This window comes from Carassius gibelio, chromosome B5 (genome assembly GCF_023724105.1).
Source record: "Carassius gibelio isolate Cgi1373 ecotype wild population from Czech Republic chromosome B5, carGib1.2-hapl.c, whole genome shotgun sequence".
NCBI classification, from domain to species: domain Eukaryota; kingdom Metazoa; phylum Chordata; class Actinopteri; order Cypriniformes; family Cyprinidae; genus Carassius; species Carassius gibelio.
In genome coordinates, this window is record NC_068400.1 from 39,324,082 (window position 1) to 39,460,567 (window position 136,486).

Below are 136,486 nucleotides of genomic sequence, written 5' to 3' on the forward strand. Positions count from 1 at the left end.
TGTTGGCTCCCTCTTCTGGGTAGATTGTGTCCAACCACTTTGTTTTGATTCCTCGTGTCATAAATAGTTTTAATATTGTTTTAAACTATCAAACATAAAAAGTTATTAATCATTCTAAACCATCTTGTTGTTGATTTTATTCTAAATGTATCCATCTGTGGGCCTTACTATGATTACACGTGATGACAATTTAGTCTAAATTTAGTGTAATTAACACACTGTGTGCAAAACCTCTCAGACAAGTTTGTTAATATCTTGCATTTCACCCTGTCGCTCAATTCATTTAGTATAAAATTGCACAGGTTTATGCATTTATATTTATTTAGCATTTGCTGTTACACAAAGCGGCTCACAAACGAGGAACACATGAAATCATTCTTAATATCTTCATGTTAAAAAACTTCCATCTCTGCTCTGATTTTTTTTTTTGTGTGCTAGTCCACCACTGCATTAGGGGGCACTCTCAGCATAAAACACAACTAAAACAACAGGACTGCATTTATGTTGTTGTTATAATTTTGGTGATAAAACAACTTAGAAGCTTAATCATGCAGGTGAGTCACACTGCACAACTTGCTGATATAGATTTATGGATGCATAGTTACAAAGTTGAACTTTTAACAGCATTTGCAGCACACTGATTGTCTGTTTACTTCTGTCCTGACCTCAACCAATCAGCACGCAGCATTCCATCACATCCCTGCAGGATGCACTCCCAGGGTTGCTATGCAATGGCAATCTTGTATTACGTAGAATAAGACCATGTGATCCAGAGTTTGTTTATTACCCTCTCTGCGCATTGAAATGTTTTTCTTGACTGGGAATGACTGTCATTATCATCTGTTTATCTGAATCGAAACAGATGGCTGGTTTACTGAACTCTGTTACAAGTGCACACAGTGTAAGGTCATTTGGAGAAAGGTGTATTCCACAAGACCCACACTAGTTTTGGCCAACAACCAGAACCATACAGTGGCCAGATTTCAAAATGACCCATTTCTACGTGGTTTGTGTGAGCATGTTGATGATTCCTCCACTGGCACTGAGCTGTGTGGTGAGTCTTTTTCTCAGGAGAGAGTATATTACATAAGCCTTCAGTCTCTATCTCTCGATGCCTTAACAACCTTGGCATTCATCCGAAATGGATATTAGAGAGTTTGTATAGACGAGCTTGTACTGTTGTCATTTTTGCGATTGTCTCTTCTTCTTCATCTTGAAAGAGAGGGAAAACCTATTAAAAAGAAACAAGTCCTTTGAACTTGGAGCCAGTATCCTGCTTTTGGACAACAGTACTATTATGGAAATACCATGGTATTCTGTGAAGTACTTTGAAGCCATGTGAATAAGCGGTGTATGAATATGGAGATAATATAGTACTATTATATACATCAAAGATCCATTTGTGTACTGCTCTGCACTGTATTTTTGAAGCAATCTTTAATATTTAATTTGAATCATAATTTAACAGTGATTTTTAGATTGAAGCTAAAGTATTTTTAGACAACTTGGAGAACCAAGTAAACAAGCAGTGTATGAATATGGAGATCATATATATGTACATCAAAGTGCAACTGAACTGTTATGTACCACTTTGCACTGTATTTTAGAAGTAAATAAATTTAAACCATAAATACAATTTTTTGATATATTCAAATATAAATATTTTTAGAAAACATGGAGAACCATGCAGATAGACGGTGTATGAATATGGAGGGAATTTAGTATGATTATATTGAGTGCATTTGTACAGCAGCATTTTTTTTTATTTCAGAAATAATATGTTTAATAGTATTTTTTAGATTTTAGGTTAAAGCTATAATTTGAATAATGCTTTTAGAAAACATGGAGAACCCTGTAAATAAGCAGTGCATATGGAGAGCATTTAGTATCATTATGCTTTACATCAAAGTACCTTTGTACTTTTGTGTACTGCTTTGCGCAATATTTAAAAATTTAATTTTAGATTCTTAAAAGCAATCTAATAGAATATTTTAGACTGTACATATGTTTTAGTATTTTTAGAGATATAAAAGAAGTCACAATCACTAATTATTCATACCTGTGTACGTGTCATTAGCCTGGAGCTCAAGACTTCAAAACCTCCTTTTATCTACAGATATAGAGCAGCACTTCACTTATGTATTCCACATAATAATAGCAGTATAGCACCATGTTTTATTTATGAAACTTTGAGCTCTCTTCTCATCTGATTTATTCATGACTCACACACATATGCCACAAAATACACTATTCTAAATAGTGCCTTGGGAATGAGGTAAAGCTTATGAGGACTGTGTATATGTGTGTATATATACATAAGATGCCTAAAGTTTAAAATTGCATGAGCCGGACAGGACATATTGTCTCCAAAAGCTTTTATACACATACACACCCACTCCCTCTCTGTAATGCACACACATATGCCCCCAAACATTGAGTCCATTAGTGACATCCCAACTCGCACACTGTCCTGCCTTGGTTTTAAACTATGAATACACTGTTACGTATGCAAGAGCTACATCACAGTAAACCTCGGGACACACAGAGGAGAGTCAGGGGGAGGGGGTCTTGTGATCCCCAGAATGCTTGTTACATCATCTCTCCTGCTTCATTGCATAATGAAGCAAAAATATATATGTGAAGGTCAGCTAGAAAGACTCTGACAACAGGACAGTACCGCAGGATTGGTGTTCTGTGTGTCTTTCTGTTTTAGTACAGGAATTTCAGATTAGTGCTTTCTTGCAGGGTTCATTTGTCCCCTAATCATTTTAAGAAAGGGTGATGGAGACGGTGATTGGATAGATGTTTTGGCTTCACTTTTAAGTATTACAACAAGAATGTACATGGAAAGTTGACACAGTGCTCCTGCAGTGTGATAGAATAAGCCTGTACTTTTTTGTATTTGGCAGACACTTTTTTTCATAATGACTTGCACTGTATTTAAGGTGTACATTTTTATCAGGGTGTGAATTTCTATGGGAATCACATCCATATATGAACGTTAGTTTATTAATGCATACATAATTATTTTTGCACCTCATATTGAGAGAGTACATGGAATATTTAATTAAGAAAATGCATTTTAGTAAGTTACATGAATATATTCAAAAGTTAATCAAAGTATCCTGAAAAAAGTATGTTTTTCAAATAAATATTAAGCATCACAACAGTTTTTAACATTATTATTAATAATAATAATCTATCTATCTATCTCTCTCCCTATATATATATATATATATATATATATATATATATATATATATATATATATATATATATATATATATATAGATATATATATATACATTTTTTAGAAGCAAATCAGCATTTAAGAATTATTTCTAAAGGATCACGTGACACTGAAGACTGAAAATTCAGCTTTGCCATCACAGGAATAAATTCCATTTGAAAATATATATGAATATACTGTATATATTTTTTTAACTGTAATAATATTTCACAATATTTATGTTTTACTGTATTTTTGATCAAATAAAATTAAGCTTGGTGGGCATAAGAGACATTCAAAACATTAAAAAAAAAAAAAAGTGTCACTGACCCCAAAGTTTTGAACAGAAGTGTTTATACAGGCACTTGATCTCACTACAGAAATGAAGCAGTGATTCAAACATCACATTAGCTCCTCGTCTCTTGTGTGGATGTGTATGTGTCTGTTGTCTGTGTGATTTCAAACACACACTGTATATAATTATGCCTGATGGCAGAGAGTAATCTCCTCTCACCCTTGATATCAATGTTTTCAGTATCATATTACATTAAGCCTGCCTATGATGGTTAAATAATAATAAACTATTTAAAAATGAATGGTGTACAGGACTGTATTGTCTGCATGATGCATACATAATTAAACACATCTGAAGTACTGAGATTCATATTCAAAAACAACACCTGCACGTTGAATGTATTCTGATTTTGCTAAAAATAAACATAGCTCTATTCTGTCATATTCCATAGAAGTGTTTGTTAAAAAAACAAATTAGTTCACTTAAAAAAGCATGGCAACAGATATATTAAAAAGGAAAAACTATAGGGTTAAATCTGACAGCTTTGTTAAAAGTGCTTAGAATAGCAAAAATTTAATTTGAAAGAGTTGTGATTTTTTTTTTTTTGTTTACAATAATTAGGATTCTTTTGCATTTGATGTTTTGAGATGGGACACATTGCAGGGGTTGTATATTTTTACCAGGCAGTGTTAGATAGATACTGCCTGTTTGCCTCAGTCTGAATGATGTAAAACAGAGTGCAATTTTGTCTATTTCTTTCCTTTGTTTTTGCTTATTGGACATGTTCCTTTCTGTACTGGGACGACGAAGGTGCGAGTTCCCTAAGCCAATAGTCCAGCATTATTTTGTGTCTTTTTTTTTTGTTGGATTATGTAATGTTTGTAGCCTCCTCAATAGCAAAGTGAAGCACCCCTTCTTTTGACTGATGGTTGGCTCCTCAGTGTGTGTGTGTGTGTGTGTGTGTGTGTGTGCACCGCCCATACTTCAGCTCTATTCATAGAGAGAGAGAGAGAGAGAGAGAGAGAGAGAGAGAGAGAGAGAGAGAGAGAGAGAGAGAGAGAGAGACGCAGACTCCCACCTCGCCGTGAGAACAGAACAGCGTCTAACCGGACTTACGTTTCTCTTCCACACGCCGCGCGTTGCTCACGGGGCGCGGATACAGGGTTGCAGCTGGCGTCGGGGGCTCGAACCTGCGGAAAGGACACGGATCCAGGACCGGGACTGATCCTGAGGATGATGAAGGTGAGGCTGACTGTGATCCTCCCGTGAGAGTCATTCTTCTGGTTTACCGACGATCTCTGTTAACGGATACGAAAATGACGGGGGTGGTTATTTTTTTGGCTATGGTGGATACAAAGGTCGCGGAAGCGTGAAATGACATCTCGGCATCGTGAAGCATTCTTCGTTTTATCCACCTCGGAGGCAGCGAGTTAATGGACGCTCCCCCTCGCGCCGCTCTCCATCCGCCTGCGCGGAGAGACCCGCACCGTTCCAGTGCTATGGAAACGGGAGAGATGGAGCAAGCGCACGACAGAGGGGGATACCCAGCACCTCAGCGCCGCCTCGGGCATGTCAATGACGTTGGTACATTTTGCGCTCTCCTAAATGTGTCACGGTGTCCGTTAGAAACTGTTCAACTTTGATTTAATCGCGATGCATGTGCGTGCGCAAAAGCTGTTCGGTTTTCTGCCTCCGTCGCTTCGTCGTGGCTGATTCTGACGCGAGTCCGCGTTTTCTCGTTTATTGATCATGAGCGACCGGCCTTGTGTAGTCAAGCGCCGGGATGCGCGCGCGCGAGCACGCGTGCGTCCGCTTCGTTTATTTTTACAGACATGATCGTTTGTGCGCAGTTTATCGGTGTCAAACGCGCACACGCGGATTTCGCGGTCGAGGACGAGACTTGCAAGCTAGGCCTGCGATGACGCGGCTTTGGCCTCCGTTGAGAGGATAAAACCCGGACAAAATGAAAGAATTGAAAGAATGCTCGCGTATTTTGTTTCCTTGAGGTGTGTCCTCGAGCTGATCGCAATGAGACGCTCCGATGATCACAGGTGCCTGGCAACCGTGTCCTGTGCCTCTCACATCTTTCATTTCTAATGCACCATCCTACACCATCTCTGGTTTCTCTGATGTTAAACAGGTCTGGTCTATTATAGAGAAGCCACTTATCATCTGTTGACATATGAGCACACTACACTTTTTTTTTTTTTTTTTGCTATTGAGGGACATTTGAACAAGCATGGATGTATTGTGCTATCAAACAATGTATCCAGGCAGTTGCATCTGAATGATCATACACTGAGGCCATGGCTTATTGCACACCCCATTCATCCAAGGTTTAGGCTACAAACATGAGAGAAGTTGGTGTTAAACCAGTGACATTCCTTTGCATGGTTTGTTTTAATTAGATTTCACATGCTTCTTGTGCAGGTAGATGCTGGACTGTAGTAGGGGAGTGTTGTAATTTGTAATGAATTTAGTTTTAAAGACTGCAACTCAGTGTTTTTGCAGAACAGTTTGTCCCTAAACTGTGTAAAACACAGTGGACATTAAATTTTTTTTTTTTTTTTACATATATCAAATATTTACTTTTTAAAAATGATTAGGTCTTGCACTTTATTTCCAAATGGTAAAAAAGAAAAGAAAAGCAGTTCTGAACTTTAAACCAAAATATCATCAAATATAGAAATAAATGAAACTGTTTGTCTACTGTCATTGTTTATTTGTGTTCACATGTAATCGTCACAGATGTGACTTTAACATCAGTAGAAGTTGGTCAGACATTATTCTTCTATGTTTTTAAATGAAGATGAAACTTTTGTGTGGACATTATGTTTAAAATGAAACAAGACCCAGCTTCGGGGATATTACGCCAGCTGAAATGTGACCCTGGACCACAGAACCAGTCATAAGAGTCAAATTTTTGAAATTGAGATTTATACATCATCTGCAGGATGAATAAATTAGCTTTCCATTGATGTATGGTTTATTAGGATAGGACAACATTTGGCGGAGATAAAACTATTTGAAAATCTGGAAAATTGCCTTTAAACTTGTGCGAAGAAAGTTCTTAGCAATGGATATTACTAATCACAAATTAAGTTTGAATATATTCACAGTAGGAAATGTACAATATATCTTCATGGAACATGATCTTTACTTAATATTCTAGTGATTTTTGGCATAAAAGAAAAATCTATAATTTTGACCCATACAATGTATTGTTGACTATTGCTATTATACCCCAGCGACTTATGGCTGATTTTGGGGTCCAGGGTCACAAATTATAAATCATAGGTGCAAAATATTCATACCTCACAATAGGTTTTTTAAATTTCCTGTGAATTTGAGATATTTTTATACAGAGACTTACGGACTCTACTTCCGCCTCAGAGCAGTGTTGCTCATGCATGACAAGGATTTCATCATTTCTTATTGGCTAAACTGATGGTGTTCCAACATTCTTATCCCTAACCTGACCCCTTCTAGAGGACAGACATGCGTTTGGCTATTCTCATTAAAGATGATTACGGAATCACTGCCGTCAGCTAAAACATGAATCAGCTGAATCATTCCCGAGAACTCATGTTGTTCAGACCATCAGCCTTAGTGTTTCGTGTGTTCGCGCTGCAAGCGCATATTTGCAGACTGGGGTTATGTTGTGCGTTGGAGCATAATGGTTCGGATGCATCCCACTGAAGTGCTGAAACCGTTGACTCACTCTCTCTAAGGAGAAACAATATTGCTCCCAAAAACTTCACTGATGGTGTGCTGCATCAAACTCTGTAATACTTCTGCTGGACACTCAAAGCCACAGTGCATCATCTCAATACACACACACACACACACACACACTCAAAAAGCTGTGACTCGAGGGGTACCTTTTCAAAAGAAAATGTACTATTTAGATACTAATAAACACTTTAGGTACTAATGTGTACCTTCATGATACAAATAAGCATCTCTTATGGGTAAATAGGGTACAAAGGTTTTAAAATACTGTCAATAGGTGTACCTTTTGACATCTTTGTATCTTTAATGACCGTTTTCATTTTAAAACACAAGGGTTTGAACCCTGTGACTGCTTTATTAGCTGGGTTTTTTCTTCTTTAAAGCAAAATAAACATTAATTGCTGTAACTGGCTTGTCATAAGAAGCCACTGACACACCAAACATATTAGGCACTGTGTTTATGTTCTGTCATATAATATTAGAAATACCAGACGGGAAATGTTCACATATTGTCACATGTAAAGCGGTTGTACGCACACACTGCAATTATGCATTGAGACATCAGTTAGCACCGGTGTGGGATGTTGAACACAGACTCATTCTGTACTGCCAAGCTATGGTGGGATATTTCCCTTTTGCATCAGCATGCAGTCCTTCTCTTCTAACAGATCTGATGCACCTGTTAACAATGAAGGGAAGTCTGGGAAATGCACTGCCAGTGCAAGAGAGTGACTCGGACTTAATGTCACAAATGACATCATGTAGTTTGCATTATATGCCCTGGAGACAGATTCTCTGCCTTCTTTAAGTGCGCAATCTCGCACAAGTGTATATGCGCATGTTGGCGTATTCGTTAAAACAGAAGCTTACGGATTCACTTTACATCCTACTCTCGTGACGCCAGCAGCCTTTAATCCTGTCCTCTGTAGCCATCTTAAAATGCACTAGATTCAGCTCGGAAAATGTAACATAAAAGGTGATTGCAGAACAACTGAGGTATGGAGGTTTTCTAGATAGTATGGTGCTTCTGACCTCATGGTGAACATTTTAGGGGTGCGTTCTGGCCTTTCAATTTAGCGGCTTGAGGTTTCAGGACCGTTCCACCGAGCTGGTGTACGACATTCACATGGAGAGGCATGTGCATCCAAAAATATGATGCCGTAAGTGTGGGAAAGAGCGGGAAAACCAAGAGAATGGCCAGATTTAGAAACATCTGCACTGGGAGCGTAGGCAGGGAATCCACCCACCCACACACACAAACACACACATGCACATGCACACACACACACACACACGTACACACATGTATCTTTTGCATCTTTCATGGCTGAAAGGCTTTTGTGCATTTTCTCCGCTCGTGTTTGTTTTAGGAACCGTGTGGGCAGGCAATGCTGCATGAGTTTAAAGCATTTATATTCTAAATTTAGACCTCAAGAAAAAAGTGCAAAATGTTTTATCAGGATGATTCATATCAACGTGGAGGGAATAACAGGCTCAAGCGGCATCATACGGCTAAGCAGCTCAGATTCAAGTAGTTGCTTAAAACATTGGGTTCATAATGTTACTTCGCTGTCTGCACATTTCATTTCTTTTATTATCTCTCCCTGCAAGATATGATGAGAATTAATGACTATATGAGTTTGTTGGTGTGTTTATGCAGTTATGAGAGCTTAATCCATAGCGTAGCAGTCTATTTTAATGCAATCTTCTCTCTCCACGTGCTTTCTCCAGTTCTCGCTCTTAGACTCCTAGCCCACTGTACTCAGATTACATAATCGTCCTCCCCAGTCAGGTGTGTGTGCGTGTGTGTCTATGGTGAGGCAGCATCCTCTGGTCTCTTAGATGTTCTGGTTTCCTTTTCCCCCTTTTTTTGCCAAGCTATAGCCCTTATAGGGCTGTTCTTTCTGTAGTGCAGTAATAATGATAGTGAATGAAAGAGTGATGGCAGTCCCTGAGAGCTGAAGTGCTGACCTACAGCAGCTGTTCTGCTGGAGGGGTGGAGATATTCGATTATTGGACATGGAATGTTGTTAGAGGGCCTAATGGGTCATTTGGACCAGATGTTGAGGTAGACACCCTGGTGAGTGTTTTTAGCCTCTGCTTTGCCATTTGTCCAAAGAACCGCAGCTTTCTTAGAGCAGAGGGAGCTGACATCTGTGCTAGTGAGCTAGTAGGGGTCATTTCCTTCCTAAAAACAAAAGCTGTAACAAAACTTATATCTAGATTCAAATAAGGTTGATGATTGGCTAGAATTGTAGAGATGGCAGCACCTTGAGGTTTACCCACATCGCTTTTACTAGCTGTTACACATGTATCATCCCCTCACTATTTGATATTCTTGATGAAACTCAGTTTTTTTATTGTCAAGATGACAGATAGTTTTTAAATGTATATTTTTATGCTGGCCAACCTCAGAAATAAGACCACTTGTTAGTGGCAAAAGAAATTGAGATGGACAATCGAATTAAAGAAAAGGCTGACGCTACTGTAGATATCGAACGTGAATTCAGGTGTGATGCTTCAGTTTGTAATGGTGAAAGATTGTGAGGTAAGATGTAAGTAGCTAAAAATTAAGTATTTCTCAATGCAATAATGTTATAAGATAGAAATGTTGTCCATATGGCCTAAACCTTCAAAGTTTAAAACTCTTTCCCAAATTTGATAAAAGGCTACATTCAAAGCTAGTCTGGACAAGTAAAAAATTATAATGAATTTAAAGCTACAATATGTAACCTTCTTTATTTCCAGATGTTCAAGCTTTATTTAATGAGCAAGTACATTAATCCATTTTTCTAACTATGTTTTTATGTTATCTTGAACATTTAGATATGTCTGTATTAAGTGTTTATATTCAGATTATTTTAGATCTGTCTTGACAACAACCATATGCATACGGTTTAGTTTATTAACCTCAAGAGCGCCAAAAGTAGCACAGTGTACATTTAAATTCATTTTGATTTTACTTTACCTTATTACCATATTTATTTTATTTTACCTTATATTCTCAGATCTCAGATTCAGATTTATTCAGACATTTAAACATTTAACAAAGTGATTTTCGCTTCACTTTTGAGCCCTGGATAGGATCCATGTTACGTTTATCTAAAGCCAGAAGCCAGAATGGTCTAAAACAGCAAGTAAAGATCATCTCTTGTCAACGCTTACTCTTGAGAAAGCTCAGTGATTTGGCTCAAATGTTTAACAAATGCCCATTCAATTAACCTGTGATCCATAATCAATAATCAGTCCATAATCAATTTAATGATAGTGTGTAAGGGTGTTGACAGAAGGACATCAGTTTTGTTGATATGTGCACCAAGGCATTCACACAGAGAATGAGAGACTGAGCAAGAAAGAGAGAGAAAGAGGAAGAACATTCCTGAGTACAATTCATTCATGCAGGAATAAAGGCAGGAGGAATGAAGTGACGACAGATAACACACACACACAAAGTCATGGCCCTCTAATGCTAGTGTTACTCTACTGCTCTATTCTCACTGTTTATGAACAGATTGCCTCGGTTTGGCTCTTATAGACAGGATTTCATCCCGCTAAATTCATCACCATCCAATCTGATAATCTCCAGGGCTGTTACATCATTTTATCGTGTAATATTTCACTGTGTGGTTGATAGCCTACAGCTCTGATACACGCGGTGCCACATAATAATATCTCACATGAGAGTAAGCTGCAGATGAAATGAGATGTTTAAGGGTTGTACATGATCCTCATCAGCTGTTCTCTTTTCGTGTTTTAGTGTGATCTGATGCTAGCTTGGACAGGAACACTGCTTTTCCACTGCAGTTTTTCTGACTGATTTGCATAATCCTACTGCCTACTGTTCCCTTCAGAGAGAGAGAGAGAGGAAAAAGCACGTTGCAACATTATTGAGATGACACAGAGACAATTCTTCTTAACTTTTAACTTAATAAATCAAACTCATTTGTATTCTGTTACTAGTGATGAATTGGTTGAACTGAAGTATGAATGATTCACTGACTCGTTTAACTGTCTTTTTGCCTAATGAGCCAGGAACTGATTAGTGAGATGTTAGTAAAAACATTTACAGTGAATTAAGGGAATATGGTATGACTTTACGCTATGACAGTTGGTTTAGTAAATAGTATTTTATGAAAACATTAAAATCCAGTTTTAAATGAACTTTTATTATGTATTACATAAACAAATGTTATAATTCCTTTATTTTTTTAAGAGTTGAATCACGGTACAAACAACCAACAGTAGCCTACTGTGACTTAGTGTTTCATTATCATTTCATTATCATGGACTTTTAGTTTGTTTTCACTAGTTTCCTGTCTTTCTTTGTTCAGTTTTCCCGCCAATCTTTAGTTGTCATGGATATGCAGCACAACATAGGTCTTTTTTCCCCCAATATTATCCTCATTTGCCATGTTTTTAAGTTGATATGTTCTCACCTTTCGATTGTGTCGAATACAACGGTCTTGTAGGAAATTATAATTTGTATATTTATTCATGAAACTTATAAATTAATGAAGCAGTATCACACAAGCAAGAACATCTCAGGCAATCACAGCTATCTTAATATTTACAACGGCATAATTCCGACAGATATTGCTTTTATAAAACAATTCAGTGAGCAAGAGATTGTTTTGAATAACATACATTCTAGACATTATTGCCAGTAATTTTATAATTTTTTTGCATTGCTAATTAAAACAGTTCCAAGCAGACAATAGCAGAATTAATGACAGCAAAACGTCACTTTTATTTCTACAATTTCCATTTTGTTGCTTGAATGAATTGAGTGAATCATTCAATGATTCACTTACATAAACAAACACTTTTATCCTGCAAGAAACAGTGCGTTACTACTAATACTAAAGGGTTAAATTAATAATTTAGTGATTCATATATGAAGGCAGTCATTTGTTGCCACCTACAGGTAAAACAATGTGATTCACATGAAATCGTCTTTGAAAGATCCCCATCACTAATGCAAGATTTTCACCCAGTAATGGTTGAAATTTCAGATCTGTACACACAGCTGTCGAGCATGTAATACAGAAACAGTCATCATATCAGATTACAAACATGAACAAGACACAAGTAATGCATTTACACACATACCGATACATATAGCTTCGGCAGAATATTCATTAAATATTCAATAAAGTGAAGTGACATACAGCCAAGTATGGTGACCCATACTTAGAATTCATGCTCTGCATTTAACCCATCCATAGTGCAAACACAAACCATGAACACACAACCAGAGCAGTGGGCAGCCATTTATGCTGCAGCACCCAGGGAGCAGTTGGGGATTTAGTGCCACCTCAGTCGTGGTATTGCTAGCCCAAGACTTGAACCCACAACCTTATGGTTAGGAGTCAAACTCTCTAACCATTAGGCCACAACTTCCCAACATTTGCTGGCTCAATTCAGCGTGGGATGGAGGTGATCAGTTTGTTGGCACTGCTGAGGTAGTATGGAAGCCCAGAATTCTTTGACAGTGGCCTTCAGCTCATCTGCATTTTTGGGTCTCTTGTTTCTCATTTTCTTCCTGACAATACCTCATAGATTCTCTATTGGCTTCAGGTCTGGTGAGTTTGCTGGCCAGTCAAGCACACCAACACCGTGGTCATTTAACCAACTTTTGGCAGTTTGGGCAGGTGCCAAATCCTGCTGAAAAATGAAATCAGCATCTACAAAAAGTCCTCCAAAACTTTTTGGTAAATGGGTGCAGTGACTTTGTGTTTCAAAAAACACAATAGACCAACACCAACAGATGACATTGCACCCTAAATCATCACAGACTGTAGAAACTTAACACTGGACTTCAAGCAACTTGGGCTATGAGCTTCTCCACCCTTCCTCCAGACTCTAGGACCAGTTAAACAGTCCAGTTCTTATTCTCCTTAGCCCAGGTAAGACGTCTCTGACGTTGTCTGTGGTTCAGCAAATTGTGTCTTGGCTCTTGATGCCTTGACTTCAGCTTCAGTCCATTTCTTGTGAAGTTCACTCAAATTCTTGAAACGATTTTTTTGACAATCCTCATAAGGCTGTGGTTCTCTTGGTTGGTTGTACATCTTTTTCTTCCACAGTTTTCTTTCACTCAACTTTCTGTTAACATGCTTGGATACAGCACTCTGTGAACAGCCAGCTTCTTTGGCAATGAATGTTTGTGTCTTACCCTCCTTGTAAAGGGTGTCAATGATTGTCTTCTGGACAACTGTGAGATCAGCAGTCTTCCCCATGATTGTGTGGCCTAGTAAACCAAACTGAGAGACCATTTTGAAGGCTCAGGAAACCTTTGCAGGTGTTTGATTGGCATGTCACCATATTCTAATTTGTTGAGATAGTGAGTGGGTTTTTGTTAAATGTGAGCCAAAATCATCACAATTAAAAGAACAAAAGACTTAAACTACTTCAGTATGTGTGCATTGAATTTATTTAATACGCAAGTTTCACAATTTGAGTTGAATTACTGAAATAAATGACCTTTTCCACAACATTTTAATTTGTTTCTAAGAATTTTGAGGACTTTCCATAGACTTCTATTTCTTTTATACTGATTTAACAATATCTTCAATCCCCAACCCTAACCCTAAACCTACCCCTTACCTTTTTTGCATTGTTTCACTTTCAGATAAACAGATTTTGGTTCTCACAATGTAGCATAAACAAGTACACACGCATTTATGTTGGGTAATTCAGTGCCCTGTACACTTGAACAACAGTAATGGAGTTTAGATATCAGAGCAGCGGAGAACTCTCGCTTTTACCCACAGTGTGTTGTGACACTGAGATAACAACTGCCATGATGTGTATCAAATGCAGTTGCTTTATACAAATCAAACAGATTTTACTCTTTCTGCTGACAACATAACATTTTTTTTTCTCTTTAAGTGCGCAAAAGAGAATTTTTTACAGCCTGGCTGCCTCTGAGACAGAGAGAGAGGAAAAGTGCCTGGAGTTGTGGGGGTGAAATCCTGGAGCTGATTATGTATGAGTGTTTCTGTGTAGAGAATTACCAAGCCATCATCTCAAGTTGTTGTCATGGGCTTGTATATATGAAAGTCAGCTGGAAGCAGTACTATAACGCATCTCGTCTTTACTCGAGCATGGAAGCCATGGTTACTCAAGCACAGCTTCTCTATAGCTCTGTGACCTTGTACATTGCCACTTCCTTCCTTCCTATATGAGCACAACTGAACCGTGGGATCCAGTTCATTTCAGATCTGATTTGGAGCTGGTTTTAAAAAGACATTCTGTTTTAAATTCTGTATATTTCATTAAATTAACACTCACAACTGAATGTTTAGAGCAGGTATGGATGAGGTTTGGATGAACAGGTATGGAGGTAGTTTGGATGAGGTATTCTGTTTGTATGGCATGGAAGTCAATATCTAGTTGTTTGTCATTATTATATAAATAACATAAATTCTTTGTGTGTGTGTGTGTGCGTATGTGTATTTAACTTGTGAACTGCCCTCAGAAATGATAAAATTTAAGTTTTACTGTATTTCTGATTAAATAAATGTAGCTTTGGTGAGACATCTTTCAAAAACATTAAGAAACCTCTATTAATTGTATTTGCTGTTAATACTAATAAGGGTTGCACATTATTTTACAGTTCATGTATGGGGCAGGGTTTGGTTCATGGTTAGTACCTAGGTATTAACTATTTATTGTAATTACTACATAGTATGTACATGAGGAATAAAATGCTACCCTAATTAGGCCTTTCAACTTCTCTCAAAAATTAGGGCTATTGTGTCTATCCCAGAAACTTAATCTGCACCTTTTGTTTCAACCTGAGATGAAGCAGTCAGAAAAACAGGGCAAACCCAAATGAGATGCAACGCTATTTCTCGACACCCCTGTCAGTTTTGTTTCCGCAGAGCTGACTGTGGAATGGAAGCCAGCATGTGACTGTTTGATGTTAATCCAGAATGCTTCGGATGTTATGTAACTGTTGTCCTCCTGTAGCTCATCCTGCATCTCCTCCATCTCTCTTTCTGCAGTTGGTCAGCGGGGGCTCTGTAGTGAATGCCGAGGCAGTATGGGACCATGTGACCATGGCTGACCGGGAGCTGGCCTTCAAGGCCGGCGATGTCATCAAGGTGTTGGACGCCTCGAATAAGGACTGGTGGTGGGGTCAAATCGACGAGGAGGAGGGCTGGTTTCCTGCCAGCTTCGTCAGGGTGAGCCTATCTCTGACATATACCTGTCTGATGGCCACCTGTCTAAGACACCACATCTGTTTAACACAGCTGTTTTCATACCCAATACCCTTTCTAACTCAATAGAAGTCAGATAGAGCTGTTTTAAAGAGATGCAACATGCACGCCTGTCGAGAAATGAACAGTATAACAGATTTTCAGGTAAATGATTCAATATTAAAGACATACAGTGAGTCACAGCCCAGTCAGAAGAGGTCACATTCTTCCCTTTAACCTCCATCTTGAACCCAAACTCTTGTTTGTGTTGCTGTTGTTGTTTCTCTAAGGTGGAGTCCCACCCCCCTCAAACCAAACAGCTTTTTTATATCAACCCTGTCGCTGCATCACGCCTCACAAACGCCACGGCTAAGGTGCGTTTTTTTCAAAACCACTGCTTACCGTTTGACCGTTGAATGCATCCCATTGCTTACTGCTCACATGTTGTCGCTGTGTTCCAACGTTTCGTTTCCGCCACAGTCGCCGCGCTTCGCTTCCATGGCAACTTGTCTTCATGCCCGGGTCTGGCAGAAAACACTGAAATGGGAAAAAGATTTTGTTAATGTTATGCTGACTCAGTTGTGACATTTAACGATGATTACTATCAATATTTCCCTCTTTTCTGACAGTATCTTGTCTTTTTCTTTTTTATTGGGACTTGAGCAGATGTTGGTCTTAATTTGAGCCTCTCCGACTGCTAAAGATCTATTTTTAATCACATTTATATATATATATATATATATATATATATATATATATATATATATATATACACACACACATATATATATATAAATTTTAAACCTGGATCTAATATCATGAGTAAAGTGTGTTGAAATGTTGTGAATAAAACTAAAGGAGGCGATAGGATCAAGTTGCACAGTAAAACTGAAATATTAATCATGTGCAAGCACAATCAGGCTTGATAATTTGCATATACATGCAGATTTGCCGCTAGCCACCCGGGGGGTGATGTCCCTGCACATAACTAAAGATTAACCCTCTGTTGCACAACATTCCCTCTAGGTAACAAACCTGTTCTCTTCACATTGCATAAGCATATGATAATTGACATAAATGCAATTTCCCATTACATTTTTATGAATTAACTTTTATGACTTGTTCATATCTAGATCATATCATATTATGCTTTATTTCAATTGGATCTTTTTGTACTATAATTTCGTAAATATAAATTATAAATTACATATTAAATAGATTGTGTACACTACCATTCAGAAGTCTGGAATTTTTGGATTAAATTTTTTGCAAATAAATTATTACTTTTATTAGACAAGGAGAAAAAAGTAAAGACATTTATAATGTTGCAAAAGATTTATATTTCAAATAAATGCTGTTCTTTTGAACTTTCAAAAAAAAAAGCAGGAAAACTGTTTTCAACATTGATAATATTATATAATATATATATATATATATATATATATATATATATATATATATATATATATATATATATATATATATAATCACCAATATTTAATATTTATACATTTTATATAATAACTAAGAAACATTTGGTATGTTTTGATGTTTTTTTTTTATTGTGTCACAGTTTTGCCTCCTGGCAACATAACTAAAAAGGACACCCAAAATGTTGTCTATTAAAATGAATTTTAAACAGGAATTTTAGTGCCATTTTATGTTTTTGTTTTACTTTCTTTCATAATGAATGCAATAGAGTGTTAATAACGCTATCGTATTGTTAATGATGCATCTGCATTGTAAGTCCACTGCAGTTGTGCCCAATATGAAATATGAACATAAACCCTTTTAGTAGGGATCATGGGTGAAAGGATAAAAGGAGGTGTAGGACAGAGATGTGCTTATGAAAGAGGAGTGCGTTCGTAAAGGTGGAGTGCTCTTTAATGGGACTTTTATGTAACTTGGTCTTAACTTTGGCTACATACATCGGGTTTCCTAAGTGCATTTCTCAGTTCCCCTTTTGCTTTCTTCCTATCTTTCTCTTTCCCCTCTTTTCTAACAGTCATCTATTTCCACTTCCTCCCCAAACACACACACAGATGCCAGGTTGTGTAAGCCACTCTCTGGGGCATGACAGGTGTGAGAAAATCTCTTCGCTGTACAGAAGATATCACCTGTGTCCGCATAGACAGATACATATTTAATAAAACACACACACACATACACACACACTATATCAGTCTGTACAGCACGCTCTTTATTCGGACACTTTGAGCATCTCTTATGCAACACTGAGAAAGGACAAGGAGAAACAGACATGAAGAGAATGAGTGTGAGAGAGATGGATGCGGGAGAGTCTGAAAGCATTATGTCAAACCAGTTGGTGGCGCTGGCCCGCAGGTTTGGCATCTCTCTCCTGCTGAGACCTGGAGCTCTCGTGTCATCAGAAATCATTGCTCACTGTTTACTCACAGTCCACACGCACAACACTAACTGTGCCCGCGTACGAGAATCAGCAGCGTACGGTGGAGCTAATAGAGTTTTAATTATGAAACCTCACATATATAAAGACGAACACAGCTTAAAGGTGAGGTAAGCATTTTATTATTTGAAAATAAATTGTCGTTTATCCCAGTTGCAGTGTGTAATTTCTGCACCATTAGCAGCACAGAATGCAATACCTAAAATAATGCAGTCAAATAATGGCAGAGTCCACAGCAAACTGAAACCAAGGAATCCAATTTATGGTGCTTCACGAATGAATCCTGTTTGCAAACAAATGAGTTCAGGTAACGTTATATCGCATATTGTGAACTATTGAAATGGTACATCTGAGAGTGAATATAATCATACTAAGTACTCAACTAAAAGAGATTGATAAATGTCGTATTAATGTCACTTAATACGACTTGGTGTAAGATGCTGACACCTTTACACTGTATCCTCTGTTCTGCTGTGTCTTGGGTTTCTCTTCACTGTTCGGTGAGGTTGAGTCATGAAGCATAAAATGAGACGTCACTTTTCATTAGAGTACAGGAGAGAAGAACAGACAAAAAAACCCAGATTGCTCTGGGAGGAGAGGGTGAGAGAGAAAGATAGAGAGGCTAAAATAGATTGGACACTGAGAGGAAGGAAAGAGAAGATTGAAGTGTGTGCAGGTGTGTATGTGTGTGACATCTGCGTCATCGGTGTTCTTCTGAATTTCTCTATTTCTTGAAACAGACAACCGTAGCAACACACAAGTTGTGTAGCCGGCCAGCAGGATCACTAAACTAAGCCTCTCTCTTGACGAGGATGAGAACGGACAGCTAGCAAGGCTAATGCACTGGAAAAATGCGCTGAGGCAGAGATTTCTAGCTATACAAGTATAATTTGAGATTTTAATGAGATCTTAATCCGAGAAACATCCTTCAAGAGATTAGACATCGTATCTATGACTATGTGTAGAAACAGAGTGTGTGAGACAGAAAGAGAGAGCGAGAGAGAGAGAGAGTGAGAGAGAGAGAGGGCGAGGGACTTATGCAGGACATGGTTTCAGGGTGAACAGAATCTGTGACAGGCTTGTGCATTTATGAAAATCTATTTTTAATTGTGTCCATATCAGGTCAGCAGTGTTGTGTGTATGTGTGGGTAAGATTTTGCTATGCCTGTGCTATCTCAATGTCCTAACAAGGATAAAAATCCCTGAAATTACCTACACTGTGGGGACCAGCCAGCAGTTTCCATGAAGAATATGGCTTAAAGGGACAGTTTAGCCGAAATGAAAGTTCTGTTATTATTTAATCATTCTCACGCTATTCCAAAATGAATTCTGTTTATTCCCCCCCAAAATAATGGAAGACTATGGAAGCCTGTTTCCGCCACTGAATAACAAATTAAAAAAGTTAATTGCGACATTTTATTTCACAATTGTGACTTTTTTTCTCAGAATTATGAGATATAAATTCACAGTTGCAAGTTACAAATCCCGAATTACTTGATATAAAGTTTATATTTCACAATTCTGACTTAACTCGCAGTTGTGAGTTCATATCACGCATTTGCAACTTTCTAAGAACTGCATGAATTCTGAGAAAATGTCAGTCTTTTTTCCCCTCGGAACTGGACTTTATAACTCGCAATTGCAAGTGTATATCTCACAATTCTGAGGAAAATAGTCAGAACTGCAAAATATAAAGACGCAATTGCGTGAAAAAAAGTCTGAATTACCCCTTTTATAACACACAATTCTGACTTAAAGGTGGGGTAAGTGATTTCTGGTAGCCAATGTTGATATTTCAAATCACCAAAACAAACACACTCGCCCCTGTTTTGATAGCTCCGCCCCACACATACATACGCAGAGATTTTGGGAGCTGAGGCTTGAAACAGACAGTGGAGGAGGTTTAGACGCTCCAGTCTTATAGAGTGTGTGGAAATAATGTGTCTTTATCATAGCTGAAGGGAATGACAATATGATTGCAGATGAACAAACAAGTGAACGTGACACACAAGCATATTCAAGCAAAAGCCAGCATATATTAGTTCTGTGAAACAAAGCAAACCCAATGTTACTCAGCTATCGAGAAGAAACAAAGCAACCTTTACAATTTCTGAAGCTTGAATTCAACTAGAAGAGCGACTAATGCTTTCTTCAAAACTTCACCTTTAGTGGTCCACAAAAGAAAGTCTTACAGGTTTGTAATAATGTGAAAGTGAATAAATGAGGACTGAGTTTTCATTTTTGAGTGATCTGTCCTTTAATAAAGTGATTTAAAAGTATCAACTGTTCCTTTAAGTTTTACCTTTTGTACATCTTTTGTTTCTGTGACCCATGTATAGCTCAGTATATAAAATGGGTGCATATTCATGGGTTTTTATTGTGTGTGTGTGAAAAAGAGAGTTTGACAGTGTGCTCGCGTGTGTGTTCACATCATTTGGCTCACCTGGGAAAGCAAATGATAGGTTACATAATCAGGGCAAACAAAATCACATCAGATCCTCTCAACCACCAAACACACATATACTGTGTTCCTACAGTCACAAAAAGAATTCATTGGATGAACTCAATTTAATTGAGTTAAATGTATCTCCCTCCTTCTCTTCCCTTCTTCTGGCTTCTGTGTGTGTTTCTTGGCAGCTTTGTGACAGGTCCAAATGCAGATTCATTTATGTCCATGTGAAAATTTTTACTGCAATGCCTTTGATGTGGAAAAATGCAATTGGGACTGGTGCCACCAGAGGGCACACTCTGACTCCTTTTATTTCACGTCAATGTAATCTAACCCCTGAAGCTTTAAAAGCCCTATCTAGACCTTTTAAGCCCTTAACTCCGGATGCTCTGAGCCGGATGCTAATCGAATGTGAGCACAATTATCATGATTAGTTTAACTGATAATAACAGGTCTCTCTTAATGTGTGTGTTCTAGTTGTGGGTAAATCAGGAGGAAAACACCGTGGTCGAGGCTGCCGAAAGCTCCAGCGAGGTGCAGAATGGCCATGCGGAGGCCAGTCCGAACCCCAGCACTGACTGCCTGTGTCTGGGCCAGCCCACGCAGAACCGGGACCAGATGAGGGCCAATGTCATCAATGAGATCATGAGCACAGAAAGACATTACATCAAGCACCTGAAGGACATCTGTGAGGTAAAAACACATGTCAACGCTTTCAATGCTCAGGAGACTTCAGTTCACCGAGTTCTCGTTTAACCATCATATTTGGTCGTCTCATATGGTTCCCCTAAAATGGAGACAAACTAAAACTGAGGCAAATGTTAACACAGTAAGAGTTTAAAATTGTACAGTTTATGTAAAAGGCATGGCTCAGATGAATCAGATATTTTAATTGTTGGCTTGTCATCTTAATAAATGTGAGCATAACACGTTAAATGCATTTAAATAAATGCAGCCTTAGTGAGCATAGGAGACTTGATAAAAATCCCCAAACGTTTGATTGGTAGTGTAAGTTTGTGTGTGTGTTATGCCTTTTAGGGGTATCTCCGTCAGTGTAAAAAGCGGAGAGACATGTTTAACGACGATCAGCTGAAAGTGATCTTTGGAAATATCGAAGACATTTACAGATTCCAGTTGAGCTTTGTCAGAGACCTGGAGAAACAGTTTAACACAGAAGAACCTCACCTCAGCGAGATCGGACCTTGCTTTTTGGAACACGTGTGTATTGAAACACAGAAAATCACACATGTGTACACAATGAGTCGAGGATACTGATTTTTTAATGTTTTTTTTTTTTTTCACAGCAAGATGGATTCTGGATCTACTCGGAATACTGTAACAATCACGTTGACTCCTGTATGGAGCTCACACGTCTCATGCGAGACGCACGATACCAGCACTTCTTCGAAGCTTGCCGATTGGTTCAGCAGATGATCGACATCGCCATTGATGGCTACCTGCTCACACCAGTCCAGAAAATCTGCAAATACCCTCTACAGCTGGCAGAGTTACTGAAATACACAGTACAAGAACACAGGTACACACGAAACGCGCTAACTCCAGGTGCATCGTGCAGATAATGTCACTCGGGTCCACAAAATATATGACTGTGTAAACGACACATATCTGGCTTCCACTTATCATTTTGACAGCCCTCATTTTCACTCTTCTGTTTTGCTCATTCTTTTCTCTTTCTTTCCCAGTGATTATCGGTACGTAGCCGCGGCGCTAGCTGTAATGAGAAATGTCACTCAGCAAATCAACGAACGCAAACGAAGGCTTGAGAACATTGACAAAATTGCCCAGTGGCAGGCCTCTGTACTGGACTGGGAGGTGTGTGGCTAAAGCTTTTCAGACAAAATCATTAGTAAGATATAAATGAGAGCAATGGAAAAGCTAAACAGGAAAAATACATAATAGTAAATTATTAAATAAGTAGCACAACTGTGTGTATATGATTTATAGGTTTTTGAAAGAAGTCCCTTATGCCAATTTCCTGATTTGTTGCTCATTTATTTTTGGTGCTCAATTAATAATAATTAATTTTTGAAGCAGTGTTTGGTGCCTAATATTTTTGTGGAAAGTATTCCTTCTCTAAATCTTGGAATTAATAGAAAGTTGAACAGCATTTAAAAAAAAAGTTTTGGCAATTTAATCCATCCTTATTATTAAAAGTATTCATTATTATTATTATTATTATTATTATTATTTAAGAAATGATACCTCCCCTACACTGTTAAATATTAGCATCACAGGTTTCCAAAAAAATATCATGCAGCAAAAACATTCAACATTGATAATAATAAGTAATGTTTCTTGAGCACCAGATCAGCATATTTAAATGATTTCTAATGGCTTAAGAATAATTTATTCTGAAAATTATATTACAAATCAAAATATTTAGAGAAATTTTAATAATAATTACATTATATTACTGTGTACTGTATTTTAGATCAGACGAATGCTGCCTTGGTTAGCATAAGAGACTTAACTTATTCTAACCCATAAGTGTAATTAATATTCACTCACTCTGATGTTATTTCCTTTTACAAGCTCCAATCAGTGATGCATGTTATTTACATGCAACCTTCATTTGATTTGAGAGCTGCATACTAAGACCTGAGCGATGATCGGAGCCTCAGTGGTGTCAGATGTAGTGATTCATTTGTTATTGTGTGTGCAGGGTGATGATATTCTGGACAGGAGCTCAGAGCTTGTGTACACTGGGGAGATGTCCTGGATATATCAACCATACGGACGCAGCCAAAGCAGAATCTTCTTCCTATTCGATCATCAGATGGTCCTCTGCAAGAAGGTGAGGAAAGAAAGCAATGCTAACACCGTAAACTCATTTTTTGATAAAGTAAGATTCTGATAGATAGATAGATAGATAGATAGATAGATAGATAGATAGATAGATAGATAGACTTAGACTGTAGAGGAGTAGGGATTGATCTTTGCACATTTGCTTTCACTTTGAGAGCAAAGATGCAGAACCGAAGGAGACAGGCACACAGAAGCAAATAACTGATTAAATTGTGGTAGTGCAGCACAACTGAGAGTTTGTGATTTGGATGCCATCCAGAGGTAGGAGCTATTTTATGTTTTAACTGTCCTCCAAACACCCTTAAGCTTAATGCACGTGGCCCATTTTTAGTCTTTCCACAAAGGTGCAAAAACAGATTTCTTCAGCCACATCTGACACGAACAGACAATTCAGCAACACAAAAACAGAGACAATCAGAGACATATGTGACCCTGGATCGCAAAACCAGTCTAAGTCGCATGGGTATATTTGTAGTAGTAGCCAAGCATACATTGTATGGGTCAAAATGATTGATTTTTTTTAATGCAAAAATCATTAGGATATTAAGTAAAAACATGTTCCATGAAGATATTTCATACATTTCCTACCATAAATATATATACAACTTAAAGGGATAGTTCACCCAAAAATTTTAATTCTGTCATTAATTCCTTAGCCTCATGTCGTTCCAAACCTGTAAGACCTTCAGAACACAAATTAAGATATTTTTGATGCATTCTGAGAGCTTTCTGACCCTTCTGCACTGTAATTAACACGATCAATGTCCAGAAAGGTAGCAAGGAGATCGGTAAAATAATTCATGTGACATCAGGGGTTCAACTGTAATTTTACAAGCTACGAGAAGACTTTTTGTGCACAAAGAAAACTAAAATAATGACTTTATTCAAAAATTTGTCTCCGCGTTAGCTGAATGCAAACAGCGTACGCTGTTTTTTGTCAGCCGCACCAAATGGATACATTGTTTTCGTTCAAATCAAAACGTAAATGAATGTAGAAAACGTATCCGCGTGGTGTGGCTGACACAGAACAGCATACGCTGTTTGCATTCAGAGGTTTCAGAATGTATTCAGAATGCAATGTGTGTTCCAAAGATACACTTAAGAGAAGACTTACAGGTTTGGACTTTATAAGGGTGAGGAATTAATGACAGAATTTTCATTTTTGGGTGAACTATCCCTTTAATTTTAAATAGTAGTATGCATTTCTAAGAACTTCATTTGGACAACGTTAAATGTGATTTTCTCAATATTTCGATTTTTTTTGGACACTCAGATTTCAGATTTTCAAATAGCTGTATCTCAGCCAAATATTGTCACAAACCGTACATGAATGGAAAGCTTATTCTCACTGCTTTTAAATGATGTATACATCTCTATTTCAAAAAATGTACCCTTGTGACTTATTTTGTGGTCCATGTAAACATAATTCGTGATATACCTTTTCTTTGATGAATAGAAAGTAAAAACCAACAACAACAACAACAAAAAAAGCATTTATTTGAAATAAAAGTCTTTTGCAATTGTAATTATAAATGTCTTTACCATCACTTTCGATCAACTTAATCCATCTTTGCTGAATCTTTTGTATTAATTTCTTTCTTTAGAAAAATCTTTCTGGTCCCAAATTTAGAACAATATATACAGTATATAGAATATAAAATTAGAAACTATTGTGTATTATGTCTTTTGATCATGGCCAGTCATAGTTGCTATCACACAGAATACAACCTCCTGGTGTAGCAAATACCTTGATGTGTGTGGAGAGGAAAGGAGGTGGAGGATGAGAATGATGTATTGGATGTTTCAAGCTGGAGCAGAATAATCAATCAATCCAGTTTCATTCTATCAGTAATCTGTCTGGATTACAGACATACCCATAAAGTCTCTCCGCCTTCCGCAGGATCTCATTCGCCGTGATATTCTCTACTATAAGGGTCGGATTGACATGGATCGATACGAGGTCATTGATGCAATCGATGGCAGAGATGATGATTTTAATGTTAGCGTGAAGAATGCCTTCAAACTGGCCAACAGAGAGACAGATGAGATCCACCTGTTCCTGCCCAAAAAGCTGGAGGAGAAAATCCGTTGGCTTCGGGCGTTTCAAGAGGAAAGGAAGATGGTTCAGGAAGATGAGAAGATTGGTGAGTTCAGACATTATTTCTCATGTCGTCTCAAATTTAACTTACTCTAAATGCTTGTTTATTCCAGCTTTTTCAAGACATTGTCCATACAAGTTCATAGTCACTACTCACACTTCACAGTGATTTAAACTTTGTTCTGTTCTTCACACAAAGCTACTAAACTTTCACACTGAATATTTCAATGTTTTAATTGTATTTTTTTGTCCCTTTAGGCTTTGAAATCTCTGAGTATCAGAAGAGACATGCTGCCTTGACCGTTAGGAGAGTCACCAAACAGAAAGGTATGAAAACTTGAAGCCTGTTCTTAAAGTAGAGCGGTGTGATAAAATAATAACGATAATTATCGCGATATAATTTCCTCAGTAAAACGATAACAAGAGGTTTTCATGTTCTGACAATACAGAGTCAGAATTAATGGTTTGATATATGCACTTATACATATGTATATATAGACATTTTATCATTGTTGTGTTTTTTTATTTTTTATTTTATCATTATATATTTATTTATTTGTTAATATTCGCTGGCATGGGGTGTGGGGTTGTTCTGTAAAAACGTGACAAGCTTTACATAAAACATAAAAAAATTAATTAAAAGAAAATAATTAATGGTTTGGTTTCTTCAACTTTCACTTAGGAGCAAGTTTAAATCTTCCTTTTAAACTTGAAATAAATAAAGATTTCAAATTTATCCTGATAATTATCAATGTTGACTGATGTTAAATATTTTATCGCCCAGTATGTTCCTCATAGAATTGAGATGTTCTTAGAAGTTGTTGTATCTCACTGCTTTAGGCAGAATAATCCTTCTACATAGCATAATTTCCATGCAAATGGCCAATAAATTAAACTGTGTTCTATTGTATTGCTGTTATCATGGTGAAAAAGTGCATGCTAAGAAAACATAAATAAACTGATACAAATTGGAATTGCAGTAAATAAGAAATAAGTGCATCAGTACTAAGTGATGCTGCAGTAATAAGTGATGTTAAACATAGTAACCCATTGCGTTTATGCATTAATTTTTGTGTTTTCCTTTGCGTTCCTCTTCTCAGGTGTGGGCCGGTCAGGCCCCCCAGCACACCCACCTCCACTGGACCCCATGAACCCCGGGCAGTACCTTCTCCCCGACGGATACGGGCAGGCGGATGGATACGAATACGAGCCCAAACGCAGCACATCTCCCTTCTGGCAGAACTTCAGTCGGTTAGCTCCCTTTAAAAAATAGAACACACATCCACCAGAGGTCGGATACACCAGCCTCTGTATACTTGGAAAAGCACTATTCTACTTAAGATACATCAGCGGGACTTGAGGAGGACCGACACACACACAAACTACAGGAGAGAGGACGGACCTCGCTTTACTGGGGTTTACCAGGCGTATTTCTTTTACTGGGGTTACGGGGACACCTCGCTGGGCTGGCTGCACTGAATACTGTACACAACATGTTGTAATTCACAGAATCACGCAAACGCACACACAAAACATACATTTTATCCCTCAGCACTCTCTTTGTAGAGAGGTTTTAAATGATGAAATATTGTTTCTTCTTCTCTATACGAATCAACGGAAAGCGAATTTTCACCGTTTGAAGCACTAAACCAACGTAATTACTCTTGCTCTCTAGCGCCGCCCTGGTGTTCCTCCGTGCACTGTGACTATTCGGGGCATTCTCTCTCACCCAGTCTCTCTTTTTCTCTCTCAATCTCATACTCCACATTATCACGTGTTTTTCCAACAGTTTCAAGTCTGGTCGGAGCTGAAGATTTTTGTTTTCCTGGACAATTTCTCCTTGAATGGGACCTGCTGCACTCTTTAGTTTGTTTGCATGTGATTCAGTTCATTGCAGGTATTTTTATTTGTGTAACTCTATTCCTACGGGTCTCAAAGAACAGTGGATCACGATTTGCAAATTTGTCACAGCAGTTGCTTACACCGATTGCGGTATACTGGAAATACGGATATTGGAACAACTTTGACATTCAGAGAAACCTCCAGTCAATCAAGCTAAAAGTCATTTTGGTTTGCTGGAGCTTTTAGGCACCTTGATAAAAACACAGAGCAGAGAAACCTAAAGGAGGAACTGTTTTGCTCAGAACAGTGGACCTCTGTAGCGTGTTTACGTCAGAGCCTTGTTTATCCTGAGGTCTCGGTCGCAGCTTCACTGTCGTTTCCTCTCTCCTGACAGAAGAACAGAAAACCTGAAGAAAAAAAAAAATGTAATGCCACCTCTGAGCCCTGTCTTGATTTTATGGGGAATGATACCTGGACCAGGATGACTTTAATCCTACTGATCAACCTCGTAATGACGTGCCAATTCATCTCTAACAATGCCAAAATAGTCTGGTTGCCAAATTTTCCTCTAACAGGTGCATTGGCATGTGCGAATGCCAACCCCATGAGCTGGTACCCCGCCATGTGACTTCTCAGGCGAAAATTAAGTCAGTAAAATTTGGTTATCGCTGCTAGGATTAGCATGACATAGCGTTTCAGTTTGTAACTTTGTTTTTTTTTTTGGGATTGTTTTTGGTTCTCTCTCTCTCTCTATATATACAGTATATATATTTATATTTATTTTTTCCCGAATTAAAGGGACTTGTGCAAAATTTAATTTATGGTATATTCTCGTTTTGTCTGATAACTTTCAAAGGATAGTATTTAGTCCAATCACAATATTTATAGTATTGCTATAAAACATTATTTATTCTATTATAGTGTGAATTTCTTTTTCCATCTTGATCCTCTTTCTATATTTTAGAGCTTCTGCTGGAGTGTTAAAGACCCTTTTGGGGCATAAAAAAATGTAAGAGGACAGTATGGAAGAAATATGTCACACACGTGTACTAAGTGCCACATGAAACTATTATTATGTTACAAAGGAAAATATCAGTTTAATATTTTTGATTCGGTGATCTGATTGAAATAACATTATATCATTATTTCATAATAAACTTCATTATGGAGAAAAAACAGAGTTGAAATTAGTATGTTTCCTCTGGTCTTGTTTATCACCTGTTTGCTAAACACAGTGATGTTGGTTTCATTTTGAAAAATTTTCATATCATAAATGGGTAAATAGCTTATTGAATTCCCAAATATGAATTCAAATATATAATAGATGCACACTACCATTTAAAATTATGAAGAAAATGACAGTAAAAGCATTTACAAGACATTTTTGTATAAAATTATCCACAAAAATATAAAAAATGTGTTTCTTTAGCACCAAATCAGCATATTAGAATGATTTCTGAAGGATCATGTGACACTGAAGACTGGAGTAATGATGCTCAAAAATCAGCTTTAATATTACAGGAATAGATTACATTTTATAATATATCTAAATAGAATATATGCTTTTAAATTATAATAATATTTGACAATATTGCTGTTTTTTTTTTACAAAACGTAAAATGTAAAGTGTAAAAAGAACAGTCTTTGAGGGTTTTTTGTTTTCAGTTTATTGAGCTGAATTGTTTTAAAGTGATTTCATGTGTTCATTATGCATCACAATAATTTACCTGCTGACGGATAAACATCCATTAATTCACACAGGTTAGTAAGGTCTCTGAATTTCAGCAAAACACACAGACACTCTCTCTCTTTCAGTCACTCGATCTTTCTCTCTCACTCGTGTATTACATTTCTTCGTGAAACATAAAGCGAAAATCAAGATTGGCAGGAAACTGTTGATGTCACAGTGATAGTTTCCCATGAGATTTTTGTGCTCTCGTCAGTACAGCAAAATCTGACCACCATAAAAGAACAGTGGCATATAAGCACAGCATGACATGGCACAAAAAATCTACAACTTAAAACAGAAATACATTCGTAATGCCTCATAATCGTGAAAGGTCGATGGGAAAAATACATTCCGATAAATATTTGCAGACCTTCATATCCCTGTTAGGTCATTAATCTGACAGTAGTCTAACATGTTCAACATTCAATATTCACACAGGATTCAATCCTTAAAAAGCAAAGGCAGATTTCCCTTCTACAAAACATTCAACTCCTTCATAGTTTTGTTCTTGCATCCAATCACAGTGTGTGGTTCCAGTGGTCTACAGTGGTCTGACTCTCATCGAACATGATCTCGAAGGTGTGCAAGAAACACATTCATCAGTAGAATTGTTTTTTTTTTTTTTCAATCTTCAGTGATTGTACACGTCATAAATATGTAACATTCATAATATCTTTGTGACACCTTAGAAAACATTATTTCAGAATTCACAAGGAGGCAATGTGGCATCAGTGTGCCGTTATATTCAGGGAATTATTTCAAAATAATATTCCAGGGAGTGCAACTCAGTCACTTTTTTCCAAGTTAATTAAATAAATGATCAAAGATTCATGTGAATTTTATAAATAATTTCTGGTAGAAAGATTTGTGCTCTGGTAAACAAATTCAAGCTTTGGTGACATACTGTATTGTTTTTACATGAAATTAATGCTGTTAGCATTTCACTACCAATTCAGTTTTAGAACAAATTTAAGTAGTAGTAGTAATTAAGGTCGGTGAAGAGAATTCTATGCTTTTCAATAAATTACACACCGTCATATTAAATATGAATTTCAAAGTGGCTGCGGCTTTGAAAAAAAAAACATACACTGTCATTCAAAAATATATATATATTTTAAAAGAATAATAGTTTTTTTTTCAGCAAGGATATATTAAATTGCTCAAAAGTAATGGTTAAGACCTTTATAATGTTAAAAAAGATGGATAGAAACTTTTAAATCATCAAGTTCTTTTCATCAACGAATCCTGAAAATCCTGATTATGTCACATATTACCAAACATATTCAGAAAGTAAACAGTTACTTTAAACTGTACTCGTATTTTTAATATTTTTTTTGCAGGCTTGGTGAGCAGAAGAATTTTCTTTCAAAAGCATTACAAATCTTACCAAACCCAACTTTCTGAAAAATAGTTTATGCAGCTAACAAATTAGGACTAGGACCTTTATAATACATATGAACTCACATCCTTATGGTAGTTTAGCACTTTTTAGTACATACTATCAATTTGTTTAAAAAAAAAAAAAAAACATTCACATTTGGGGTATGGCTGTATATAATTTATGATCCAATTAACATCAACTGCATATTTTACTTTACTCATAAACCAAAATTAATAGGATATGCTAATTCTCTTCCCGGTTAAAGAACTACAAAACAAAGCTTTATTCTTGAATCAGTGTGTTGGAGGTCTTTTATTCTGGAATAATTTCCTGAATCATATGTCATTTTATTTCAGAAGGTTTCTTATCCAGCTCTGTACTGGCTCCTTTTATAACAGTGTAAAAAACCAACATGTACCTGAAATTGTAGGAGATGAAAACAAGTCAAGTTTTGAACCATGTAATAATTTAAATGGATTATTTCCCGCCCCAGAAGGCTTAGGCTTTTGACTGACGGACATCCTTCCACTCCAACTTGGTGTTTTGTAAAGCCTGTGTCTTCTTCTCGTCTACCTTCACGTAATCCACCCTGTACTCGTCTGCCAGCAGCGCTTTCTGAAAACATCAAAAAACACAATCCCAACAAACAATCAAAACACTAATCCACATGGCCGCAATGCATCAATCCAGCAGGCAGATTTAAGCCATGTCATCTTTAGAGCTGAGGGCTTACACAGCAACAGTAACTGGGACAGGAAGTGCTGAGTCATTCTTATCACTGCCTGAGGATTCAGTGTATAAAGCCACAAACGATTACTACAAGAGATAGCAGTACCCACTAAAACCCCACCAACATTCACCAAACGTTTGTCGGGTGCATGTAAGAAATATGGCTCTTAAACAGTTCATGCCAACCACTGACCTTCTGAACAGGTGAGGGGGAGGCAGAATTAAAGTCAAGTGACAAGTAATCCAGCTGAGACGGCCTCATCCAGGGAGCAGATTCACAAGCTGGGAACAAGAGCCGAGATTCCTGAACAAAGGAAAACACATACACATATAACCAAAATATATTTATGTAAAATACTGACACACAATATGGTTTATTGTTGTGTGGAGGCATGGCTCACTCAGTAGACATCACATCAGATATCACAACAATTATATCAATAATATTATAATGTCTATACATGCATTTATACATTAATACATCTGTTATATATATACTGTATATGCTGCTTAATATTTTTGTGGATTCGTCGATTAATAAAAAGTTCAAAAGAACAGCATTTATTTAAAATAGAAACCTTTTGTCACATTGTAAATGTCTTTACTGTCACTTTTGATCTATTTAATACATCCTTGCTGAACAGAAGTATTATTTTCTTTCAAAAAGGAAAAGCATTTGAATTATAGTGTTTATAATTGGAATTTAAACATGAACTAACATACATTTTGCCGCTTTTTTTTTTTTCCTGAAAAATTTTCATTGCTATTTTGAGATTTACTGTTTTGTTTTTGCATTGGTTTATCATTCTTTTGCTTTAGTTTCTCCTTCTGTTGCCCTCTTTGCTCTTTCTATTGCTAATTTCAAGGAGAAACAGAGCAATCAATTATTAAGGAGAGAAGACGGGTTAAAGAAAGTCCCGTTACCGTTGGCGTGATGCTCCCTTCCTGTTCAGAGCCGTTTAGGCCCCATCCCCGCCGCCTGTCCAGAGGAACAGACTGAAGTGATGTGCTAGAGACAAACAAACCGACACAACACACTGCAACTTTAACATACAGATATACAAATATCTTGCAATTAACAAATAACATAACATCAGTGTGGCGTTCAGAAACATCACAAACAAGCACAACAAGCCACTTGTGCAGAGTGGGCTGCAGTGGCAGGAAATCGAGATCAGGTGACCTGAGGAAGAGCAGTGTCAAAACAAACACAGCGTCTTTGTTGAAGATGTAGGACACAGGCAGAAGTGGTTGAGAAGAAGAACAGAGTTTGGGGTCATTTTGGTGTGTAAATATTAGTCTGTCACAATTCTCACCTGGGTTCTGTCATTGTGCGTGTGAGGGGAACGTGGAAAGGACATTCAGAAATTGTGGACAGACCCCGCAGGTCTAAAGGAGGCGGTCGAGCTGTGAAAGCAAACACAGAAAAGTCAAACACTCCTTATCTTTTTCACCACACACTCAAACAAACACTTTCACTTTTAATGAGGCATTTCCTTTCTGTGAAGCCTGTAGGAACCCTGCGCCTCCACTCAAGACACAATGCTGTCTGTTCTGTGTCTCTGACAGTCACGCACTTCCTCTCTTGGCAAATTCTCAGTTGAGGAAGAATTTAAATTGAAATGCCGCAAAGAATCTCTTAAAGAATTATGCCCCTGTTCAGAATGAAATGTGCCTTGGAATGCCTGAGAAGTGACGTACTGCAATCTGGTGACTGTTTTGTATTTATATCATATGAGAGAGTTTTGCAATACATCACATGAGCAAGATTGCTGTTTCCCCCAAAATACCTACAGGACTGCAAATGTGATATTGATACAACAAGACGTTAGTGCTGTGTTATTTTAGAAAAAAATATTGTTTGTATTCTCTGTTTTTAATCAATTTCACCAGTGAAAACAGCTACAAACAAAGCCACAGTAAAAGTAAAAGCATTGCAGTGTTTTGTTGCTAAAGTAATCCACCTTCATAAATGAACCGAGTGAGCCAACGATTCTTCGTCTCCGAATGAATCAGTCTTTTGAACGAATCGGTTTAATGTATGATTGATTCATAGGACTGAATAACTTCTATTACAGTGACTAGCAAAATACTTTTTGTAATGTCTATTAATATTCACATTTCGCAGCCCAGAGCGTCGCCAGTTCGCGACTGATTCATTTTAGGAGCGAGTCATTTTATGGAGTCATTCAACGAAAAAGAATCGACTTGATCGTTCAAACATGATGATTCATCCAGCAAAGAATCAATGAGCGAGTTTTATTTGGTAGTTCATTAGGAAGCTAATCGTTCAAAAACAGTGATTAATTGAAGAAACACACTGCTTTGTATTACCTGGACAAGCTCAGCGATTAAAGGTATGGTCACATTTACCGTTGTTCATCGATTTTTTTTTTTAAGGCAAAGCACTTTTCCAAAGGACTGTATTTTCGCGCTAGAGTCTGCACCATTATAATAAAAATACAACAATTATTTTTTATTTATTTTTAAATACACAGTGGCTGTTAAACCATGTTAGAATTCGAAATGTATTGTTCTCTACAATCTCGAGGTAAGACTGCAATAGTAAAACAACCACGAAATGTGGATTCTGTGTGACACACTGACAGATCATGATCATGAGCTCTGCTGCTTCTCATCTTCCTCATATTCATGCGTCACTCTTCTGTAGACCTACCTCTCCTCACATGAGATCATCTTTTCCATTTCTCTATTTTCGTTTTCTGACGTAGCTTACGTCTCCAGTGCTGTTCTAGTAATTGAAATTGCTTCATGAAAGCAGTTATAGCTAACACTGCACATCAATATATCACATAGCTCTGTTGTGCAAATACCTTTAAAAAACTGTAAACCTAACGAAAACCAAGAGTTCTGAAATAGCAAGGCTCCTAAACCTATGTCATCATCACATCCTGTCTTTGAGCTAGACATTAGTCATTGTTACAGTTTGTTTAAAGTGGTAAAAAGTGTTTGGAATAGATGCATCTTATTGGCTTAATGTGAATTGCATTGTCCAAATGCTGTTTTGGGACATAAAATAAATGTAAATCTCATTTCTTATTTAAACATTTATATTTAAAGGCATCAGGTTAGTCTCAATAAATAAATGATAATGCTACAATCACAAAACTCTGGTTGTTACTTGTTGTAGTACTGGTGAACCTTGCATTTTAACCCAGAAACATTTACCCCGTATTCTTGGTTTAAGGTTGCGGTCGACTGGAGGAGGCTCAAGGTCAGAATTGGAAGGCGAAGGCAGTTCTGTTTTGCCGTTAGTGAGAAGGGAGATGGGGAGGGTGGAGGGGCTCATGGGTATGTATCCGTCTGAAGTCACATCAGAGGAGCCGATCGGTGGGGAGGCCATGGGCACATATGAATCCTCAGAGTGGTTTTCAGTAACTGTGGGATTCAGAAATATTGGCTAGAAATAGAGATAGAGAGAGAGAAACTCACTGACACATCTGGTTTCTGCCAGTAAATATTCAAATTGATCCGTATTTACAGTGCCTGTTTAACTTTCTCCAGGCTCATTTGACTATTTCATATTTGAATATTTCTTTACCAAGTTGAGGCTTAGACGTTTGTTCCAGTTTCTTCCAGCATTGTCATACTCTACTGAAAACATGAAAGTATAGTATTAAAATATATAACAAATATTGTTGAAAAGTTATAATGAGATTGATAACATCGTCCTGCATCCTATTTGCTTAATGAAATCCAATAGTGGTTTCTTACTGATTTCGAGGTGATTCCAAAAATAGTGACTTTTTGCACAGTTTCACTCAAAATATGGGCATTTTGTTGCTTTTTTGCTTATGACAACCAAGTTGAAGAAATCTTGTATTATCCTCTAATCACCATTAAAACGGTCACAAAGGCATTATTCATATCTTCCTCTGAAACAGGTTACAGCTATTTGTTAAATGCATGACATTATTTAAAGCCTCGGCTGGTACTGATTTGAAGGTAAGAATTATGGCCAATGACAGAAGAAAATGCAAACATATAAGTGCATTTGTGAGAAAAAAAGAAAAAAACTGATGTGATGGAGCATTTTTATGGATATTTGTGCAATCAGCTTCATCAAATGGAAATATTAGGTCTTTTCCTGCAAATCAGCAGAATTTGTATTTTTAATTTTTTTGTGCATTCTCACCTCTCTTAAAGTGGTCTATTCCTGAAAGTGACGTCCTGCGAGGGAGGAGAGCAGGTTGTGGCTGATTACAGCCCGTATCCTCATTACCATGATGATCGGACAGGTGTGTAGGTTTGGGTGGGAGGGGAGGAGGGGTCTGTGGGTCTGATGTACCGTAGAAGGGCCTGTCGAATCTGAAAATGTCCTGTGGCCGGCGTAGAGACATGGGAGACGAGAGGCAGGACGAATGGGAGGAAGAGAGAGAGAGCGGCCCACTGGGGGCACTGAATGGGGGCTCACACATCCCACCCAAAAGGAAAGAGGAGGGGGAGGAGTCAATACGTGGGGTGGGGCTAAACACATCCTCTGTGTACTCAGACGAGCTCTGCTCAAAGGAGCGTTCAGAGTTAGAGATGCTGTTAGACCTAGGGAAGGACAAACAGAGATAAGCATGCATGCACAAAAACAATAACCATATCAGTTTATTGAAAGTAGTGTTATATAAAACACGGTTATATCAAACTTCTATGGAAAATATATTTTTTGTTCAGTGAAAGGACAATGGTGTGTTGTCATAATGAAACTATTTCTATTTACACAGGCTTCCTCTGCTGAATGAGGGCTGAATGATTTAGAAATCACACATCTGCATAACAAATTTAAAATGTGCTTTCTTATGAACTGCCTTAGAAAGACATAATCGAAATAAACAAGTGTAATGCCACATATTTAGTACGTTAAAAATTTAACATTTCCTTAGGTTTTTGAGACACAAGTCAACATGCAATGAAATAATACTTATATTCAGAAAAGATGAATTGATCAGGGGTGACAGTCACAATATTTATAATCTTACAAAATATTTCTATTTCAAATACAAGATGTTCTTTCTATTGATCAAAGAATCATAAAAAAAATTCTCAAAAATATTAAGTAGCACAACCGTTTCCAACTGTGATTATAATAAGAAAAGATTCTTTAGGACCAGATCATCAGTATATTATTATGATTTCTGAAGGATCATGTGACATTGACAAGAGTAACCGCTGCTGAAAATTCAATTTCGCCAACACAAGATTGAATTACATTTTAAAATATATTAAAATACACAACATAAAAAACCTGAAATAATATTTCACAATATAACTGTTTTTACTCTATTAGAAAAACAATTTATGCAACCCTGGTGATAATCAGAGCTTTCAAAAGCACTGAAAAATCATACCGACCCCAAACTTTGTGAACTGTACTATACCTGCATAGTTTTGTTATTCTCCATAATGATGCAATACAAAACTGCATTACTAATATCATTTTGCATTTGTATAAAACCATTAAGTCCCTATGCATATTTGCATGCATGTAGCTAAGGATTTATTTGAATCTAATCATCGTGTGTTATGCTGCAGTGACCAGAGGCGAAAAGCGTGAGAGATTTTCTATTCTCATTTATTCTCTCTCAGTCCCCTTTATTAAATCAGATTAGAGGAAAAGCTGATGTGCTACATGGAACGAATCTCATTTCCGTATGGAGATTAACATAGAAATATTATTTTTGCAACATGTGATCATAAGAAGCAGAGTGGGCCTTGCCTGACGTTGCTCTTCGTGCCGGTTTCACACTGAGAGAGAAAGAGGTAGTCGAGTGGAGGACTGATCTCTGATTCGCTGGCCCTGTCTAGGACATCGTGGTTTTCGACGGTAACTGTGTCCTGATTGGCCACGAGAGAAACATGAGGAGAGGGTGCAGGAGAGGGCTGCTGGGAAGAGGAAGTGCGATTAAGACTGTCCATTGATTCTGTCAAAAAAAAAAAAGAGAGAGATTTGGTTTATACATTATCAATATGTAAAAAGAATGCAATAACCATACTTCACAAATACCACTTCTGAAATACCTTTGCTTCTATTCCAGAAGGTGGCAGACCAAACCTCCCCCTTCGAGCCCCCCACACACCACAACCCACACACATACACACACACACACACACACACACACCTCTCTTTCTCTTCCTGTTTAGACTCAACAGTGCGTTAGCAGTGGGCAGACATTTCTAAACCACTCCGTCTCGCAGATGAACACGTGAGGCTCATGCCTGCTACACTCGCTCTCAGCACATGATGTGTTCACGGTTGACTTTTGGGGTGTAATCATTTCTTTTCTTTTTTTTTATAGTAAGCAAAAATATTTTTGGAAGGTGGAACTGAGTTGAAATAATGCTGAAAAAGGTCACTGTGGAAAGTTTTGTGCCGTTTCCATGGTCAAATCTATGTTTTTCTTGTGAGAATGAAATTGAAGTGACAGTCTCATTTTGGGAGTAATTGTTGAGCAGATTGCTATTTCAAATAATCCAAGTAGTTTTATTGCGCATAAACTGGTGTCCAGACAGCATTTGGACGTCTGATATAACACTCAACCTTCTGGTACTTGAAAGGCATTGTGATTAATGCAGAGGTAAAACAGTCGTAGATAACCGGCTTTTGATCACATTGCAGCTAGCATGCTAATCTGAGGGGGTTTGTGTGGGCTCACGTAAACATCGCTTCTTTGGCAGAGCCTACTATTGTGTATCCAACACTTGAACAACTGACAATGACTCACAACCTTTCTGGCAGAAGAGAATTCTGAGAGGCACAAGGCGTGTGGTTGTATTGATTTCTGTAATCCTATATTTACTGTAAACAGCTATAGGTTTTTACTTAAATGTGTATGCCTATAAAGATTTTGCACAGTATTTGTTTTTGTAGGTTTAAGATTTTTGGAACCATTTTTTTTTTAAATAAGGCTGCAGTGAGACGCCTTTAATTATTATGTAGAGCTGTTTTTACACCCCAAGTCCGAGGTTGCCATGGTAAAGGGATTCAGGAGAACAGAGAAGTGGTTAGCAGTTGTCATGGTGATGGGTCATTGATGGTAGAAATACAGTAAGTGGTCATCATTGATAGGTAGAGTGAGGGACACACTGAGACGTTGTAATTGTTAAGAGGGAGAGTGTATATATACAGTTGTTGAGTGACAGAAGAGAGATAACAGTGATGTTTAATGTGTGGCCCTGGCAGAGATCAACATTAAGTTCACAAAAGTTCCCAGAAGCCTCGGTGCAGCCTTGAAGCAGGATCTGAAACTGCGGCTCTCCAGGTGCGACTACAATCTCTGCTGTGTCCTTCTGTCACCCCCACTGCAGAAGAGTCTTTCTGTAAATAATCAGTCCAAGACTTTGAGTCTCCAGAGCTACACTTGCTATTTCAATAATACGCCTGTGAAGCCCCTTTCACACTGCCATTCCGGCAAATACACGGGTAAAGTGTTCCGGGAATTGTTCCCGGGTCGCTAGATTTTGCACTTTCACACTGCCAGTGATGACCCGGGATATGTGCGTGCTCTCACACACAACCCGTGAAGATCCCGTAACGACACGTGACATCAGCGCATGACGTGTAATGTACGAGTCGAAAACATTAGGCACGTTATACTTTCACTGAAGCAAGCAAACGATCTCTGCGTCAGCGCGGAAAGTGAGGAACTAACTGATCTCTGCTTCATTACAGTTTACACATATTTTTTAATCGCGAACGTTGATCTTCCTTCAAAACAGCGGGTAAAAGAGTCGCGCGATAATACGCGTCATCACTTCGACACGCCATTAGATCTGGCTTTTGTTCACACAGCGCTCGTCCCAGCAATGTTACTATGTCCCCAACCCGGGTTCAATGCGGGAATCAATCCCGGGACATGGTTGCTTTCACACAGAAGGCGACCCGGCAATGTTTCAGCAATATGCCGGGTCCGACGTGCAGTGTGAAAGGGGCTATAGTCACCTCTGACCTCCATCTAAGACTTAAACAACAGGAAGAAAAATTGTGAATTAAGCCTTTTACACATGTCCATGTGTGTGGAGAAAAGGGCATAGATGTGCCTGTTGTTCAGTGCATATACTAGCTTTATCTTTCACAGTCATTTAGAGGCGTGTGTAACCCTCCAGCGTGTTGTGTATTAGACAGTAACCATGCGCGTGTGTGCCTGAAACCCTCCCGGCTGCTGTGTCACTCGTCTTTCTCTTATCTTTCCAAGTAATGTATAACTTGTGGTTTCTCTCACTCTCTGTGTTTGGTATATCACAGTAGCCATTCTAACTGCTAACATTCTTACCCTTATTATTGTTCCAGCTTTAACAAAAACATGTTTTCTTGTTATGATGGACACAGATCGTGACACTGGCTGTTTGCTGTTAGTTAAATATATGGGATGCTAGGTATTTAAGGGTATCTGTTATGACAGACGTGTGTGTGTCATAACACTCCTCTGTGATGCAGCTGTTGCTCTGCAGACGATTCAAAAGAGAGGAAGAGAGATGGAGGAATGGAACAGAATATTAAAATAAGACCTCGCCTAGATTACAGCGTCATGGATTCTGTCTGCGTCTCTCAGTCTCTGCATCTCTCTCTGGAGAAACGTTCTGTGGTTAATTATTTCCCAGACTGGGTTTACTCATTCTAAGACTGAATCTTTAGGTTAATGCAGGGATCTGATGTGGTGAAAGGGCTGATCATAGGCTGTTTTTGAAGTATTTTACGTACATGGGTTTTCCTGTTTGAGTTAATCTGTAGTACTTTCCTTTCTTATAAACCCACATGCATATACGGTGTGTATTCATTAATGACATGTTTACAGCAAAGAAGGGTGAAATCATTCTAAGAATTTAATTTTGAGATGCTTTTGTTTTTAGTTAGACTAAGACAGTAAGTTGTTTTTCCAGTATGTTCTATCGCCTGCCACTTGCTGGGGTAGAATTTTTTTTACAATTTTTTCTGTAAATAATTTCTAAAATGCACATATAAAAAATTTATGATCACAATTTAATTTCTTCTTAAATTAATATTTTAATTTTCATTCAATTAATCAAAAGTGACAGTGAAGACTTTATTATTTTTATTTTAAAATTGTTTATTTCTGTTCTTTTGAACTTTATTTAAATCAAAGGATCCTAAAAAGTGTATCATGATTTCCACAAAAATATGGAGCAATATATAGTTTATTAAACAATGATAGTAATAAGAATTTTTTTTTGCAGCACCAAATCGTGTCTATAATAATAATTTCTAAAGGATCATGTGACATTAAAGACTTAAATAAAATAAAATAAAATAAAATAAAACAAAACTTATTTTAAATTGTAATAACATTTCACAATATTGCTGTTTTAGTTTTTTTTTTTATCAAATATATTCTGCCTTGGTGAGCAGACGCTATATAATAAGATTTTTTTTTTTTTTTTTTTCATTCTCACATGTAAAATGTAATCAATTCCAAACCAAGCCCTTGTGCTAATGTTAATGTGTAGTGTTTTGCATTGAAAAGGGGAAAAATTAAGCCAAAGTGTCTGGAGTCAGGTGTGTTTTGAAGAATGAGGTCATGAACTGCTCATTCTTCAGAGAAATCGTAAGGTAATTTTCAATAGTATGATGATAAAAAGGGAAAGAAAACTGACTGCAACCCAACATTTCCGACACTATTAGGAGTTTATCAGAGCTGCTGAGCATGTCATACTAATTGCTCCAATAAAACTTCTGTAATAAACCTCCTCACCTGTATGTCTGTTCAGTCCTCCAAACATGCAAATCTGTCCAATGTTCTGTACCCAGATATTCATCTCTTCTGCTGTTTTGGCCAGCAGGTAAAAGATGCGCGTGGTGGTCTTGACCACAAACAGGTGCTGATTCTGGTACTGGCGTTTAGTGGGCCGCACCTCTGCCTCGATGGTGACCTCACACTCCTGCAGGTCAATGCTTCTGATGGGTTTTCGGGAGCTCTTGCTACGGTAATATTCCAAAACATCCGGATTCCCGCTCATCCGACCCCTCCGCAAAACAAACCATCGCTTTCGCCATGACTGAGAGAGAAAGGGACAGAGAGCGAGAGACAGAGAGAGGAACAGAATTAGATTAACATTGGTCTTGATTGGTATTACATTGAGCAACTCAGCTGTACACATTATTCCAGAAAAAATAAATTGCTGTTTTACTAACTGAAACAAGTTTAAGTGAAGTTACTAAAACTAAAAGCTTAAAAAATATTTTAAAAGTTAAAAAGACAACTGAAAAAAAAAAAGATAGATAATTCAAAATTTTAATAAATACTATAATAGTTTATAAATAATACTAAAATAACACTGATCAAAATATACAGAACCAACTTCTTCTGAAACAAATGTACTTTTCCACTGATGTCACTAAGGCTGGCTGTTGGATAATGTTAATAAATATGTAAACAGATAATTACTACAAATTATATATGAGTACAAAAGAATATATAATAACATATCAGTCTTGCCCCAATGTCATATTTTTCACATTTTGCCGTGTCAGTGTTTAGGAGGCAATTTCATTGCACAATAATGAAAAAAGCTTGATTTATTTTGACTAAATGTGAAAATGAAACTCGATGAGCATTAGATGAAATTGCAATAAAAGTAAACAGTGATCATTACAAGAGTTCAGCCATTGCAGAAATGGTCTTAGAATAGGTCTAGACTTATATATCTGTGGCGTTTGTATAAGTTTTTTAAAAATTATTTCTGCACTATCAAATTCAACACCGGTGTCCTCCCTTACCAAGTGTGACCGTGGCAAGGCTAGTGTACACGCGAGAACAAACTTACAGATAAACTTCTGTCTAAACTGGCCAGGGTGTGGTCTGCACTCAGAGATGACTTACAAACTTACTTCCCAAGAAACACACACAGAGTAATCTCTCGGAGCAGAAACCGGGTGCTCATTCAGTTATAAGAAGTAGATAATCAACACTTACACACCAAGTCAATCAGTATAAATCTCCTGGCTTACCAGTAACAAGAAATCCATTTTCTGCACTGTAATCCGTTCCAAAACATGGTTATTAGATGAATTAAGTTGTTATTCCGTTAAAAACATACTAGGTTATTATGACATCATGAGGTAATTACTGTAGGTTAATATTAAATTATGAGGTAAATGCATATACTTTCAGTTATTAGGGCATAATAATGTCTGATTATTATACAGTGTATTATGTGTCCTGTTAAGTGTGTGTGTGTTTTGTTCTATTAAGTCTAAGTAGTACCTGCCTCAGGTGAAATCTGGAAGTCTGTCTATCAGAGAATTCTTCTGTGCCTGTGACATTCCATTCTCAGTGATGTAACAGAAACTATTGCAGAAATAATTTTCTCAGGAAAGAGAATGATAGGGAATAAAGAGAAAGTGCAAGTTCCTTTGAAGGCCCAAGTTTACTCATAGTTTCTCTCTCCTTTTTGCTCTTTCTCTTCTTTTTTATTTTAATTAATATTTTTCTTATTAGGTGAGATAATAAAATAACCCCAATAAAGTGTGGGGCACAAGTCCTAGCCAACTAAATTAAAACTATTATTTGTAGTTCAACATATTCAGTATATATATATATATATATATATATATATATATATATATATATATATATATATATATATATATATATATATATATATATAACTTGAGTTATAACCAACTAAAACCCAAACCAAACAAACACCATCTGTGATTGTCACTAGCTTGGACTGAATCCTTATTCTGATTCTTGAGAATGTTGTTTCAGTCAAATAAGAGAAAGTTCAGCAGTTTTGTGTGGACTTTCAACATAACAGCTCCCATTTTCTGGAACCATCAGCAACTTGGGTGTTTTGTTTTCTTCTGTCTGACATCATCCACTTCTGTTGTTTCGAGTTAAAGCATCTTTGTTCACTTAGGTGTTGTTTTCGTTGTGTAACCAGAATTTCACCACAGCAGTCAGCTGTTACACAACACCTGACGGTAAAGACGTCTCACACAGGCGTCTAAGAACTGAATCGAATTAACTCCCCTACAGAATAGAGTCATTTAAGATTTCTTGAGAAACGAGACCAGTTTTCTAATCTTTTCTCTATTTATGTTCAATTCATTCTTAAAAAAAAAACAAGAACAACTTTCTTACAGCAATATTTTAAAAAGGCCACAGTCTTGCACTTGTATCATCAGGAAAACCCTGACTTCCTCCTTTGAATTATTATTATTTTTTGTCAGATGGCTAATATGATCCAAGCAAATGCATGTTGGGAAAGAAAGCTGCAGAGCTGTAGGATTTCTATCCCTCTAGAATCATAAGACAAACTCTCTTCCTCTTCTCTGAGATCCAGACTAAATGCTGACATGAGTTCTGAAAGCCAGATTAAACAAGAAGAGGTCAGAATAGACTTCTCCATTTGTTTTGGTCTTACAGCCTACATTTTTTTTATCCAGTGACTTATAGTACATTTACAGTACTTCCAGGAGTGACATGTCTATTTAAATACCAGGGCGGCATGTGACACCTCAGATTTTTAAGATGATGACTTTAAATGCAACACCCAAAAAAGGGGTTAATTGTAAACTTCAATAGATCATTTGTTTTAATCGTAAAATCAAGCTGCTCCAAACATGTAACTTTTACCTGTCGAACACTTTTTTTTCCTTGAATTAAAACAACAAAAAGATACAGTGATCACTGGCTGAAAAATTATAATGATAATAATAAGGTATTTTGGATATTATGCTAATGCCTTCCATTTTATGACATTTCAATCAATTCTGAACCTTTTCATATATACAGTAAGTGTTATCACACTGAAAAAAATTGACATTACAGAACACTTCTAAAAATAGATTTTACAGTAAAGGGGGAGAAATGGCCACAAACACTTCCTTAAAAGTAATCACACCTCGTTAACACATACACAGAACACATAAAGGAAATGTAGAACTGTTTTTGCTTAAATGCTGCTTACAACACGAAAGTCTCCATGTTCTTGGCTTTTACGATAAGAGATGCAAGAAAGCTGACAAAGGCTAAAGTGGGAAATTTTACCCTGAAACCTAAGCAGTTTCTCAGTTATTATTTTTTTAAATAAAAAAATATGTTTTTTTATTTTTATTTTTTAAGAAAATTGCTAGCACTGGTGTACTGTCAAAAACTCAATTTAAAACCGACTTGAATGTATATGGAAAGTTACAAAGCACAAACCACTAAAGCACTGATTAAAACGCAGTTATCTTTAACAATTCTTCCATCTTGAGTCACTCGTGTGTGTATTTCACTGAAACACATACGTTACTCTTCCCGTATCTGAAAGTGTTTTTCTACAGAATTTGACAGAGACCACACATTGTTCTGGGCATGCTCACAACAGCAGGGTCAGGCCATGGCCTTGATTTACCTCTGTCGCGAACAAAGACCTTCTCTCTATTCTTTCTTTTGGAATGGATATATTTTCTTCCCCTTATGCATGCATGTTTTAGTCAAAGAGAGGAACTAGAACTATGTTTTCCCAGAAACCCTCACAGAAGGGAAGTCTGAAAATGGCCTAAACGTTTGTCTGCGTTAAACAAACACCAACATTTTCATGTTTAGATGTGTGTGGTTTTAAGAGTTTGTCTACATGTGTTTGCACCATATATCTGTGGTTTGGTCTGTATGGTTGGTTTAAGACGAAGATAAGTACATGTGAAATTTAACAATGTGATTTGTTTTCTTCCTAATGTAAACAACAAAGAGAAAAGAGTAATTGGTTTCCATTTATTTTGTGCAAACAAGTGATGATAGTCTTAATGACGCTTTTGTACTTTAAGGCCTCTCCATCTTATTTTGCTAAATGTAAGTTTAAGCTATTTTCTTTGGATGTTCAAGACTTTTGAATTCTTGGCCTTCAAGTATATAACTATAAGAATAGCAGTAAACTGTAAAAAATGAATAAATGAAAAAAGGCCAAGAATATATCGGCCGATATTTGGCATTTTTCAATGTTGCGGAGGATGGCAGCGTTCTCACATTCAAACTCACATTCTCCCTTGTTTGCCATCATCGTTAACAGTTCTGTCTAATACAGATAGAAGTCTGTCTAATAATCGGATAGAACAGTTAAAGGAATTAATGTATACAGAAATTATTATAACGATTGCTTTTATATTATTAATAATAGGAAGGCAAATTTTATAATACTTTCTCGTTTGCTGCCAGCATTAAGCAAAAACACATTTATATAATTTAAACAAATCTTTGAATGACTAATGCATAATTAATTTCACAAACCCTTGCAAACTAAGTCGAATCCAGCTGTTCACACAGATCTTGTGAAGTGTGCATTTTTATCCAGCATGATTGTGTGATATCTGTTACGGTCGGTCCCTGTGAATTGAATGCTTATGAATTGAATATATATATATATTGGCTTTATATCAGCTAATTATAATACATTAAAATAATATGTTAACAGAAAATAGTATGCAGTATAACAGACTTTCTACAGCCTCACACATTCAAGTTACAAATGGCCTCACCTGCTCTTACGTTAAAAGTAAGGAGGAAACAGAAGTAAATTCATCTGTTACTCTCTATGCATATTACATCATTTTGTAGTAGGTATCGACTAACGTGATTTTTTTTTTATTGAATTATTGTATCATTCATTCAAGCAATTTGTTAAAAAACGCAAAATTATTTAGAAATGAAACAAATGATGAGTCACTGAATCATTTACTCAAATGATTAGTTCAAAAACATTGATTCAGGAAGGAAGGAAACATGACTTCAAAGCTGGCTCTGCTTTGTGTTGCTATGAAACACACTGCAGTTCTGCTGCTTGTTTGGAACTATTTATGTTGACAGAGCAAAAACAAATGGAAAAGTATACACTCACATTCATGCCGTGCATATGCATGCAAGTATGTGTGTGTGTGTGTGTGTGTGTGTGTATGTATATATATAAATATAAATATAAATATATATATATATATATATATATATATATATATATATATATATATACATACATACACACATTGCATACATATGCACGGCCTGACCACCTCTCATCTTTTGAGTTGGAGAGTTTTTTTTTTTTTTTTTTTACAGTGTAGATAACAGAAAGTATGTTCTATGTTAATATAGAGGAATTTTCATTAATCATTTTTCACAGGTGTTTCACCCGAAATTTCAATTAATATCTGTAATATCTGTTTTACATTATACATATTTTATTCTAGGGTTAAAGAAAATGCTTCGAATCTTTTTCTTATTGTGTACCTCAAATGTCTGTAGTATTATACAGGCTAAAATGTTACAAGTTTTTTAAGATTAGTTTTTTCTCAAAGTGTATGAAGTGGTTTCAGTATCCTGCAGTGTGACTTAATATACTGAATCTAAAACAATTACATCATTATATATTTAAGGGATATATATCTTTATACTTACATACGGCATCTTTAAGCTCAAGGATGATTAAAACTAGAGAAACACTTCAAGGAAATAGTAACCTGTCACAGCTCCTTAAATAATATTCTTTAAGCTTAAATGTTGAAAATCATTCAAAGAATGAAAGAAACAAAGAAAAGGATCACACTGCTAGCTCACACATGCTACACACCTTTCCATTTTACTATCAGATAAAGCCACAAAACCAGAGAAAGAGAGAGAGTTGGAGACAAAGAGTGAGCGAGCGATCGAGTCAGCAAGAGAACTGCTTGCTCTTCATGCAGTGCCTTAAACTATTTACTATGACACGCACATGAGCACAAACACAGACTACAGGCATTATTTGTCAGTCATCGGGTTACACCTCCAAACTAATAGCAGTCTAGCCACTTTTGCCTGTTTGGTCTCTGATAGCACAGCTCATTTCTGAATGCTGGGTCACTCAACTGCCTGGCATCCTACACTTCCCATGTTTTGCAACACACCCAAATTTCTCAAAAACAGAGAGAGAGAGAGAGAGAGAGAGAGAGAGAGAGAGGTGAGTGAGTGAGAGAGAGAGCATGTTTGTGGTGTCAGACTGACACTTTGAACACATCTTATAACTGGTGGTCCTCCCAATTCCTCTTCTCCACCAAATAACCGTGACCTCCACTTCCATGCAGTGGACTAATCAACAGTGTCTCTGAATGTCTAATAAGGTTTTAATTCATGTAGCACAGTATTTTTTGGTATATACGATTATAATGTTCACACTAACAATCAAGTAAGTGGGGATTATTGAAGTTGCGTTCTGCAGTTACTGTATATCATCTGCTTTATATGCTTTAGCTATCAAAGTCAGAACTGTCCAAGTTTTTATCCTTCATCAGGTGAAACAATTGCTCAGAAAGAGATTCCAATGATATTGCTCCATCGTGTAATTGTTATAGCTGTGGATAGGACATCCCTATTCTCACAGAACTAGAATGATTATTCAAACCTTACAGTTATAGCCAGGTTATAGTTGTAATCCTCTGTGTGTCTAGACGATAGAGGATTAAAAAAAAATCAGAATGAACCCACCATGAACGAGCTTAAGGATTTAAAGACGACATAAACAGATAATAAACAGAATCTGGACAGTTGTCATCCATTGATGTGGGTGCTAATGAGATTATAGTTCTCATTCTTGTTGTTAACAGGACTGTATACTGTTAACAGGGATTACATACCACTCATCCCTGTTTACAACAGATTATACAACACCATTTAACACCGTAAAAAGAGAACACAGGTAGGCTGTTTCAGTTTTAAACTGTTCCACTTTTACTTTAATAGTTCCTGTTTTAAACTGTTTCCTGTTTACATGTATTGCAAACGTCATAACGATACAAGTAGCATTTGCTCGGACACAGGTAAAATGTGCACTGTAGCTTCTAGTCTGACAGATGAAAGTGCAGGTTGAAATGAAAACATAGTGAAATGCTTGTGTAGTTAAGCACAGTAAACAGAAACAGATAAAAGAAATGAGGAAGGAACAGCAAACACAGAAACAGCAAAAGGACAACAAAAAATATGCGCTCTGCATTTCTGCAATAGACAAATAACAAATAGACTGCAGTTACATGACAAAGCACAATGATCTGTCACTTACATACTAAAATAAACTGCAATATACTGTTTTGTACTAGTAATCTAGAATTTGAGATGCATTCCATGACAGAGTTCTACAGTACAGCACAGGTAAACTGCTTTGTCACAAAACACAGCACTGAATTTGACACAGGCAGGAGGCAATGCAAAGCGGCACAGCCACGTGCAAGAAGGCACACAAATGCTGCACAAACACAGCTGATAATTAGCATGTGTAAAGCATCGCATAACAACGATCTTAAGTCCACAGGCAACCGAAATGAAAATGCAGCCAAGCAGAGCCTTCGACACGGCACAGCTGAATAGTATAAAACACTGACAGAGACAGAAAGCGCAAGTGTAAGACATAGTTACAAGGCATAGGTCAGCATTTAGTATGTATTAAAATGAACTGTGCAGCACAGAGACACACAGCTGTGTTTTAAATACACTGAGAATGTAGATCATTATACTGCAGTCCCCGCTTCTAATGCTGAACTCATCAAACACACGGACACACATGACTTTTACTTACAAATCTCTTTAGCTTTCTCTCCGGAGGGGATTTTATGAGCCATCCTGTGCACACCACATCTTCTGTGCTCATAGCTGCTGCGTCTGTCTGTGTGCGCGTGTGTTTCTGATTGCAGACTGAGGAAGGCAGAGAGAATCCTGTGCTCAACCCTCCGAATACGGAGAGGAGGAACTCACAGCATCGACCAAGGACAGAGTGAGAGAGAAAGAGCGAAAGAGGAGGAACAAACGGCGGGTGGGAGGAGAGCATGTGTGTTTTTGTACTTGTATGTGATCTGTGAGAGAACATGTATGTACAAGTAAACCGTCTATGTGTGTGTGTGTTCTGGGTGGAGGAAGAAAAAGATGGTCTTCCCTCCAGTATCTTGTAACAAACCAGCACATGACCTTGTGTGTTTGTGTATGTGAGAAAACCCAAGGTCAGTTTGGAAAATGCTGTGAGGGGAATTTTCACTGGTTTACTAGGCCATCTGTTGTTGGAGCCTTAGAGAAAGAAAGAGGGAAGGAGGGAGATGGGAAATGAAAAATGGTGAATTTTTTCTAACTTTTGAACATTGATTTTTTTTATGCATGCCACCATTATCAGCCCTACCTCATTTTTTCAGGTAAACCTCCATTATTATTATTTTTTCTGCACATTAATGGAAAAGCAGGTTGTGCTGCATGAGGAAATGCTGTGGTGTCTGTCTGCCATCTAGTGACCAATATCTAAATACTTTTTTTTTTAGGCACAAAATATTTTATTAAAATTACCATCTTTTATGCTTCGGTATGTGCAATCAACATAGTTTCCAAAAGCACAAACATAAAATAACATTTGAAAAATTAATAAAATTGTAATTACTCTATGATTGCCAAGTAAGACATGTTCCTGGATCAACATCAGATTAAACAGATTTAACCCTACCCATAATTTATTCTTTAAATCAATGTGAAATGATCGCTGATTAACAAGGGTGTAGAAGCACCTAACCCTCATCATAAGCCTAAAACAGATATTTTCTGAAAAGTTATATCTCAGTTCTGATTGGTTGATTGGAATGTTGTTCCAGGATCAACAAGGATGTTGATCCAGGAACGTGTTGTACTTGGTGAAATCACGCTCACCTTATTATGTACAGCAGTGGTTCTCAACCAGAAGGCCCTGTAGGGGGTCTCAGTACACTTCTACACACCTCAAGATACCATGGTGGAGAATGGTTGAGAACAAGCATTAAAAATAAGCCAATATAGAAAATAAACACATAAATGCTAAATTAATTAATTAATATTTAATGAAAGGTTTCAATATGTCTTAAAAATATGGATATATGTTTAATTTTTTTCTACTAGCTATGTCTAGATCTATTTTATTTATTTATTTATTTATTTTATCTTTACTCCTTATCCATTAAATCACAAACAACTGGAAAAGTCATGAGATATTTGTTGTGGTCAGTGACAAATTGACAACCACTTTTTTTATGAATCGTATTAAAACCTGTTATGGTAATTTGACCCGAAACATCATAATTATCATAATAGTTTAAGGAACCCACAACTGAAAACTAGAATACACAATGTGTTATTGCCGTTTTTTAATTAAAATGTATTATTAATACTAATCTGACAAATTCAATAGCAGGGCATTTAGTTTAAGATGAGACATTGTTATAAAACCACAATATGACACATTTGATCTTTCCGCTTTGTGTCTCAGTGGTTGCTGTTTGACAGTTTATCGCGAGATCTAGAGAACATCTCTGAAAGCTGCTATAGATCACACTGTTCTCGCGATATTTGGTTTGAAGCTCTGAAAGGGGCGTGTGCCCTCGGCGTGACTGTAGGGATCTGTCATGACGCATACACCAAAATTATGCTTTATAACTTACTGTTTGGTCACTAGTAACTCATGAAAAGCTTCGTGCATTAACCAACATGTCGGACGAAGAGCTACCGTCTACTTCTCAGGAGGCGCACGCGGAGAAGGAAGAGGTAAAGAGAACGAGAAGTGCAGACGGACATGAAAAGCAGGATGCAGAAGTTTCCAGTTCATCTGTGTTTGGGGGGGAACGGAACATGGCGGGAAGGCGGAGTTCAGTTCACATCTGCCGAGCTTTAGATGTTTATTACTCAGTGTTTCAGAGCATGTTTTGTGGCTTTGACAAATTTGCATGCAGAGTTGCGCGCGCTTTGTGAAGCCGCAGACGGAACGCATGCATATCTGCCTGTTCGACGTCAACAACTATATGCAGGCATGCATAAATAAACACTCACATACTCACTGTTACCAGTAGCGGTTTTAGGCACGGGCGAACCGGGCAGCCGCCCGGGGCGTCATTTTTTCGTGACACATTGGGGGCGGCAGCACGAGCAGATAAACAAAAAATCCTCTGTGTCGCGAAGCGGTTTTTCGCCATTTATATCATTTCACTGTGTGTGGAATTGGCAAATTGGCGCTCCCTGCAGCTGCCGGCGCCCCTGCTTGCTGAAAATATCCACTGAAGCTTTGTGTTGTGAGAGAAGTGTAAGGGAGTGGGGCGAGAGGCGCGTGCGACATTTCACCTCTGGGTCTCTCTTAAATGGAACGGACAGGGCGGGGGTGGACGGGGACGGGGGATCCACACTAGTAATATAATTAATAATAGGCTAAAGTCAGTCACACACCTCGACTTTCTTCCAAATAACGCACATTTCATTCATAATGTTATAATACAGGCCTATAGTTCCTGCAAATGAAACAAGGTAATACAAAACGATTATGCGGTCATCAAGGTGAATTGGTTTAGTCTTGACTTCTGGTCCTGAGTGACAGGTGGGGGGTGGGAAATCTGTTGATTGTCGAGTGCCAAATAAACAGAGATGGAGAAGAAAAGGTCAAAGCCAGGTGCCCAATTTCGAAAAAAAAGAAAAGAAGAAGAGGAGAAACGAGCAACAGATAAAGGTATGCAACTATTGTCTCTGTATGATTACAGTATCCATTTCATGAATGAAGGGCTAATGTTAATTGGTGGTGGGTATAACTCTTTGTTAACCTTTTTGCTATGATGCTTGCTATGCTTATACAACAATAATTTGGTTTCAACTCAATCATGAGATCTAATTTATAATATTGTGCTTTGCAATAAAACTGTTAAAAGTTCAGTTATCATTTCCATCAGTTGGTTTAACATTAGGCCCTGTAAATAACCAAGGGCATTTTATTTGCTACACAGTATGCTAAGTATTGTTTCCTAAGTATAGTTTTACAAGTCATAACTAAAAGTGTGTCATGCGTATAATTTGAGGCAGTAACCTAATGGCACCTCCATGAAAGTTAGATTGATATACAAATTTTGGTTGAAAAATATCCTGAAACCCAAAAAGTTTTTGTTTTTGCCTATACATATAATTTAAAGTAATTTAATTTTTTTAAACAACTGAGACCCAGTGACCATAGCATTACGTGAATAAAATATATTTCAATGTATTTTTTTTACTATTTGTTTCTATGCTCTAAACAATGTGATGACATGGGGGGAAAAATGAAATAAATAAATGTTTTTATTTTCCGGGTCTAGGAGGATATAGCGTGTAATGACAGACATTTAGTGTGTAAGAGCATGTTTATGTAACCCTTCTATTATGTTTTGAGTTAATTTGACCCTAGGCTGTTTTAGCTTTATAAAACATTATCCTATGGTCTTTTGATTTCAAATTAAGTTAAATTGCAATTTCAGGGGCACTTCTAAAATATTTTGGAGCATCCTCTGCCACTGGTCAGGATGAGCCAACCACCTCCTCCGCTACACATATGTCTCCACAAATATCTGATATTGAGGATGAAGACCTCTTTGCCTCTACTTCTACCCAGCATGAGCTTTCAGGTGTGCATATCGTGTGTGTGTGTGTGTGTATGTGTGTGTGTGTGGGCTACAAGACAACTGCAATTTAATGTAATTTTAATATTTCTGATAATTTACGAGTAGGACTGTGTTTTTTCACTGCTATGTGTTTTGAGTAATATGCCAATATGCTGTCTGATAGAAATGCCTGGAGCTGAACCCCCACTGAGCCCCACTGGCCCTCACATCTGACTGACAGGATTCGGACTGAGCTGGTTCACAGAGGACCAAGTAAAGTGCCACCTGGCTTTGTTTTCCGTAGGAATGAGAGTAATGGGAGAAGTTGCCACCACTAATATTTTAATAAGACATTAGTAAGTGGTGAAAAGATGGCAAGAAGTTGGCTGATTTCTTCAATTAAGAACAACAGCCTCTTTTGCTTCTGCTGCAAATTGTTCTCCAAGAGGAACATCAATTTAACAAGTGCAGGAATGGCAAATTGGAAACATGCATGCAATGATCTCACATCATATGAAAACAGTTGTTATAATAAAATATTGCTGTTTGTGCAGAACTTTGTTTGCTAGTTTTTTGTGTTTGTGTGTGTGTGTGTGGGGGGGGGGGGGGGGGGGGGGGGTTGGGGGGCGCTCGAAAGGGGTCTCGCCCAGGGTGTATTTCAATGTAGAACCGCCACTGACTGTTACTGTCAGTTGAAATGACTGATGTCATTCTGGCTTTATTTGAGCTTATGTAAACCTGGGTCAGTGAGAGTACTGATTCTATTCCACTGTCAGCAGTTCATCTGGGCTCCAGCTTTTAGTTGTCAAAACACTTTACATGGTTGTTCATGTTTCTGCGTTTAAATAATCTATTAAATATTGCTTTGCTGTTTACTGTAGTGATAATGATGAAAGATTTTTTAAAACATCCCAGAATGTTATAATGGTAACCATAGCTTCTACAAAAATATCTTAACTAGTAACTTACATAACCATAACTTGTTGTTATTATTACTAGAATAAAATTACGGTAAGGTATATAAAAAAAAAAGAAATGTAGTAAATGTATTTTTATGTGAAAGGTTTTAATTTATAACCATTACAATTATGAAACAAAAAGCACCTGTTTACATAGAGCTGTTAAAGAAGAATCTCTCAAATTAAAATAATAATAAAGGAAAAAAAATCATTTATTTCTTTGGATATAGTAACATTAATAAATGAAATTTCTTCAGCGGTGGCCTGTGAGAGAATTTTCAGTGAGGATGATGAACAAATACATTTAAATTGAACCAATAAATATTTAAGGTTTGATTAGGGCTGCATGATTATGACAAAAGAGATATTCGCCGATTATTCCCTATGAGCTTATTTTAAAAAAGCTATATATTATTGTTTGAAGCAACTGCATGCCATATTGATATAAACCAGCTGAAAACACTCATGCTGAAAAACGTATTGTTTTGGTATTATAATGTTATACTAAAATTAAAACAATGGACATAACTCTTAAGCTAGTCTATAGAAAGAAGAAAAATACAACTTTTAAGCATGCATAATAATGTAATTTTGACTTTGAACATGGCTGTGGCATTCTTAATTGCAATCACAATTAGAAATTTGATTAAATGTGCAGCCCTTAGGTTTAATGGTTATATATTTCTGTTAATTATGTTTCTGTACATGCAGTAAATTATATTTATCTAATAATCTTGATAATTAATGATGCATTATAATTTCTCTGATCACAATAGCAGGATAAATCTTGCAGTACCATATAAAGTGATCCATATTTAACTATTTATAGACTATTTAATTAGAAAATATTTAAATATTAACCTGTGGTTCAGTCTTCATGCATAACTTTTTTCATGCATAACTTAATCTTTTGTCTTGCCACAAATGGGTTTGGTGATGTACTAATGTGTGTCTTTGATTTGTGTTTCTAGGAAGATGCACCATTTCTCCTGGACCCTCCTCCTAAAGCAGCTGTGAAGGAGAGCTTGGCTGACCCTGAGTATGAGGAAAAAAGAGTGAGTTAAGTACACTTTTAATCCATATTGTCAATGTATAATGTAGTGGCAGCTGGTTTTTAAATACACTGAGGTGTTAGCCAGTGCTAACCACAGGTGAGAATGAGGTTTGCAGCAGATGTGGGAGTAAGTCACACATGTAAGTCTCAAGTCTTAACCTTCAAGTCTCAAGCAATTCCAAGTCAATGCTTTATGTCAAGTCAAGCCTTAGCTTGGGTCAAGCAAGTCACTGTCAAGTCATACAAATGTTTGATGATTTAACTGCATTCATATATTAAAATAAATTAACACTGTTTTACTATTAGTCATGGGCTGTGAATTTCTAAGCATTTATTAGTTTCAGGCACAGTTTAGGTCATATTTGGCAGAATTTTGAATTCTTTTTAAATGATGAAATACAAATAATGTGAAATAAACCAGTTAATTTTAAAATGTGTCATACTTCGGTCTCATACAAAAGTGTTTTGTTGTAAAGTAAAACGATTTTTTATTGAGTTTGAACTAGGGCTGGACGATATGGTGAAAATTTATATCACAACATATTTCTTAATTTCAGTCAGTACAATATAATTTTGATATCGATATGAACACTGTTAAAAAGCCTTGTAAAAACTGCCAAGAATGCCCACAACAGATCTCTGTGCATACAAACTTATGAAAAATACATTTTCCATGTCTATGATATCTCATTTATAACCATATTATATTTTAGAAATAAACCCCAGCAAAAATAAATTAATATTAAGCATTTTTTTTCTATTTAGCCTTCATACAAACAAGAAATGTGAAATCACTGTCAAATAATCGTCTCAGACTCACCTAATTAATATTCATATCTTTAACTTCAAACAACAGTATAGGCTAATATACACTACCAGTCAAAAGTTTTTAAACAATGTATTTTTTATGTTTTTAAAGAACTCTTCTGCTAAGATAATTAACTATCTTCAAGCCTGCATTTATTTGATCCGAAATACAGCAAGAACAGTAACATTTTGAAATATTCTTACCATTTAAAATAATTTATAAATAAATAAATAGTTTCATATTTGGAAATATTTTAAAATGTAAATTATTCCGATTTCAAAGCTATGTTTTAAGCATCATTACTTCAGTCACACGATCCTTCAGAAATCATTCTTATATTCTGATTTGCTGCTCAAAAATAATTTATTATGTTGAAAACGGCTGAGAATAATTTTTTCAGGTTTCTTTGATGGATAGAAAGTTCAGAAGAACAGCATTTAGCTGAAATAGAAATTTTAACATAATAAATGACTTTATCATCACTTTTGGTCAATCCAATTTTGAACATCCTTGCTAAATAAAAATGTCTATAATTTTTTTTTAAAAAAAAGAAGAAGACAGAAATCATACTCACTCGAAGTAATGAGTCTTGAATGGAATAGTGTATAATGTTACAAAAGCTTTTTTTTTTCAAATAAATGCTTATCTTTAAATATTTATATTCATCAAAAAATCCTGAATTCAACAAATAAATCAATGAATGGGAAATGCTGGTAAGTTATATCGAAATATTGGAATTGAGTTTAAAAATCATATCAGCGTCATTGGAAAAAATGATATCGCGATACATATTGATATTGAATTATTGATATTGAATTATTGTCCAGCCCTAATTTGAAGTAATTATTTGCAGATCATAATTTACTCTGAAATCTTGGTCTGTCCCTTGGCTATAGAAAACAGACCGTGCCAACAGGTTTGAGTTCCTGCTGAAGCAGACAGAGCTGTTCGCTCATTTCATTCAGCCTGCCAGTCAGAAATCCCCCACCTCACCTCTGAAGGTCAAGGTGGGGAGACCCCGAATCAAACAGGATGAGAAACAGAACCTGCTGTCTGTCGGAGAGTGAGTCAGACACACATACACTGACATGCATGCTCACACATTCAGATGCATGAGTTTAGCGATTATTCCCAAAGCTGTTGGTCAGATACGTGTCATCGTGGTGGTATGGTTTGATTTATTTGTGGGCCGTGTTTGTGTGTTTCAGTAACCGTCATCGTCGAACAGAGCAGGAGGAGGATGAGGAACTCTTATCTGAGAGCAGGAAGGCAGCTAATGTTCTTGTTCGCTTTGAGGAGTCACCATCATGTATGAATCAATGTTTCTATGATCAGTCAGTCTGTTTCTGTTTAATAGTGAGTCTCACATGGTTTTAAATATAAATAGCAATTGATATTGATACTTTTATATATTGGTAAAAAAATCTGTGATTATTTACTCAATCCCAATGTCATTCCAAACCCATATGCTGCCATTTCTTCCATGGAAGACAAAAAGAGGATTTATACAGAACTTTTAATATGGTGCAAGTTATTTAACATGACATTAAGTAATGAGACAAGCAAGAATAAATGGTGTTTGATGTTACAGACATCCAAAAAAACAAGAATAATGACATAATTTTGGCCTTTCCAACATGAGCTATCATATGAGTTGAAGGCTCTGAATCTAGTCATATGGGTTACTTTTATGGTACTTTCTTTTTGGATCTTTACAATTTTATAGTCACTGTATAGTATGTGGTCTTTGTATGATTAAAAAATTGTATTATACAGGAAAAATAACAAAATGCATGATTTGAAACTACTTGAGAATAAGTAAATTTCTTAACAGAGAAGTGTTCCTCAACCAGAGGGCATCAGGAAATATCCAAGGGGCCTCAAAGTTGACTTAAGATGACTTAAAATTGAACAAAACAAGCATTAAAATAAGCCACAACAACTAAAAAACTAAAAACATATTTTAATTCACATAATCAACAAATCTTTTTTTTTTAAACTAGGATTTACACTTTCTTTGATAACCTGATTATATGAGGTAGACATTAATATCATTTAAATTAATACATTAAAATTAAGAAAATATTATAAAAATAAAATATATCTCTATAATAATTTTTTATAACTAAGTAAAGTTTTTTCTAGTTAAGCTCAAAAATATTTTACCGGGGTAGAAATTGTGAATAAAATTGTTGTAATATTATAGATCTAAAAGTCCTTAATTCTTGTTGATGGGCCTTGGGGTCAAAAAGGTTAGTACGCACTGCTTTACAAGGGGAATGTGAAGGCCCACATTATTAAACACAGTCCCAAATGAATTGCAAAAATAAAGATTGTTTCTGAGCACAAAGAATACCACAGAGCCCATGCATTGCAATTATTTTTTATTATATAAAATTCAAATTTTCTTTGGAATTTAAGGCCATTTTTCTTACTTTATAGCCTCTTTGAGCTCCTCTTGGAAACTGCAATTATTTGTAATTGCACTGCACACTGCACCTTTAATAACACAAGGTGACAACAAATTCACACGAACTGTGTTATCAAGTTGTCAAGAGCAACAGACACCTGTAATGTGATGTGTAACATTAAGCACCTCTTCCAGTACTCGATTTCATGAGATGGTTTATTATAGCTCATTCACCTGTGATCCGATTCAATGGTTGCTGATTATTCTTTTTTGATTCATCGCCAGATGTAAAGAATGGAGCTTTGAGAGATTATCAAATCCGAGGCCTGAACTGGATGATTTCTCTGTATGAAAACGGCATCAATGGCATCCTGGCTGATGAGATGGTAAAATCCCCAATCCGTTTCTCTAATGTTTTAAAATGACGCTCAACACATTTAAACCCAGCATGGTCCTATTGGCAGGTAAAAGCAACTATATGATAGTCCTTAATGGAACGCCTACATTTTCAGAAATAGTCTGAATATGCGTCATTGCAGAACCACACAGATTCATTACAATTAAAACGTGGCTCCAGCATCTTTTCAGGAAGACTGTGATTTTTCTGGGTCTGTCTTTTGTTGATGTCATAGACTGTGACTCACTGGATTTCTGTATTCTGATTGGTTCACAGGGTCTGGGTAAGACCCTGCAGACAATCGCGTTGCTAGGCTACTTGAAGCACTACAGGAACATTCCCGGCCCCCACATGGTCCTAGTGCCCAAATCTACCCTTCATAACTGGATGAATGAATTCAAGCGCTGGGTGCCCACCCTGAAGGCCGTCTGTCTCATTGGGGATAAAGATGAAAGAGTAAGGCTGCTCAAGTCTTTCTGTTTGTTTTCTGTGCCCTTTCTGTGCCCACTCTACCAGCAGGTCCACCAAATTGCTTGTATTATAATTAATCAGTCCTAATTAATGCATGTTTTTAGGCAGCGTTCATACGTGACGTGATGATGCCCGGTGAATGGGACGTGTGCGTGACATCGTACGAGATGGTGATTCGGGAGAAATCTGTCTTTAAGAAGTTTAACTGGCGCTATCTGGTTATCGATGAGGCCCATCGTATCAAAAACGAGAAATCAAAGGTATCTAAACCCATACAAACATCTGATGAGAACCAATTGATGCAAGAGTAACTAAAAAAAGCAGAGCTATATGTCTCATAACACTTCTGAGATGATTTAATGATCTGATACAGAGGAAGAAACTTCAGAGCCATCTTTCCTGTCTCTTTCTCTTTTATCTCCCGCTCTCAGTTGTCAGAGATTGTGCGTGAGTTTAAGACGACCAATCGTCTGTTGTTGACTGGTACCCCACTGCAGAATAATCTACATGAGCTCTGGTCGCTTTTGAACTTTCTGCTGCCTGATGTGTTCAACTCTGCCAGTGTGAGTCAGACTTTTTTAAATGTCGCAGGCTGTTTTATCTCCTCCCACATGTAATGTTGCTGTATCTGTCACAGTTGTGTTGGAAGTTTGTGTGCAAATGTGCTGTGTGTTTAAAGCAGACTTCACTTTAGATTATAAAACCAAGTTTATAATCAAATCAGCAAAGAGACTGGGAAAAAATGACTCCAAATTCCAGAATCTAGTTGAATGTGAATTTCCCTGATTCTACGGTACCTTTCAAAAGTTTGGGGCTAGTAAGATTTTTAAAGAAATTAATACTTTTATTCTGAAAGCAAGAATTGCATAATTGCTAGCCCGATGGGACTGTCGTTTCTTCCAATTAAGCTACCAAGATGTATCTGTACTAAAATATATCCATTTCTTGGCAAGTATTCTCTTAAGTAATCAGTTATGCCTTAAGTGAACTTAAATAGTGTTGAAAGAAATTGCATGTGTATCATTATATTGGATCCTTGCATCAGGTCTTTAAGGAACAGAAGCCTATAAACAGAGGTGCACATAAGTGGTCCGCAGGTCCGCATGTGCGACCAAAATAAAAAATGCGTTATATAACTATTTGCGTACCGACATGTTTGAAAGCTGTTAATACACGATTACCATTTTAGATCACAGACTGTACTATTTAAGTTTTATTTTCAACCTGAAAACATAAATCTAGGTTATGCCACGCCGTTTTCAAAGCACAATGCAAAACTGTGACATTCATCCGCTGACGCTCTTTAATCAGCAGAAGCGCTAAATCCGGAAGCGCGTATACTTACTTGCCGACTACACGCCAAAATAAAAGCCTGCTGATTTTAAGTTTGAATATGATGATGAAAATGCTTTTAATGTATTTATTTTCAGACTCTTTTATCCAAAGCGACTTAAAATTGGGGATTACATAAAGTGATTCTTCTTAAAATGGCAAACAAAGAAATTAGTAGTAAATATTTGCGTTTTATTTTTTAATTTACTGTTAAAAATTTAATACTAGGAATGCCTTTTATTTTTATAAACATTATCACACACTATTATTTAGTTTATTTACTATTATTAAAAAAAAAAAAAACGAAATAAAGTGCAATAATATTATACCTGTTATTAATTCATTTTTTTATAGTTATATTTAATGGGTCACGGTATATACAGGGTGAGGACCAAACTCAAATTCTCTTATGAGAACCAGGCTGAAAAAATTATGTGCACCCCTGCCTATAACACCTGCTGCTTTCCTTCTTTCAACTTTCAACAAAGATTAATTTAAACAGTGAAAACTATGCAGTGTTATATTACATGTAATTATTGCATTTCTGTATCTGAAAACTAATGGTAGATCTTATTTTATTTGTAACTTTGTACTTCTTTATTTATCTAGGCTATGCTTGTAATTAGTTGATTTTTCTTCTTTTATTACTCACAGTTCACTTGTCATTAAAAATGCCTGACCTTTATTAGTTATGTTACTCGTTTTTGCTGCGGTATTGAAGAAGTCTTCTTTAAATAATAAATAGTTTTTTTTTCTTATCTGAAAAAGTTATCCAATGTGCTATTCAAAATCTGGAATATGATTCTAACCATGAATTTTTTGATCCGTTGCACCCCTACTCTCTTGACTTGTTATTTAAAGAAAAATACATTCATAGAAGTTTTTGATCATGCTGATTTGTCCACAGAGAGAAAAATTACATTTGAAACTGTATAGTGTATATTACATAGATCATAGTCTTAGAGGCACGATTTTGAAGCTAACAGGTCCCCATAAAAAATAAAATTATGCATTAAATAAATTCTTTTGTAAGGATTAGGTTCAAAGGTTAAAAAAATAAATCAATAATATAAGCTCTGTATAAAGACAACAGAAGTCAATCGAATATTACCACCAAGAAAACATATCTGTGTGTGCTCTAAAATTTCAGGATTTTGATTCCTGGTTTGACACAAATAACTGTCTTGGTGACCAGAAGCTGGTTGAAAGACTTCATGCAGTGAGTCTTACTTTCTCTTTGGAAGATATTTTAGTATTGTTCAGCATTGAAGTAGTTTTTGTTGTTGAGGGTGATGATAATGATTGGCTGTTGAGGCTATTGAGTGGTTGTTTTTTAGGTTCTGCGTCCATTCCTGCTGCGTCGTATAAAAGCTGAGGTGGAGAAGAGTCTTCCTCCTAAGAAAGAGGTGAAGATTTACCTGGGGCTTACTAAAATGCAGAGAGAGTGGTAAGATATTTATCATGTAGTGCAGTTTGTTTTTACAACTGAGCAATTGTTGCACAATAGCTTACGCACAGCACAAGCCTGATTTTGAGAGCTGTATGTGACTGCATATGCACTGCAAACCTGGCGTTATGTGTGTGCGCTTCGAGAGTGCATGAGCATACGGGCTCCAGGAGAATGGTTTAAACACTGGCAAGAATTAAAAAGAAATGCAATTTATAAACTTTAGTGACGATGCGACACTGCCTCGATTGTGCAAGTGACAGTTCTTGTGCAGACGCGATTGGATTTGAAGCCATTTGCGAGAGAGAGAGCATACAGTTGTGAAATGATGTCTCACAGAAAGTTTTAACATTACTTTGTTATTTAATGAAGAATTATGAATTGTAGCTCACCTTCAGCATTATAATTATTTCACCCGCGCCGGACAGAGACTGAGACAGTGCCACTGCACGTTACTCCAGACCTCTGACGACAGGCGTATTGTCAGCTTGAGATGAGTTTATGAGATCGGCCTTTATAGAGACCGCTGATCAATCATCCCATGATTATTGGGCGATAGTGATCGGTAGCTGGTCAATCGGAGCACCTCTAGATGTACAGAAAATGCTGATGTGCTTTTGTTATCTGCATGAGACTGCATATTATTTAGAACTTAGATGGACTGAGTTGTATGTTTTTAAAAAGTGCTGTGTTTTTTTATTCTGTTCTCAAGTAAAAAAGGCAAAAAAGTGTCATTCAGCTTAAAGATCAGTATCGGATGAATTATTCTGCAGAACTAGATTGGGAACCTCTTGTTTTTCTCTGCAAATCATCACTTACATCTCTCTTCATTTTCACGGGGGTGTTTTAAAACATGCCATATGGTTTGATAAACATTTTGGATGATTATTTATAGTGTTGGGTGTGCTGTGTACTGGTGAAATGAAAATATACTGTAAACAAACACTGTTTTTTATTAATTTTGAACTCATCTCATCGGAGGCTTGTCTGAATGACTACAGTATTAGACATCCCTGTATAATTAGACTAGTGTAGGGTCATAAGTGACTCATAACTAGACATGTTTCTTACAAGGATGCTTATTTCAGTTATAACAGCAAAAAAAAATTTTTTTTTCAAAGTTTTAATTTTTTGGACTCCTTTTTAATGAAAATAAAAACAAAGTGTTTTTTGGGGAAAATAAAGGAGATTTAATATTCCAATTAAAACAATGAAGAAATATTTTAGGTTTAACCTTTAAAAATAAGGTTTTAATAATTTTAGTAGTAGCCTACGAACATTCAACAATTCGCAATTCACACTTATTGTTAAAATAAATTTTCACACACTAATAAAGTGTTTGTTTCCTTGTTTTAACCAGGTACACACGTATCCTAATGAAGGATATTGACATCCTGAACTCCGCCGGTAAGATGGATAAGATGCGACTTTTGAATATTCTGATGCAGCTGCGGAAATGCTGCAACCATCCGTATCTGTTTGACGGGGCGGAGCCTGGTCCCCCATACACCACAGACACACACTTAGCCACCAACAGCGGCAAGATGGTTGTGCTGGATAAGCTTCTTCCTAAGGTGCAAGAGCAAGGTGAGCAGTGTATGTGTGTTTATTAGCTTCTAATGGGCAGATATTTAGGCATGTTTTTAGTTAGAATGCAGATTAACTTTTTCATGTTTTTGCATGCATTTTTCCTTTGCATATATGTGAACAGGATCCAGAGTGTTAATATTCAGCCAGATGACACGGATGTTGGATATTCTGGAAGATTATTGCATGTGGAGAGGGTTCGAGTACTGCAGATTGGATGGCAATACACCTCACGAGGCCAGAGAGGTACACATACTGACACATGCATACATTAAATAGGATGGTTTAATACAGACACATACGTGTTAAGCATCAAATGGCTCTTATGAGCCAATTCATTTTTTACTGAATCAAAATCATACAGCATAACCGGTGTAGTTCACTGATTCATGATGACAAATGAATCTTTTGAGTCAATTATTAATAGTGAATCAGTAGTTAATTGACTGGTTCATTAGACACAGTTAAAATTTCACTCAAAGACACATAAGTTTTGTCAGTAGCAAAAAATAATTTAATGAATGAACGAATAAGGCATGTACCGTATTTTCCAGACTATAAGTCACACTTTTTTTTCATAGTTTGGCTGGTCCTGCGACTTATAATCAGGTGCGACTTATTTATCAAAATTAATTTGACATGAACCGAGAGAAATTAACCAAGTGAAAACATTACTGTCTACAGCCGCGAGAGGGCGCTCTATGCTGCTCTGTGCTCCTGTAGTCTACACTTGATATCATAGAGCGCCCTCTAGCGGCTGGAGACAGTAATGTTTTCTCTTGGTTTTTGGTTCTAAATAAATGCAACATATAGTCCAGTGCGACTTATATATGTTTTTTTCCTCATCATGACGTATTTTCGGACTGATGCGACTATACTAAGGTGCGACTTACAGTACGAAAAATATGGTATATGTCAAATAAATAATTTCTGTCTCTCTTAAATGCTGTCCTTCTATCTCTGTTTCTTGTGCATTAGCACGCCATAGATGCTTTTAATGCCCCGAACAGCAGTAAATTTATCTTCATGCTGAGCACACGGGCAGGTGGGCTGGGAATTAATTTGGCTACAGCTGATGTGGTGATTCTCTACGACTCAGACTGGAACCCACAGGTGGACCTGCAGGCCATGGTGAGAATCACAACGCACACACACAAGACTACAAAACCAAGCTCAGTAAACTTTATGATTTTGAGCCTCAGAGAGGTGCCAGCGTTCTTTATGACTGTTGTTTTAAATGGTTGTTGTTGTGCCGTGTACTGTATTTTAGGACCGTGCTCATCGTATCGGACAGAGGAAACCAGTAAAAGTGTTCAGGTTGATCACAGACAACACAGTGGAGGAGAGGATTGTGGAGAGAGCGGAGATGAAGCTACGGCTGGACTCTATAGTGATTCAGCAGGGTATGAACACACTTGGACTAAAAAAGAAATGATTCCTTGCAGTTGAGTCTCTCTATGGTTCTCATGTCTAATGGCACCTTTAAAAATATAAATATTAAACTGTGAACTCTAATGTGTCCATGTTTTAGAAGTAATTACAGTAATTCTCTCTCTCTGAATGGCTGTAATGGCAGAGATGGCAAATGGATTTAACAGTCAATTAAACAAAAAACTCAAACTTCGTATTGCAAATGTGTAATTATAAGTAATTTGCATTACTTAAAGTACAAAAACTCTACAGACAGTTTGCAAATTGTAGATGCTAATAGATATCACACTGGAGAAGATTTTGAACTAGTATTGGATAGATGAGTTTGGTGTGTGATGTTGAAACCTAGTGGTATTTACTAGTGGCCAGTGTGTGTACACTACTGTTCAAAAGTTTGGGGTCAGTACGGTTATTTTTTTATAAAATACTTTTATTTAGAAATTGTGCATTAAATTGATCAGAAGTGACAGTAAAGATTCATAATAATAATTGAGCACCAAATTAGCATAAAATGAGTTCTGAAAAGCTTTGCCATCACAGGAATAAACTACATTTAAAAATATATTAAAGTGGAAAACACATTTTAAATTGTAATAATATTTCACAATATTACAGTTTTACTCAGTTTGATTTTTGATTGAATAGAGACTTTGTGAGCCAAAAAAATAAAAATAAATAAAATAAAGAAGACTTAAAAAAAAAAAATCTAACTTTTGAATTGTAGTCTATGTTTTCTATACACCATATCCCATTAATAAATGTTGATGTCTCACATGAAGTATTTTATTATTTTTATTTAGAATTTAACAGTTTGGTGCATTAACAACCAATTGCAGTTTAAAAAAAATGGTCATTAGTGTTTATATTTACCTAACCATATTGAAACTTGAGAAATTAAAAAGTCAAGTAGCTTTTGCCTGTCTTATGATGTGTTGTACAACAGTGATGTGCTGTTATTTGTGCTCTTACAGGACGGTTGATTGATCAGCAGAATAAACTGGGGAAGGATGATATGCTACAAATGATTCGCCATGGAGCAACACACGTGTTTGCCTCTAAAGACTGTGAACTAACAGATGAAGACATCGACACCATTCTGGAAAGAGGTGCCAAGAAGGCGAGTGGACACAAACAAATTAAGACTAGACTGGAAACTTAAAGGGGTCATATGATGCAATTCAAATTTTTCCTTTCTCTTCGGAGTGCTACAAGCTCTTGGTGCATGAAGAAGATCTGTAAAGTTGAAAGTCTAAAATCCAAAGAGATATTCTTTCTAAAAGTTTAGACTCTGCAACACACCCCCCTAAAACGGCTCATTTAAACACGCCCCCACATATCTACATCACATACATACAAAAACACATATGAGCTTCATCACATATTCTGTTAAACCAAATACACAAAATAATGATCTTTAAAAAAGCATCATATGACCCCTTTAAATTCACTGGTAAACTCAGTAATAGCTTCAGATTCAAATTCGGAACGCATTCATGTTCAAACTGATGAATATAAATAAAACCCATCAGATTTTCTACACATCATGAGAATTTTCCACTCTGGTTGATTCTATATATCCCTGTTGAATTCTAATCGCTGGCTGTCCTTTCTCTCAGACGGCAGAGATGAACGAACGCTTGAAGAAACTCGGCGAGAGCTCGCTGAGGAACTTCTCCATGGACACGGGCGGCACCGAGACCAGCCTTTACAAATTTGAGGGAGAGGATTACAGAGAGAAACAAAAAGTTAGTGTGTGTTTGGAGGTTTACTGGGTGGGAGTCCGATTCATAATTGCGTGTAATGCGTCTCTGAGGTGCGTCGGAGTCTTATCAGTGTGCATTTGGCAGATTTTTAAGCTCTGCACTTTCATGTCACAGACTGTGAGAGTGTATGTATGTGTGAGCGTTTTAAAGAATTCTGTGTGTTGTGCAGCTAAGTTTGATCGAATGGATCGAGCCTCCTAAGAGAGAAAGGAAGGCCAATTATGCTGTAGATGCTTACTTCAGAGAAGCACTGCGAGTCAGCGAACCAAGAGCCCCGAAGGTAACACACGTACACAGTTTAGACACTGAAATGATTTTTTTGTCAGTGCTACTCATGACTGCATACTCTAATGCAAGTTCAGTGTACACAAGCCCAGTACACAATAAATATTGCACTCAGATCACTCTTTTGAGTTGAAGTAAACAGTAGAAGTAACCGAAGGGTGCTGTGTCATCATCTATTGGAGGGATGTAATGGATAAAGGGTTGAAACACAAAGGTTTCAGGTTCAAACGCTGACTCAGAAAATGACCTCATGAACTGGACGTTCTTCTTCTGTCTGTCCTGTCACTGCTGTGCCCTTGAGAGAGACACTTAACTCTAGATTGCTCCTGAGGGACGGTTTGTTCATAAAAGCATCAATAAGGATAAAAGAGGCTACTAAAGAAGTAAATGTACAACTTCCTGTTGTAGGGGAACATTGCACCTTTGATGCAGCTTCTTAATATTTATAGTTGTTTTAATCCAATATGTAAATTTATACATAATGTCAGTTTTATCACAGTTGCTGGTGTTTCTGTTAAATTTATATGCATAAACCTACCATCTTTTTTATTATAAAATATATAAACATGATGTGTACGATACATTTTGTGAATGTATTTTTTGATATACTGGTCAGTAGGGGTGTAATGGTACGCAAAAATCACGGTTCGGTAAGTACCTCGGTTTTAAAGTCTTAAAGATCAGTAAGGGAAAGAAATGCAAACATTAAACTGCAGGTTGTTTATTACTAGAAACTTTTTTTTAACAATTTGTTTACACTTTTTTTTATATACTTTTTAATAAAATATATATAAAATAAAAAAAGAATAAGAAATAAAATACTGCTGCAAAGTTCTTCACTAAATAAAATACTCTCAGTCTCAAACCAATATCATATAATAAAATATAATTAAAAATATAAATAAATAACTATGATTACAGTGCAGCATTACCAATCCCAGCTTGTAGGCCTGCTTATATTTAAAAAATATATATATATCACTTTTCCAGCATCAACAGTTTCAGTTTTTAGACCTGCTCAGATTTCGTTATTGAGTTGGACCGATCGGAATTAAGAGCAAAGGTCTGTTTAAATGCGTTTGAATTACAATCGTTTTTGTCCTAGTTGTAGTGATGTTCACACTCGCATGATGCCTTTTGAAAACATCCGGCCTCAGAATCAGCTCCAGGGCATAGAGACTTCCGCCACTTAATATGGTCGTTTGGAAACACGAAAATGTACCTATGTTCCGCACACAAAATATTGCATTCGGTCATTCGGTACACACCGTAGCGAAAGCCCTGTACCAAAATGGTCCGGTACGAATACATGTACCGTTACACCACTACTGGTCATTGCTTTTGTTGTTAACTAAAACTATCAAAAATCATCTTTGTTAATTGAAATAAATCTGAATATTATATGAAAAGCTTAAAAAAGTAGAAATGTTTCCTTAATAAATACATGAATACATTTCAGTTATATTTCAACTAAAATTGCTGTAGCTAAATATAAAAACAAAAATCTAATAAGACAAAAGCACAACAAAATTACTCAAATTACTAAAATTAGAGGCAAATGTAAAATACTAATACATACTGTAATAGTATATCAATAATACTAACATCCCATCAGACTGTCTCACCAATCATCAGTATTACTGGAACTTGATTTTATGTTGAGAAAACTAATTTTCTAAAACCAACAACCATTGGGAAAATTGTATTGTTGCTATTTGCGAGGGCAGAGTAAACTAGCTTTAATATTGCCTGGTCCTTAAAAAAAAACTGATTTCCAGTAAATGTAATGGAAGTTGATAGTTTATAAAGTTATAACCCTGTCAGCGAAATATTTACAGCAGGGAGCCAGTAAACCTCGATTTGAATTAATATCATTCAATTAAACTGAAAACCAAATGAATGTTTTGATTAAAGTGAAGTGTCCACTAGATAAAGATAACAATGTTTCTTTCATTATACAGTACACATCAAGAACCACACAGATGGTTGCATTAAAATATCTGCACAACAAGTTTAGATTAGAGAGATCAAAAAGTGTGTGTGTGTGTGTGTGTGTGATCCAGGCTCCTCGGCCTCCAAAGCAGCCCAACATCCAGGACTTTCAGTTCTTTCCACCACGTCTCTTTGAGCTGCTGGAGATGGAGATTCTTTACTACAGGAAAACCATCGGATACAAGGTGAGCACTTTGTAAGTCACAATTGTATTTAATATTCCTGTAGAGTCCGCTCAAGTTTGTGCCGACGAAGCATCTGACCTAAAGCGGTGTGTGACTGTGTACGTGTGTAGGTTCCACGTAATCCAGATATCTCGAATTCAGCACAGGTCCAAAAAGAGGAACAAGCAAAGATAGACGAGGCCGAACCGCTCACACCCGAAGAGACAGAGGAAAAAGAGAAACTACTCACACAAGTACACATAATCATCCTCTCTGCCACTCGCTTACACATTCATACACGCTTGTAAAGAGCAGAGCTACAGCAGAAGGTTTTTCCCCCAGGGTTTCACAAACTGGAACAAGAGGGATTTCAATCAGTTTATTAAAGCTAATGAGAAGTATGGTCGTGATGACATTGACAACATTGCCAGAGAGGTGGAGGGAAAGACACCTGAGGAAGTCATGGAATACTCTGGTACAGTGCACACCAGTGCAACCAAACACAAGCAGAACATCCATAGAAATAACAGTAGCACTTTAATTTACACTCGTTTCTCATGTACATACTATGTATTTATTAATGTTATTACAATAACTAGATACCTTATATTACCAGTACTTTCTTAGGTAAGTAAACTGTAAGTACATGTACGTGCACGTACTTAACTGTAAAATAAAGTGCAACCGAAATAAGACACTAGGAATGCCAAACTAGTCGCTAAGTTTCTTGAACTAAATGGTCTTATTGAACCCTGTTTAATTGGACTTGTTTTAGGTTCTTGTGACCAGAAAAAAAGAAAAAAGTAAAAACAAGAAGAATAGTAAGATGAGAAATTATGATAGCAATAATTAACAATAACGTTTATATTATTAGAATAAAATAGCTGTCATCTTATATTATTAATTTAATTATTTGAAGTTTAATACTTAAAAAAGTTGATTTTAGTGCAAACTACTAATTAAAGCATTTAATAAAAAATAAAAAATAAAAATGTTAAAGGAGCAACTTTGCTAATCGACTAATCTGTTTTTGGGCACGTAGTAGACCATCGTGACTCATCTCTATTGTACACTTTAAACATGCATAAAATACACAAGTAAAAATGTCATTGCTGTAATAACTACACAGGTCTTACACATTGTTTGTCGTTATAATAGCTGTGTTTTGGGAACGCTGTAATGAGCTGCAGGATATTGAGAAGATCATGGCTCAGATAGAGCGAGGAGAAGCTCGCATCCAGAGACGCATCAGCATCAAAAAAGCCTTGGATGCCAAGGTCAACCTTTCAAAACATTTGACATGCCAATTATGTTGTTGACAAGCCAGTTTTTTAATGGCTCCTGAATTATGATTGTCTGGTGGCTTTAGTATTCCTTGCTTTTGATGATTTGCAACCTCAGTACGAGGCAATAAAGTCACAGGCTTATCACGCGAAGCTTTCAGAGAAAATTAAATTTTTTATGCAATAATAATTAGTAAATATTACTTGTTTGATGACGTGTGTTTGGTGTACTTGTAGATAGCGCGGTACAAGGCTCCGTTCCACCAGCTCCGCATACAATATGGCACGAACAAAGGAAAGAACTACACAGAGGTGGGTGCACACGAGAAAGAGAGAGAGAGAGTTTGTGTGTAGTGTGTTTACGAAGAACCTAATATAAAGACACTTTTCTCTTTTGTATGCGTGTGCCTGCAGGAGGAAGACCGGTTTCTGATTTGCATGTTGCATAAGATGGGCTTCGATAAAGAATATGTCTATGAAGAACTTCGACAGTGTGTACGGAACGCTCCACAATTCAGATTTGACTGGTTCATCAAATCCAGGACTGCTATGGTGAGAACTCTCACACTCTCAGAAAGAAAGCTACCAAACTGTCACTGGGCGCTACCTTTTCAAAAGGTACTAACATGTACAACCTAAAAAAAGCTAATATGTATCTTTAAGGTGCTTGTATGTAACATTTAAGGTTAAACATGGTGCAAAGATGTACCTTTAAGCTTTTGTATCTTAGGTAAATGTCCCAGTGTCCTTTACATAGGCAACTTGAAAATATCAGGGGATAAAGAATAATTATTGTTCTCTGAAAGTATATTTGCTGTCATAAAAATCCTCATCCAATAGTCATGAACGACTGGAAAATCTATAATGACATATATGTCATTTATTCAGAGACCTTCAACATTTCTCACATTACTGTATATCACAGTTTATTCGCTATAGTTCAGAAAATGCTAACATTAGACAAGAACTCAAGATTTAAACTGCGTTTAATAATGATGCCATTCTTCTGTTAGACTGTAAAAAGGTCGGATGAGCAATCAAAGAAAAAAACTAAAATTTGTATCAGTTTTACTGGTGTTTTTTTTGGATATAATATGCCACAGTTTACTTTATTTTGCTAAACTCACTCACATTTAATCAAAAGTTAATCAAAGTTGACTTAGACAAGAACACATTTTGGTTTTAGGACAACTTTGATGAAAGGTTTTAATCCACTTCAAATGTTGACTACTGTACCCACTAGTAAAAAATATATATAAAAAATTTAATCTGATGTCTGAATACTTTTTGGTTTGACTATATATAGGGGAGACTTTTAAAAAAGGAACATTAAATGTCAGTTGCAAAGAGGCATCGCCACATGAAAAAGATTAATAAAAGTTTAAAAGACGCCTTAATTTATTAGTAATATTAGGGTTATGTTACCATCAGCTCACATTAGATGTGAATGGGAAGTCAAATATGGATTTAATTCAGTGGTTGTGTGTGTGTGTGTGTGTAGGTTTACTTAGCTGTACTTTGGGGACAGCATTGTCCCCAAAAGTGAACTGAATTTGTCAATGCTTCAGAGAGTGGGAAAAAAAGTTATTTAAATGCATAAAAGAATCCTTTCATTGTTTGGGTTAAGATGAGTCTGTAGTGTTTATGTAAAAACAATAAAATAAAGAGAAAATCCTGTGGAATGTTCTTATTTAGACAGCCGAGTAAGTGTGTATGCGTGTCTCACACACAAATACAAAACAGTTTTTAATCATATTAGATCCAGGGATGTTTTTTTTAGGTCATATTGGCGTGCGTGTTTGTGAAAGCGTGTGGGTGCAGATGCTCGTCTGATGTCTGAAAGGAATTGTAAAAGTGGATGAGATGTGATGTGTAACTCTTGTGCTGAGATGATGAAAGAGTTTCCTTGCGTGTGTTTCGTCTGGTTCGCTAGGAGCTGCAGCGCCGCTGTAACACACTCATATCTCTCATTGAGAAAGAGAACATGGAGATAGAGGAGAAAGAGCGCGCCGAGAAGAAGAGAAGAACACCCAAAGGACAATCAGTAATACGTCCTGTCTTCTTTCTTTTCGCTCCATCTGTTGTTGTGCCCCGCGCTTCACGTCCCCAGAGCCTTTTCTCTAGTTCGGAATCACGCTTGAACAACTGAACAAGAACAACATGCAAATGATCAAAATTCCCCTCAGATTTACTGTCCGCAGTAAAGTGTAGTATATCCCACTGACGATTTCAAACCTGTCTGTCTGTTTATGTATCTTGTCCATCTATTAGAGCATGTGCATGGTGAGTTGTAAGATTTTGCCTGGAGCAAGGAGTGTTTTTTTTTTGCCACTTCTCTCTTTCTCAATACCGTTCCATCACATGCTAACTGCCAATAATATCAGCAAGATCTGTCTGTCTATCTATCTATCCTCGGTCTGTCTAACTGTCCTGAAAACATGCTGTTTGTTTCATCTTGTCACAGGCTCAAAAGCGTAAAGCCGAAGTGTCGTGTGACAGGAAAGAGAAGAAGTCTCGTACCTGACTCCTGTGGCCGCAGCTCTTTGCTCCCCTCTCTTCATCACGAAGCACTACAATAATCAGACGCCTCTTTTCAGCATTTTGACGTTCTGTTTTTATCTGTTATATCTATGACTCAACACCAGTTTCTTCAAATAAACGTACATTTATAGCAAAACAAAAGCTTTTTCGGGACATACAAAATACTTCCATATCCTGTTGAATTTTGTCCCAAAGGCTGCATAGATGTTGGCAGCTACACAACATTTTGCTAGAGCTTGTTTTTATTAAGAGTTTTTTCAAAATGTTCTGTTTATATCGTTTATTTAGCATGCTAAATGGGGGCTCTAAAGCCTGTTCTGATCTTGTTTGTGATTTATAAATGAAAATCTTTTTGCCTGAGACTCTGTTGTTGTGTGTTTAAGGTCTCTGTGACCTGCACCTTAATCCATGTGATCAGTAGCTTTGCACATCCAGTCTTCTTAAGCTCTTTTATACATTCATGTGCCATTTTTATGTTGCACTTAAGCTATTTTACACATTCTTGTCTGCACTCTTGTTTGAACCTTTCCCGATCTTTATATGCACAAGTCCAGTATTATTAAAAAACTAAATCTGTTGGTTTTGTTTGCATGTTTTTTTCTAATATGCTTATAGCGTGGACAAAAAACTGTGCCACTTTGACTTTACAATCTTTGCGTAATGGGGATAAAAAATCTTGTGTCTTAACTAGTCATGGAATGACAGAACAAGCAATAAAAGCTTTCTCTTTTACACTGAAAATGATTTGGAGTGACCCGAGTAGACTCAATGTCTTGCAAACCACAAGACTACTGTATGTTAAGTGTTTTTTTTTCAACTAGTATATAATGAAAAAGAAAGATAAATCAAAAATTGGCCAAAAATCGGACCTTTGACAAGCAAAAGTCAGAAAAGACCTGTCAGTGTCAGTAGTACTGATTTCATAAAAAAATAAAAATTACTTTGACAAATTTTGCTGATGAAGATGATAAAATATGAAACCGTTATAACCTGCATTGGACCCGAGGACCTTTCTCAATCCTTCCCCCTATCTGTCCTGTCATAGATATTAATAATAAAATAAATAAATATACTTTAGGGTCAAAATTTTGGTATCAGTAAGTCTTGAAAATCTCCTGTGCTCATCAAGGCTGCATTTATTTGATCAAAAATAGAGAAAAAAAAAAGTAATCTTGCAAAATGTAATTACAATATAAAACAATAGTTTCTATTTTAATATCCTTTAAAATATAATTTATTTCTGTGATGCAAAGCTGAATTTTCATCAGCCATTTCTCACATCGCATGATCCTTAAGAAGTCATTCTAATATGCTGATTTGTTATTAGAATTATCAATGTTGACAACAGTTGTGCTGCCAAATATTATTATTATTTTTGTTATTTTTTTTTGGAAACTGCTGTACTTTTTTCAGGGTCTCTTATTTCATTTATTCAAAATATAAATATTTTCTAACAATATAAATCTTTGCTATCACTTTAACACATCCTTGCTCAATAAAAGTTTTTATTTCTTTCAAAAAAAAAAAAAAAAAGAAAGAATACAAATTGACTGACCTTAAACTTTTGAACTATAGTATATATTGTTAGAAAAGATTTCTGGTTTAAATAAATACTTTCTTTTTAACTTTTTATTCATCAAAGAATCCTCGAAACACTATTAAGCAACACAACAGTTTCCAGCTCTGATAATAAATCAACATATTAGAATGAGTTCTGAAGGATCACGTGACACTGACGACTGGAGTAATGATGCTGCAAATTCAGCTTTGATCACAGGAATAAATTAGATTTTGATGCATATTAAAATTGTAAAACGTGATTTTACATCAAAATAATATTTCACAATATAATATTTTTTTCCTGTATTTTTGATCAAATAAATGCAGCTTTGATGAGCATAAGAGATTCCTGTAAAAAAAAAAAAAAAGACACTGGCTGTAGTAGCGCTGATCTCGCCACATGGGTGCGCTGTTGTACTTTGCCGCGCCACAGTACATTCTCAATCCGCTCTTCTGTTTAGTGTGTACCACACGCCCTCACAGTTTATGTCTCACACTCAGACAACGTGAGTACAGAAACCGGTTGTCTTAAGTTAAAGGCACGAAGAAACACCTGAACGAGCAGAGACGAGCTGCTGGCCGGTAACTGACTCGGGTCTCACTCTGTACACACCATCGGTTCCGTTACCATACCGCACTGATGACATCTTATTTAAGCGCGCAGCAGACACGACAAGAAACCTGTACTATCAGGTGAGAGCCTTGGTTCAACAGCACTAAACAAAGTCTCTCTATTTCTCCCTGCCACTTTCTCTGTCGCCCCCTCTTCACTCCTTTATATAAAAATGGGGGGTTTAAAATTGATTTTGCAGCTGGTCTGTGTCTCAATCACACCTATAGGATTTATTCAAGGCACACACACTCGCTCACACACAGTCATTAGTACCCAAATGACCTGCTGTGACAGAACTGCAGCCAGACTCTTGCATTCTGCTTCCTGCTCACTGGCCCAGAAATCCAATCTCCCCCATCATCCATCTACGTGTGTGTGCGCGCGCGCGTGCGTGGCAGTGTGTGTGTCTTGAATGCAGGTGTTAATGTGTTTTGTGCCTTATCTCACTCAACCAAACACACTACATAAAACATATGCAGCTAAGAAAGACCAAGAAAGAAGGGGTACACTGCAGTGTTCACTCTTCTGTTTCACTGGGGACAGGAACAGCTACAATTGTATGAGTATGAACGTAATGTCTTCATTTTCAAAAGACGATTGGAGACTTACAAAATGAAATATGCTCTGAGGCTGTTTACCACAAAATGCTTTTCTGGTAATGTATTCTCGCAGCCCCATGCTGTCCAGAACTGTCTCTCTTTACTAACTGCTGTTATTTTGCCATTGTCTAATAAACTATCTCATTGCAACTGTGAAAATGAATATAATATGTGTGAGATTGAATGTTTTGATTGACATCACTGATGCTATTTACAGTAGGCTACTGTATGTCTGGTTCTTTTGTGTCTTGTACTCAAACACAAGGGCACAAGTTCAAATATACTTAACCTCTTAAGGAAATATTACTCACTAGTAGCTCCATATAATGTTTGATTGGAATGAAATTGTGGCTGTGAGGGACAGAAGTACAGTGCATTCATTGAATTGTACTGTCCTTGTCCTTTAGCAACATGCCGAATGTTCAGCTGACCAAAGGTCTTTCTGAAAGTGGACAAAAACTCTTTAAAACAGTTTTGAAAGTTGTGAGCACGATCTAGGACCTTTATACGGAGTGTGACATTGAAAAGACGGTACAGTCCATCCCTCACAGCCTCGTTTTCATCCTTGTTAAATTCACCATGCTGTCTAATAGGTCTATAGCAAGTCTTATTATGTGTTTTAAATGTCACTGCAGTATTAAATTTGGACTGCATAAGCTAAAAAAAAAATATATATATATATATACTTGTCATTACTTGTCATCTTCAGTTTGGCGTTGGACACAAATTAATTTTTTCCCCCTAAAAAACATTGGTTAACTCTGGATCATATAATGACAAAAGTACTATAGAAGTATAAATCTTTTATATAATCATTATATTAAAGCTTTTCTGAAGTCAAATAATAGCTTGGTGCCAACTACAAGTTTGACATCAACATCAGAGATGTAAAAAAAGGTCAATATAATTGATATATTATAGTATATTGATTTACTGACACGTTTGATCATTTGAATGCATCCTTGCTGAGCAAAAGTATATGAGTATATAAAAAAGATGTGACAGTAAAACATACTACATAAAGATTTCTACTTCAAATCAATGCTGTACTTTCTTCTTTATATTGAGCAAAGAATCCCGACAATTCTATTACAGTTTCCACAAAAATATTAAACAGCAAGTTTTAAACATTGAGAATATTAAATGTTTTTCGAGCATCAAATCAGTGTATTAAATCTAACAAAGAAGACCAGAGAAATGGCCGCTAAATAATATGTGACTTTTAAGTCAATTATAAACATTTAAATATATTTAATGGCAAAGAATAGCATAAACAAGTTAATGTCTGATTCTTTTTCTTTTTTTTTATTCCTTTAAAGGTTAAACACTATATTAAAGTCTCAATTTCATTCCTATCTATGGCACTATCTTGACTAAGGTAAAGCTCATATGAACAAATTTATACGAGGGGGCATATTCCCTAATCCTAATTCCGTTCATAATCATATCTACACCCTTAGTAGTAATTATGTCTGCACCAAATAACTCAAGAGCATCATTTTTAAATGACAGATCATCTGCATTCATTCTTACAGCCACTAGGGACAGTTATTCAGGTTCCTGCACCCCACCCAGTCTTTTCCCAAATAAATTATCATGCACTGCTAAAAAATATAAATTCAGCCACCGATGTTGCATTTTTAGCATTTATTAAAACAAGTTTTAACTGCGATACACTAAATGTGAAAGGACCTTGAAACACTAGTGTTAACAGCTTGTGCTAATTGGCTTGGAGTAATTTGTTTATCCAGCTGTACAAATGAGACACGGGGGTGCCACAGGGACACCGCGCCTCTCCGAGTAGAACGAAAAGACCAAACATAGATTTCGGAGTTTGTTGCCATGGATGCAACTTTCCTCAGTGAATGATATTGTTTACAGTCACTCGAATGACGCTTGTAATGAATCACTTTCTTTAATTCACCTTCTATGAAGCATCTGCTAGGAATCGTTTGCTGTGAATCACTTCTTTAGAATCATTTGGTCGACATATTCTTTGTAGGCTTGTCTGTTCCTGCATGGATGATCAATAAATCAGCGGCATCACAGATAGAAAGAAACCGAGGAGACCAGCATCTCAAGATAAGATAAGGCCATAAAAGGTGAACCAGTGAAATTCTGGTAAGCTTTCCTTAATTTGAATTGTAATTACCCGGCAAAATAATAAAAAACAAATATAGCATGAAAGTTGGGTTTAAACCAGCCTCAAGACAGCATGGCCAAAGATCATCCACTGTCTGTTCAATGACCACTTGTTGCATATTGCATTCAAAAACTGCAAGTGGAATAATTAATTTCAGATAAACTTGCCTAAAAATCATGTTAAAAAAAAAAAAAAACTTAACCTGTGATTGATGGATTGATTTTTAATGTCAGTCAGTTTACCTTCTGCTTACTAATTGGGCAGTTCTTGGTCAGACAAAGCTGCAGTGAGGACTAGACTTTATGCCACAGGCAAAAGTCTGGCTATACTTGTATTTACACTGGAATAGGATTGAATCCATACCACAATTTAAACTTTAGAAACACATAAGCCTCTGGCACCTAGCTATCAATACTAAATCAATGCCCAAAGAGTTTGTCAAACTTTTAATGCCATGGTTCTTTATATATTATGATCCCCCATTGGGACCCTTCATAAAAATATAAAAGACATCTATATTTCATGTATAAACTGATAAAATGACAGAATTTGAATTGTGATAAATTAAGTAAATATTACTGTATTTGGAAAGTATTACTTTCTATTAATGTTGTGAATAGAATAAATTAGTTTCATTGTTTCTGACTAGTTCTTAAATGTAAAATTATTATTATTATTAGATTTTTACTAGGGCCATCATAATTAACGCGTTAATGCATGCAATTAAAATTTTATCACGCTGTTAAAGCATGCGTGACTTTGTTATAATAATGTGTTATAATAAGAGTACTCTTTTTTTGATCGCACATTTTATTCATGCACAGTCCAGACATTTCTGTTCATTCACTTTGTTTCAAACACATTTTATGATACTGAACGTATCAGTCTACAGTAGTTCATATATGCGGTTGGTTTAGATTTTTTTGGCATCTCAATATGGTCCTGTTTGCTGTTTGGTATCGCAACTTGTCTTCTCTAAAATGTAAAAAAGCTCTTTGCTTTTGCACTATACATTTTTTTTTTTTATTCTTTCATACGTGCTTATAGGGGCTCCTTTGGTGTCCTTTTGGAGTTTCCAAATGTGCCCTTTTTTGGAAAGACATCTAAATTTATAGAAAATACAGATTTTTAAGAATCACCCTTTAATCTTTTGGTTTACTTTGCTGGATATAGCAAAAGATGACAAAAGAAACATTTGAAACAAGATACATTGTCTATGCTCAATTTCATGAAGTGTGCGATTAATCGCGATTAATCAAAGAAAAACGGTGTGATTCATCTGATTAAACATTTAAACCAATTGACAGCCCTAATTTTTTACATAATTTTTCCTCTATATTTTTCTATGGGCTTCCTAGCACTGCTTTGCATTCCCATATCTTAGTTAGAAAACCGGACCAAATAGCAAAATTAATAATCATGTGTATATATAAAAATTAAACAAACCTGGCCTACTCTTTATAAATCAACATTAACAATATTATCAATTACTATTATATTTTATAATAATGTTAAGTATATTAATTCAATAATCATTTAAATAATAATACTAAAGTATATAACATAACTTGTTGTTATAAAAACAACAACAATAGTAATAATAAAGAAACTATCATTGTCTACACGTGGTGCATGTGAGTTACATAATCCTTACATTGCTTGTTCTGTTACAAAATGCTTGGTTGGATTTATCAAATAGCTTTGAAGGCTTTGTAGTTATGTAGTATAGTCCTAATTATGACTTATGAATCATTCAAAATCCATTAATATATTTAACTTCATAGTCCCCCATCATGGATTTTGTCTTCATCATATTGTGTCTTGTATACAGTGATGAATGCATTTAGACCATCAGATTTCTACACAGCAGGAATAAACTGCTCTTTATCTCTGCGTTTGGAAGCTCATTTAGTCTTATTAAAGTTCAGAGCTTGTTCTCTGAAGCCCTTTGTAGGAAAAACGAGCTGTGGCTGTCAGACGCAGAGTCCCTGAGCGCATGCCGAGCGCCTGTGCGTGCGACGCTGCTGTTAAGTACGTGATCCGCTGAGGAAAAAAGGGCATTTTCAACACTGACATTTACGTGGATTAATAATAAATATCTCATTAAATTAAAAACATCTCTTCAGTGGCCTTGTGTTTACAAATTAATCTTTTGTCAACATTTTCCATGCTTCACATCACACTGTGTGAACTGGAGAACTGTGTTGTATAACAGGTACCAAATTTACGGATTTATATTGTACCATTGTAATTTTTACCATATTCATGTTATTTTTAAGATAAAAGCGGGCATATTACCTTAAATCTCGGAAGGCTTTCATTGTGAGAAAAAAAGAGCATTGAAATAAAAATTCTGTGCTGAAACAGAAACCAAAAATTCAGGATGCACTTGGTTGAAAACCGAAATTGGTTAAAATATTTTAAAATACTGTGTGTAAAAGATTGTATCGATATTAGACTTTTTAATTTCTTTTAATTTCATGTATTTGAACTGAGAGACTACAAACTAGGGCTGTTGATTTCAGTTTTTTCACAACACGATTATCGTGGGCTCAAAAATTAATGATAAAGAGAAATTGTGATATCTAGAGAAATCTTGAAAATTTAAAAAAAATCATGCAATCAGTCAAACTAATCTTTATTTATTTATTTATTTTACAAATAAATCACACCATTGCATACTAAAGAAGAGGAGACTAAAATGCTAACTGTTCTTAATATAGCACAGTATCAAAGTTAGACAACTTATGGGAATAACTACATAATTCTCATCATGCAAAACTGTTGCTGTAGCTTTTATGAGTCTCACTTGTGGATTTCTGCATGAGGTTGCCCTCTGGTGTCGAGTATGAATGAAACAAATCACACGTGAGAGTTTGAAGAAGGGGTACAATGGTGTTGTTCACAGTGTTAAAGAGATGGATTCTCATGCTAAACATGGCCAAAGTTTAATAAAATAATTTAGAAGAATGACTGAGAATTTCTGTGCCGAAAATCTTACTTCCGGGTTGGTACAAGTTTCGGCTGTTTTTTTTTTGATTGTGGATATAACGTAGAAGAGAGTGGAACTCCTTATATGAGCATTTCTCTCGTTAAAGCATGCCCGTGCACACGTTGACCAGAAGAGATCGAGACCGTGCACATCAACGCGCTTCCTCGGGAAATCTTCGGCAGCGCTGCATAAGTTTTGTTTGAGAATGTCTCCAAATAAGTGCATTTTGGGATTTGAGGGAAGGTTTCCTCTTTTGTTGGAAATCAGACACAAGTTAATATATGTTAATGGAAACAACATGAAACATCAGTATTATAGCTCCGCTCACGGCACGCCGCCAGGAGCTTGACTTTTTCCGGAGAGATTCGGAAAGCTGTATTTTTCTTTTATAAATATGATAAAACGAAATACTTTTTGGATGAAAGATGCAGTACTACTCTATAGGTACTCAAGATTAACATGAGATCAGGTGCAACTGTGTATGTTATGTACCCTTTAACGCTTTATGATGGCATTGATTATGTATTATATTTTCATATGTGTACTATTCTTTTTTAAATATTGCCAATACCAGTATATTGCAACATTGTTGATTTGAATTTCATGATTATCATCAATACCGGTATATCGCAACACCCTTACTACAAACCAATAAAATAATCACACTTCTAATTTTTTATTGAAAGTATCCTATCAAATTGGACAAAATATTTTGGAACAAACTTAAAATATATTTTTTCTCCACACACTTCTGACCTGTAGAATCTTATCAAACACATTAGAAAGCGAGGCAGTGTGTGACTCATCACTTGTCCGTTAATGTTTCATATATATTCGTTATGTATTTTCTGCCAAAAAACTATAATAATTTTATTTATTTTTGGGGGGGGGGGGGGGGGGTGTTTAGAGAGACCAAGATAACACTGTTTACATGAATGCCACTTTTCTTTCCCACTGCAAACATGGGTGGGTCCCTCTTACGGTTTTCTTTTTTCCTTTCTCTTTCATTGTTTCCTCTATCTTCAGCAAAATTTGTGTGTAGTGTGTGTGTGTGTGGTCTTTTCTAGCCTGTTCAATACCTCAGCCTCAATAATGTAAATGGCATGGCTCTCTTCCGCCCACAATTCAGCAGTGCGTTCACTGGCTGCCCGTGTCCACCGGTCTAAGAGCGGCCATGTGCTTTCTCTGATAATGTTTAGGCTGAACAGCTGGTCCTAGATCAGAGCGCCACATCACACCACAGGACATTTCATCAGGAGAGACCACAAAGAATAGGAGTCGGAAAATCAAAGGCTTTTCAGCTTTTAGAGGACAATGGCATTTATTTCCTATAAAAACACTGCTGCCCCCCCGTCGCATGGATGTGAGACTGAGAAACAAAGTGAAATCTGTAAACAGCACAAGTCGATAAGGGGGCTCTGGGCTGACCTGATCATGTGTGACCCCCTGTCGGGCGCATCAGTGGTTCCCATGGCGACCGAGTGTCTGCATTTGACTTCTGCTTCCACAGTCGATGGCTCTCTCTCTCTCGCTCTCTGTAATGTCATACCTTAAATGGGGATGACTAATTACAAGAGTTAATTAATTTAACGTGTGTTTGCATGCATATGAGGTATTTGCCTTACTTGGAGTTTAAGTGATTGCATTCTTGTGAGTGTGTGACAAAGATAGAGAGTGTGTGTGCATGCACGTGTGTGTGTGTGTGTATGGCTGCCCATGCAGATTTGGCTAATCCCTGATCGTGAGATGGCAGAGAATATGCTGGATTTTTTAAGACTGCCTTCGTTCCATGTCAATAAATAATGCCAAAACTCTCGCTCTCTCTCTCTTTCTTTCTCTCTCTCTCACTCTCTCTCTCTCACACACACACACACAGTTTGTAACATCAGTTCCCCAATTATATTCTGTGTCCAGTATGAACAAAATGTCATTTTCTGTTCATAAATGTCCCACGTCTCCATCAGTCATAAACATGCAGGAACATTCTCTTGATATTCGGCAGCAGACAAAGCCACTGCTTTTAGCCCGGATGGAAATATATGTTAATGTGTGCATGCAATTAGGTGGAGAAGAGATAAAAAGAGAGCGAAAGAGAGAGCGAGAGTCTGGAAATATGCATTGCTTAATGTGTATGCATTGCAATTAGAAGAGAGGGAACGAAAGGGACAGAGTAAAAGAGAGAGAAACTTCTGAAACCTCGCTCCCTCCTTCTTTCATTAACATTATTTTGTGCATAAAATCTCCATGTGAACAAAAGGGATGAACAGAAAGCAGCGGCAGAAGCGGTGGACGTCGCAAAGCGTGAAATTTCCAGTAAATCCCATAAAGCATTTATTTAGCTCTTCCTCCCCTTAGAATACATTACATCTTGTCATTGTTTCAGTCGCTCTACGCTGGAATTTTGCCCTTACAGAGAAAGGGACCAGAATGTTCCAGCTTTATCGCATTACACATGCCTTGAAGTCCCTTGATTGGACATTACTAAATGTTAAAATTGATTTCAGTTTATTGGTGTTCAGATCCCTTAATGTGTTTGCAGCTCAACCCATATCTAATAAGCTAGTGAAGTTTGTTACAGACAGGTCTCTGTGGTCTTCTAAACCTGTTCTAACAGTCAGAACAGAACAGTTATGAGGATGCACAGTCCCCAACTATAGAATAGCCTGCAGAAGATATCAGGCTCTCTGGGGAGATGTTCAAAGAGGATGAGTTCTTGCACTCAGAAGCAGACGTAGTGGAATAAAATCAAACTAAAAGTATAAAGAAATGTGTAAATGGTGTGTGTGTATGCACATGCAGTGTCTTCTCAAAATATTAGGTGATAAATTCATAGTACAAAAATACAATAATGGCAATATTACGAAATATAACATTTAAAAGTATAAATCACTCGTTATTCTAAAGAAACATTGTCCAACAGTGACACCAGCAGGTAAAGTTAGAGAAGGAGTCTGCATCTGTCCTGCCTCCCCTGAGCCCATTGAGTTTTAACAGACCCCCTAAAGCTTGCTGTCAGTTTGCTGGGGGGTAATTGAGAATGAATGGGGGAAGTTCATGTGAGGGGAGGCAATCGCAATATGATTGGATATGACTGGTTGATCGGCTGTTATTTGTTCATGCGATAAATGCTCTTGTGTTCATGCACATTCCGTCTGAAGGAAAATAATAATGGTTTTAATGGGAAGACTAATTTAAAAATTGAAATTTTTGTGTTAAATGAGTAATCACTTGATGACATTTAAAGTGACCAGCATTTACAGAGCTTTGTTGATTGATGATTAAAAAAGAACAGCTGAACATAAGTTTAAAAATATATATATATTGTTTGAATTGTTACTGCCTTGAGTTATTAGTTTGGAATTAATGTAAAATGCTTAAAAACATGATGAGATCATACTTGGCTTTAATAAATAGAATATCAGTTAGAATAGGATTTATAAAACAAACGACAGGAAAAGCAGTGAGAAAATTAATGAAGTAAACAACTTTTTTAAACTCTTTTTTTCATGTTGATATACACATTTGTATTAAATATTCCACTATGGTTACTGGAGATAAGGACTGAAACTACAAAGTCATTATGCAGAAGTTAAACCAAAATTATATGAAATGTATATGCCTCAAGCGTGTAACGGAAATTTTATGCCCCTTGCCATACTGTGATGCATGTCCCGGTCAGAACACTGGTGCGACAAGACAATAACAATAATACCATGTCTGCATTTGTGATCTGAGAAACAACAAACAACAAGCCTACTCCACACAGCTCAAAAATCGTGTTTGAATCATCAGTGGCATATTCTTTAAATATGTAAATGTACTTACAGACTGTGAGTCAGAACAGTCGGCAAAAATCAGTGGACAGAAAGGTTACTTGGAACAAGAGTCCATACACAATTTCTAAACATTCATACATTTTTCTGCAGCATGAAATTAGTTATTTGGAGAATAAACCCTCTCAAATGTCTGTCTACGTACTTGTGTGTGTGTAAAAAATTGTTTTTGATATCCTTCATATTCTGTGTGCTAGTCAGTTCACAGCACTGATAGAAATGAATCTTTTCCAATCAGTTTAAATAAATAAAAAATTCTTCTTCTAAATGTGTGCATCATCTTTTGAGTCAAATTCTTACATTTAATCAGAGAATTAGAATAAAAAGACATTTATACTGTTACCAAAACCAAATTATATCAGTATCAACAATTTTTTTTCTTTGCAATGCAGAGGAAAAACAGAAGCTGCATGCGAGGCATTTAGATGTAGGCCTATTTACACACTATTTACTTCAGCTCAGAGGGACGTGAATGCATTTAATCTGCAGTTACAAATGCATGAATAATATTTTGTTATTTAAACATAAAACTTTGAATACTGATATTTTACTATTATTTTAAAAATGAAAAGATACTTTAAATGTGAAATTAAAACTTCACTGTTAATAAGGGATTAATTGTGATTAATTGAGTCATTTAAACAGTTTATCCAAAAAACAGGCAATATAGTGTCTAAAATGAAAGAAATTAAAATGACATCCAAAATCTTCTGAAGATAGCCTGTTTCCTTCAGAAATATTAAACTACAAAGTTAACAAAACGATGTACTCCACTATGCTGAGCGAGAGCGCTTCTCTGCTGTCTTCATGTGCTATCGGAAACCTCTTATTTCCCACATGTGAGCGGTGCTGCAGTCTTAGGCCCACCCCAATGATCTCATTGGTTGAGATGTGTGATAATGCTCATCCAAAGCCAGTACTGATCAACATCCCACCCCTCCTGTGACCCATGGTTTATCTGTGTCTATTTAAAGCCAGTGAGCAACGAGCTTTCAAAATAATAATAATAATAATTAAAACACTGCGTTAATGCACAATAAAATAATTGTGGGTGTTAATGAATTATTGCGTCATCCGATTTGAGCTCTGGATGTGTTCAGATAATACCAGGGGGGAAGGGTTTCATATTTTATTGAAGCATCCCTGGGCACCACCATTGGCTAGCGGACCCCCACCTGCTGTTAGCATTCTATTGACTCCCATTCATTTTCCCATTCATTTTTGTGTCACTTGAGGTGTTTAAAGACTCAATTTGAACATTCATTATTTCTAAAGAAACACGAAAATGAATAAAAGGCCCCATTACCTTGTATCTTACGTTGTGGCCCCGTAGAAGCAGTTTTTGTAAAAATAGGCTAACGATTGTATCTTAACCTGCGACTCTCTGTCGCACAGTAGAGAAATTACCGTATGGACAGGAGGAGAAGCTCGCGGCAATCTTTTACTGTCTATGAGGCTATCGGGGGGACGTGGAGGTCCCCCCGATATGCTGGTCTCATCACAAAGCTCTTTATCCTGCTTAATCAATGTTACAGTGCTACCGCCTTCCCTTATGTCAGCACCGCCCCATCCTTTTGGTCACCGCCTTGTAGTCAGGCTCCTGACTGGAGCAGGTGTGAGAGGAGGGGCGCAGTAAAGGTGTACTGCTGGCAGTGTGCTCTGGTTATGAGCACTCAAGTCTGCTTAGGAACTACCGAACTCTGCACGGGGGTGTAAATCGCTTCCGCTGTACTCTGCTCATATCCACACCAATGTGATTAATACACACTACGTTTTAGTTTCTGAAAAACAATCGATTTTTGACACACTATTACCCCCAGTTTTCATATTGATGTTTACTTGTTTATAATAAACCACACCACATCCACAATATCTATCTTTGTTCATCTCACTACATCGGAGGTCCAACTCAAAAACAAAAAAGTATGTATAATTAGTATAATTGATTTAGAATATTATTTTCTACATTGTATTTTCAATAAGATAAATAAATGCATTTTAATTCGATTCATTATAATTAATTATTTAAATGATAGAAATGTAATTACTGTTAAAGACATAATTATAAACCTTCTATTGACAAGAAACATTCATTCTTGAATATAATTTGTGAATATAATGAAATAGTGAAGAATATTTAATTATTATTATGATAAAATTAACTTTTAAATGAAAATAGTGAAGATTGTTATATTGATATTGAAATATAAAGGACATTTTCTTTAACAACAGAACTGCTAGACCTGCACCAAAACTCAGTAATGGTATAAACTAGCCTGGGAACTAGTGAAAGATTCATGCCACCCAAAGTTGTTCTTTCCACCTCTTTTACTTACTTTATGTTTCTTTTAATACAGAATGGATTTACTTGTGTATTTATTTATTATGTATTTACCAGCATATCATACTGCACTGTTTGCACAAAAGGTGCTACATAAAGTCTGAACTGAATTTGTAGCCCCTCCATCCTTGTGCCCAGCGGACAGCAGCAACAAACTTATCAGGAAAAAAATACCCAGCCTTGATGCTTTTCCCTTTCGTCTCATCTGAGTAAAGATTAATCTGATCTACAGAGCTCACATCTCCCTCACACGCTTTCGACCAGTGTCACACAGCCAAGCTCGGCTCATCGTCATTTCTCATCCCTTCATCTGCAGCCTCTGATTTTCCATCAGCCAGCCCCTCTGCTGACATGAGTCCCTGCACGCACACACACACACACACACACACACACAAACACACGCACACACACACACAGTCCCAGCTCTGGAGTCATGTCGGGTTACTTGTCGGCTCCTGCTGTGGTCTTTTCCTCTCTCAGTATTTTCAGTTGCCTTATGCTCAGGGAATTTAAATGTCACTCATTTCTGATTGGTTGTATATACAGAAGCGATACAAGCTGTTTGTGGTCTAAAACCCACACATTCAAAGTGCTAGAGTTTCAGAGCTGACATATATACTACATTTGAGATCTCCCCTATGAGCAACACAAAAAGAAACCTTTGCAGGTTTATTAGGGAGGGTCAAAGTTTCTACACCTGTCTGTTTTCAGAGTGAACATGATTCAGAGCAGAAGTTCAGACCCTGACACAATCTTTCCCCAAAAGCCTTCATGATGGCTTCATTTTTAATAAATGGCAGAATGTCTGAGATGTTGACCTTGCTTTGCTTCACTCGTTCTAGTTGACCAGCATTTCATCTTTCATAAATAAATTCATCAGATTATTTTTCAGGATTTGAATGCTGGAAATATGTCCTCATGATTTTTACACCCACTCCCTGCATTCATCAAAGAGGGAGATACAACGAACAATAATTCAATCGAGGACCCAGCGTGTTGGAGCTGTGGCACTGCAGGTGTATATGCTCACGATACAAGCCTCTTTCAAACAAAGAAGTTGCAGGATTTTGTTCATTCACACTGCCAGAGCTGCTCTGTTTACTGTGCTTGCATTCATATAAGCCTAAGGTAAAAAAAGGAGTAGCGTTGACAATTTATCAAATACTGTGGTTTTCTTTAATATATTTATAAATTAAATAACGTGCAAAATAATGTTTTAGCCTTTATTTTCTGTGACAGGGAAGCCTATACAAGAGCTTTTAGAGTTTGCTTTGAAATAAATGCTATAGGTACAGTTTTTGTATAACCAAAATACCTTTTATTTTTTGCATCATGCAAGTAGGTCATAAGCAATCCACTAGCAAAAAATGATCAGTATTCATTGATTTCGAACTACTTTGAAACAAGGAGTACTTTGATACATGCATCGCTCATATTTAATTAAATCGTAGACTTTTTAAGTTTAAAAATCAAGTTTTTCTATTACCTGTTAAAATTATAATTCATATGTTTGTTATACCGTTTTAAGATATTTAAGACTTTTTATGAACAGAATTTATATAAAACTATTAAAATGTAGTTAAAGACTTATTTGCACAGACATGGTCATGGTCCTAAATATATTTGCACACATCCCTTTTAAGTCGAGCCCTGCACTGTCTGGATGTGAATTTCCAAAATGCAGGTAAAGACAAAAGTGATGCTGTATCACAGGACCTGTCCTGTGTTTCTGAAATTAGCTTAGGCCTTGTATAAATTATACAGGGAAAAAATAGGTTTTCTGTTTGAAGTGTTTGTATTCTTTTCAGTTCTTAGATGTCGATGACAAGTCTTCTATTAGTCATGACTTCTTGTCATGAAATGTTAATATGACATGAAATACACCTGAAACCTGGAGAAAAGTATGAAAGAGCATGCATAAAGACCTGTGGTGCTCAAAGAGATGCAGGTTCAGATTTGGCCAGCCTCAGTTTCGTTCTCCCCTTTCCTCTCTAAACCGGTCTGCACTATAAAAGCAAAAGCCCAACAAAGAAAATAAAGAAATTCCTTAGCTATTTCTCTTTGCAGTGTAAAAGCACTTCCAAACAGTCTTTTTGTGTGGCTTCCACACCTCACGCTTCTCTCTCTCTCTCTCTGTCACCACAACTTTGATACTGTTGCCCCTAGAACTAAAAGACGTTGTGACAGTCCTTTAATCTGAGTATATCCTGTCTTCTGAGGTAAGAGTGGGGCTTAAGAACTGAGTAGAACTGAGGAAAACATGCATATTGGCAAATAAATCAGCTTTATGTGAAAGCGGATTGGTGGATGGATTAGTGGGGTTAAAGTACAGGTGCTCTAATGAAATATTAGACCAGTAAAGTACAAATAATCAATTAGTCATCACTCAATAAAAAAATTAGCAGATGCAGAAATTAAATATGCATGATATGCAATTATTTAATTTTATTAACAAACCTAAACCATAAAAAGTGTAAACTTGCAATTTTAGCATTCAGGCATTTTATACAATGAGATTAAAGGGACAGTTCACCCCAAATTTAAATATGTCATGAATTACGTTCCAAATCCGTAAGACCTTCATCTTCGGAACACAAATTAAGATATTGTTGATTAAATCTGACGGCTTTCTGACCCTGCATAGACGGCAATGCAACCACCACGTTCAAGGCCCAGAATCCCAGTAAGGACATTATTAAAATAGTCCATCTTTAAAAGTAGTCCATCCACACACGTGTGTCATGGTAGTCTTGTGAATGTGCATCAAATACTTATTTTTCTTTTCTTTTCACACAAAAAGTATTCTTGAAGGTTCATAAAATTACAGTTGAACCACTGATGTCACCTGGACTATTTTAACAGCGTCTTACTACCTTTCTGGGCCTTGAATGAGGAAGGCATGTCGCTGTCTTATGCATCAGAAAGCTCTCGGATTTCACCAAAAATATCTTAATTTGTGTTCCGAAGATGAACTTAAGATGTCTTGCAAGTTTGAAATGATGTGAGGGTGAGAAATTAATGAATTAATTAAAATCTAGGGTAGAACTATCCCTTTAAATGGATGAAATATATATATAAAATAAATGTTATCATAACTTTAGCATCCACTGTCATTCCTAACTTGTATGACGTTCTTCCGTGGAACATAAAAGAAGATATTTTGAGATATGTTAGTCTTGTTTCTATTTGACAGCCACTGTACGGATCATAAAACACTGTTTGATTACCACCATTCTTCAAAATACCCTCTTTTGCTTTTAGGAGAAGTATGAATAAAAGTCCTTGCAAAGTTGGAATTGCCCCACTTTATAGAAACAGCCTTTGTGCACAGACGGCATTGTAGGCTACTCTCCTATGTTCAGGAAACAGTATTCTGTACAAATGTGCTGCATGCATCTGAATATTTGGGGCAATAAAGAAATTGGCAGAATCAAAAATTTTTGGTTTAACTATTTCTATAGCAGTTTCTATTATATAAGCTTTGGGTAAAGACTGGAATAGTAACTTTTTGTGCCGTCTGTGAAGTCCTCTACACACTCAAGCTTTTAGATCCATATTACTCCCAGTTCTTGGCTCATTTTGAGTCGGACAAGACAAATTCAGTAAGTGGTTATCCGAATGCTCCAACAGGCTCAGTGAATTTGTTGTTATATAAAGAAAAGGTGCAATTGGTTCAGTGCAATTCGAGAATAAATTCTTCAGTGCACTCTGTTAACCAATTCAGCAGTTTCATTGAAAAGAATCAGCTCAAAAGAATGAGACAGATCAGAGCGGGCCTCGGTTCAGTTCAAAATATTAAGAAATGATATGTCTCTCTAAAATAAAGTGGTGTAAAAAGTAAGATATTATGATTTTGAGTTTAGTAAAGTATAAGTAAAAGTCTATGAAATCATAGTATATACTTGACTAAATGTACATTTGAACATGGAATTTACAGACCTAATATACTTGTATGCAAAAATGTAACCTTACATCCCTTATAAACAATGAATTTACTCTCTTTTAAATATATATTGAATGAAGCTTCATGGAAGACTGACAGATGGAAGACAACACCATGTAACCAGCAAAATACTTGGTTTTAGCCAAGCACACACACATGCACATACACACACAACTCATTGAGTTGGAAGAGAGAATAGATTAACTCTCCCCACTCTCTGAGTTTAGTTAGAGTTGAACATTCTTCTGTATCGACTTAGAGATTAGCTCACCTCCACCCTTCTACCTCCCCGTGGGGTGTTACCATGGAGATACAAATGTGGGAAAGAGGCTGTAGCTATCCCACAATTCCACACGTCTCTACGGGGCAAGAGATCAAACCGAAAGACTCTCTCTCTTTCTCTCCGACTCTGCTTTGTTAACCCTTAGAAAGCTCCCTGCTGCGGCCGGATCTTTTAAAACTCTGTACTAAAGATTTACAAAGTGTCTCTCTGTAGGAGACCATTGAGACCAGCAGGAGTTGTAATCATACAACCGCCCAAACAATTCATTATCTAACCCCAGAGTCTAACCCTGAACCAACCACCGATCTTACCAAACCTGTGCACACGCCAAGTTCTCGGAAAAAAGCTTTTTTACTTGTCTAATGACTGAATTTTCAGCAAAAGATAAATGCAAACACTATGAACACAGATAAAAATGATTAACATCGAGATGGAAATATTTTATATACACAATTTAAAACGTTGTGGTCAATTAGATTTTTTTGATTTTTGAAAGGAGCCTTTTATGTACACTCAGGCTGCATTTATTTGATCAAAAGTAACAGTAATGTTATTAGAATTTAAAATAACTATTTTCAATTTTAACATATTTTAAAATGTAATTTATTACAGGTGAATTTTCAGCATCATTACTCCAGTCTTCAGTTTCACACAATCCTTCAGAAATAATTCTAATATGCTCATTTGATTCTTAAGAAACCTTTCTTATTATTATCAATGTTGAAAATATTCTGCTTAATACTTTTGTGGAAACTGTAATCATTTTTTTCCAAATATAATTCCTTGATTTATACAAAGATCAAAAGAACAGAATATATTTGAAATTGAAATCTTTTGGTAACGTTATAATTAGCTTTTCTGCTTTTTTAATTAATTTAATTCATCCTTTTTTAATAAAAAGTATTTTAATATATATAAAAATACATAATATATATATATATATATAAATTATTTATTTAAAATGTTCTATAGCCAAAGGTTTCATGGTGTGCCACGGTGATTCCTCACACAAACTCTCATTTTAGGAGGATTTGCCTGAAGGTGAATTTGTAGGTGAGACTAAAGGTTATGTATTATAGATTTTGCCTTTTTTCTACTTCTGTTTGTTTGATGGCAGTCTGGTAAATTCAGTACTGTGTCGATGGAGGAAATCTCATCGGGTGCCTGTTAGTTAGATTATGTCTGTTGTCTGGTAATGGTAAATGTGATTTAACAGTAAACTGCAGCGGGGGTCAGAGCGAAGCCCAGAGCTGAACTCTCATGTGACTTGAGGAGAATGCCATTGCCCTGTGGGAGTCATGAGGCAGTAATAAGATGAAAAGACAAACCACTCCCACAACGAATGGGAGAATTGACAATGCCTCACTTTACTCCAGAACATACTAGTAAAAAGGTAATATATTTAAAATACATTTACTTCATACTAACTATAGCTATTGATTTAGTATTAACAAATTTACTGACATATCGCTTGACTTATAATTCAACTTTATATGGAGTACTTGTGCACAATGCCCATTTCTTTATATTAAGCCTAAAATGTTTTAATGTCACTATTGATGATGACTGTGATCTTCGAATAATTTCAGTCCATAAATGCAAGGTATTTAAAGTGCACCTGAATTACACATTCAATAGTTCCACTTCAGCACAATCAGTATACTTCAGTACAAATTAAGTTGGACTTCAGCACTCATGCACAATTAAAATGCATTCAGTGCAAAACAAGTTGTTCCAGTTTAACAGTTTGACTTTAAAGTACAATTGCAGGGTATTTTTTTACCCCTGGAAAGTAAATAAATATGTAAATGTATTCGTAGTATACTTAGCATGAAATAAATGTAATTTAAATGCATTTTAGTATATTTATTTTTCACCAGGGCATACATGCATGCCTTTTTTTATACTAAATCCATGTTTGATTTATTTGACATGTTATTGAAAAGAAACACATTTGCAGAGATTTCTGTTTTCCTCCATTCAGTTAGATCTGCACCTGCATGCCTATTGCCTGGATGAAAAATAGCTGCCTGGGGGGCGTTGCCAAGATGACCGCTCAGCACACTGATTTACCATAAAGAGACTCCAGCCAGTCAATCAAATTTATACCCTCCGATTGATTTTAATGAAATCACAGCCCTGCATAATACATCAGGACATTCTCTGTACATAATCTAGCAGCCATCAATTAGTGGACTTGTGGCACAGATCCAGTCTGAATGGGTGTGTTTCCATTTTTTCTTCCTTCCAAGCATGGTTCAGTTGAACATATTGTTTGTATCTTATTCAAATGAAGTGCAGTTATTAAAATAACATGTCCAAGTAAAAAAAAAAAAAGTTTATTGTTCTCCGTGCTTCAAGTGTTAAACAGACAATGTCTAATTTGCTCATTAGTGCTGCTAAAAAGTGATAAAAAGAGCCTGTTTTTGTATTTGTGAGTTCTCAATCCTAAACATCTTCAAATCAAGTTCATTCTGAGTTCACCAAACATCATCAGACATGTCTGAGAATTGCACTGTTCACAATATGTGGAGGATAATGAATGGTTCGTATTTCTCACTGGGTGGATTAAAATGGAACAAGAAAAATAAACTCTTCTTTCTTCACTTTTAAATGTATTTTGAAAAATAACGTAGGCATAGTTATTGAGTTAATTCAGGTTAATTGGGACATTTTACCTCATTATATTCTAAAATATCAATCATTTGGTCTTCAAATAATCATAAAAATGTTTTTCCTAATTTGAAAACAATATTATTAAAATGCCCATTACATTTTCACCATTTAATTTGTGAACTTTGAATGTTTGCTTTCCAGCCAGATCTTTATGGCCAATTTACAAACCCCAATTATCTTAATGATACTAACCAAAGTATTAAATTGTTTAGTTTTCTTTCAGCCTTAACATGTTGGACACACACACACACACACACACACACACACGCGCACACACACAAACACACACACACACACACACAAGACCTTAAAAGAAAGTAGTAAATCTACAATAAGAGATTCAGCATTCACCTAGAGGAGCCTTTTTTTAGTACCATTGACATTTTATACTTGCTTGTTGTTTCTAAATTTCTTTAAGTTCGATCAATAATAAATGCAAAGCAACAAATGCCCTTTTATATTAGTCAATCACTCACCTCTCTTTTAGTGTGTGTAAGAACGGTGTATATTTGCTCATTCACACTTCTCTTTCTCTCGCTTTCAAACACACACACATACACACACACACACACACACACACACATAGGGCCAGCGGCGGAGAATTTTGATCGTGTGGTCACACTGATGCAACAGTGACTCAATGGAAGTTAATGATAGCTTTTAAACATGTTCTTCATCTCTCGGTGTCATAACTTCCCCACAACTCATCTACACTGGGGGTTCAGCATGCCAACGGCTTAGGCATGCTTAAAAATGATAAATGCCGAAACATGAAAAAAGGATTCAGTGAGAGTTAGGGGATAGAAAAATTCATTAGCTGATGAAAACAATAAAATCCAATTAAAAGTAAAAATGATAAATGTTTATTTAGCAACAAAGTTGTCCCTATAAATATATCAAATCTATGATTGTCATCAACAGAAATAAAGCTAAACCAAATAAACATTATTATTATTATTATTATTATTATATTTTTTATTCTAAAGATGCGAAATGTTTTGCTTTTGAATCGGGTTAGGGTTTGGGTATTTTGTATGTGTGTATACAGTATGTATGCGTTTATGTGTATTGTGTGTGTGTGTGTGTGTGTATATATATATATATATATATATATATATATATATATATATATATATACTGCATATAGCAGTCGTTGTAATTATAATAGCACAAATCAGTAGGTTAAAGACTATGATATATCCTCACATTGACAGCTAGTGTGTGTGTGTTCTTGTAATCCCTTTATTTTGCTCAGGTCTTGAATTCTGCCCTGCAATTACAATGAATCAGCGTTTCATAATTGCTGCTTAAAACATCTACCTTCCAAACTTCTCTCTCTCTTGCTCTCTCGCTTTCTCTCTGCATATGTTGAATATGGTGTTGGAGGAGGCGGCTATGTGTGAGAGAAAGCATTAAAAAAGAGAGAGCTGCATCAAGAAAGTGATCATGTCTATTCCTCACTCCCTCGCCTCTGTCTCATTTGACTTTTTATTTCTCTTGTTTTTCTATCTCACATCCATCTCTGCACTGCTGGTCTATACATCAGTAAAGCTGAGATCCAGACTCCCACCCTCCCTCTTTCTGCTCTTTTAGTCCAGCTCCCTCACTCCCCACTGGGCTTGAGTTGTCAGAAATCCCCCTCTCTCCCCTGGATCTCCACTAAGCCGGGTTCTTACTTGCTCGCTCACTCAAAGATCTGTCCTTTGGGAGAGCTGTATACCCTGCATGCTGGGGAAAACAGTGTGCACATAGACACACACACACACGCACGATGACATGCACATGCATGGACATACATAAAAACCACAAGAACACACAAACACACACACACACACATGCTAAAACAGACTTACTCAACATTCATGCACACACTTTTGCTCTCTCTCACACACAAACACACAATGAAATCTGCATGTTCTTTTAGCGGGGGTGAATAGCCTTAGTCAGTGATGCTTAGTTTTTCCATTTTCTTGCTGTCACATGCACTGAATACAAACAAAATCTTCGCCGTTTGAACCCATAGCGCAGACATTAAAAGACCATCTTCTGTAGGTTACCACTATAAATGCTTCTTATGAATAAAATGTGCAGTCCATCCACATGGTCCAAAGCATTCAAATATTAAGCAGAAGTGAGAGCAGCTGGATTTAAGAACAAAGGGCCATTTCTGACATCATAAAACATCTATCTGTCTGTCCGTCCATCATTTTAAGGTTTATGGAAATACTTTTGCTGATTACTTGTGTGTTTTTGTATGTTGTGTCTGCATTAGAAACTTGTGAATAATGTTAAATTTGTAATTTTAAGCCTGGCAGGGGATCTTATTCACGGCTGGCTGCATAAACAATTGAACACCTCCGAAGCTCAAACCGAGAAGAATGTGAAGAAACTGTAATCAGCAACTGTTGAGTTATTACTATGCACCCACCCGTGGAACGTGTTTTGTCCTTCTGATGAATCTGATAGAAGTCACCTTTTTCATCCACCCAAACCTGTATCCAGGGGTAAGTTGGGACACAAAGCTTCAGGTCTCGCACTTGTTCATCATTACAGACAGAAAGAAAAAGCCTATCTCTTTTCTCATCTCCACATCTTTTTTATTAGTCAGTAGGGAAAGATCTGCCGCCGGTTAAAGAGATAGTTTACTCTAAATGTAATTATTCACCCTCATGTCATTCCAAACCCGCTTGGCATTTTTTTTCTACAGAACACAAAAGCTGATATTTTGAAGAATGTTAGTAACTGGTTTAATGATCTAAGCTAGTTATATCATAGCTTGTCAGTGAACTACAGCTCTGTGTATTATCTACCGCTCCATTTGAAAGCAGGTGATGGGGATTCACCGCTAATCACGGACCCAGCTTTACTGATGAGATGCGCATGATCATATCGCTCGATATATTGTCCAGCTGGTGCACTCAGGACATGTCTGAAATCCACTTTTAAGTTGTAAAGAATATCTGCAGTGACATTTTTGTAAAGTATGTTTTTAAATGAATTGTTAAAATCTATCTTGAATTTGTTTTGTTTAAAAATAGTTGCATGGAAATGAAAAGTAATAACACTAGAACACATAGGTTTTATGAAAAGAAAAAGTTTGGAGGCCTTACAGTATTGATTTGAAGAGGAGGGGGCCTTGGATTAAAAATGGTTGAGAACCACCGATATACTGTATCCAGGATACTTAGAAAGACTGAATGTGATTTGTATGAGAGTAGAAAGTGTGATTTTTGCCTGTAGGAGCATATTTATGAATTAAGAGTATGACTAATAAGTCTCAATTGTAATCATTTACCTACAGTAAGACTTAGTAGTTAAGTTTCTCAAGGACTTTAAGTCACATCAGAAGTTCTCCCAGTGAAATCCATTTTAGTTTAACAGGTCACTGTTCCAATAAAGAAATGCCTTACAAGTCACTAAAACCTAGACTTTGACCTAAAGCAATATGTTTAATTATCACCATCCCTCAAGAATGAATTCAACATGATTATATAGTTAAGCTACTTATGAATTTAAAAGCTTTAAAATTTCAGGAAACCGGTACAGCTCTACTCAGTCAGGACAAGTTGTGAGTCTTTTTTTATAAAGTTTGAATATCAAAGTTGCTTTATTGAGACAGTCACATCTGATTGATTTCATTTGTCCATTTCCAGTCTAAGAACTTTCATATCTATATATGTTTTTAGCTAGATACTTTGTCTTGTAATTGAATACAGTTTTGCATGATAGCCATGGTCTACCTTATATACAATTTCTCTGTTGTTTTTTTACACCTTATGCTTCCTTATAATTCCAGCTAATTGGAGGACTCCCTCATATATAATATTAGCTCTTCTTTCTAATTTAAGAACAATGTAATACTGAAGCTTCTTCCCCACTCTCCTTTCTATTACGTGTACAATACTTTATTTAAATGATTGAAAATAGAAAATCTAAGAATGTCATTCAAAACTTTGCCATAATGTGCCACCTTAAAATCTTGAAACAACTGAAGGACCTTCCTTCTTGTGCACCGAGTGGCGCACTTTGCTAAGCTTCTGGCCCCAAACCTCTCAGATTGTGGGTTTGAATACAGGGCATCTAACATTGCTTCTGGGGAAGTCATGGCCTAATGGATAGAGAGTTGGACTCGTAACCCAAAAGGTACTGAACCCCCAACTGCTCCCTGGGTGCTGCGGCAAAAAAACGGCTGCCCACTGCTCCGGGTGTGTGTTCCCTGCTGTGTGTGTGCACTTTCGATGGGATAAATGCAGACCTCTAATTTTGAATATGGGACACCATACTTGGCCACTTCACTTTCAGTGTCATTCATGTCTTGAGCATTTCAGAGTAAGCTTTAGCTGTGTCTGCTGCTGATGGATTTTCCCACAGGGAATTAAGGCTGCTTAAAAACACACTCACAGGTCTCATTAACTTACAAATGTCTTAAGAAGTTTCTTGTAGAATCAATTCATACTTGCAAACTCAGGGTTTTTCTTCAGAAACAGATCCGTTGCCGAGCTGAGAGCCCAGTTTTTTCTTTTACAGTGTTAAAAACGCAGTGTCATGATACTGTGGTGTTGTCAGTGCATTCTACTGTATATGTCATAATAACTCAGGTTTGTCCCTTATTGTCTGGGATATTTTTCAGCTGTTTTATCATTTACCAGATAACATTTCTAATTGTGATTGTTTAGCACTCCTGTAGGACATGTTGTCTGTCAGGCCCCGACCGAAGCTAGTTTTTCTATATTTTGTTTCCTGATGGAGTTTGAGTTCCCTGCCACTGTCGCCTTTGGCTTGCTCAGGTGGGTTTTTAATATTTATTAATATAATCAATATTTAACATTGACATGGTTGTGAAACTGAACTGAATCAACACAACTGAATTGAGCTGAACAATGACACTTTTGTTTTCGACAGAGCTGCTGTAGCTAAATTAAACTCGGTAATAATTGATGAAGTGCAGTTTTGTAACTGAACTGAACATGACACCGCTATATTTTAGTGCTGCTTTACAGCAGAATTTGTCTCATATTTGGTAATGTTTGCATCATTGATTCTGTTATTTTCCTGTTTAATACTGTGAAGCTACTTTGAAACCATTTGTAAGTCGAAACTTGACATCTTAGCACGAGCTAATCTAATATCCTGGTCTAAAGTATGAAGACTCATTTTGATAAAAAACAGTTTACAAAGAATCCTAACCAGTGATGTGATGTAGTTCTTTTCTGTTAGGTGGCCAAATTGAAGTGATTTTAATTAGGGGTTAAGGATGCTTGTAAATAGCTCTGAATGTTGGAGCACGTTGTGGCTTTTGTACTGAAGTCTGGCTAAAAGACTCCACAATACAGCATCAATATATCCGATCAAGTGAGGAAAACTAAGTTCAAACCCAATAATCTCTGTCCCTCTTTCTCTCACAACCCCCCCCCCCCCCAACATCCCCCCTCCAAGGGAGAGAAAGAACAAGAGAGGTCGAGGCAGAGAGGGATGGTTTCCCTGAAGGCTGGTTTATAAGAGGGAATCCAGAGTAGAGAGGAGACATGGCTAATTTACCATAGAAACACCACTGACACCTTGATGAATGAGCCTCTGTATACCTGAACACCGTGTGTGTGTTGCGTCCACAGTATAACCGTGTGACACACACCCGAGTGTGAAGGGAGGGGTCGAGCCCCCCTGCTCACCCCGCTGCTGCTGTTGCCGGGGGCAACTGGGGCCAAAGACAGGAGGAGCGGAGGTAAAAAGGGGGGCAATAAAAATTGAAAAGCAGGATAAAGAATAAGGGGTTGCAAAAAGGTGACTGAATCAGGGAGAAAGCGAGGAGGGAGATGCCCGGCAGGGTCATCACATCATATGGGTGTCACTCTTCTTGTATGCAGCACACTCCACCCAAAAAACTGAGCTTTAGTTTCATTCTAGATCCTTTCCAGAAATACAAATAGAAACATCCTCGATATAATGCAGCAAATCATCATCATAATTAAATGCATTTCACTTTGAGCCACCTGATCATCTCTACTGCAAGATATAATAGGAGAGTCTCTCACAGCTCAAACTGTACAGAGAGAGAACACGACATCCTGTTCCTCTCCTGTTGGTAGGCAATAATCATATCACCATGACAACGCAGAAAAAAAAAAAAAAAAACGCTGGGAAGAACGGGTCTGTGATGATTCTGACGGACCCTTCGGCAAGATTAAAAAAAAGCAGGTCGGAAGATATCGCAACAACACTCCCAATCTAAACAACTAGGAAGATTCACAATGACCTTTAGACGATAAGAGGTTTGCTGTTGGGAAGTGTCAGGATATATTATGAAGCTCAGAGAAATGTTACAGTATGTGTATGTGTGCGGCTGTGTCTGTAGTTGTCATATACTGTAATGTCTGAATGCTTGAAACACTGATACACTGTGACTGGCAAATGCTGTCTTACAGTCTAAGATCATGTGTGTTTGTATGTGGTGCTGTACATTTTGTATGTAGTCATGAATGGTAATGTTTCAAAGTTTATACTTTTATATATTACAGTATATACTATGACAGGTACACTAAATTTCGCTCACATACTGTATTAACCAAATCTTGCAGTTTAGGCTGATGCACTTTATTCTTAAAACACACCACAAAAAAACTCATTTTTGCCTTGTTTTCAACATCCTCAAAACAAGATTAGATTACCTGAGAAACCAAAAGATGATGAATGTTTTCAGTGATTATCTTGTTGTTTAGCAACAATCTAACAGTGTAATTAGATTTAGACTTTTAAAAGTTTAAAAGACAAACTTTCAAAACACACAAAAAAAGTTCCAATAGTATCATTTAGAAAGTGATTCAACAGAAATTTCGGGTGAGTTAGAAGGTCTCACCATTGCCTCATTTATTTGACCCACCCAAAATATTATTAAAACTGTTTTGTATCTTAAATGTAATTCATTCCTTGCGATGACAGTTATTGCTCCAGTGTTCGGTCACATGACCCTTCAGAAATCATTATATGCTGATCTGGTGATCAAGAAAAAGTTATGATCAATGTCAAAAACAGTTCTGCTGCTTAATATTTTTTGAAAACCATGATACATTGTTTAATGATTCTTTGATGAATGGAAAGTTTTAACAACTCAACAACTCAAGTAAATTCATCTGATTTTATTAGACTGCTTTCTGGAAGACTATACTACATGCTACAGACAAAAAGTACTTTTAGGGGATGATATGTTTCTAAATTAATAATATGACAACCATCCAATGATATAATACAACATTTAATGTTATTTTTATCACCTGAAGTGAACTTATTATACACAACAAAAACATCCTTATTTACATTACAGGTTAGAAAACAGTATCTAGTACAGGGACTCGAATCAGTGAATTGATTTTTTTCTAAACGATTCACCAGAGTTAATCAGAGCCAGCAATGCTACAGAAAAAGAACTGTTTAGATGAGTGCGTTTGATTATTCCCTCCGCTTAGACAAACAGTGATGTAACGATGGAAACACTAGCTTGTTACTGGAAAAACTACACTTTGAAGACAGCTAAAAGGTTAAAAACCAACAACAGCCTATTACTGCCATGCCACTGAAATATAAAATTTATACCATTGCTATTTTTAGTTAGTGTTAATCCTGTTGATGTTTGTCAGTGCAGTGCAAACTAGCCTTGACATAAGATTGTCTGTGCTGTTGCCGTAATCTATATTTAAATCTTAAATTACAGATACACTGTGACCTGTAAACACTGTGTTATAACCCAGATGTGTGTGTGTGTGTGTGTGTGTGTGTGTGTACTCTCCGTCTCCATCTCCAAAAGCCCTTGCTTTGTCTGTATTGCTGATCCAAAATGACAGCTGTCAATCACCAGCAGAAATAAACCAGCAGGTCAGGGGGAGGGCACACGATCTGTGTTGTTTTGTTTTGAAGGCTAATTCTGTGACAAACTCTTTCTTTATGCCTAACCCGCAGAGTGCACTTTCAAGTTGGAAATGACAGTATTTTTGTAATGCGAGCGGACCCAAACATGTTTAGTGGTTAAGCAGCGCAAAGGCATTAAATTGCCAGAGCGTGAGAGAGAGAACCCAATGTACCTACCGGGCACTGCCATCCTGACAGTTAGGATAACAATTTTAGCATATGTACCTGTGCATGTCATTTAGTCATTATGTTATGCATCATAATGCCTCCATCAGCTGAAGAGCTTATTAATGGGTTCAGATGCTCCTGTCCCCAAAGATCTGAGCAGATTATCGCGACTGTTCCACCATAATCTGATCTGAACAGCCGCCTCGGGGCAGAGTCCTGAAAACACACCAGACAGTTAGGAGAGAGTGGAAAAAAGAGAGCAATGGAGAGTTGGAAAGCGAGATAGAGAGATGGGAGGGTAAATTAGAGAGGCAAGATCAAAAACTATAAGAGAAAAGCTCTAGTGGGGCCCTTTGCATGCAGTGACAGTACAGACGGCAGTAGGGTGCCCTCGGGGCTACTGTGATCGCGAACCTCTATCAGTAAATTACACTCTGAGGTCATGAATAAAATGTCTATAAAACTAAAGGGGTTCTGGATTTTGTTGAAGTTCTGCCACAGCCTCTGACAGCAGTCAGCGCAACTGCACTTAAACTCTGCCAAGACTGATTTCACCCCTCAACCGTGCTTTCATTTACCTTGAAGCTTTCACCTTTCCTGCAAAACGTGTCTTATTATTTCCCAAGCAAAGGCCTAATGAAGGTTTAGAGACACAACACCTCCTACACACAAACACACCCCCATACTGTCTTTCATATGCTCTCTCTCTCTCTCTCTCTCTCTCACACACACACACACACACACACACACATGGGTATAAACGCATGCAGACAAACAGACATGTCTTCTTTTGAACGTAAGCCATTGGCTACACTACAAGAACGTAAGACTTGCCAAAAAAACGCCCTGCATAATTTATTTGGAGATTGTTAGATCTTTGTCCATATTGATGTTATATTCATAGCGTGAGCTTTGAAAAAGTCTCGACATAACCATCCTGATTCAAAACAAAAGGTTCAAACTTCACAGAAGGAACCTTACAGAAAGCAGAGCCTCACTGAATCAAGAGAAATGTGTCTTTCAGTGTTCACAATCTCTGTATTCAAAGTAAAATCAATCACTCCCGAAGATCAAAGGTTTATCGCACACCTGAATTTAATTTGTTTTGGCACATACACACAAAGACAGCTGTGCATACGTGCCTGTCATTTAGAAGACACTTTTATCAAGAGGACGGTCCCCCTCAAGCAACCTAGTCCATTGCTCAAGGGCACTGGCATCTTTCCTGCTATCCATCCATCCATCCTATGCTAAATACAACATAACTCAGTCAAAACAGTATGAAGTCAAATGTGTAAATATATTTATTGTCTATATATTTTAAATATGTATATATCTCAACCACCTGATTCACTCGAATAATTACAATTTTCAACACAATTTTTAAAAGAGTGCTATTTATGATATGTTTCCCATCTATTTCCACACATTTATCCATTTACTGAACACATAAAAAACACCCTAATTTATATGAATTGGGTTGAAATAGTGTTGAATCAGTGAATTGTTTATCTGTTCATCTACATGAACTTTGTTGAAAGAAGACTTTTTTCATCCATAATATATATACCATCCATCCTACAACTAATCATAAATCAAAACCTAATATATAGTACAATGAGTCAAATCTCTGAATAATTTTTTTTAAATCTTTTTTGCCATTTATGTGAATCACCTAAATGATTCATTATTACAATAATCATATAATTCCTGTCTATCCATTTAATAGATATAATAAAACACCTTACATCTGTGAAATCCATCCATCCATCTCTCTCTCCCTCTCATCTGTTCCCAAAGCCATAAGCATCACTTCCTTTACATTAGATTCAAGAGCTGAACTGAGTGTTGGAGAGCTTTGTTCGTGATTTTCAGCTTTAATCAGAACGCTTTGGAAAGGTAACAGCAGGAAATCAACGTACCCATTTTTTCAATGGTACACTTTCAAAGACAGGACTGGACTTTGCGGTGGAATGGTGCTTTTACTGAACATTGTTATGAATCCATGTGGTGCTGTAATTGCATGTATAACAGGCTACACAGGTGCACCACCTGCCTGACAGACTCCAGTGAACAATGTGAGGTGCATCTAAAAAACAAGTAAACAAAAGATGTCTAGTGGGGATGAGGATGCTGTCCTGGAACGACACCCAATCTTTATACAGCTGCCCAGACATGAAAATTGCAACAAAAAATGAAGGTGTGATGCAAGCTGGGAGCTATGTGCCATACAAAGCTAAACACCTTGGTCCAAATAAGTCTTTCATTTCCAATTTGAGTTTCAGTGAAGTGTTGTCAGCCAATGCAACACTGCTCTTACTAGTCGAATGTCCAAAATAGTGACTGCTTAGGGGTTAGTTCACACAAAAATTAAGATTTTTTAAATCTTTCTCACCTTCATGGTTAAACAGGTTTGTAACAACTTTGTCAATCCGTTAAAAGTCTGTGATTTCAAATGTTGTTTTGGAACAGTTCAAAATCATAAAAAACTATAATCTCTTGTGTTCCACAGAAGAAATAATTTCTTATGGGTTTGGAATCACATTAGGATGAGTATGTGATGATGATTTTAATTTGTTTCAGGTGTGGCATTGTGTTTACAGTCAGAAAGTCCAGTTTCACAACAACTCATAAACACTGTGGTTTCCCTCATAACATACTACAGCTGTATAATAGAAATGACCACTAGAGGGCAATTTGGAGGTGATAATGGAACACCCTTGTAATTTGCAACCTTGTACTGTATGTGCACCTCCCATTGTGCAGCCAGCGTCCCAGTTTCAGAACCATGGACAGCAGCCCCTTGAATTTAGCAGATTTCTGTTAAAGGTGCTGTATGTAGGATTTACACAGAGTGGTTGAACTAGGTATTGCAGTCCAAATTCAAAATATTGGAGAGGTTTTTTTTTTCACCTGGCCCCTCCACCTCAGACTTGATGCTCACACAGATTGACAACACCAACAAGAATGAGGGCACTTGACGATGAATAAAATAAAATATGCTGTGTTTTCTGCCAAAATGGTAACCCAAGATGCCGAAATATAATTGGGTAAACTGGCAGTGGGCAGGTTTTACAAACCAAAACAGAGACCTACATTCTGGCCCGGAATGCACATTTTTGAAGGAGAATAACTGACTGTAGCATTGTTTTTCAGATAAACAAGTATGGTAACTTAGCAAGTTTCTTAAATATCTGCAAACATATTATGGTATTTTTATGCTTTAGTAGAGTCAAAGACGTACTTACAGTACCTTTAAGAACCATAAAGTAACTATATGTTCTTTTTTTTTTGCACAATGGACAGCTCTCAGCCATTCTCCCTCTCATATTGACTGAGAGCCTCTTATTCTGACCATGAGAATAGGTGAATTGAGTTCAGGAGAGAAATCTGGTCCATCTCCAGGGTTACACAACATCCACTCAGGCCCCAAACAGCATTCTGTGGGGGCAAGAGACATGGTGACCTTCTCTTAACCAGTTTCTCCAATGAATTTGTGTGGTGTTTTTGGAGCCTCTTCTTCCCTCATTCAATAAAGTATTTTACAGAATTGCTGTCCGTGTGCCATGCAGTTTAGTCTCTGTTTTGGGAAGGAGCACCATCAGCTGATCTTCTGAAAGCCAGCATTAGTAGAATAAACTCATCCTCTCAAATGGATTGAAGGAAAAGTTCCATTGGATACACATATGTCCTTCTTAGGGGGTTGTAGCAAGAAGTGTAAATAGAGCTAGCATTCATGTGATGGGCTTAACTGACCACTGTGTGGACCCTAGATTGACTGACATTTATAACATTGTTTTGGCTCCATTAACAGCTGACAGGAGAAATATACTAGATTATAGAAGTCGGAATGAAACTGAAGTTGTTTTCATCTTCTTTCCCTATTGTGATGCATATCGAGGGCCTCTTGAACAAGAAATTGAGATTTTGTCCATTGAGACCTGATTGGATCATTGGATAATTTTTGTTTGCTAATTGCTGCGATCTCATGAGAGTGACTCATTACTTGAGGATTGTTGTCTCAAAGATATTGATTTTGATGAAAGATTATGAGGGCACATGAATTAAAAAAAATATATATATATATTATAATAAACACTGCAATATTCCATAATAAATAGGAAATGTTAAGTTCATGGCTTGACTTTGGGAGACAGAATAAAAGAAACCTGCTATATCCTCCCTTAATCCCACATCTTTCATTTGACTCTTTTACCAACAAAGATTTTCCAATGAGTCTCTATGGGCTTCATGAATCAGGGTTTACAATGAAGCTTCACAAATAAGAGTTTTAAGCAAACCTGAATTTGTGAGCGAATGAGTCATTCCTTCAATACATTAAATAAAGTTATGCACCTGAGAATACTTCCGAAAGACTGGCATACCAATTAAAAAATGACAGAAATATTCACTTTTCATATTAAAGAGGTAGTTTAAAAAAAAAAGAAAAAAAAAAAAAAGAAACTTCTGTCATTTACTCACCCAGTTGTTGGTATGAACCTGTATGCATTTCTTTAGAAAACAAAGTAAGATAATTTGAAGGATGTTGGTAACAAAACCCCTTACGGTTATTATTGATTTCTATTGTAAGGACAAAACACTAAGACATTTTTAAATGATCTTCTTTTATGATCCACATAGAGCTGGACAATATATTGGACGATATGATCATGTGCATCTCGTCAGTAAAGCCGGTTCCGTGATTAGCGGTAAATCCCCATCACATGCTTTCCAATGGAGTGGCAGTAAATACACAGAGCTGTAGTTCACTGACAAGCTATGATATATTGAGTTCATTATTGAAGATGAATCGCCTTCAATAATGATAGTGATAATATAGTGATCCACAGAAGAATTTATAACAGAACTTCCCTTAAAAGTTACAGGGCTCAGAAGCTACTACATAACATAAGTTGGTCATTTATTGGTCAAAAGCAATTGTACAATGTTTTTAGATCGGACCTGCTTATATCATTGCATTTCACCAAATGGCTGACATTGCTGGTGATATGCTGTATGAAGGATACACAATATATTAACTTGATATGAGTTTTAAGACGCCTTTATTTAGCACAAACAGTAAAGCCTGGCGCTAGCAATGCCTAGGTTTGATTCCCAGAGAATGCTTGAACTGATCAAATGTTTACCTTGAATGCAGTGTAAGTAATTTTGGGTAAAAGCACCTGCCAAAAGCATAAATGTAAATGTAAAAATCATCCAATCCAAACCATTTTCCACATTTCAGAAAAATCTATGCTCACATCTCTGTCTAACATGCTTTGCACTTAAAAAAAATAGTGACATTGCTGCAGGCAGAAAAACTCAATCATTATTAAACACATATGTGCTTTTGTGCATTAGTGCAAGAAATACATACAAGCTTGTGATTGGTAGGGTGTGTACTGTATGAAAGATAAGAAAGAAGTCTGTGTTCTTAAGTGGTTTGACTGTCTGAATACATCTGTATGTTAAGATGTTACACCGTTTGCTCTTGTTTACATGTGACTCGCACACGTGTGTGTGGGGACGGCTGGTTTGAAGAAGATTAGATCAGTGGATTCGCTTTTCCTGACAAACGTTCTCTGACAGGCATACAAACAGGTTTGTGTCTGTCAGTAAACAAATCATCTGTACTATTCAACACATGCATCCCCCCACACACACACCACCAGGGATTAAGAGATGGCAGAAATACTTAAATAGAACTGACAGGGGGCAAATGATTTTGACCCCTACCAAGCACACACACAGATCTGGAACATTCACATGATCACACAGACAAACACACATATAGTATATGTGCACACACACACACACACACACACACACACACACACACACACACGCACACACACACACAACACACATTTTGCCTCAGGCAAATGACTTGGACGACAATAATTTTAAAGGATAAAGGTTCAAAGCGAGACAAGCCTGTTATAGGCTTTGACGTGCATGCTTTGACATATCTGCTAAAAAAAAACAATGCAACTGGTATTTGCTTTCCAGTCTCAAAGGAGCATTTTTATGTACTTAAGAACTGAAGAGCACTTCACATTGCTTTTCCACTTTGTTTATATAATGCTCGTTCAATTAAACTTTAATTAACTCACCAAAACACCATTCACTGACCTTTCATTACTGCCCCCTGCCCACTTCTCCTCTTTTCTCTCCCTTCATGCTGTTTTGTTTCTTTTTGTGCCTAAATGTTCCCTCTGTTTCAGTCCTGCATCCTCCAGCCGGTAGGGTTAGCGGAGCTGGCACCAGGGACTGGACACATGGGGCGAGAGAGAAAGAGTTAGTGCTCAGCGGTCTTCTGGACCACTCAATACAAAATGTTCATCCAATCAGAGACCTCGCTTTCCCATTCAGTTCCAGCTTTAGTTGAACCATCAGTAGCAGAAATATATATATAAACCCCCCAAACTTCCCACCCCCGCATCACATATGATTCCTCTGTTTCACTTAACTACACTTACACTTAACTATTCTTCAAAGACCATGGTTTTCATGCTCACACAATAACATTTACTCTGCCCTAACTCTAAATTCTACCTCACACAAGCCCATTGACATTAGTGGATTTGAAGAAAAACACGATTTGGTCCAGTTATGAACTTTGAACAATGAATCCTTTCAGAACTGGGTAGTAACTCATTACATGTAATCTTGATTACATAATCAAATTCCAAAAATCAAGTACTTGTTATTCTATTAAAATACATTTTAAAGTACTCATCACTGCACAGCATTTGACCACTGCATTTACAAAATTCAATTAGGTTTCAATACATATATAAATTTATATTTGAATGATCACTCAGTGGTTATCTAATCATTTATACTGTGTCTGTGGAAGTATTTGGTCTTTCAGACACATTAAAATGTACAAATTCACACAGTTATTTTATTTATTTATTTTTTCATGAATTATGGATTCCTGAACCTTTTTGTCATCATTTGTCAATCTTTTGGCGACCTCTTTCATCTAATATATTTACTTGAAGCACCCCTGAGATTTTAAAATAAATATTTGAATAATTATTCATCATATCTGCATCTTCATGATTCTTTGACATTGACATTGGTTAATGAACACAACATGCAGGCATAAGCATAAAATATTTTAGCTTTTTTAGTACACATTTTATTTTGATTGTCATTATTTTAAAATTATGTATTTTAATCAAAATATTTTATGATTTAATTAATTATTAGCTTTTAATTAAACTCAAAAACCCCTGTTTGGGAGACCTTGACATAACGTAATGTCAATATGGTACAAGATTGTTCTATTTATATTCAGTGATCAATATTTAAATATTTAAAACTGTGTCAAAGAGTGGTATAAACACACCATTGCAATATTTCTATGTGTCAAAAAAAGGGAATGGCATCTTAAGTCTGGAATACAATACACAATTTTTTTTTACCTGAAATGCCTAAAACATTAGGTAACATTTACTTTTCAATTTTTCCAAGCAACATGATATATATGTTAATAAAAAAACAAAAAAACATTTGTTGGTGCATGATATGTGTTCTAAAATCAGCTCAAAATTTCAAACATGTTTGATATTCTCCTACTGGATGGAATCATAATCTTTTTACAAAAATACACTTGAAGTCGGTGAATATTATACACTCCAGCAGCTCAAAGCCATGCAGTCTTGTTTTGAATTACAGCAACTAGCATCGATTTGTCCAGACTGCAAATCCAGGCAGAAATCTATCTAAAAGTTGTGTAGTGTATTCCAGCACTTAGTTTTGCCCTTAATAACTCATGTCCCTTTTCAAAAGTTTTTCAAATGTTATGCTTCATTACCCAGAAGACAAAAGTGTCAGTGAATAGCATGCTTGAGAAGAAATATGATGTGCACTGTGTGAAGAAAACAAACAAACAAAAAAGTGAATATCATTTCCATTAACATGTTTTCAGTGTGCATAATTTTCAATTCAGCCAAATGTTGCAAAAAGTAAAAAAAAAATTATTTAGGAAACAATTTTTTGACCTTATTTAAAAAACAGTTAAAATGACATTTCCACCACTGTCATTCCCATCACAAAACACAGGTTAAAATGACAATTTGTGTGTGTAAAATATTTTGTAAGAGAACTCATATTTTTAAAGTTCACAGTGCCTATAGCAAAAGAAACTCTCGGTTATGGCTTTGAAAGATGACACATGTTGAATAATGAATGTGTTATTTTTGAAACTCCTCTTCAGCTTTTCTCTCCAGGTGACACAAAGTGGGTCTAATGTTACAAAGCCAAGGTTTAATCCCCGAATTAAAGCTTAATCCATTCTCACACTGGCAGTTTACCTTCCATCGAGAGTGAAAGGCAGAGAAATGATGAAAGTATTATGACAGATTTCTCTGTGTGCTGAACAATTGCATCAGGGTATATGAATGTTGGTCAAATGACACATCACACCGCCTTACTAAAAGTCACACACTCAAACTCACTTAAGAACCTTCAGGAGGTTCAGATGTACCCTTCAGCAGAATATCATTTTAAGTTGGTTTATCTTTGTGTGTGTGATTGTTGCTGTAGAAGCAACACCAGCAGAGATCTATTTGTCAGATTGAGGCTAGACCTGAGCTAAACTTCACGCTAATGGCGATTCTGGCTCTCAGAGTCTTCAGAGAGAGCACCATTCTGTCTGGTGAATTTTAGCTTTGAGTTAAAATACCACATACACTGAACACACACACACACACACTCAGAGGAAACTTTCTCCCATAAACTTCCACAGAGCCAAACTTCGGCCATCTGTCGATCATAACAAATCCTAATTATTTAACTCTTCCACTCAAATCTGCTCTCTCTCTCTTTCTCTCTCTCCCTCCATCTGCTGGGTGAGAATCTGATGTCTATAGACAACCGGTGATCAAACATGTCCTTTTTTATTGCATGTCTCAATTCAGTTCAGATGACATGTGCTCACTCACTAACTCTCTAATCATTGCTTCCACATTTATTTTTATAACTTATTTCTGTTAATGTGCCACGGCTCAATTCAGGATTTTAGCATCCATCTGTAAAAAAGTAATGTATGGGGTTAATTTGCAGAAAGTTGTAGTTGAACACATGTTTAGAGAGAATTATGTCATCCTCTTCATATGCAGGTAGAAAAACAATATCATTGTGTATTTAGGAACTCACTAACAACATGATTCGATTGTAATGGGAGGCAGCTGTTAGCATCTCTGTGTATTTTCAACTATATGTCTCAATAATTGTCAAAAAACGTTATTTGTGCGCTACATTGTAAATTGTTTCTACACTAAAGCTTCTGCAAGAAACAGACATCTGCTAAATATAAGTGCAGCAGGAACACCAAAATAACCTTTATAAGCAGTAAAAAAAGAGCATGGGGAGAGCAGAAATAATCATAACACTTTTTTGCTCATTTATTCAGAATATAATTAGCTTAAAGATTTAAAATTTGAGCTCATTTTAGCAGTCATCACCCATGACGATTAAATGAATAGCTTAATCAAGTAGCATTCAATTAATCTAGAAGTTCACAAAGGCCAGTGTTACATTCATAACACTTATGCTGTATAATCATAATGGGGGGATTGTAATAAATGTAACAAAGGAAAAGATTCTACACTGTGAATATCTGTGCACATGCTAATGTTAGTCAATAGGAAACGCACCCTTAACCAAAAGACACATTCCAAGATTAAGAAGCACATTTACACAGCACATGTAAAAAACACAGGATAAGTTTATAAAAAAACCTGCAAAAGATACTTTTTAAATGTTTTGATAACACTTTAGTACCGGACCAATCCTAACTATTTACTAGTTGCTAAATTACATGCTTCTTATTAACAAATAGGCTGTTTACTAATACTTATAAATCACATATTCTGTATTACCATATACTACATCCCCAAAAACCTAAACTTAACAACAACCTTATTAATTATTATTAAGCAGCACATTAGGATTTTACTGAGGCAAAAGTTGTAGTTCATGGTTTGTTAATATGTTAAAGTGTGACCATTTTCTTTCCTTTCAGATTTACCCACATTAACCCTTAAATGCACACATCAGGTCTTTAGCTCCCATCATTCACTACCCTCTCCCTCCTTCATTTTTTAAGTTAAAAATCAGCTTTCTTAGTATTTCTCAATCTATTCATTATAAACAATATAACATAAAAGAATGTCTTTTTTTATAAGGTGTCTCTGTTTGATAGACAGTGATGACATGATGTTTCACTCATAATTACCACATGCATAAAACAAAAGAATATCATCAGTAAAACTGGTATGAATGGCTTTACTGCAGAGCAGTTACTGTACACAATGAAATATAAGTGCCACTGTAATTTGATGGTGGATGTGGTGAATAAGCTGCCATTGATCAAAATACTGACTTTGAAGTCATTGAAAACGATTGTTTTGAGAATATGGTCCAGACCATGAATATAAGCCAGATGCTGAATTTACTGTAGAAGTGACGATGACAGTGATGGGAAAATCATCTGCTCAAATGGAACCCTTCAAAGTTTCAAAAAGTAATGAAATATGCTTTATTTTATATTCTTTTGTGTGTGTTTTTTTTAAATCAGTAGAATTATTTTTGCTATTGCAGCAGCTAGAACTCCATCTCCATCCATGCTGGATATATATGTCCGGTCACTAAAGACCCAAATACAGTATGTTATAATGATTGGCGAAACCTTCATGGTGTTACGGATCACTCGGAGACAGAGGAGTAACAGATGAGAATGATGTTTTATTAAAGACACAAGCAGAGGAGCGGGTAGTGAGGAGTGAATGAGGGATTGGGATCCGTGCTGGGCTGGAGGTGAAGGCACACACACACGCACCGTGGGTTTCTTGGAGGAGTCTTCGGGAACAATCCTTAGAGAGGAGAAGGAGGAGTAGAACTCGGAGAATATCCTTGGAGAGAAGGTAAAGAGGAGTTAGTCCTTATAGTTAGCGCAGATGAGTAATCTTGTCGCGAACGTGACCGGACAATGACTGTGTGCGTGTGTGTGGCTTTTATGGTGCTGTGGTGGATGACAGGTGATGAGGATCAGGTGGTGAGGGTTCAGAACTCAGGTGAGGGTGTGCGCTGTGATTGTGTGGAGGTGGAACCTGGCGTGTTTGTAACACATGGATTTAAGGGTCAATATTAATTTTTATGGCTCATGCATGCTGGGCTTCCACCAGAACATATATTAAAATCAAAACCTAATTTTTTTTTTAAACTTACATTATTAGAAATGTTGGTAATATTCTTTTTTGTAGATCAGTCTTTAAATCAAGAAAATAATATACAGTATGAAACTCTGAAAGGTGAGATAGAGGTTTAACAAACAAATATATATATATATATATATATATATATATATATATATATATATATATATATATGTTATATACTATTTTGTAAAATATGTTATTTATGAACCCCCACTATTGTCGTTACAAACTGAAACCTCAAAAACAATAACAGAGGTTTAATTCGAGATAAGGTTTACTAACTAATTTAATTTAATTTAATTTAATTTAATTTAATTTAATTTAATTTAATTAAAAAAACGAACAACATTCTCAGACTACACACACCCACAAAGAAGAAAAACAAAACAAAACAAAATAAAAAGCTGACGCACATACAGTACCTTAGACATAAATTATAAGGCTAAAAATAATAAATACAGATTCAGTAACTAGAGGTACCATAATATAGAGCTGCAAACATCAAAATAAGTATTTATAATAATTCATAAATGTAAATACTGTAAAGGAGGTGCAATACATTTCAACATCAATCACCCAGAATATTGCTTTAAACAAGGTTTTTGATTCACTCAAAAGTGCAGAAACAACAGCCCGAGTAGACTAGAAAGTAGTCTCATCAATAAATAAAGAGCAAGATCAATGTTACTATTCCCTCTCCTGTGAGGAGACAGCAGCCATGCTGAAGACATTTTAGCCCAACAAGTGGGATCTGATCCAGAAGCTCCAACTTTCAAGACCTTTGAAAAGTAGACTTGAGACTGTGTCCCCTCAATGAGACAAAAAAGATTGGCTAGGTCACAGGAGATCTGGAAAGCGACTTTATGATTTTCCATATTTCATTTACGAACCCAACAGAAGATAAAACAAATCCATGTTTTGAGAGCCTGTTTGTATCACAGAGGCGCGCACACACACACACTCACACACTTTCATTCTCTCTCACTTCCCCTCAGCAGCTCATCGCCCAGGCTTTGATTTCCCGCTGTTACTGTGGCATTTGTTTCCATGGTTACCAAAAACACTCAAACTGAGATACAGACAGTCTTTCAGAAAAAACGAACAGTTGTCACTAACCAACTGCACACTCTCGCACACACACATTTAGCCTCGTGCATGAATGTGTTTTCAGTTTTTCGAGATAGGTGCGTGCGTGTAATTAACATGTTTGTTTCAGTCATTTCATCTATAGGAATTGTTTTGAAATAATGAGTTTTTTAGTTAGCATTTCAGGAAAACCTTTTCTGTTGCAACAGTTCAATGGGATAAATATAGTTTTCCCGACCCTGTAAAGGAGCAGTTCACTCAGAAATAAATAATTATTTACTCATGACTTTCATTTGTGCGACACAAACAGTGACATTCATGTTAAAGTTGTTATTTTTCATGCACTGAAAGCGAATGGTGAGTATAGCTGTCAGAAACAGGGTCCCACTTTATTTTAGGAGGCTTTAACTATCATGTGTTTAAATCATAAAATAAGTACAGTGTAATAATTGTGTTTATATGATGTTGCAAAACACTTTGCTGCTATTAAAGTGGGATACAGGTAAGGTTAGGAACAGGTTAGGTAGTATGGGTAGGTTTAAGTGTGGGTTAAAGTGTCAACAGTGTAATAATAAATGTAATTACAGAAATTAATTATAGATGTAATTGCATGCTGGTATTTTATTTTGAATATAAGTACAATGTAACAAACAATGTATGTCCACAATAAGTGCATTGAATCAAATGATTAATTTAAACATAAGCAGTTAAGTAGTTAAGGCCACCTAATATAAAATGGGACCAAAAACAGGATATCTAGTGAATTCTTTATTTATTTATTAAGAGTTTATCATGGGGAAATCTTTCCCTTTAAGGCAAGTCATTTCACTTGGCAGCCATCTCTTTGAATGGAAAAACATTAAAATCTCCCAATTATTTGATGACTTTACTATTTAGCGTCTGGCTTTTATTTAGTCTATATTACGTGTTGCACTTTCTCCCATTCAGAAGTAATATGCACTGTCTTAATATTCCTAAAGTCTTATGTTACGTCCATAAGCCTCAAATGCTCCACATACCCAAGGTTTTTGTGAATGAGCATAAATATAAATATAAATTCCCATGTCGTTTGATGTTTAACATAAGGCTTACGTAACAAAATGCTGGGAATATATATGTAACCATAAATTATTTATTTGCCAAATGTAGGTAATTTTCTAAAACTCTGCCAGTTACAGAGGGATTCGGGTGAGCAGATGTACAGAATCATCATTATCGTTCCTCGTTCTCATTGGTTTCGGTGATTTAATGCCAAGAAAAGCGGTGAATTGCTCATTTAAACTGGAAAATGTGATTCATACCAAAAATCACATTGTATTTGATTACAAACTAATTCAACTAAACCATGTTGACTGTTTATTTTCAAGCTTTCTCAAGCAAAGCAAATTTTGAAAGTTCACTGAAAACATATCTTCACACATTTCGTGGCATAGGCAAAGTGTTGTAGGTGCATGTGAGTTCATGTGCATGTTAATCAAAGTGAAATTTTATTGTTTCATTTGTTTTCCCCCTTTGTTCTCCACATAAAGAGTTCACTGCTTGCCACTTGTGTTTATAATGATTATATTTTCAGTCAATTTTTTATCTTAAAAATAGTTCTCAGCAAAAAGTAAAAATTTTGTCATTAATTACTCATGTTGTTCCAAACCCGTAAGACCTTCGTTCATCTTCAGAGCACAAATTAAGATATTTTTGATGAAATCCGAGAGCTCTCTGACCCTGCATAGACAGCAATGCAACTGACATGTCCATTGCCCAGAAAGGTTCAACCTGATGTTATGAAGCTACAAGAAACGTTTTTGTGCAAAGAAAACAAAAATAATGAGTTTGTTCTACAATTTTTCTTTTACTGCCCTTCCCTTACTACCTTTCTTGGCCTGGGAATTTTCAATTGCACTGCTGTCTATGGAGGGTCAGAAAACTCTCGGATCAAACATATCTTAATTTGTGTTCTGAAGATAAACGAAGAGCTTATGAGTTAGGAACGACATGAGGGTGGGTAATTAATGATAGAATTTTCATTTTTGGGTGAACCATCCCTTAAACAGCATGGTCCCAATTCCACTTGCACTGTATGAAAGAAAGTAATGTGACCATTCGTCTCAATTTCTTCTTTTGGGTTCCACAGAGAAAGAAAAATCAACACAGGTTTGAAACAATGTGAAACAGTGTTTGGATTTATGAGTGTACTCTAGTTATAACTCTTATTGGACAATTGATATTTACTCATATGCACTTATGTACTTATTTACTCGAGTAACTCAGAAGATCCTCTTAATGGCACACTCATTGATTCGCTCTTTCAGCCCACCGTATTCTTTTCACCCAGTCATCACCATGGGAACGGCATGCCGTTTATGGCCTACACTCTTTCTTTCAATGTACCTGTAAATGTATAGGGTACTTTCTATTGACCTGTGACTCACATCGGGTCCATACACTGATACAAGTCTGCAGTATTCAACCTACTTTTTCTTAAAGCAGTCTTTGCAACTTCTTAGAATTTTCAAGGTTTTGCTTTTTCTATATATGAATCTTCTTTGGTATCTCTCATACTTTTTCCTTGTTTGAAGAGTCTCTATGTCCTGATAACACATGCATTTTGATGAATTTAGATGGCCATGTTTGAGTGTTTTTTTTTTTTTAACTTTTAGATTCTTTTCAGTTGTTTATTAGAGTTCTTGTATAATTTGAATATATTTTAATCAGCTATCTCATTTAATGCTGCAATTAACAATGAATGAATCTTAATGATGGATAATCACTATTTTAGTAAATGAAAACTAATTTAGCAGCTCTACTACCTGGGGATTGTGTAAATGATTGTGTTCGTGTGTATGGACCAGTATTTGTGAGAATAATAGATGCAAACTAACTCTGCTTTGACGAGTAGCTGGAATGAAATCAAGGCATTATATTATACAATGCATACAAATGGCATTAATAGCATCAAAACATTAAATTTACTTTAATGCTATTTAAATTTCACGGTGGATGAATATGAATGATGAAAGGTGACCAATCAGAAAACCATTTATATTTTTCAGCTGTTTTTTTTAATACAGAAAAGGTTTTGATTAATGAATTTGAAGTAATGTTGTTCATTTCCGACCGCAATGAGTCACTGATGTACTGTTCACTCAAGTCTGAGCCAAACGGGATGATTTACACTCCATCCTCACTTTTCTCTCAGGCTGCAGTGTATATTACTCTTTCGCCGCATCTCATCTTGCACAGATTTCTGAAGCAGGATGCAGTGGAATATGGTTTTGATATTTTCATATCTTTCTATTTAATTCACACGGTTGCTATCTGGGCTGCTAAATTTTCTCCTGTTGCTTCATTTTTGCCTCATCCCATAAAAACGCTGTATATGTTTTAACACGATTTGAAGTTCTCCTGTTTTGCCTGCTGGGTGTTTAACTCTTCAGAGAGCACAACAGCTGTCTGCTTTCATCATCCCTGGGACAAAATCATGCAAGCGTGTTCTATTCCCCTCTTAAAAACGCTGCTCTTTTAGCGATGGCTTTTTCTCCCGTAGGTGTGAGTAGGTGGCTCATTTGAACCCTGAACATTAAATAGCTTCAACAAACATCCTGAACAACAGCTCTAAAAATACACGATGGAACAGCAGTGCATCATTCATATGCACGAAGCAGCAGTTGTTTACTTTACTGTGTTTTGACTTGTATAGATCAGGATTGAACGTCGGTAACCTTTTAGACTTTCTATGCTCTGATTTTACCTCATTTGAACTCTTTATTACTATAACCCTGACAAATACATAATTAAAAGGTAACTGTGACTTTCTTTACTGTATCTTTTTTTACTGATAAATTGCTAAGTCCATTAATCACAAACAAACAGCAAGCGACACTGAACAATGAACATGAGATTTTGAAGTAAAATAATTTTTTTAACTACTCTTTTTATTTACGACTTTGAAAATGTACTTTTCAGTGTCATTGTAACTCTTAAAGAAGAGTGTATTTATTACTAACTTAAATTATATTTTTAAATGATTGTATTCGCACCAAAATGCGATGGTTGCCATAAATCATGTCAATTTGAAATGGAATTGCCTTCAAACAGCATTAGAGATGGTTCATTCTAACAGTGGCAAGGCAAGGGAAGTGAAGTTTATTTTTATTAAATAATTATAGTACAAGCCATTTTGGCAGCAGCTATAGTTACAGTGGTAAATGATTTCTAAAAACATATTTCCAGAAACTGACGTGAATATATAGCAGAACAATCTCCTGCTGTATTGGACTTCTTTGAATGCATGTTTTGTTTGTTTTGGCAAGAGATTCTGCGTTCGTTTTGGACCGCCTCAAGGTTCTGTTTGTGCTGTTTGGAATGAAAAGGTTGTTGATTCTGCACTGACAGACCCAAACCTGCCTATAAACGCACACACACACACACACACCCAAACACATTGATATTAGCATTAATTACTGCGTGGGTTTGTTTGTTTATCATGGTAACCACTTCAACAAATATTGAAGGAATCAACAAGTCAAGATAATGGGCTAATTTACTAAATGGTGTGAGTGTGTGTAGAGAGAGAAAGAGAGGGGACAATCATATGATGCGGGGTGCCTGGCTCCAGCGTATTAATTATCTGATTTCTCTGGTTATAATAGCGCTGATTGAGAGACCCATTTGGACTGAAATAATACTCCCGCCCTCTTACTCTATCTCTCTGTATCTCTCTCTGTTTTTATCCCTCTTATATGCTCATCTTCCTTTTGTTTTGCCTTATGCTGCCTGCAAATGTACCGAGCTCTTAGTTGGGCACTTGTTAGTATGATTTGTCATTCACAGGAAACCTGCAGAGAATTTTAACAAAATCAAATAAACCATAAACAACAGCAAAATAAATCAGTTTTATTGTTGTTAACTAAAATTAATTTAAAAAGTTGAAATAAAATAAAGTATGAATAGCTAGCAGAATAATTTTATGTTCTGTTTTATATTTACAATGTTTCAGATTTTCTAGTACTTTGATTTCTAAGCTACTCTGGTACTAAAGCTACTATGAAAACGGAAATAAACATAAATAATAATAATAAACTAAAATATGAATATATAATAATATTATATAAATAATAGATAAGTGTAATATAATATAAAAGTATATATACACATAATGCTTAAAATAAACAGAAAAAAATTGTACTGAAACAATTTTCGCTAATTTCTAGTAAATTTCACAATTACAAATAATCCGTAAGTAACATTGAAATAAACATAATTTCTTTATTAAAAGAACATCTCTTTTATAGTCAGTTTGATTTATCTAAGCATAATTTACATTTCATTAAGGAAAAAAAAAACAAGAAAAAGAAATAATTAAAAAAAATAAATAAAAGTTAGGGTGTCTCATTAGCTTAGCATTATGTTCTGTCTGCTTGAAGTCCACTTTATATCAGTGTCTCTTATTATGTCCGTCTTCTCCCTACTTGCTCAGTCTCTTTGTATTTCTGTTTGCTCAAACACATATACACGTTTCCTCTACCCTTTTGTTTTCGTCCACGTGTTTGTCCACTCGTCCACAGGATTGAACATGCGTCCAAACATACAAATGCAAACAGGTCTGTGTGGCGTGATATGGTTTGTCTCTGAGCAGATGGTACGATCTGTCCTAACAGTCTGTTCTTACTGCGAAGCCCCTCCATTCTTTCTCCCTCACATACACACCCGTTTGGGTTATCAAATGTTGTTTGGTTTGTGTGATTACGGTTGGTAAGCGGCAGGCTGTTGTGTAATTTTGTCTAATGTCACAGCGCTGTGGGATGACAGAGGAATTCAGTCTTTCTCGGGGGGTGAGAAACAAGCTAAATATTTCTGCTGTCATATTTACACTCTGTCAAAGACGCTTAAGCTTTTTTCCTTTTTTTTGGGACCTATCCACAAATGTACAAATTTAAAATGAGTGAAAAACAACACTTCTAACTATCTTACAGTTATAGTAAGTCACAGAATTCACCCGCTCATGAATAGGGGCCGTATGTTGTGTAGGTTGAGGTGTTTTTAATGTCCGGGAGACACAGCATGAAATTCCACCCTTCACTGCAGGGAGAAAAACACATGAGACCTATCAATGGCAACACATCTTCTCACATGAAGAATTTAACCAAATCTACAGCTAAAAACCCTGAACAGATAACCTTCATCTTAACGAGACACATGAAATGCTACAATTCTTTTCTGATCTAAAAATTCAAAATAATAATTTACTCTCTTGTATGACTTTATTCTGCAGAACTCAAAAGTATGTAGTTTCGAAAAGGTTTCAATGTTTTTGTACATAAATGGGAGTCCAGTAAAGTAGGGCTGCAAAATTAGAGGAAAAACGAATTGAGATTTTTACAGTAAAAATTGCAATTGAAATGGGATGTAAAAAAAGTTCTAGCTTGCTCTGCCAAATTTTTGCCATTTACATACCAATTTGGCTAAATAATAATAATTTTTTACTAAATAAAAAAAAATCTATAAAAACAAAGGAAATATAACTATTGTAATATTGCACTAAATGAAAAGTATTTGAGAAAAATAGAAGGGAATTACAATTTTAATGTAAATTATACTGTAACGTTACAAAGCAAATATTTATATTTGTCTATTTTGATACTGTATATCTATTATTGAACTTTTATGTTAATGGAAAACAGCAGGGAACCGTTAAAGCTTATTTTTTATTCATAAGTGATTTGATGACAAGATGGTTGGCACTGATTGTGTTTTGCACCCTTTGCGATATCGCAAATTCAGTTTATTTCAATTAATAACTCTTACAAATAAAGGTGCTTCATGATGCCATAGAAGAACATTTTTGTCTAAATGGCTCCATTGATGAAGAAACTTTCTGTTTCACATAAAGGTTGTTTGTGGTAAAAGAAGGTTCTTCAGATTCTAAGAAGGTAAGAAAGAGGAACCTTTAAGGAACCTTTGACTGAATGGTTCTTTGTGGAACCAAAAATGGTTCTTCTATAGCATCACTGTGAAGAACCTTTATTTTTAAGAGTGTACAAGAAAGGCATAATAATTTGGAACATCATGAAGGTGAGAGATCACAGAATGTTAATTTTAGGGTGAATTATCCCATTAAGGAAGAAATGTTGCTGATTATAATCATTTGAACTTGAATGGTGATTAATCATGATTCATCTGATTTCTATGTATGAAAGAGACTGATATTTACTGTAAGTTGTTTACTGAATATGCAAAAAAAAAGAAGAAGCTGGAAAACAGAAAATCAGATGAAAAGGAAAGAAAAGAGGTGCTTTTAATACTATAGGCACAATTTATTTTGTGTTTTACAAGATAAAGAAAATCATTCTGCCTGATTAAACAATAATTGAATAAATAATCTGAGAGGATTTTCATTTTTGGGTGAGGTATCCCTTTAAGTCTTATTGTCAGTTATGTAGAAGTAACAAACGGTCACAAATCTGTCCTCATCTGATTTGTCATTGCTACACAAACAAGCGCTACTTTGCAGCCAAATCCAATTTGCGGCCAGAATGATGCAGCAACTAAATCAACATTGATTCAGCAAAATCAATTACAGATCCTTTCAGATTCGAGTTGAAAGCTTAAACCATATAAGCGTTCATCTCAAATCTTTTCTAAGCGCAGTGCTGTTGTGTTCATGACCACCTGTGGTGGCAGACGTCTGATGATTGTTATTTCCTGTTGCCAGGTGATGCCGCCCGCCCGCTGAGTATCCTGACCTTTACTCTGGAACGGATGTGAAATATATCTGTATATATAAGGCAGCGAATTTGTGAGTGTTGAAAAACAATGCACAAACCCTTGACTACTGCAACCAAACTCTGCTCTTATTCTTTTGATAGCCATAAAATTGGTACAGCTTTCCTAGAGCCATTTTTATGGTTTCTTGGTTCTCGCTTCCTGCCCTTGTGACCTGCTGGAATATCGTGACTTCACAATATATGTGGTTTCTTGTAAGTTACTGTGGTGAGAAGCAGCAAAATAAATGGAAATGGAAATGCGCCGACTTATAGCAGAAGGCTTCCATCAGAATTCATCATCAGCATTCTGCTCCTCCTGAATGCATCTTTCTCTCTCTCTCTCTTATGTTTTCTAAATCTTTTGTGTTTTCTTTTCCTATTCTTCTGTGTTGCTGGAATTAATTCAAGGCTAGATTAACATGTTTGTACACACACACACACACACACACACACACACAAATGTTAAAGATGAGGTAAAATTAGGTATCGACTGTCACTGCCCCACACTGACAATATTATCACTAACTTTATAGGTACACACACACACACACACACACACACAAGGTGACGTTGTGTTTCAGAGCATGTTCTAACCATAAATAGAATTCTGAATTTTAAAACTCAGTCCATTTGAATTGATTCACTTGAATTAATTGCAATTTAAACTGAATTGGCCACTTCTAACAGAAAGCTGGAATGACATGAAATTGACTACAGTGGAATTCCAGAAATTCAGTACAGTCATTACCTAAACATAGGATTTTTATTTTAAATAAATTTTTTAAAATTTTTTTCATTTTAAAATGTGCTGTTTTACTATATAAATATATACTTTTGTTCTAAAGTTTGGGGTTGGTAAGATTTTATAAAAGTTTTTGAAAGAAGTCTTTTATGCTCAGTAAGGCTGCATTCAAAAATATGTGTAAAAACAGTAACATTGTGAAGTATCATTACAATTTAAAATACTTGTTTTCTGTTTTAATAGATTGCTAAATGTAATTAATTTTTGGAATGGAAATGCTGAATTTTCAGCAGAAAATATTTATTGTTATTATCAGTGATCTATGTATTATCAGTTGTAAAAAAGGGTTGAAAACAGTGCTGTTTATTATTTTTGTGGCAACCATGATAAAATAAAATCAGCATTCTTAGATACATAGAAGTTTAAAATAAACAGCATTTATTTTATTTTAATGTCTATACTTACTATTCATAACAGAATTGATTTGAATTATAAATCTTCTGTAACATTATAGATGCCTTTACTGTCAATTAATTTAATCTAGCTAATAAAATGTATTCATTTTGTTTATTTACTTTGGTAAAAAAAAAAAAAAAAAAAAAACTGACCCCAAACTTATGGACTGCTGCGTATGGACTTTTTTTTTTCTTAGACATTTTGTGTTGCTTTATTGTTAAAATAAATAACATGCAGTAAAATTAAATTAAAATAAATTGTAAAGTGTTTTTCCTAAAAGAAATAAGTCTATTCTTTTGAGGAGAATTTTGTTATTGCATATCAAAATATACATAATGAATCAAAATGGAAAAGTACAATGTTAAAATGTAGTAATATTTTATAATATTTCACAATACCGCTGAACTGATCAAATAAATGCAGCCTTGTTGAGCACGAGAGACTTCTTTCAGAATCATTAAAAAATCTAATTGACCCAAAGCCTTAGAATGGTAGTGTATGCTGATTTTATACATTATGTGTGTTTATCCATTATTTATGACAGGTGTGTAAACAGAAATCGACTTTCTGATATTCAGCGAGTTACAGGTGTGAACTAGCCTCCGTATTCCCTTCCCACAGTGCTGCAGTTAAATCTGGCCAATGACAAACCGCTTTTCAGATTAATTCACTCGTTAGAAAAGCACTTCAGAGAGGAGTGTCAGCTCATCAAACCAAGAGGAGAAGTGGGAATCACTTTCAGTTCATTTTTCTTCTCTTTTTTCCCTCCACCGCTTCCTCCCTGTTTTCCTTTTCTGCCGGTGAGGTCATAATGGCAGTGTTTCCTCTAGAGTCGTGTCATCACAGCAGGTCTAACTCTCTTTCATTCACACATTACCTCCATTCGTCCATCCATCCATCTTCTTCCTTCACTTGCAATAATTTCTCTCATTCGTCTCTTTTCAGTCTCTCAATCTGTGTGTTTCTCTCTCTCTAATTCACTCAACAGTGAGGACGGGAGAGTTCTGGCTGATGCTTCAAGAACACTCTTGATCTTTTCCCTCCAATTCTTTTTGGCTCTTCCCTTTTTTATGCTCTCTGTCCTTTCATTTGCCCTCATCCTCATGTTTTTTTTCTTCTTAACACGCTTTAACCCCAATTCCCTCTCTCTCCCATTCTGAAGTTGTTCTTTATGCTAAGCTGAGCATATTTAAGTAGAGTGAGTTAATAGTCTGTGACTCTGGGGTTTAGATTTGGTAATATAAGCTCCAAGGATGACTGAGAAAAGAGGATGAGGCTTTTAAAGAGACAGAAACGTACACAGATTCTGTAGGCAGAACAAAGACTGTGTACTGTTCAGAAGTGAACTGAAAATGTATTTAAATTTCTGAAATGTACAGAATTTGTACAAATGAAATCTTATGTGTCTGTACTGTCACTTTTGATCAATCAAATGCATCGCTGAATAAAAGTATTCATTTCTTTTCATACATTGCTTTGCCATTACTGCAGTGTAGTGCAAACCTATGCAAGCATGAGGCTACGAATTATTAACCAACACAACGTTTTCATAAGATCTGTAATATCACATTCTATTTCACTTCTTATAGAGCCGCTCTGAGTTTTTATAACAGTGCATGATCAGCACTATATCTGCTCCGTTAAACAGGTCTTTCTGACCTCGCTCACCCATGAGATCGTTCCAGTCATTAGGGTAATTAAACTGGTTACTATACCTTTGTGAGAAGCTGGTCTTTGCATACAAAGTGAGGATTTTTATCAAGCTTTAGTTTGTGAAAAAGAGTTAAGTATATACATTTGTCCCTGGAGCACAAAACCAGTCTTAAGTCACTGGGGTATATTTGTAGCAATAGCCAAAAATACATTGTATGGGTCAAAATTATAGATTTTTCTTTTGTGCCAAAAATCATTAGGATATTAAGTAAAGATCATGTTACATTATAATATTTAGTAAATTTCCTACTGTTAATATATCAAAACATAATTTTTGTTTATTCATTTGTATTGCTAATAACTTAATTTGGACATTTTTATTATTTATTTATTTTTTTTGCACCCTCAGATTCCAGATTTCAAATAGTTGTATCTCGGCCAAATATTGTCCATATCCTAATAAATAATACATCAATGGAAATTGTATTTATTCAGCTTTCAGATGATGTATAAATCTCAATTTCGAAAAATCAACCCTTGTAACTGGTTTTGTGGTCCAGGGTCACATTTCAGAAATGTTCTTTTAAAGTGAGCCAGCACGTTTTAACATCAGATGAAGGGGAAGTGGCACCCCTGACTTTTAACATATAAATAGTGCCAGTTGGGACGCAGCCACTGTGTTACTGTCTGTCTCTCAAACAAAACCACACACACACACCACGTGGCAGCTCTCTGCTAACAGCTGTTTACAGCTTTTTACAGTCAGATTTGTGGACAGATTTGCAGAAAAGTTACCGTGTCCCACTGAACTGGCCGCACTCGGGCGACTCTGAAACACCTGTCATAATGAGGGCCTCGCTGGACACGCTCCAGTGATCTGTGAGCAAGCATGTGTGTCAGTGTGTGTCTGTGTGGCATGTGTGTTAATTTTCCCTTCCATTTGGACAGAGATCAGTTTCACCTGCAATGACGCGGAACAACACAAACACATAAACAGTAAACAGCAAACACAGCGCAGCTGTGGCCAAACATCTGCTCGGGTTACTGAGGTTACAGGCTTAATACAGGAGTACTGGCAGTTAAATGCAGCTTTTTGCTGGCTGCTTGTTTGTGTGTGTTTCTGAGTGATTAGTGTCTATCTATAAGCATTTGTAAGAATCTCTTAATGTGAGCTAACATTTATCACATTTGAAACCACAAATGATCAGACCACTAGCAGTCTTCTGTATGCGTGCTTCTCAATGTTCTCCTTCTTTAAATTACTCATCATTATTTCACAGAATAGCTCCTATCTTTCTGCCCACTGCCTTGGGAATTCTCTCCTTTTTTGCCATGATTTCTTTGGTCTCTCTCTTTCTCTCTCACCTGCACAGAAACTCTTCCACAAAATACTTCAATCCATCTGTCCTTCCTTTTAATGGCCCCCGCAACCCCCGCCCCATTCTTCTCCTTCTACCGTTTCTCGTCCTCTCTGATCCCTTCTGTCAGCTGAACTCTTTCATCTGTCCTTTGCCTTTGTCTGCACCCCACTTGTCTGTCTGAAGGAGGGATGTAGGGTTCCCCTCTTTCATTTGAGTTAGAGATGTGCTGTTTTATATTAACATGCCCAGACTGATGCAGATAGAATCTGACAGTCTCTCTGTCTCTCTGTCTCTCCCCCTCTCTCTCTCTCTCTCTCTCTCTGTCACACACACACACACACACACACGCACACACACACACACACACACACACACACACACACACACACACACGCACAGACAGTTTGGGCTCACAGGAGGAGCAGCAAAATGACTGCAGACTACTTTCATACTACTTTCACTCCAGACAAAAAGGACTCATACAAACCACTAAGTTTTGGGAGTGACAACTAGATTTAAATGTATAAGTGAATCTTCTACAAGAAAGAATATTGTTCCATATGTGTACAAATTATACAGAGCTCCTGGATACCATTAACATGGTTGCAATGTCAATAGGCTTTTTAATGTTCAATTTTAGTCTGTTTTAATTTTGTATTTTAAAGTCACTGGACCTGTTTACCAATAAACTTTGGAGCACTTCACGCTTCCTTCTGCTGACCAGCTTTTTGGAGATGCTGATTTCATTTTTCAGCAGGATTTGGCACCTGTCCACACTGCCAAAAGCACCAAAAGTTGGTTAAATGACCACGGTGTTGGTGTGCTTGACTGGCCAGCAAACTCACCAGACCTGAACCCCAGAGAGAATCTATGAGGTATTGTCAAGAGGAAGATGAGAAACAAGAGACCAGAAAATGCAGATGATCTGAAGGCCACTGTCAAAGAAATCTGGGCTTCCATTCCACCTCAGCAGTGCCAAAAACTGATCACCTCCATCCCACGCTGAATTGAGACAGTAATTAAATCAATGGGAGCCCCTACCAAGTATAGAGTACATGTACAGTAAATTAATATACTCTCCAGAAGTTGTTATAGGTCTTATGAAGTATTCTAATTTGTTGAGTTAGTGAATTGATGGTTTTTTTTAAATGTGAGCCAAAATCATCACAATTAAAAGAACCAAAGACTTAAAATTCTTCAGTCTGTGGAACTGAATTTATTTAATACACGAGTCTCACAATTTGAATTGAATAACTGAAATAAAGGAACTTTTCCATGACATTGTAATTTATTGAGATACACCTGTACGTTAAAACTTTTCAGTTTTTGACTGCATCGTTTTCGTGTAAATGTAGCCTCAATCAGGTACTATCAACATCACGTCGATGGCCAACAATGTAGGGATCTCCAATTCGTCAGTCATCGACATGACTGCAAAACTGCATTGAATTGTAAATGAAAAATCATACAGGAAGTCATTTATTTGGCTCACCACACATAAGTCCCAACTACCTGACAGACATCACAGAGATGGGTGCCATGAGAAATCACACCTGTCTTTTAGACTGCCCTAGGTCTGTAAACAGCAGAACAGTCAGGGGAGTGGCCTGCACAGTTTTATTCAAGAATGTCCCAAAGTTAATGGGTTTTTTGAAGGGGGTAAATGCCTGAAATAAGGTCTGTGGTTAACACAAGCTCAAAATACTTTTATTGTACGACGTGTTATTTTTTAAATATTTACTTGATTTGAAAAAGGCAATTGCTAACAAGTGGCTAAATATGTCTACATACAGTACGTTGTAAGGTACATTAAATGCAATCACAACAAATAGGAAAACATATGTAATATGTTCTTAAATTTGCGCTATTGCAAACTAGTCTAACTCAGACCTTTTAAACAAAGTATTTAGCTTGTTTTAAGCTTTTAACTACTTTTGATTTTTACATCTTCTGATTCTATTTACAGTAGACTTTAATGTTCATAAAAATTATCATCTTTATCATTTTTGAAGATTATCTTGATGAACCAAATTTTTAAGAATCAAATTTTTGTTGTCACATAGCTTATTTACTGTAATGATCCAAAATTGGAGCTGGACTGCAGCACTCTTGCCTACATAGTCAATAACTGCCCAAGATGGCCACCAAGTGTACTTTGAGTCTGACAGGACTTAGAGTTAGCTGAATGAAACTTTTATGATGCGCAATTGAAGAAATACATTAACGGTATTTAAAAAATTAACAACGTTAAACGAATCTAAATAATAAACTGGACCGAAAGTTTGATTCTGAACATGCTTTATGAATTTAATATACAGTAAATACTAGAAAACTGCCTGAAAGTTTTTAGGAGTAGAAAGTGGGTGTGACTTCTATAAATATCTGAACTCTGTTTAAACAGAACCAGGTTAACCACTTGAAAGAGATGTGAAAACGGTTTTAATATGCATGTGTGAACATAGTCATAGTGAAAGAGACAAGGACAAACAGACACAGAAGAGAAGGAGACAGACAAAAATAAGGGATTGTGTGAAAGGGACATACATTTAGTGCATATTTAAAACTGATTAAGATAGCATACAAATATTTGGTGGTTAATGTGAGAGTGTGTGTGAGAGAGAGAGTGTCAGTCTCTAAAGGGTTCAGACTATTCTCACATCTGTTCCACGTTGCTACGGGAAACAGTCTCAATGCCTATTGTTTTAATGGAGAGAGAGAGAGAGTGGATGTGTATGGGTCTTATATAACTGTCTGTACAAAATCCCTGCTTATGAAATGTGCGTTTGGAGACTTTATTGAATAGGATCTCAGTGAGGGGCTGAGTGCAGCATGACATTCTCTCTTCATGAGAGTGTGTCTGTGCTGAGGGCTGGGAATTTGTTAAGCTCATGAAACTAAACGCATCTAGAAGGACAGAAAAGAACAGGATGTTGTTGAACCCTTCTCTTTCAATAATCATTACTCTAATGGTGCAATAACAAAAACTGAATAACAAATGAATGTACTTTATTTCTTCGAGAAAAAGAGATGGCGTTTGTGTGAGAGAGAGATGGAGGAAAAAAGCTTTGAAAATGAAAAAAGTTTCTTTAACAGCTGAAAAATGGCAAGACATTGTTTTAGAAGACAAGGCTTTGATGACATATACACACTCTTACGTAGTGTTGAGCAACATACTCAAATGAAGCCATCAAAGGTATCAACTACTCAAAACAAGCAGGAACTATTTTAATGGAGAGTAGCAATTAAAATGTATTTATGCATTCTACATATGAACATTGCTGTAATTTAATCAAATGCTATACATGCTGCTTAGCCCTATTAATAAAACAACAGGAATTCATTGCCAGTTGCTGAGAGCATGTACATGGTTTGCTATAAATGGGGAACAAAATATTACAAATGTCCTCACAGATATATGAATCATAATGAAAGTCAACTAATGAGGCCATCAGAAGTGGTGCTCATTACTTGAAAGGCTGGTGTTACTTTGAAGTATTTACATGGTAGGCTACTTCAGTGTACCCACTTCAAGGAAAACCATGGTACATTTCCAAATGAAAAGGCATTGCATTTTAAGTGATTTCATCTACTGTTAGGCTGATGATATTACACGGTGCAACTTTTTGAGCAATGTTGCCATCAATGGGCAACCAGGTGAGACACAGGGCCCACGACCAAATTTTTGTAATGCAACTTTATTGTGTGAAATTATTTATTTCAGTGCTTTTGAGTGGCAGTGACCATGCCATCAATATTTCGTGACCATGTATATTAATATTTGGAAATAAGGTTTTCCTGGTACAACTGTACAGTCTTGTCAACTTTACTGCACAAACCATAATGAAGTGATTTGAAAATATTTTAAAAATAGCAACGCTGCTGGCCAATACTCGTCTACACAAACGCCAAAAGATAAACACACACTTTAAAACCTTTTTATCTTTTCCTTTATGCCTTTCAGATTAATTATTCCGGCTGCATTGGGACACACTTGTCTCAGTCTTTGAAGTTCAGTTGTTGACTGGGCCACACAAATACTGAGCCATGAGAGATTTTACAGAAAACAGGTCAATACAAATACCATACGCTTGTCGAATAATCACAAATATAGCAAAATACAACGTGCACCAACCAAAAATAGAGTATGTAAAATAGATGCACATATAGTTGAACAAATATGACTACATAACACCTGTTCACTAAAGAGCCATATAGTCTACAGTGGTTTAAAACATATTTAGACACCAGGGGCAGTTAACAATAAAAATAAATAAAATAACAATAAAATAAATAAAAAAATAAGAATCATTTGCTTGCCCTCATATCTTTCCACTGGTTTGATTTTATTGACTGTCTGCAACATCTTGTTTTGTGTTCCATAAAATCAGTATTACAGCTTTGAGTGACATGACGGTGAGTAAATTATATGTTGTTTTTTTTGTGTATTTTTTTTTTTTTTTTTGTATGAACTTTTCGTTTCAAAATGTCACTTGTTTATAGGATAGAGCATCATCTGTGAAAGAATCATAGTAGCATGACGTAAACAAATGAGTGATATCTCTCTTTGTTTATCATGAAACCATCAAGTTTAAATTGAGGTTGTTTTCTAAAGCTTTTAGCTGTAAGATGTTGATATTTTTGCTCTGTTTGGTCCAGATCTGTCATTTTAACTGCCCAGCTGCCATGTCTGTTTGGCAGCTAACTCTGATTGACAACTTGTAGTCTTGAACCCCTGCCGAGGGTTTCTTTATTGAGCGTGTGTGTGTGTGTTAGAAGCGTGTGTACGGCTGCATGGGAGTTTTTTAAGTATGCTGTGGCTGGAGGTCATACCCTATAGGTGTGTGCTTGTATTCAAGATGTCTTCAAGTGTTGGGGGCAGTTTTTCTCGTACAGCATGATGATTTACTTATGCACACCACAACTGGATGATTATAGTCCATTTAAAAAAAGAAAATTGTCATAATTTACCCACCTTCATGTTCTTTCTTCACTAGAATGTAAAAGAAGACTGTCATATGTAATTTGTGTGATTTGAATATTTATATATATATATATATATATATATATATATATATATATATATATACATATATATATATATATATATATATATATATATATATATATATATATATATATATAATAGTCATTTTTGCAGATTGTCAAAGAAAATCATACAGGTTTGTGATGACGTGAGGGAGAGTACTGTCTCCACCAGGGTTCTTGAGTAGTTTCATTAATGCGGTAACACATTTCTCCATCTGCTATGCACTTGTGAAACTGTTACCTGGAAAATTCTAAAGTATTTTTGCTGGGAAAAAGTTTCATGTCTTGTAGATGACAACAGATGTTAGCTGAAAGCACTGCTGCCCACACTGCAAGTGAGAGTCAGTCATCTGTTAGAATATCTCTTGTTGTCATGTCTGTCCTATGGAAAAACGTGTGTCAACCCCATTGAGGCGTTAAACATGGTCTTGATGGATTTCATTATGATAAAGTATTTTCTTATAATGAAAGTACAGGTAATTGGGAACAAACATAGTCATTTTGTGTACGGGAATATTTATGTCATAATTGAAGGCAGTGGGAGGCTTAATGTATCCTGCTAGATGATGAATAAAATCTCATCAGTTTGCAAAGATAAGTTTTTTTTGTACAGCAGTTAAACAGTTTTCACTTTTTATGTCTTGTTATGTAATATCGTCATTTCTGAGGTACAGTGGAACATATGCTGTTAATTACTGCAGAGAATAATTTCGACAGTGTGTAAAAATTGACAAAATGTACAGTATCACACCATCAATGCACATTTCTAGGACAAGCCACTGACATAAAACACAAAATACCCAGAGTACATGTACTAATGCTGCTAACATGACTAGTATGACCAAATCACTTACAAATTTGTCTGTCCAAAGTTATATCCAATTTCTCAAGTCATCACCATGTAAAGCCAGTGTAATGTTTGCATAATACACAAGGAAAGGGACTTGTTTACAGAAAAAATCCACCCACAGGAATAACATCGGTAATGCATAACAAAAGTTCACCCACCTAGAACAGTGATGACACAACTGAGATGATTTGGGCAATATTACAGCACAGATAGCACATGTATTTGCATGGATGAAAACACATAAGAGCTTTTTCAAAAAATGTGCGCTGCCTTCCCCATAGACTTCTATTGTACTGTAAACATGATTCTTTGCATGTTTATTTTAACAAACTGACAGAGGAAGAATTTTTTTCATATTTTCATTTTTGGGGATCTAAAACTAAAATGTTGTCACAGAGAAAACTACCCAGTTTTTCAAGTCAAAACATTGTTATCAGTGGAAATCACAAGCACGAACCCGGAACATTCCTTAAAGCTTTGTGACAAACTGCATTTTTTTCTTGTTATGTGAAACATCCCTCTAGCCTGTAAACAACAGCATATAGCTTTCATTTCCAGCATTTTACTGCCAAGATTTACTTTTAAAGCAGCTGAAATCACTGACATCAAGATGTGGACTCATATCTATTTGCCTTTCCAACTTTCTCTAGCAAGCAAGCAAGATAACATTAGTGGAATCAATATGCCTGAGGTCATGTACTCTTTTTTTTCACACACCAACATCTTGAATTCAAAATGGCCACTAGCCCGGGGCTGCTTATTCGCCTCCCCTGTGAGCCAATTTTTTGGTCTGTTTGATTGGTTAAGTTTGACACATGGCAGAATGCAAGTGAAATGCTTTCAATGAGAGCTTGCTAAGCGGCTGCCGAGGTGTGCTCACAGGATCACAAAGGCAACAAGCTGACCTTGAGAGACATATTGTGAATGCGAAATCTGTGAATGTGTTTCAAAGTGAGGGAAAACTGAATTTCTCAAACAAAGCAACAAACAAACTCTTTCTTTCAGTTCTTGGAAAAGAAACAGCTACCTGGCAGCTACTTACTGGCAGCAGCTACTATTGTGGCAGCGCTCTGGTGCCCATAATTGACGGTGCACTTCTTACTGAAGGGAGGGAGAGAGAAGCTGTCCGTGATCATGGAGGTGGAAGAGGGGTGAGGCTCTTTGAGGTTATCTCACGCTGAGGGAGTGGAGCAGAAGTCGGTGTTGGTTGAGAGTGGCTGTGTGGCCTGTGTCTGCTAAGCTAGTGTCTAGGGAGAGAGAGAGAGAGAGAGAGAGAGAGAGAGAGAGAGAGAGAGAGAGAGAGAGGTTTCCACACAGAACTGGGGCACCAGCATCTTTTTTGCTGATGAACTCAAATCTGTGTCAGATGTGTTTTTTTCTCCCACGTCACCTGCTGCCCACGTGCCTGTGTTTCGGCCCGTCTTAGATGCTGAGATCCATGTGGTGTTAGAAGCACGGTGGCTAGGGATGCACGATAATATCGGCACAACATCGGTATCGGCCGATAAAAGCTTAAAATGACAATTATCGGTATCGGCCGATATGAATATTTCTGCCGATGAGCCAAACCGACATTCTCCAAGTGAAATAATTGACCTGTTTTTCAGATGTGAATGTCTGTCTACATTTGTAAAATAATAAATTGATGGTAGAATCAGTACAGAAGAGATACATGGATTTCTCTTCAGTAAAATTAAAGTTTAAATATATCAGTATAAATTTTATATATATCGATATCGGTATCGGCATCGGCCAAAATTATTTAGAAAATATCGGCATATCGAATATCGGCCAAAATCCAATATCGTGCATCCCTAACGGTGGCGCTGGTTGGTACATGGATGGCTTGTATTTATACAAGCTATAATCAATTATGCATGCTTGCAGCAACAAGTCGCTCCTCTGATAATGCAATTAAAAGTTAAATGGAGTATTTTGATAAACAAAACACAAGGATTTTCTTAAGTCTTGTAAAAATTGTAAAAAAATAAATCTTCCTTGGTTTTATCTGAATGTGAGCACGAGTTAGCACAGGATCAGTCCCACAAGACACCATAAGGCATTCTAGCAGGGCTAAAAACCTCCTTCAGTATACATATGTGGACGCATTTACATGCTGTGACTCACTCGTGTGCTCTTAGACATTGGCCCTCATTCTCTCTCTTTCATACACACACGCTGATATAAACATAATTGGCTTCCTTACGTTTGGTCTGGTAATGCAGATCGAGTCTGCCGAGGTATTGATGCATGAATCACGTGCACACTCACAGCACATTCGCCATCGTAGCAGGCGTGCTGGAGCGTGAATGACTCGAATCATTAAAAATTTCATCCTGAGAGCCTCAGATCATCCCGTTACACATGCATGGGCAGAAATGCACACATACGCACATACCAGTTTCTTCAGTTTGAAAGAATATGCATTGCGTATCTTTCAGAGGTCAGTCGGCTAAAGCTGAATGAGATCTTTCATTATCCTCTATGGTGGGTAAGGCTGGTGGAGATATGGAAATATTCCATTCTGTTCTACTCCTTCTTATCTGCCAAAGCTATGTTCAGACAGTTTGATATCAGTATTTACTAACAGGTGTGACTCAGAATGTACACACAGCAGACAGATATCTGTATGAACGAGTAAACAATATCAGTCCCCTTTTTTAAATCCACTGAATATCATCTGTGACGTTTATGTCATGTTATGTTTTTTTTTTGTTTTTTTGTCTAAATACATTGATTTGAAGTAAAAAAAAAATATGTTTTTGAAATAAGGCACATTAGTTTTAGGAAAAAATCATTTTGAGAATATATTTAATAGTACAAAACTATCAATGCTATTAAAGATTAACGTTGAGTGTAAGATGATGGCGAAGGTAATCTTAATGTAAAAACAAGGCAATTGAGCACAAACGCAATTACAAATTAATGTAGGCTGATACAAATACTGTCTTTAAAAATTTCGTGACCAGTAATATTTCTCTTTTTTAAAGAAATAAGTGCATTTTTATGTAACAATGCATTAAATCGATCTAAAGTGACAGTTAAGTCATTTATAATGTTACAAAAGATTTCTTTATTAACTAAATCCTGTTATTTAGAATATTTCATCAAAGATTCCTGGAAAACTATTAGCATGAACTATTATGCAGCACAATTGTTTAAAACATTAAGTACCACTGAGTTGTTGAAAGCACTGAGGTCTTGAGCACCAAATCAACATATTAAAATAATTTATACAGTATCATGGGGCACTTAAGACTGGAGTAAATAAAGAAAAAAATCTCACTGATCCTAAACTTTTAAATGGTAGTCTATAATTTCAAAAACCATATGGTATATGGATATTTTACATATAGAGTGGTGGAATAAATTGCTAGTGAACCTGACAGATCTGAAATTATTGATATTTTTTTGCCTCCAAACATGAGTTCATTTCATAATGTTCATGAAATATGCAGATGGTTGCTCTGAGCACAACAAATATCAAATGAAGTGAGTCGTATGTTTTTTATCCACTTTTAACTTTAATATTTGGTATGTTCACCTTTTGCAGCAATTACAGCAGCACATCTCTCTGGCACAGTGTCAATATATTTCCTGAGAACAACACTAATGTTATCCCTTGCCTTCTGGAACTCAGGCCCAAGGCTTTCCTTTGAATGCACAATAGATCTATCCAGTTTATTTTCCAACTCGCCCCAAATTTGCTCGAGGGGTTGAGGTCTGGACTTTGAGGAAGCCAGTCCATCATTTTCAATTGTAAAGGCACGTACTGTAGTTCCGGCAATATTTCGTTTTATGGATATTCCAATGGCCAATTCAAAAAAACAACTGGAACCTCTTAAATAAATCATTCATTCATAATCATTCATTGTCCTGAAAGTTTAAGACAATCACTTTATAGATTCTGGCTATAGAATGCATAATCTATTTAATGCCAATGTGTGAATATGATATTTACCACTCCAAATCAGACTGACAATGGTAAAATGCTGCTTACTGTGTGCATGCACGTTCTCCATAGCTGTGTAATACATTTACACAGCCGTACATTCATATATATACTTGTTTCCTTTCCCTTAGCCTAACTAACTGCACTCTACACTAACATTTAGAACCAATGCCAGGTCAGAGGTCACAGACAGAGCGTTGGCACATCGGATTCATATGCAGACATATATTGTGATGGCAGTGATTACCAGCAATGGATATCCTTGAACAAGTGTGTTTGTATAAATGAACTCCCAGTCTTCTAGTTTAGGTAGCAAAAGATATTATACATATTTAATATTTGCAATAAATATTGCATAGCTACAGCGTTACTAGGACTACATGCTCACAATAGGTGTGTGTGTGTGTGTACCCATCCTCCCTATGGGTTGTATTATATGATACTCCCTGTCTTAAAATTCAGGGCACACGCACACATTGTGGCTTCTAATAAATGTTTTTGGGAAGTTTAGAAATAAATGGCAGACTACTCTCTCTCTCGCTTTCCCCCTTTTCGTTCATGTATATTTGAGGAGCACTAATGCATTTGTAGTGTCTTTCTGCTGCTGCTCATCACTTCTGAATTACAGAGAATGACAGACTGTCTTTCTCTCAAAAATTCTATATGCATGCGCATGTTTTCCAGCGAACAGAGAATTTAATGATTTTTACAGTGAGAGCTCTTCTAATCCTCAAGTCTAAACAAACTATTTACTCAGACACACAAATATCAAAAGGAAGTCTTTCTAGCCCATCTCTCTTTCAAACATGCACTCTCTCCTGCTTTTCTGTCAGCTGTATTTAAGAGCGGCACGCTGTATATGGAACAATCTGCGGAATTTATAAGGGTTATTCTGTGAATGAGCTGAATTAGCCACGTACCAGAGTGGCTCCAGTGGAACTTTCCCTGATCAGTCTTTTGGTTGGTTTGCTTTGAGTGAGATTCTCCTTGTGTCTTTCTCCTGACAGCTGGAATCCTAACTGGGAATAACCACATCCCTAATCCTGTGCGAAGTGAGACCACAGAGCTA

The 136,486-nt window shown here is 36.4% G+C and overlaps 3 protein-coding genes across 8 annotated transcripts; 2 read left to right on the forward strand and 1 right to left on the reverse strand.

The window, feature by feature from the left end:
• The first annotated feature begins 4,595 nt into the window (after positions 1-4,595).
• arhgef9a (Cdc42 guanine nucleotide exchange factor (GEF) 9a) lies at positions 4,596-28,273 on the forward strand. 2 transcript variants are annotated; one of them, XM_052556219.1, is made up of 11 exons: positions 4,596-4,766; positions 15,263-15,442; positions 15,748-15,831; positions 20,809-21,024; positions 21,370-21,549; positions 21,636-21,868; positions 22,035-22,164; positions 23,015-23,146; positions 25,058-25,301; positions 25,514-25,582; positions 26,356-28,273. In XM_052556219.1, the coding sequence occupies exons 1-11, from the start codon at positions 4,758-4,760 to the stop codon at positions 26,526-26,528; spliced, it is 1,650 nt and encodes a 549-aa protein (XP_052412179.1). In that variant the 5' UTR covers positions 4,596-4,757; the 3' UTR covers positions 26,529-28,273. The 2 variants fall into 2 exon arrangements, with proteins under 2 accessions (XP_052412179.1, XP_052412180.1); XM_052556220.1 differs by lacking the exon at positions 15,748-15,831.
• A 473-nt stretch (positions 28,274-28,746) lies between these two features.
• On the reverse strand, positions 28,747-48,690 carry LOC127957598 (GRB2-associated-binding protein 3). Of its 3 annotated transcripts, none has more exons than XM_052556218.1 (10): positions 48,487-48,690; positions 40,656-40,882; positions 36,665-36,869; positions 35,093-35,496; positions 34,499-34,551; positions 34,126-34,357; positions 32,253-32,343; positions 31,861-31,945; positions 31,130-31,240; positions 28,747-30,822 (listed from the first exon to the last, which is right to left on the reverse strand). In XM_052556218.1, exons 2-10 carry the CDS (start codon positions 40,717-40,719, stop codon positions 30,706-30,708), a joined length of 1,362 nt encoding a protein of 453 aa, XP_052412178.1. In that variant the 5' UTR covers positions 40,720-40,882; positions 48,487-48,690; the 3' UTR covers positions 28,747-30,705. The 3 variants fall into 3 exon arrangements, with proteins under 3 accessions (XP_052412178.1, XP_052412177.1, XP_052412176.1); XM_052556217.1 differs by having other exon boundaries at positions 34,499-34,548; positions 40,656-40,959; positions 48,487-48,689; XM_052556216.1 differs by having other exon boundaries at positions 40,656-40,959; positions 48,487-48,689.
• A 1,572-nt stretch (positions 48,691-50,262) lies between these two features.
• LOC127957597 (SWI/SNF-related matrix-associated actin-dependent regulator of chromatin subfamily A member 5) lies at positions 50,263-72,807 on the forward strand. 3 transcript variants are annotated; one of them, XM_052556213.1, is made up of 25 exons: positions 50,263-50,459; positions 54,237-54,320; positions 56,024-56,190; positions 56,336-56,436; positions 57,823-57,923; positions 58,211-58,390; positions 58,510-58,665; positions 58,837-58,968; positions 60,888-60,956; positions 61,075-61,184; positions 62,545-62,771; positions 62,896-63,017; positions 63,750-63,902; positions 64,042-64,174; positions 65,174-65,319; positions 65,819-65,947; positions 66,135-66,245; positions 68,314-68,427; positions 68,538-68,660; positions 68,749-68,881; positions 69,565-69,683; positions 69,927-70,001; positions 70,104-70,241; positions 71,623-71,733; positions 72,154-72,807. In XM_052556213.1, exons 1-25 carry the CDS (start codon positions 50,403-50,405, stop codon positions 72,211-72,213), a joined length of 3,051 nt encoding a protein of 1,016 aa, XP_052412173.1. In that variant the 5' UTR covers positions 50,263-50,402; the 3' UTR covers positions 72,214-72,807. The 3 variants fall into 3 exon arrangements, with proteins under 3 accessions (XP_052412173.1, XP_052412174.1, XP_052412175.1); XM_052556214.1 differs by lacking the exon at positions 71,623-71,733; XM_052556215.1 differs by lacking the exons at positions 50,263-50,459; positions 54,237-54,320; positions 56,024-56,190 and having other exon boundaries at positions 56,357-56,483.
• Positions 72,808-136,486: the final 63,679 nt, after the last annotated feature.

Excerpts from the sequence above, each read along its gene's own strand:
- LOC127957598 (XM_052556216.1), bottom strand. The coding sequence starts at position 48,558 with ATGAGCACAGAAGATGTGGTGTGCACAGGATGGCTCATAAAATCCCCT. Across the intron at positions 35,497-36,664 it reads GGCACGAAGAGCAACGTCAG|GTCTAACAGCATCTCTAACT; the intron begins GCAAGGCCCACT and ends GTCCTTCCCTAG. Across the intron at positions 34,552-35,092 it reads AATAGACCACTTTAAGAGAG|TAGAGTATGACAATGCTGGA; the intron begins GTGAGAATGCAC and ends TCATGTTTTCAG.
- arhgef9a (XM_052556219.1), top strand. Across the intron at positions 21,869-22,034 it reads TACACAGTACAAGAACACAG|TGATTATCGGTACGTAGCCG; the intron begins GTACACACGAAA and ends TTTCTTTCCCAG. Across the intron at positions 22,165-23,014 it reads CCTCTGTACTGGACTGGGAG|GGTGATGATATTCTGGACAG; the intron begins GTGTGTGGCTAA and ends TTGTGTGTGCAG.
- LOC127957597 (XM_052556213.1), top strand. The coding sequence starts at position 50,403 with ATGTCGGACGAAGAGCTACCGTCTACTTCTCAGGAGGCGCACGCGGAG. Across the intron at positions 66,246-68,313 it reads GCGAACCAAGAGCCCCGAAG|GCTCCTCGGCCTCCAAAGCA; the intron begins GTAACACACGTA and ends TGTGTGATCCAG. Across the intron at positions 71,734-72,153 it reads GAACACCCAAAGGACAATCA|GCTCAAAAGCGTAAAGCCGA; the intron begins GTAATACGTCCT and ends ATCTTGTCACAG.